The sequence below is a fragment of the Mytilus edulis genome, chromosome 8 (genome assembly GCF_963676685.1).
Source record: "Mytilus edulis chromosome 8, xbMytEdul2.2, whole genome shotgun sequence".
NCBI lineage: Eukaryota > Metazoa > Mollusca > Bivalvia > Mytilida > Mytilidae > Mytilus > Mytilus edulis.
The window spans coordinates 6,280,994-6,396,447 of record NC_092351.1 but is presented as its reverse complement, the minus strand read 5'-3'; the positions used below and the strand labels follow the sequence as shown (position 1 = coordinate 6,396,447).

General features: G+C 33.2%; 3 protein-coding genes and 2 long non-coding RNA genes across 8 annotated transcripts; 3 read left to right on the top strand and 2 right to left on the bottom strand.

Annotated features, from left to right (window-relative positions):
- Positions 1-20,239: 20,239 nt before the first annotated feature.
- Positions 20,240-22,037, bottom strand: LOC139484664 (uncharacterized). Its single transcript, XR_011655134.1, has 2 exons — positions 21,935-22,037; positions 20,240-21,609 (listed from the first exon to the last, which is right to left on the bottom strand). It is a non-coding gene; the product is annotated as an uncharacterized lncRNA (long non-coding RNA).
- On the top strand, positions 22,032-23,726 carry LOC139484663 (uncharacterized). The gene is made up of 2 exons (XR_011655133.1): positions 22,032-22,359; positions 23,655-23,726. It is a non-coding gene; the product is annotated as an uncharacterized lncRNA (long non-coding RNA).
- Positions 23,727-27,714: 3,988 nt separating this feature from the next.
- LOC139486706 (carbohydrate sulfotransferase 4-like) lies at positions 27,715-31,507 on the top strand. The gene is made up of 4 exons (XM_071271628.1): positions 27,715-27,808; positions 28,604-29,029; positions 29,547-29,730; positions 30,742-31,507. Exons 1-4 carry the CDS (start codon positions 27,715-27,717, stop codon positions 31,505-31,507), a joined length of 1,470 nt encoding a protein of 489 aa, XP_071127729.1.
- A 1,625-nt stretch (positions 31,508-33,132) lies between these two features.
- LOC139484689 (sister chromatid cohesion protein PDS5 homolog B-like) lies at positions 33,133-66,411 on the bottom strand. Of its 2 annotated transcripts, none has more exons than XM_071268555.1 (34): positions 66,293-66,411; positions 63,331-63,454; positions 62,524-62,718; positions 61,152-61,238; positions 60,627-60,724; positions 59,774-59,900; positions 59,270-59,350; positions 58,210-58,350; positions 57,604-57,719; positions 56,501-56,741; positions 56,135-56,286; positions 55,705-55,818; positions 51,132-51,164; positions 50,204-50,283; positions 49,613-49,752; positions 49,107-49,322; positions 48,614-48,704; positions 47,869-47,938; positions 46,770-46,893; positions 46,273-46,428; positions 45,917-45,985; positions 45,259-45,395; positions 43,980-44,103; positions 42,202-42,406; positions 41,716-41,830; positions 41,214-41,346; positions 40,903-41,025; positions 40,406-40,462; positions 38,954-39,114; positions 38,145-38,642; positions 37,407-37,562; positions 36,352-36,501; positions 35,721-35,841; positions 33,133-34,814 (listed from the first exon to the last, which is right to left on the bottom strand). In XM_071268555.1, the coding sequence occupies exons 2-34, from the start codon at positions 63,421-63,423 to the stop codon at positions 34,782-34,784; spliced, it is 4,437 nt and encodes a 1,478-aa protein (XP_071124656.1). In that variant the 5' UTR covers positions 63,424-63,454; positions 66,293-66,411; the 3' UTR covers positions 33,133-34,781. The 2 variants fall into 2 exon arrangements, with proteins under 2 accessions (XP_071124656.1, XP_071124655.1); XM_071268554.1 differs by having other exon boundaries at positions 66,279-66,386.
- A 9,147-nt stretch (positions 66,412-75,558) lies between these two features.
- Positions 75,559-105,751, top strand: LOC139484688 (uncharacterized). Of its 3 annotated transcripts, none has more exons than XM_071268551.1 (18): positions 75,559-75,894; positions 77,992-78,491; positions 83,195-84,558; positions 85,829-85,944; positions 87,072-87,160; positions 87,459-87,541; positions 87,766-87,861; positions 90,061-94,520; positions 94,897-95,019; positions 95,968-96,203; positions 97,637-97,654; positions 100,068-100,192; positions 101,137-101,284; positions 101,836-102,030; positions 102,496-102,563; positions 103,138-103,238; positions 104,255-104,384; positions 105,010-105,751. In XM_071268551.1, exons 1-18 carry the CDS (start codon positions 75,723-75,725, stop codon positions 105,068-105,070), a joined length of 8,085 nt encoding a protein of 2,694 aa, XP_071124652.1. In that variant the 5' UTR covers positions 75,559-75,722; the 3' UTR covers positions 105,071-105,751. The 3 variants fall into 3 exon arrangements, with proteins under 3 accessions (XP_071124652.1, XP_071124651.1, XP_071124653.1); XM_071268550.1 differs by having other exon boundaries at positions 90,058-94,520; XM_071268552.1 differs by lacking the exon at positions 97,637-97,654 and having other exon boundaries at positions 90,058-94,520.
- The last annotated feature ends 9,703 nt before the right edge of the window (positions 105,752-115,454 follow it).

The window sequence follows — 115,454 nt, the reverse complement described above, 5'->3', positions numbered from 1 at the left end:
ATTGCAGAATGCATAAATACGGAAGCCGATAAGGGCCATTAAAAAAAATTATATCGTAATTACGACATCGCTATATCTTAATTTCGACATAACCTGTCGTAATAACGACATCACTATGTCGTTATAACGACATCGCTATATATTTTAAAGAATATGTATTATGATTGCCAAGAGACTAAATGACACAGAAATTACAACTATAGGTCATCATAATGCCCCCAATAATTAGGAAAGCCCCCGCATAGTCAGCTATAAAAGAGGGAAGAAAGAAACCAGAGGGAGAGTCCCCGAAATGCTGTGTCCAAATTTCATATTTAATGTATTATATTGTTAAATAATTTACACGAAGCTTAATAAGTACATATTTTTAATTGCATAGATTTGAATTCATTGGTTTAAGATATTTATTTATATTGTAAAGTTTAATATTTCCATCGTCGCAAAATCTTTGGTTACCTTCTGTGCGAAACTTATATATTTTAAAGATTGCATTTGAAGTTTGATATTAGGGAAGACATCAAAAGTTCAATGTAGGATAAAAAAAACTTAATTCACATAGTTTTTTCGCTGACCCCCCCCCCCCCCCCCCTAAACCCCCCTTCTTAACTTAATTTGGGAAAAATTGATTTACCTATATGGATATATGTAAAATCGATTTTAGATTAACAAAACTTGCAGCAGTGTTGATCCCCCCACCCCCAAACTATTCGATTTAAGTTTTTTATCCTACATCGATCTTTTGATGTCGTCCCTTATTCCTTCAATCATTGAAATACTCGTTTATTCACCATCAGCTTTACAGGCAATACAGGGACCTCTATCAAATGTCGATAACCTAATTAATTGTGATACATTCTGTAGCATAACCACGCTACTAAAAGCAGGTACATCTGTCGTGCTTGAATGGATTCCTAGCCATGTAGGCATCTTGGGAAATGAGTTAGCTGACATGCAAGCAAAACATGCTTTGAATTATGAACTTATATATGCAAATACCCCACTATATAAAGAAGATATTAAAACTGTATGCACTAATATACTTAAAACTATGTGGCAAACTAGCTGGGATTTCAATAAAAAGGGTAGACACTTGTATGAAATAAAGAAAAAAATATCATTTAAGGTGTCGTTACCAAAAATGATAAGGCGCAAAGAAACTATTATGTACAGACTTAGAACTGGATATGCTAAACAAAAATAAACATCTATTCAAAATAGGAGTTAAGGTTCCACTAAAGTCAAAATATAGGACACTACAGAAATATATAAACTTTGCCTGTATTTTTCAACCTATAATGAATAAAGTCCTACACTATCGAAACACATGTCCATTTAAACATATTTAACATATACACACTTTGAAAATTGTAAATAAACTTGAAATTTTTATGTTGTGGCCAAAACGGTTTTGAGGGTGGCAAAAAAAATCTAAAATGTGTGAAAATTGCGGTAGAGCACCTGAAACAGCAAAACACTTTCTGCTAGAGTGCGCTACATATAGCGATAACAGAAATGTCATGCTTCAAGAGTTGATAGCACAAGGAGTTACTTATTTTTCGATGCAAAAGTCTGCTTAGTGAAAAAGCACAATCAGTCCTGCGCATCATTAATTTTATCCATGCTACAAAAGAGGACATATAAACATATGACATTTGTATTTAACAATACGTAAATTGCAATTAAATTCTGAAAAGAAAGAAAAAAACGTTTGTGTGTGTCTGGTAATATCAAATAACTTGGTTAGAAAATTGGTTAGAATGATAGCAAATTACAGAGTTATCTCCCCTTATTCGTTATTTCTAGTGCATTTCAACCAAACTGTATCTTCTATTACCAGAACAGAAAATGGAAATGAATGTTATTTTTGTGCATAACTACATATTATGAACTGAAATCAATGTCAAATAGGGTGGGTTTTATTTGGTCATGTTTTCACTGCTGCCTGATTCTTAGGCAGACTGGCACTTTAAAAAATAAAAAATGCGGCGTCGAAGAGGGTTTTTGACTTCGATTAAGTTTTATTCGTTGGTTTTTTATATGTTGGTTGATTCTGGTTCTGTTCGTTTTGTGATGTCATTTTATCATAAATTACTTCAAGTTGTGGAAATCGATCTAATAATGTTTACTCTTTAAGTTATTTCAACTAAAATGCAGTACTGTCGCAAGTAATGTGGGAAGGAAAAATGGGACGGAAGTACATGTATACGGTTTTCCATTATTTTTTTTTTTTTTTAGATGTACAAAACTTTATCATAGGATGTTTAACTTTCAAGGTGCATATCATCTGTCATTGTAAAATTTCTATATCTTAAATCAACCCCAATACAAATATATCTGACACTCTGCAAGTAAATCGAACATTTTTACTCTTGGATAAATTTGAATAGAATTGTATTTTCCCTGGCACATAAGTTGTCGAAATACACCCCTTCAATTACTTGAACCTTGGCTTGAGAATTATTTCCCAGGTCATCTATAGTGTTTAGCTTCTTGCTGTCATATATCACTGAATAGTTTATGTAAGAGGTTAGCTGTTAGGTCTGGGCTGGCCTTAAGGGCTTCTGGAGGAATGTTGTCCGGACCTGCTGCCTTTCCTGACTTCAACTTTTTTACAGTTTGTTTAATTTCTACTTTTGTTGGTAGGTTAAGGTTTATGTGAAGCTCTTCATCTGCTTTGTTGATAACTGGTGTATGAGCTGGAGGCTCTCTATACAGAAGTTCTTTGAAGTATTCGACCAATTTAGCAAACTGTTCTTCAATAGTGGTAAGGACCTTCCCATTTTTGTCTTTAACTTGTTGACCGGTTTGTCTAAATTTGCCAGCAAGTTTTTTTTGATGGTATTATACGGATCTTTCATGTTTCTCATGTTTGCAGCTTCCTGAGATTGTGAGGCAAGATTTTCAATGTATGCTCTTTTATCTTTTCTTACACACTGTCTAACTGTGGGTTTTGTTGTAGTCAGTTTGAGCATAAGCTTTTTTTTTTTTTAATTTTCATTTTTTTATTGAAATCTGTACATTTGTTAGTAATGAAAACATCGAATACCGGTACCTTATCCCGGCCTCGTTAATGTTAGCAATAGATCATGTAAATATATATGTGTAAGTATTTGTTAGTTCATTTTACAAAAAAATATATCAGCTGTAGTTACAATATAATACAACATTTTTCATTTGCAATAAAAAATAACATAATAAAAGTTCAAAAATAAGGACCACAAATACATGAATTCATCATATTAGAATAATCATTTTAACAAACATACAGATATTCAAGATTTTTTCGTTTTTTTAAGAATGGAAAATTTGAGGTTAAATTAATCAATTTAAATTAATCAAAATTTAAAATAAAGAAAAAAAAAGAAAAAATTAATACAGAAAAAAAAATAAAATAAAAATAAATATAATTTTCTGATGAATATTTGATGTAGCTTTTTTGATAGTTCAAAAATTAACATTCTATCATTTTTTTCACATATGAATTATAATAGGACTTTAATTACAATTGAAACAAATGAGTAAATAGAATCCACAATTTATTAAAACTCTCAAGTTTATTGTTTCTTACTGCTATACACTTCTCTAGATTATATAGATCTTTTAGTACTTTCTTCACAGCATGAATTGATAAAACTTTCTGGAAATATCTTGTATTATAAATATATTGTTTAAGACACAGAAAAATCAGGTTTGAAATTTCACCCTTGTATACATGTGAGACATCACCAAACAAAACATTCTTTTCGGTGAATGAAATACTTATACCATTAGATAAAAACCATATATCTATTTCTTCTAATAAATTCTGGACATTTTCACAATGCTATAGTTTCTATTTCTTCCTTACAAAAATTACATAGCTGGCTATTTATGACATTAATTTTACACAAAAATTTGTTTGTAGCTAATATTCTATGATTTACTCTAAACTGTAACCATTGTAATTTTGTGTTATTAGTAACTGCAAAAGGAAGTTTGAAAATTTCTCTCCATTCCAATTCATTAAGTTCCAAAATTTGATTCCACTTTTTCTCCCCATTAGGAACCACTTTAGGTATTAACATCCAATATATATCTTTAGTTCCCTTTTTCCTTTTTAAAATGGTTTGAACAAAAGAGGGAATAAAAGGTTCTGTGAGCTTATTATCTCCCCTTGAATACAGCTTCTTTGTCTTATTTAATGCTGAAATGATACTATTATACATCATAGCATCAGCTTTTGATTTTCTAGTTTTACTTCTATTCAATTTGGGTTTTTTTCTGTTTTCTCTCATTAACTCTTATCAGTGACTGGTGTAATCAATCTTTTTGGGTGTGTGTTTTTCTACCAAGAGTTTCGTCACATGTGCTGTTTATTACCTCTTTTATCTGACTCCAATGGTCTTCAATGTTATCAAGTTCTTCAAGTCGCTGATTTGTTTGAAAGTGTTATGTTGAACTGTTCTTTCTCTGTCTTTTCTCTCAAGAAGTTGACATTGTATTTCACCCTTGATGAGTTTTTCATGTTGTATACTTTCCTTAGCTTCATTCTTACTTTTCCAATCAGGAGGTGATGGTCTGCTCCCTTCTTTACACAAACATCTTGGAGCGATCTCCTAAATTTGTTATAGATGCAGAAATGGTCAATTTGATATTCTGTGACATGGTTTGGTGATACCCATCATGCCTTGTGGATGTGTTTGTGTGGAAATATACTCCCTCCAATCACAAATTTATTGTTGGCACATAATTTTGCAAATCTTTCTCTATTTTTATTCATTTGACCAAGTCCATGATTTCCCATTGATTGCTCATACCCCATATTTCCTATTTTGGCATTGAAATCGCCCATCAGTACTGTTAGATCTTTGTCTTTTTGCTGGTTTAGAATTCCATTTAAGGTGTTATAAAAATTGTCCTTGTCATTTTTACCGGCATTATTTGTTGGTGCATAGCACTGTATAAAGTTTGCTCTTATTCGTTTATGCTTTGTTCGAAATGTTGCTGTTATTATTCTTGAACTTATAGGTTCCCAAGATATAAGTGCCCTATTGGCTTCCTTTGACATCATCATGGCAACTCTTTCTGTATGTGGACTACCATCCTCTTGGTGTCCAGAATATAAAATAGTCTCACCAGTAGCAAGCATTGTCTTACCAGTTGAAATCCATCGAGTCTCGCTCAACCCTAGTATTTCTATGTTGTACTTTTTCATTTCATCGGCCATGATTACTGCTTTGCCACTTTAGTACAGGGTTCTAACATTCCAGGTCCCAAGTATGGAGGTTGATTTAGGTGTCAGAAGGTTAATCGGCTTTGCAGCTTCGTTTTCGCTTTTCCTGCAATGCGTCATGTCTCTTGTTGTGGAAGAGACCCTCTCGGTAAATATATTTCTGTTCGTCAATGTTTCTTTAACTGTGAATTTTTTAACAAGGCGAGATAGTTGGTCTTGCGCTCAACCTACAACCTAGAGGACCAGGGCATTTGTTCTCAAGATATCCTTCCTCTAGATAAGCTGTCTGCCATGACTTACGAGCCTTATCTAACCGGTTTGATTTTTGAGTTGTTCCTTCTCCTAGATGGGTTGCCTTTTTTGGTTTACGACTCTCATCTATCCGGCTATTTTCCGGTTGATGAGTATAATGGGCATGTCAACACGCCGGTGGGCCTACACACTGCATCTTTGGGGCCCTTACTGCTCCGAGATCCTCTACAACTATGCCTAGGATACTAGACCCTAGTTACCGTATGATGTCGCGAGGAGGCATTGTAGGAGTCTTAAATAGTAACAGCAGGCTAGCCAGCGGTGGTATAAAAGCCTATGACTCCAACCCACACCAGACGCATACACAATCCTGTCGCACAGCCACCATCACACAATCGTTTAGTACTTACCTAATTTGAATTGCGTTGATCATATGATATGCAAACTATTTGTTTGGGTAGTTTAAACCACGTGTCAAATAATTTTTTCTGACGGTGTATTTGATGGTTGATAATAAATTGACCTGTATATATGTTTATTTCAATTTTATTCTGTTATTTTATACCACTTCTGTCAAGCTGTATATGTGACCCGCCATGACATTTGCAGGCTTATGGAGGTAGAACGTCATTGTTAGATAAATTATAAACATGATAAATATCGAGATTCAATGAAATACGTATTTGTGAAGAAGAGATAAACACTTTCCTTCGCTTCTTTTTTGCGGACGCCGAACTGTACATCATATATAAGTTTGAAGAAGTTTTACTTTATCGTTTGAGGTGAAAAATATTTGAGTCTACATTTTAAATTGATACAAAAAAAAATTCCAAATCAAAATAATTAAAATGAGAAGATAAATACCTTACAGATTCCTTTACCGTAGATGCTGAAATGTTTAATGTTATAAACAATTTTAGCGTCTTTGGCATCAAATATCTGCTCTATAGATTTCCTTTCATAAATGAAGTCTGAATATATCCATAATTAATGCACCGTATCAAATGCATTTAAGATAACACCTACTTATAAACTGTTACGCGTCGCATACTATGTATAGAGACATGCATAATAAATCTAAATTAAAAAAAAAAGGAATTCTTAATGCTTACTTTGACAAATTTTAAACTAACTTCATTTCAACAAGTTTAAAATACATGTTCTAAAATAGAGCTAAGAATTGTTTGCATTGGAGTAAATTTAAGTCTTTGAAATTTTTTTCAAATACGCTATTGAACATCACTAAAAGCCAATTAATACAATAATTTTGTGTTTTATAAATTAGTGCCTTCAATAAATAAAAGTCGTAATAGAACAGTCTCATTTTCATACCGGTATTCGAAATGACTCGTTTCATTGCTATTACAACAAATATGTCATAATAAAATGACAGAGAGTTTTGTTTCGGACTATTCTAGATAAATATACAAAAATCATATTTTAGACAATGTACCCTCCTAAGCCTGGAAATGGCTAGTCATATAGTTAACGGCGTTTTTCTCACATTGACGTTCTACCTCCATAAGCCTGGATATGTCGTGGCTGGTCACATATTATGTAAATCTGCCTCGTGTAACGGCGTACGTTAGAGTGTACAATACAATCGTGAAATCTTGAATCTTGGTAATAGTAAACGAAAAAAGTAAAATCACAAACAACTGAGCCCTGGGAAAATTCAAAAAGAAAAGTCCTTAATGAATTTCAATATATTTTTTTTTAATTTGTGGCTGGTGTTCTGAATTTTCGGAACATTAAAAATATGTCTCATTTGTTTATGTTCCAGACAATATGAGTATTCTGGATCGTATGCCGACCATACGCGGTCGGACTATTTTTGCGTATAGGTCTAGTATGAGCTGTATTTGGGTTCTTTTTAGACAATCATACGCGTACGGTCCAAATACATGTATGGTCTGGAAATAAACAACATCATAGATACCAGGATTAAATTTTGTTTTTACGCCAGACGCGCGTTTCGTCTACGAAAGGCTCATCAGGGACGCTCAAATTCAAGTTAAAAAAGTTAAAAGGTCAAATAAAGTACGAAGTTGAAGAGCATTCAGGACCAAAATTCCTAAAAGTTTTGCCAAATTCAGCTACGTTTTATCTATTCCTGAGGCAGAAAGGGCTTAGTATTTAAAAAATTCAAAAGTTACACATTCGTCAAGCCTTCGCATTTAAATTCTGCTGGAGATTTGGGGATGCGGACCACACGGCTAGTTTGTAAACTGATGTGTACGGAAACGACGGATGCCAAATGTGAAGCGCTATAAATATGTAAGAAAATGAAAACAAAGAACTGATAACAATATGTAATTAATTCATCAAAGTACAACTTTTATCATATGTCAAACGTGAGTAGAAAAGGGGCATTCAATGACATCAAAGTACCCGTATTAAGAAGGAATGTAGCACAAGCATTAACCTTATGGATGGTTGGGAAGATTGGACTGAATGTCAGTCCGCAATGCATTCAACTTCAGAATTTCTAATTACTTATCTGAAATATATAAGTTTCTCGCAGAAGGTATTCAAAGGTTTTGCAACGATGCAAATACTCAACTTTAGAATATCAACAAATATCTTTAACCAATGAATTCAAATAGCAAAGGCTACGTAGTTTAGCAAATATATACTGAATAAGCATCATGTAAATGATAAAATAAAGAAATATGAAATTTATAGTTTTAAACTAGGGAAATAATAATGACATAATAATCCTAGCTGCCACAAAATAATGAAAGGTGTAATTGCAAGTATTTACAATTTATTGATAATTGCTTGATAATTTACTTTGATTGGAGTGGTAATAATATACGAAATTTTAATATATATATTTTTTTTAAATTATGGTTTGTATTCTGTATTTTCGGTACATTTGACATATGTCTTATTTGTAATTAAAGTCGAGTTTTTCGTGGTTCGTCTACACGTTTGATTTGTTTCAATACCTTGTAACCAACCAGTACACACTAATAAACAGCTTTTCTATAAAATCAGAACACTAAAATTATATAAATTTTATATCCATAGATAAGACAGGTAAATACTATTCCGAAAAATACTACAAATTGTTTTATCATATTTAACACTAGTCTAAAATAAGGACAACATATTGACAAAACGTCAAAAATATGCGTGTCAGACGTAACAGACTATACGAATTTTAACTTTATTAGGGGTGTTTGTGTTATTGTAAACAGTGTTATATCCGCGATAATTCGAATGAATGATATGCTTAATATAAAAAGTATTAAAATATTACTGAATATGCGTTCCTGTAACTATCAAGGCTATTTTTTTGGCAAAAACAAAGAGTATGTTCATTATGGTCAGATTTAGGAAAATGTCAAGTTATTAAAATTTATAGGTTTTAAAATATAGGATTATCACAGTGTGGGAACGGAACTGTACGGTTTTCTTATATTTTGGTCATTCGGGAGACTGTCAAGCGGGGCTCCGACATTCGAAAAATAACAAGTTGCTTGATGGAAACTTTGACGAACTCTTATGTTACTATATAACGTTTCTGCTTCAAATTTTTGTAACCAAAACACTCTATATGTAAATATGAATCAATTAAATAATAAAACTTACAAATGCATCTTAACGTTTTCCTTAGAATAGTGGAGCTCCTAGAAAATCGATCAAAACTGTCACAGAGCAGCGATAAAAAAAATTAAATAAACATCGAAAAACCCATCATTACTACCGGAATTTTCACATGTACCTTTTCTGATATATATTCTTACCTGTCTTAGAGTTTAAAAGCCATTGTTCTAGTAGAAATCTAAATATATTCATTTTCTAAATGTCAGATATTTTTATTGACTGTACAATCGCTTGCAAGTTTACTGTAAAATCACTCGGAGCTTTCCTGTACAATCGCTTGGGCAAATTAAATGAAAACGTTTGGTAAACAAAAATAGAAAGGAAGTAGAAATGTCTTAATTGGATTGATTTGTTTGACTCGAATTTAAATTATTAAAAATGTTCTATATAAAAACTGGCTTAGCACGTCCTGATATTTCCGATTGTAGATTAAATTAATGACACACATGTCATTAAAGGTTTAATGCATCATCATATTTTCGTGATATAAAGCTTTTAGTAAAAACATATTTTATTTGAAAAATATGAAACACAAAATATGATTGCAGTTATACAAAAAGAGAGTTAGAACAATGTTAATTTGTTCTTATATCTGGGGAAATGTCTGTTTTTAAATGGTGAAAACATGTCAATAGGATATGTAGTCCGAGATTACTCTGACGTCCAACGGCTGTTTTGTCAGACAAACTGGAGCCGTTGATTACTCTGACGTCCAACGGCTGTTTTGTCAGACAAACTGGTGCCGTGGGTCCCACGACCCCAGCTTGTCTGGCAAAACAGCCGTTGGACGTCAGAGTAATATCGGACTATAGGATATGGAGCAGCTCGGATATGTGTTAATGCTGTTCCAAATAGGAGATAAAGAGGAATTTATTTTAGGCCAAAAAGTAAATTTATATTTGAATGGAACATAATTATTATTGTTTCTAGTGTTTACGTTTTGGGCATATAAATATAATATATAAAAAAAGTTTTTACTTTCAATGGGATTTATGTTATATACATGTTCATTAAAATAGTACGGCGGATTTGTGAAAAATTGTGCACATCCTGCTACAAGAATGAAATTTGGCATAGACATTCCTCAACTATTACTCTTTTATTTCAGATAGGGAGGCATTTGAAAAAAATGTCTCACTTCCGGTAAAATCTAAAATGGCGGACGTCATACTTTAATCAGCCCAATATCGAAGGCTAGTGTGTAAAAATGTGTTATTATCATGCTACTATCATAATATTTGGTACAAACCTTTGTTTCTTACTACTTTTAAATAAATTAAATAGATGAGATGTCTTCAGAAACACTACTTCCGGTTAAAATCCAACATGGCGGACATTTTACTTAGGTGGCAGGTACCAGTTTTGGTGTACCAGAACATGTGTCCCACGCAGAAATTTTGTTATAGTTAAGTATTGAGGTATATAATTGCATCATGTGGACTGAAAAAATAAATGAATGTAAATTCTAGGCTATTGTACTACACAAGTAAGTAGTTGCATACACAGGTTGGGGATTTCCTTCACATATAGGTCCAATCAGATGTCAAAATTGTGGTCTCCTCACTTGACGGCATCCAATCACAGTGGGGGAAAAATTCAGTTTTATGTAAACAAAAATATCTTGAGATTTTGATGGTAAGGATAGGTTCGGACAAGGCTCTAATTCACTGAATATCCTTTCTCTCTTGAATTTTGGCTAAAATTCTTGTCGGCTTTTAGCAGGATTTTGCAGGTGAGGATTAGATTGGTATCAGAGCATCACATTTTTTGCCTTATTTGCAATGCATTTATAAATTTTTAAATTTCCATGCTGGACAGACACCCAAATTTATAGGTTTTCTATATATTAACATAAGCACGCACACATCTTAGCTCCTTGAAACCATACATTTTATTTGTATATAAGCTTGAATGAATTTTCAAGAAAATAAAATCATAAATCCATGAAATTCTAAAGATTTATTGTAAAATAACTGGTTTCTGCCACCTTAAATCAGCTTATTTTTTAGGGTAATTGAAATGTGTTTTGACGTATTGCTACTATCATTACATTGTGCAGGAACCTTTCTTTGGTTCTTCTGGTGGTTACAATGTATAAGACATATGTCTTAAAAACCCTTACTTCCGGTACTATCCAAAATGGCGGACATAGAAATATCAATTTATTATTCAAATTTTCAACTTTTTTTAAAATGTAAAGAAAATGATTTTTTCGTGCTGGTCATTAAAACTTTTGGCTTTTAGTTATCCCCAAAACCACTTATTCTATCATGTCGTAAATGTTTAAATATAAAGTTGACACTTCCGGTAAAAATATGACGACAATTTCAAAGATGACTCCTCAATCCATATCTTCGATGTAGAGTTTTGGATAGATTGATTAAAACAAAATAAAATCACTAAATAAAAGTACTTAAACATACTTAAAATTACTACTATTTGGCCAAGAATACATGTTTATTCACAGTCACCTCCACATGCACACATGGCAGTGCACGAGAGACCCGATTTTCCACATTAAAAATGACCGCGGCATCCTTTCTTACATCCACAATGTACAAGCTTCTGAAAAAATGATGAGGCCTCAGAAAGAGTTTTTTTTAAAAGGGACCCTCTTTGTCCCTTTAGCAATCCATTAGTGCCTGGACTAGGTAGCATAAGAGCCAATCCCAAGCTCGTCTCACTAAACACCTGCATGAGTATATTGCACGTTTTACATGCTTGAAAAGACTAGAACAAGTTGTGGGAATAGCCTTACTTATAATTAGCCTTCCCTTTTGTGCAAAAAATGATTTTCTTGCTTCGTTAATCATGTTAGCTCCATCTGGTAAGTTTGTGCGATCTTACAGTAAAACCCCGGTGATTTAAGCTGATCAATCATCATTCTTTATGTTAAAGTCACATCTTCAAATACCATCAATGTCTCCCACGCAGTCTTTTTTTCCCTTTTCAAGCAAAGAGAGAACCGTATCACAACCGGTAAAGGTATATGTCAGAAATAAGTGTGTGTGATCACTCATTGCCTAGTGCATTTGGAAGGCCATTGATAGTTATTAATCCAAAGATTTTTGCCTCCCCAAACACAATCCATAGTTCGTCTGCCCCTATGTCACGGAATAGCGAAATAGTATTGACAGCATCATCAGTGACTGTTAATCATGACTCGTTTAAGTTCGTGTTTCACTGTATCAGACACATGCACCATGATTTTAGTGTATGTCTCTTTATGTGAACATGGTGCTACACTTGAAATACATCACGTGGTGGATAAGATAGAATATCCTGAGCATTTGTTGCTACAACTACCATACTCATCATAGACTTCATCCACTCTTGTTACAGTTTCAAGGTATTTTATTAAGATAAGGACTTAATACCCAATCATCATACTCGTTATGAAACACCTTGAAACTGTGACAACAGTGGATGAAGTGTCGGATGCGAACATAGACCATACTGGTAGTTTGAAAGCTGTTGAAAGAAGCAAGAGCAACATTTAGGGGAAAGGGAATACACAGACGAATTCAAGGTTAAAAAAATCCTCAAAATTTGCAAAGTTTTCTGAGAGATGACGACAATAAGAAAGAACTTTTAAGTTTTCATTCACAGCAGCTTGCTCAATACAATTTTCAGTACAAGTTCGTTGTAAAAATGCTGAGGATATTCTGTGTTATCCACCACTTGATGATGTTTCAAGTTTTGCACCATGTTTACACGAAGAGACTGACACTAGAATCAAGATCGATGTGTCTGATGCAGTGAAACACAGACTTAACTGAGTCATGACTCGAACAGTCGATACTGATGTCATTGCTGTTTCGCTATTCCGTGACACAGGGGAAAACAAAATTTGGTTTGCATTTGGAAGGGAAAAAGCATAAGATATATCAGTCCATGACCTTACAAATGCACTAGGCATTAAAAGATAACACGTTTGCTGGAAAAGGAACTGCGTTGGTGACATTAATGAAGTTTGAAGATGTGACTTTAGCATTTAGAATGATGATTGACCAGCCAACATCACCATATGGATTTGATAAATTTAATGTCATTGAAAACGATACGTGGTTGTGTTGTAAGATCGAAAAAAAGAAACAGATTTGGTTAACAAGGCAAGAAAATATGTGTTTTTGGAATTTATGGATGTGAGAAACAATACCACCGTCTTTGTAAATGTGGAAAATCTGCTCTCCGATTGTGAATTGCGGCCCAACGAGTATGCTGATTGGGTATTATGCCCTTACCTTAATAAAATACCTTGAAACTGTAATACGAGTGGATGAAGTCTTGGATGAAGTAGTTATAGCAACAAATGGTCAGGATATTCTATCTTATCCACCACGTGATGTATTTCAAGTTCACATTTAGAGGCAGACACAAGAATCATGGTGCATGTGTCTGATGCAGTGAAACACAAACTTAAACGAGTCATGATTCGAACAGTCGTGAATAATGATGCTGTCACTACTGTTTCGCTATTCCGTGACATAGGGGTAGACGAACTATGGATTGTGTTTGGGAGGGCAAAAGACTTTGGATTAATATCTATCAATGGCCTTACAAACGCACTAGGCAATGAGTGATGTGACACACTTATTGTTATCCTTGCCTTTACCTGTTGTGATATGGTTCTCTCTTTGCTTGAAAAGGGAACAAAGATTATGTGGGAGACATTGATTGCATTTGAAGATGTGACTTTAACATAAAGAATGATGATTGATCAGACTAAATCACCGGCGTTTTACTGTAAGATTGCACAAACTTAACAGATAGGTATAACATGCATGGTTAACGAAGCAAGAAAATAACTATTTGCGCAAAAGGAAAGGCTTTTTGAAGCTATTCCCTCAACTTGGTCTAGTCTTTTCCAGCATGTAAATCATGCAAATTACTTAGGTAGGTGTTTAGGGAGACGAGATGTGTTTAGGGAGACGAGCTTGGGATTGGCTCTTATGCTACCTACTTCAGGCGGGGACAAAGAGGATAACTTTTAAAAAACTCTTTTTGAGGCCTCATCATTTTGTCAGAAGCTTGTACATTGTGGATGTAAGAAAGGATGCCGCGGTCATTTTGAATGTGGAAAATCGGGTATCCCGTGCACTGCCATGTGTGCGTGTCGTGGTAATCGTTATATATGGCCGAAAATTGTAGTAATTTTAAATATGTTTTAGTACTATAGTGATTTTATTTTGTTTTAATCAATCTATCCAAAACTCTACATCGAAGAAATGGACTGAGGAGTCATCTTTGAAATTGTCGTCATATTTTTACCGGACGTGCCAACTTTATATTTAAACATTTACAACATGATAGAATAAGTGGTTTTGGGGATAACGTAAAGCCAAAAGTTTAATGACCAGCACACAAAAAATCATTTTCTTTACATTTTAAAAAAAGTTGAATATTTGAATATTATATTGATATTTTTATGTCCGCCATTTTAGATAGTACCGGAAGTAAGGGTTTTTAAGACATATGTCTTACACATTGTATCCTTCAGAAGCACTAAAGAAAGGTTCCTGCACAATGTAATGATAGTAGCAATACGTTAAAACTCATTTTAATTACCCTCCCTAAAAAACAGGCTTATTTAAGTACTATGTCCGCCATGATGGATTTTAACCGGAAGTAGGGTTTTTGAAGACATCTAATCTATAAAATATATCTAAAAGTAGTACATAACAAAGGTTTGTACCAAATATTATCCTAGTGGCATGATAATAACACCTTTTCAAAAACTAGCCTTCGATATTAGGCTGATTTAAGTATGACGTCCGCCATTTTGGATTTTACCGAAAGTGAGACATTTTTTTCAAATGCCTCCCTATCTGAAATAAAAGAGTAATAGTTGAGGAATGTCTATGCCAAATTTCATGCTTGTAGCAGGATGTGCACAATCCCTCTGAAATATGCTTGTAGCCGCCGGACTAAATAAAGGCAACAGTAGTATACCGCTGTTCAAAACTCATAAATCCAGGGACAAAAAACAAAATCGGGGTAACAAACTAAAACCGAGGGAAACGCATTAAATATAAGAGGAGAACAACGACATAACACCGAAACGTAACACACACAGAAACGGACCAAGCATCAGACAAAACACCACGAGAATAACAAATAGAACATGAAAACCAAATACATGAATTTGGGATAGACAAGTACCGTGCCACGTCCGATCTCAATATCTCAAAAATAAGAACTAAAACTACTGCAATCAAATGCAACATATGTCTGGCATGAGTTTATTTTCCTTGTTCAGTGACGATTTAAAGACAGTTATTTAGTATTGTTATCATTTATTTTTATTAAGCCTCAATAACACATTCGAAATTATCACTTATGTTTGAAGGCTTTATTTTAGGCAGTGGCTATTTTGCCGGCTCCGGCAAAATAGCAATTTAAATAGAGTTTTGCTATTTTGCCGGTCTTAATTAAGATTAAAATATAAGTATCAAGTTTATTCTTTCATAGTGTGTTAATTTACGTTTTTTGATTGAGTTAAGCCTGCCAATTGATATTTTATCGTGTGTTTTTCTATATTGTATGTTATACCATTGTTTCAGAAAAAGGGAGCCGGTTTGGTACCATTAAAACGTTTAATCCCGCTGCAAATGTTTGCACCTGTCCTAAGTCAGTAATCTGATGTACAGTAGTTGTCGTTTGTTTATGTTATTTATACGTGTTAATCGTTTCTCGTTTTTTATATAAATTAGACCGTTGGTTTCCCGTTTGAATGGTTTTACACTAGTAATTTTGGGGTCCTTTATAGCTTGTTGTTCGGTGTGAGTCAAGGCTCCGTGTTGAAGGCCGTACATTGAACTATAATGCTTTACTTTTATAAATTTGCGATATTAGACTAGACGTGCATAGTTTTACATGATGAACTGATAATTCAATTGATTTTTTATATTTTTCGTGTCGGGGTATTTTATAGCCGATTATAACTGTTTACAACGACGTTATTTGACGTGTGGATAGTTGTTTCATTGGCAATCATGGCACCACATCTCCTTATTTTCATATTGAAGATAGAAATGTCTTTTGATAAAATGTTGTTCGAATTAAAATAAAGTGTGTCGTTCGTTCTTTCGTCGGTTGTCATAGTTTTAGGAATATTAAAAAGTTAATAAAGGGTGATACTGCTTATTATCACGAAGAAATTCATAAATGTAAGGATTTTTTTTTGTGCTTAGATAACAATTTACACCCCCTATCCTTGATACATTTTATCGTTAAGAGAGCTTTGTACATTTTCTACATAGTAAAATTCCTGTACCAAGTCAGGAATATGGCAGTTGTTGTGCATTCGTTTTATGTGTATGAGCTTTTGACTCGTTTTGCCATTTGATTAGGGTCTTTCCGTTTTGAATTTTCTTCGGAGTTCAGTATTCTTGAGGTTTTACTTTTATAATAAACAGATATCTAATTGGTAATTATACCAAATTTCTCATTTTTATATTCTGTTTATTGAAACATCTGTGTATTTTCTTTGTTCCGCGAATAGCTACAACAATTCCACATTTGAATGCCTTTATCAAGTTCGAAAATCCCGTTAATAAATTAAGTTAACTTCAATTACCCTTTCGGAGCACCTAGTCATTTTTTCGGTTATTTATTTTTGTACGAGCACTATTTACATTTGAACTGTCCTTATTTTTTTGTCTTGTATACATATTGTTCGAATGTTGATTTTCTCTCTGATATAGACACCTTAAAAGGTTTCCTTGATAGAATCTTAATCGGCAAAATGACTGAATTCGTGCTCATTTTTATTTCAAATACCATAGATTAATGTAATAGGACGGACAAGGAACAAACAATGAAACGCATATACAATGAATGCATTAAATTTGCCCAAGCGATTGTACAGGAAAGCTCCGAGTGATTATACAGTAAACTTGCAAGCGATTGTACAGTCAATAAAAATTTCCGACATTTAGAAAATGAATATATTTGGATTTCTACTAGAACAATGGCTTTTAAACTCTAAGACAGGTAAGAATATATATCAGAAAAGGTACATGTGAAAATTCCGGTAGTAATGATGGGGTTTTCGATGTTTATTTAACATTTTTTATCGCTGCTCTGTGACAGTTTTGGTCGATTTTCTAGGAGCTCCACTATTCTAAGGAAAACGTTTAGATGCATTTGTAAGTTTTATTATTTAATTGATTCATATTTACATATAGAGTGTTTTGGTTACCAAAATTTGAAGCAGAAACGTTATATAGTAACATAAGAGTTCGTCAAAGTTTCCATCAAGCAACTTGTTATTTTTCGAATGTCGGAGCCCCGCTTGACAGTCTCCCGAATGACCAAAATATAAGAAAACCGTACAGTTCCGTTCCCACACTGTGATTATATGAATTTCGTTTGTGTAAATTATGTTCATAAAAGTGCATAGATAGACCATATCAAAATCGAATGACTCGGTATTCCAACTGACACAATAAATGCAGTATGCTACATTGAATTCTACGTAATATGTATGAGTTTCTACTTCAGTAAAAGATAACTTTACCTGTATTTGGCAAAACTGTTTTGAAATGTATGGTCCTCAATGCTTGTCAACTTTGTAAATTGTATCTCCCTTTTGATCTTAATTATTTGAGCGTTACCCTTACCGAAAAATAAGCCCTGCGGCAAAAATTTGCCGCAAGTTTGTAGCAAACATTGCCGCGACCATTTAACCATGCAAATGAAGGTTGCGGCAAGCTTGCTACAAACATAATTATGCAAATTAAATTTGCCGCAGTTTGCTGCAAGCTTGCGGTAATTGTTTGTTGCAAACTTGCGGCAAACTTGCAGGAACTACACATATACCAATGTCATGTGTGTAGACACAGTTAATTGTCCTCTTTTAAATTACACAGCAACACTTTTAAAAAGTCAATTCCTGTCTGTATATAAACAGTCATTGAAAGAATTATTCAAACTTGTGAGATTCGTACATGCATTTGAGTTTTGAAAAAGGGGGCAGGGGTCATTCTCAAATGACATCATATACCTATATATTCATAAGAAATGAAAAAGGATAAATCTCAAATGTGTATTGAGTATAAAGCTAGGTAATAATTGAATTACAGAATTGAACTTAATTTCAATAAGCATGGTACAGTACATCGTTACAAAATTCAAACTAATTATAGATAAAGTGTTTCAAACACATATACATGATGTCTATATAGTTGCTCACTTAGCTATGTATGATGATGACATTAACTATTTTATTAAAATATGCAGTTTTATGAATGATTAAAGTCATTTGTACTTATAAAATTACATACTGAATATCCTATATTATTGAACCAAAATGCCTCCTTGATCTCTTATATGTGGAATGCATTTTCCAAACACAACCAGCATGACCTAGCCCAATTTCAAATTGCTAGCTTTCAGGAAGTGCCAACTAGACATGCCCAGTCAATATTGTGTGATTCTTGTAGTGTTCTGGCAAACATATAGAATGGTCAAAGTTCTCAGCAATCTTGCGGCAAACATATAGAATGGTCAATGTTTTCTGCAATCTTGCTGCAAGTATTCTTTATTATCTTAAACTTTCTGGTAATCTTACGGCAAACATTGATGTTTCTGCAAACTTGCAGCTAGCGGCAAACATCTGCAAACACTATTTTCTGTGTTCCTGCAAACTTTTTGTTTTCCGCAAGGCTTGCAGCAAGTTTTCGGCACACAATTCAGTTCCATAAGGGTAATGAATAGCTTTTACCGCGAATTCCAAATATTTGGAAGATATTAACAAATATATTAGGACATATACTTCTGTGACCTTCTGTATCAATAAAAGACACATATTTTGACTTAAGCATTTTAATAGTATTTCAATTCCACCAAAATCATTAGATTATCTACAACATCATCGATAAAGATAATAATTTACGTATGCATTATATGAATAACAATTATTGATAAAGTGAAAATAGTCTGAATAGTCTTTTTATATAAAATTATTATATTTTTTTGCCTTTTTCATACAATGAAATGTGTATTGCATGGTTCTATTATTTTAAGCTAACCTCGGACATAGTCAGTCCATGGACTTTCTATATACTAACAAAGTATAGGAAGTCCGTGGTCAATCTGAGTGATCAGCTTATCTAATGAAACGCTTCGACTACAGTAATGCCTCACTATCGCTTGGGCAAAAATAATCACGAATATAATGCCTATCCATTTTAAAACTACAATAAAGTATAGCTTGCGTCAATCATTTCTTAAATAAATTTGTACAAAAGTGTCGTCATCTGCCCTAGCTTCCGTTTTACAATAAAAGTTCCAATATAATGGTTCAATGTCTTCTTTGTACTTCTCAATTTCGTCCTCGCTTTTGTTTTCTGCAAATACAGAAACTACTTTTGGTGAAAGAAGAATGAACAAAATAGACAATGTGTCAGTAAGATATTCTGAATTATCGAATCTTCCGGTCTTGCGCAGTATAATCAAAGTAACTATCATAAATACTGCAGTCAATGTGGTTTTTAGAACTAACATGAATACCCTCTTGTGAACAGAATAGCAATGATCTACGATGTGATTAAACAGATCCTCGTCTACTCTATCCGGGTCTCTATTTCCAGAACGAGCTCCGTTTCGTTGACGTATGGTACTTTGAATCTCGAATATCACGTTCAACAAAATGTGATACGAATGAATGAATTCGGAAAAATAAGACACGAAATATCCAAGAGAGAACAATACTACCAGGTTAACTCGCCACACGTGTTCTGATATGGTAAACGCAGCAATTATTAAGTAGAAAATTGATCGGAACATATATTCAAACACTCCCACATGTTCTCTGATCGTTGGTAAATAACACATTAAAAACAAAATGATAAAGAAACATTTCCGTTTCCTAGTGTAATCTTTTTTAACGTATGCAATAGGCATGTAAAAAATGAACCAAATCACTGGCAGAGAACAAAATATAATGTTCATTAAAGCATTTAAAAGAAAGAGAAAGCTTCCAAAGATGAAGTTACATAGACAAAAAGTTATGCATTTTCTACTTGTACATTTCACGTCACTTATTTCTGTGTAGGCATCATCATTAACCATACAGTCGCTACAGCAACACCTACTATTAGAGCAGAAAGATTGTTTGAGTATAAATATCCAAAATCTAGATGAAAGCAACATTGTAAATCTTAAAACTAGCATTTTACTTGCATTTAACAACCAATTACAACTCCTATTGTCGTTATAGGAATTCATGATTTCACTTACAAGATATAACTGTTTGCTGTTGTCTGATGAAAAACATACAATGTAGTCGTCGTTTTCATTTAGCATATAATAAATCCAAACATTTAAAACTATAAAGGTGAGGAATGACAACACAAAGGGTATCCAAATCGAGGCTTGGAATGACCAGCCTGACAACGTAGAATGGTATGTGATCCCCTGATACTCTGGCACACCAAATCGATAATCGTGCGGAAATCTTACATATTCGTCACTCCTTTTCCAGTACTCGTTTCCAATGTTTAAAAACTTATAACCCGACAAAGAAAATATTATGATGGCTACCGTAACGTAATAATAAGCGATTGGAGCATATTTAATGTGATTTTTTTCGCGTGTTTGTATACTTTTCCATGAGCCAATGGAGATTTTCTGAAAATACCTACAAACACCTAAATCAGTCAATGAGCCGAAGAAATATTTTTGCAAAAACCTACTTAAACTATACGGTTTGGCTAGTTTAACCTCCTTTTTGTAATAGCAATATAATTCATTTTTCGGATTTGGTTGGATCCCTTCAACTACAATAGAAAAGAAAGGATACATATACGCTAAAATACCAAGAGATACAGTTAAAATTTTAGTTATATCATATTTAGAAAAAGTTTGAATTTCAAATTTTCCTTCCATAACTTCACCAACGAAGTAACAGTTCCAATCATATCCAATCCAAATTGTGGTCATCCACCAAATTATCATTGCAGATGACGACGTATTATCGGACGTGCGATGACAAAGATACGAATTACTTATATTTCCAATTATATTGTCAACTAAGTACGTCACAATACGCTTAGTTTCATTCGGATACGAAATCTTATTTTCCCCTTCGCAACTCTCTGACATCATCCAAGGAATATTAAGCGGTCGGGTTCCGTATTCGCTAATGGTAAATGTCAAAGCAACAAAATCCATTGGTAGATTAATAGTCTCATATCGAGCGTGGGTTTCCAGCCATATCCATTCCTGTAATCCATTTCTCTCCTTGTCATCTGACAGAAAGCGGTCAAAACTTTTCGAGTCAGACTTTTTCTGTTCTAAAAAGATAAAAGCACTGTAAAATGTGTCATCTTTATGGAAGTCGTCAAATTTATGACTGGCTTCATTCGAATCTTCAATGCTAAAATTAAAGCCACACTTTCCTTCCATAATAATGGTGCTATTACTGTCCTTGAAGGTTTGTAAATCCACTATGTGTGTTGGAGATACTTGTGGCAGCGTAAATCCTTTTATGAAGAAGAAAAGAGTGCTTGATAGGAGAATCTGAAATACTGAAATAAAACAATCCCATCAAAAGGATGCGTCTACTTTTTGAATCATTGTTTTTTCTCAAATTAAGTTCCAGAAAGATGAATATACAAAACTACTAGAATATAACAACAAAGCAGATTAGTATCCAAATATTGCAAACATAAAATTATATCGCATTCAAAAAGTTTGATACGTTAAAAATAAGGAATAAGCATTATTAAAATTGTATATGTATATAACTCATCTCTTACTACATATCTGAGAATTCGATTCTGGATACGAAATCGTATATTGCTAGTTGATAAATACTTAGAAGTTGATATATAACTAAGTTTTGTTACTTACACTTGATAGCCATCATGCCAACATACATCATCGTAACATGTGCTCCTGCTGGTTTTTTTAACTTACATATCAACTGATACGTACACCAATGCACTTAGTACACTAGTCTCGATCATCCAGCCGCTTTATTTTTCAAAGTAGAGCGTCTGGATGACAAGTGATATAAAAATGGTAATTTATGACATACGGAATAGTATCGGCTTTTTTAGCTTGTTTTTAAAGATAATGTCCAAGACGAATAACCAAGAAGTTGGTTATTGACTTCGGAAGAAATTATATTACGATAATACTATTGAAAAGCCCGAGTGTACCGATTGTTGTTTAAAGCTATTTATATTTGTTTGTGACGACATACAAGTCGTGGAAAACACCAGACAGCATGGCTTCCATGACCGCGAAGGAAAATAACAGCACATCAAACCTTGGTAAGATGATATAACAACACAAACTGTTACATAAATTTTAATGCAAACTGAAACAGCGAGTAGTTATATATTCTTTCATGCATGTCCGTGCTACGTAAGCAAGTTACTAATTATACAATAAATGGCAATTTTTGTATTGACTGGGACTACTCGAACAGTCGTGTGTACGCTATAAATACATTTTGGGGTTGTTAACTTTAAAAATACTTGATGGAAAAGTGATATGACGCCGAAATATGAACTTCATCCAAGATAAGTTTGTTGTATTTATATGTAGTGTATAAAGGAGTTTGCATTTTGATATGTGTAAAAAAAAAAAGGGGGGGGGGGGGAAGGAGAGATCCGCAATGTTGTACACATTTGAAGGAGGGAACGCAATTCAAACATAAGCAGACGAAAAACAAACAAAGTATATCTAGAAGATGCCACTGATTTTGTACATACACCAAACGGTCAAAATGATTTATGCTCGATTTTTTTTTAAAACAAATGCATTTAGCTTATACAAACATTATAAGAAGTGCGACACGTTGTTATGAAAAGTAATTTAAATATACTGTTACTAAACAAAGTCTTGACTGGTCAACTTAAAAAAGAAAAATACTTTTTTGCACTTTTAAGAGGCATTTTTTCCACACTAAAAAAAGTCCATAAAAGAATACAAATGTTGTCAGTGAATATATACCAATTGGTTATCTAAACCTTGAAACAAAACCATGGCATGAGGAATACACTGTAAATTTGTTTTTATGCAAAATAAGACAGTAAAACAATAGATGCAGCATCAATAAAAGGAGGTGTCAATGAGGCAGCAACCGGTGAACCCAATGACATACATTACAAAAGTAGACATTAATATGATTAAGAGGACATCTTGTTGACTTAAACAAAAATTGAGAATAAAAGTACCAAAAGGTCAACATTATACAAGTAAGAACATGCGGTATGAATACCAATGAGACAACTATCCACCCCAAGTTCAAAGGAGGTGGATGAGAGCAAGTATAGGCAACTGTATGGCCCTTAACAATGATAAAATTCATGCATGATTTTGATAGAGAATACAGACAGGGAATGTGTCAAAGAAACATCAACCCGACAAAAGAGCAGGAAACAACCCAATGCCACCAATGGGTCGTGTCATCACCACAGCGAGATAATCTCGCATCCCGTATTTCTAAATGTATATTTCTATATGATGTTTTTTTCCAAACATTTTGTTTTTCATATATGCTATGCTGGTGACCAAAAATTAATAGGATTAATATGATATTAACATTTACTTTATTTTGTAGACAAACCAATGATGATTTCGGGACACAGATGTTATGTGTAAAATGTGAAGAATTAAAAAAAATCTATATAAATATTCGAATTTTCATTGTATCATAAACAGCTTCAATTTTATAAGAAAAAAGATTCAAAGATTTTTTTTTAATTACTGAAGCAGCAATCATTATAAATAAATCACAGTATCACAAATGTTGGGTTAACATTATTTTGACAGCAACCACAAAGCGAAAAAAGGTACACAGACATATATTAAGTAAATGAAACAAACATCAAGAAACACATTGTTGTCAGATATGTCGGAGAATTTTAAAGATTTGTATTAACAAATTAAAAATCATATAAACAATTTAACAGTTTTCATGTTTGCGTTGTATCTCATTTACATGTCTGGCCCTTCTCAGTTAACTATATGGTATGGAGTTTTCTTAATATTGGAGGCCGAGCAGTGATTATATTTGCGAATATCCATGTCATTTGAACTCTGCTGGGTTGTTGCCTCATTAGCAATCATACCAATCTCCTTATTTTATATAAAGGTTCACATGTACAGGAGAATTCGAAGTTGTTGTTTTTGTAAAGCTGCTCTTTTATACAAAAGTCATGATGGATATTATAATAGTTTGTAGTAGGAGAATACACTTTTCAGTTATTTTTTGTATAAGTTAGCATGCAGTATGGGATAAATCCCATTCCATCTTTTCCATGTGATTGATTCAAACATGCATTCAAAGAGTATTGGGTTTCATGAATGACTGGTTAACTTCTGTATTTCTTCATAGAAACGGAGACTGGCAAAGTGGTATGGTGTGAAGGTTGGTCCCCAAATGTTTTCTTCCCAAAAGGATTAGGCGATATAGATTATTGGTGAAACATTCAGACTATGATGTCGTTAGCAATTTTAAGATCAGTTAATTTTGTAAATAAAAATTGAGTTGACTCATTGTGTGATCTCACTGATCTGCCAGTGATAAGTTGTTAAGCAGGGTTTTTTACATTGTAATCTTAGAGTTGTTTTTCTTTCCATAAACGTAACTTGATGTGTGCTTTTTCGAGTAAGGTAAGTGCGCCAGATATCTGAAAGATTATTATAAAAAGGAAAGCATAAATTATAACAAGAATTTACAGAAATAAGAATGAGACAAAACTAAGAAAAATGGATAAAAATTAAAAATAAGGAATACAGACTAACGTGGCTACAATATACCGACTGTTGGTTGCTTAACGTCAAGTGGCAAATATTTCATACATGTTCAGGAAGATGTGATATAAAGAATAGAGAATATATATAGTGGTGTGCTATAATATGAAAATAGAGAAAAATGGTAGTTTATAGTATGAAGATAAGAGAATATTAAACGTGGATGGTGTGATAAAATATAAAAATAGATCTTTTGGGTTGCTTGGTTATCGTCTTGTGGTAAATAATGGTAATGTTCAGGACGAAAAAAAATAACAATAATTATAAAGATGGTCCTAAATTATAGCCCGTTGGGGATACATGTTCGAGCAATTATAACTCACCAGAAAATTAAGGTATATTGGATTGCTTTATGTACAACGGTCCACCTACGGATCCCTCTCTTAGCGCACAGAGAGCGTGGTATCCTCTACACCCGACCAGTGGCGGATCCAGAACTTGTTATAAGGAGGGCACTATACAGTCATGCTACAGTGTTTTCTTATATGATATAATCAATCAAATTTTTCACACGAAAAAAAAAATCATGTCTTTAATTTTTTTTTACATGTGACAAAAAGTCAGAAAAAAAGATCGCCGCTAATTACAGTTTTTATCGTTCTTTTAAAATTGCCCATCTGCAAGTTGGGCAACATAGGATCAGCTACAAGAATGTCAGTTTTAATAGTCACATATACATGTAACGTTACACTGTTTACTGTTGTTATTATTGTTTTTTAAAATATAATGGGAATAACGGAAGTGCTATTTATAGGTTTGTTCTATATTTAATTACTTGTTACGCCCCCTATAAATATCTGACCAGTCCGGTTAATCACCCCAGACGCTATATTTAAATATGCGTCTGGGTTATCGAGACTATTAGTACACATACTTTAAAAGCCTATCTAATTAAAATATGGCTCTCTGGTTTTTGGTGTAATCGTATGAGGACTTTATATATACGACCATGCGAGTTAATATGGATCTGATTTTTTATCAGATTGTTTACAAACATATACAGTATTATATCAATTTAGCAATTCGGTTAGTAACGCGGAAGTCGAAATATTTAATATCATACTGATAAATATGACAATGGAAATACCGGGTCCTTCACATACAAAATGCGCGAACTTTGTGCACCACTGTTATCGTCGGTTTGACATAATGGGGTCGGTTCATGGGAAAAAATATAATCGCTAAATGCATTTATGTTGCGTATCCAGTCAAGAAACATTCAATTCTTAATTAAACAAATATATTTCAACATAGCGTGAAGAATTAAACAAAACAAGTACTGTAAGGAAAAAAACTGCGCATTTACAAGCACGTTAAAAATACATTTGAGACAGATTCATACTCTAAGGTGAATATGCAAACACCATATAGAAGTCGCTTTACCAAATTTATATTTGGAGTAGCCTCTATATATATCAGTTCGGAGGATATGAGCATTTTCGAGGAACAGACTTGGTTTTGCTGTCCGCGTTGCATTAAGGACGAAGAGCACGTACTTTTGTATAGCCCATGATATGACAATATTATAGACATTTGTTTTTAATCAAATGTTGATGGTTTTGATACTTTTTTCAAATCCATATGAGCTTCTGTGATTCTATATACGAGGTCCCATATATCATGTTGTGTCCCAAAACTGGAAGAGACATTTTAAGTACTCGTCGTTACCTATATACATGTAGATGAAATACATGTCTAGGCTTTTCCATTTTAATTTCTCTTCAGTATTTTTTCCCTGCATGGTGTATAAATAATCGTCTCTCGTCATTCTATATGAATAACTTTTAGATATTTTTGATTGTTTTAATCAATTTTTTTGTACTTGTTTGTAAAAGGTGAGGCGTAGATAACTTCTCAATCATAATAATTGTCAATAAATTCAAAAATGTTATTTTTGGTTAAATGTTTACTTGGTTTGCTAACCTTGAATGTTGATAACTGATTTAAAAATACATTCCATGATAATTTTCTTACATAGATATAACTGATAAAATATCCGATATATTGTTTTTACGCGAAGTTTAGTTTAGTTATTATTTGTTCGCGTCTCTACGGACATTAAAATCTCCAGGTTTTTTTTTAACGTTTTTCAAAGAAATGAAGTATTGAATCAGAATGAATGCTTCTCATTTTTTTTATGTCACGGACTTTTGTGAAGGCATACGGTGAGCTGTAGCTGCTTGCATCGGTGTCAATCGGACTAATTGGCAAAGTTCATTACAACATATCCTTAATTGCAAATATATCCGACACTCATACCACATCTTCTTATTTCTATTAAGAATTAATCCAAACAAAAGGTATAATATATCCACCAAATATTGACTGATTTCAACTTTACAGTCATCTGGCCTATACTCTGATATACAACTGTACGATTGGAAAGATACAGAAAGACAACATCGTCCGACGTGTGTAATATCCAATACTTTGATGTCTTGAAATATACTATTAATTGAAGAAATGATATTCATCCTCCAAATACCAGACTCAAGAATTGAACAAATCTTGATTTGATTCAAAAAGAGGCTGGTCAGTACAATTATTAATTTTATTGATAATTAATAATTTATATCTGTAGACTGAAAACGAAATTAACAATAATGGCCACATTCGGATTAACTGGTCACTGTCACTCAATGAAGACGGAACTACTTCAGACGACTTTTATAAATGGTTATTTTTATGATCTACCCTTTCCCTCATCGTCCTCAGTCGTTATAATCTTACTGATAGTAAACGGAACTACTTACCAATATCCCATTTCCTTGGATCAATTTAAATCAACACTTTATACCTACTGCTTAATAAGTCTACACTATCCACATGTCTACACACGCTGAGATGTTCAGGATGATTTGAGAATGTGGAAGTTACTAATATCAAAGTGTAAATGTTTGACAATCTTGGTCCTCATTTGTGGATATATATTTCTGGCATTAAAAGCCTATAATAAAGGTAATAACTACACTTATTCAAATCAAATAGAAATAAATACAATTGTTTAAACTTCTCGTTTGAACTTAATAGACCACCTTAATATGTAACAAACCAGAGGCGCATTTAGTGGGTGGCCCACCCACACCCCTTGTCTTGGAAAAATTTGGTTGAATATATAGGGAATCACTGAAGCATGACCAGAGCGGGTCCCCTCTTAGGCAGTCAGTGGGCCTCCATTATTAAAATTACTGGATCCGCCACTGCACAATGTTTTTTTATTGATCAATGGTGTTGAATATTTTAATATGAAATAACGTGAAAAAAGCTGATTGAATACCAAAGTGATTATATCTGTGTCGGTGTGTAGCTGTCTTATACCCTCATCTCCCTGAATTCATATTTATAGAAAGCTCAACACACAAACAAAATTACGCGAGTAATATATCCCCCCTCGTTGGTGAACCTCTTTTTACTCAAGTTATCAAAACTACAGATAGAGCAAATGGAAAACAGAATAACCCATGAAAACTAAACATTGACCAATGAACCATGAAACGACCGTCATGGTCATATGATTTCTGCAGAAAGACATGTCCGACGGCACCTTGCAATAGTTCACACACCAAATATAGTTCAACAATTGCTTTAAACATCTGAGGAACAGATTAACCAATGAAAATCCATCCAATGAACATTAGACCAAGGTCAAATGAACCCTTCTATCTAGACTTTTACATCTTATCTGGCGCACATGATAGTTCCTAAGTTAACTGTTTATAGCTGTCAGTGTCTTCACTATAACCCTTTCTATAGTTTCAGTTGTCAAATCAATAGGGACATATCCCCACACAGATGACAACATTATAAACACTTCGTTCAGAGAAAGAAGTAAAAGCAATGACGGAAGGACAGGGGACTATACAAATGATAAACAGTTGTACGAAGGAGGAACAGGGGGTAGCCTTGATGATTTGTCGTTCCCTGGAGATACCCTTGGTGATTTGGCGTTCCCTGAGGGAACAGGAAATAGCCGTAATGATGTACCGTTCCTTGAAGGAGTAGAAGGTAGCCTTAATGATGTCACATTCCCTGAAGGAACCGGGGGTAGTAATTATTTATCGTTCACCGGTGGAACAGGAGACATAAGTAATGAAATATCAGTTACTGAAAGGACAGATATACAACTTAGTGATATTGTCAATAATAATAAATATTCATCAAAGGTACAACCAACGGCGGGTGAGTTTACAATGTACTAAATATGCGTTTGGAAAATATAGATCGCGACAACAAAACAACAGCACAAATAACCTCCCCCAAAAAAAACCACCTGGGGAATATCTCACAATCAGAATGCATCCATACAATAAAAAAAAGCTAAAACTCATTAGAAATATAAACAAAATATGCATATGAATTCAGCTAAAACAAAAAATATCAAACAATTACATAATTCCGACTGAACTAAGAAGAAACACAGTAATTTATATGGTGTTTTTTTTCTTCTTTTATAATTAAAATGCAAACTAAAAAGGAACAGATTGATTGCTAGTTTCTTTTAAACGTCCAGTGTCTCGAAGATTTATTAATGATTTAGTTAATACAAGCAGAAATGATAATTCCAAAATAATTAATGTCTATAGATCTTTATGGATATTTATTTGTTGTATTTTAAAACATCGCTTATAGTGATGATAAAAGTTCGATATATAACTATTTGTATATAATATTTACGTTAAGCACATTTGTTTTACAGGCGACAACTTTTGTAATAATTCTACGTGTGTTTTAATCGTTGGGTATTGTCGAGGTGGAACAACAATGGCGTTAGACGTTCTGTCAGAGACGGACGATTCGTTTGCTTTATTTGAACCGATCAGTGATCTTACATTAAGCTCAAACTTAAAAGTGCCAGTATCACTCTATAATGGAACTGTGAGGTAAGTCTGATTAATCATGTAGTCAAATTAGTTTAACGCTTTGCATTGTGCAAACCGGAAGTTCGGAGTTAACATCTTCTTCTTCTTGTATTTCAAAGAAAATTACCGAGACAAGCATTAGCCTTTCAAAAAGGGCTAGTCGACTCTTAGCTGATGAAAATGGAAAGTGCTCTCGCTTTGTAGATTAATTCATTTACTAGAATATCCACGTGCATCAATCAACAAATTTTACCACATACGTGAGGTCACACGTTATGAAGTAGTATATATCGTTTAACGTTGTTGTTTACGAAACTCCAGAAGATTCGTCTATAATATTTATAGATAAAAGTTACCTGTGTACCAGTATCATGAATATGCATGATTAATGACCAGGCAAAATCTAATTGCTAAAATAGAGAGGACAAATCCGATACTCTACGGGCATGATTGAAGGACATTTACTAGGTTTGGATTGTCCTAACCAATCAATAAACTTTGATTATTCACGTCTCGTAATATCTTCCAATCAGGTAGCAAGAAAAAATCACGCACTGATTGTCCATCGATCAATTCTAATATCGACTCCTAGGAGTCGATAACAATTCTAATATCGACTCGATAACAACTATTTTCAAATAAGCGTAAATTAAGACATCTTATGACACAGGGTGTGACTTGACAAGAAGATACTCTGTCACAAGTCTGTGTTTGTCCCTCATGTATGGCAAGTTAACCATATATCATATAAATTTTATCCGATCCCTTATAAAGTAAATAAGATATCAAGTATTCTTTAAAGATATTTTCTAAAACGTTATAAGATATCTTCAAAATGGGATAAATATAAAAACGGTTTAACATACTCAAGTTATAAAAAAAAATTAACTTTAAAAAAAGCTTGAAACAATGGCATCTCCTTCAAGTATTTATTATAGATCTTTCAAATCTAAATTATCCGCTAATGTTAATCCGAAGGTGGAAAGACCTTAACTCTTAACTAATGTAAATTAACTATTTTCGTCATTTCAGAAATATAACTACGATCACAGAGCTACCTAGAGTGCAAGCTGAGATGTTAATTCATTGGTTCAATTGTGATTTCACTAAAATTAACATTGGAGATTTGAAAAAGGAGAATTTATTACTGCACTCACGTGACATGAGATCGTATTTCACGTGTCTGAGACATGATTCTTTTTCTTATTGTATCAATAAACTAGAGCAAGTATGCTTGTCAAAGCCTAGAAGGATCATAAAAGTTATTCGTCTACAGGTGGCATCATTAGAACATATTCTGAAGCAAACTACTGACATCAAAATCATTTACTTGGTGAGAGATCCCAGGGCGACAACGATGTCAATGTTAAAGTATAAACTTATCCAATCAGTTGTGAAAGGATCAGAAATAATATGTAATAAAATGATGGCAGACAGAAATGCCACTAAACTGTTCAAATCTGTCTATCCAAACAACATATTCGTGTTGAGATACGAGACTCTTGTACAGAAACCGGTACAGGTTTTTGGAAAAGTTTTCAGTTTTTCAAATTTACCTTTCACGTTAAAGGTAGACAACTATATCAAACATCATCTCTTGGGAAGAGATCAAAGAAATAGAAGTCCGTGGCTTACAAAATTTGGAAATGCATTAAGAATTGCCAATACCTGGCGAACATTTATATCCAGTGAACAATTACATGATATTGACACAGCTTGTCATCGTACCTATAAGGCATTTGGTTACAAACAACTTGGTTTTACTTCCGTAAGAAATCTGGACATTGCGTTACTATAAAGAGGACCATTTTTGAACGTTTTATTTGTGCATGATGCTTCATTTATTTTGTTTTGTGTTTTTTTTATATTCGGTAAAAATCTCAGCATATGTGTTATGCTTTGCCGAATCAAAATAAAGTTTTCTTTTCTATTCTATTCTATACTAATTCTTCCGATAGCTTTAACTGGACGTTAAGCGACCAACAATTAATCAATATTCATAGCATATAGGGAATCAGATCTGGTAATTATAAACGGTCTCTATTGTGTCATAGGACGAAAGGGGACTGTTATCTAAATCCATTATGTTTTGTCCAAGTATTTCATCTGTGTTGGTTGTTTCTCTGTTTATGTGTATGGACATGTACCTAATCAGAAGTTGTCAATTGTTTCTGTATATTATGTTTGTTTTCTATTTGTTTTGTTGTTTTGCTCATAGATGAGGATATTAGTTTTCTCGTTTTATATGTCATGACTTTTATTGTTTTGTATAGCGGTATGGGTTTTGATCATTGTTGGAAGGCTTTAGTTTATGGTGATTTATAGTTGCTTACATCTGCATCATTTTGTCTCAAGACATATCGCTCTGTTTAAGCCTCCTAGATTTAACTCTTAACCTTAAATGATGCATACTTGGCAGAAGAGCACCAAATATCAATAACCTATCTTTTTGTTTGACCCAATCTGGAAAAAAAACTTTCTGAAACCCAAAGCAGTAAACTTCGGAAGACAGCGGAACACTGGAGCTTGAAATAATGGCCAAGATATACTGTCCTGCAAATTGTCCAGTGGCAACTATTTCATACAATTTTATCAGTTTTGTATTTACATTGTGTCAAAGATCACATTTTCATTCAGTGTATATCTGCTTGTTTTTTTAAAAATATCTTTTGATGAGTTCAGCCATTTCAATTGATATTTTATAGTGAGTCTTTCTATGTTGTGATGTTACACCATAATTTAAGGAAGGGGTGAATTGTTTAAACCCACTGCATTTGAGTTCTACTTAGGAACCTGTTGTTCAGTGGTAGTTGTTTGTGGTTTATAAGTTTTTTCAGAATATAGATTAGACCGTTGGTTTGAATGGATTAACACTAGATATTATTGGTGCCCTTTATAGGTTGCTGTTCGGTGTGAGCTAAGGCTCCGTGTTGAAGATTCAACATTGACCTATAGTGGTTTACTTTTACAAATTGTGACTGAAAATGAGTTATTTTATTGGTACTCATACAGCATCTTATATCTATATTCAGGAAGATCCTCAATACCAATCCACATATCAAATATCAATATGCTATAACTTATACCTACTTAGCCCTGCACCATTAGCCTGATGTCCTAGACTAGTAAAATTTTATGCAGACCAGTAAGTATTTGCAAAATATTGGTCTTCAAACTAGAAGTTGGAAAAGATTCTGTATGTAAACAATATCATCTATTCAACTTGATAAAATAAATCATTGAGGTTATTTGCAACTGTTACAAATGAGTAACATCAATGTCTACACTACTGCATGATTTTGAAGCAGTAGAGATAAAAATAGGATGCTTTCTTGACAGCTATGCTGCTGTCTGTATTGAGACTTCAGATCAAACATCGAAAATGTATGTAAAATTAAGTGGAATCTATAAATAACAGATAAATGGAGCGTTTTTATATTTTATTCTACATCAAAATAATGATTTTTGTAATGTCAACAATGAACAACGAAATCAATTGATGCATAAACAAAGCATTGTCGGACGATATCTTACAATTGTATATACATGATTACAGTACAAATGTTTTAAATGGACGTTGATGTCTGAAATGAATGTAATAAAAATGATCTTGTGAGTGAACATTATTAAATGCTTGGTATTTCAGATTTATCTGAATCTTTAGAGCATTCAATGGAGTTACACACTGTTAGACAGTTTAAAATGACAATAAAAACTGAACAATAAAATCTGTTATACAGTCAACTTCATTCAAATATTCTCAACATTTACTTAATACTATAAAGTGAATAATTTACACAGTTTAAATATAATTGACTTTTGGACCAGTTTTTCTTTATGATGATGGCAGTTTTTAACAAACTTGACTGGCTATACAGCATTTTTTTTAGGGGATATTTTTCATCATTTTCCTGAATGCCAAACTAGCAATAAAAAATCTCTTCTCAAATTACCCACTTTATATTAAGCAATTTAAAAATATAACCTTTAAAATACAACACTTGTCAGTTTTTTTATATTTAAAAGTTCTCCTTATTTTCAAGAAGAAATCAAGACCTAATCTTATTGATCTACAAAAATAAATAAATAACTTCATTTTATTCAATTATTTACATTAAAATTACTTGTCCATTTAATACAGAGAAGACATTTGATAAACATCATTGAGAGTAACATCTTACAATGAAGAACGTTGCTCACCATTGATAAATCTATTGTGCAGGAAATAAACCCTTTCCCTAGAATCAGTTTTTTTCCTAGCCATTTCATTTTTTTGCAAATAGGACTGTCCCATTAAATTACTATTTTTCACTATGGAGTTTATTCATTGAGAACTTTCTCCTTACAACCCAATCATTCATTGATTAATTTCTCTGTACCAAAAGGTCTAAGTGATAACAGTTGTCTTACCAGTGGGCAACTTTTTAAAAATCTTCAGTTTGCATGACAAGGCTAAACATGTCTATCACTTCCAGGGCATGCTAAGATTTTTTTTTAAGTAATGGAGGAAACACTTGCCACACAATTTTGTGTTTTTAATTTTTACTGTTCATGAGGTAGGTTCATAACAGAAGTAAAAGATTCCTGATAAACTAAACATTTATTTCTTACATGATTAAATTTTAGAACTATTTAACCATTGCCAAACAGTCAGTTACAATAGTGTGTCTGTGTAATTCATTTACAGGGGTAAAATATGCATGCCAAAGTCCTGAATTTAATATTGTTTCTTAAGTATTCCTATTATTTCTATGGAAACACAACCCAAAAGTAAATAAATATTTGTATAGTATTTCATCCAATGTCTACAAATATTTAACTTATAAAGGAAAACAACAAAATTCATGATTGAAGGATATAAAACCTGTTACGAACAGATCAAATTTGACCCTCAAAATGCCCTTGAAAACAAAATACATGATCTCCCTTTAATAATATCCCTTTGTTTTATCATTCTGATGACTTTTGCCATTTATAACTGAGTAATGAATGTCTATGGTAGCTGTTTTACACTCATAGTAGCTGCCATTTTTCTGTATTTATGCTGGTTCACAAAATTGCACAATTTTTATTCATGTCTTCTTTGGTCTGCCTCTCTTTTTTGTCTGAAAATTTAAATAACAAATATTTACTATAGTGAAACATGTTCTTTAACTGACATATAACCAAAATATTATTGTAATACATTTAAAGATCATGGAAATAAATTAGCTGCAATAGGAGAAGTTTGGAGATGATCAACTCTTATGAATTCCAAAGAAAATCTAATCAATATTTAAAAAAAAATCAAACTTAGGGAATGTCATGTATTCCAAAATGAATGAAGCAGGGTGCTTGGACAGGGTATATCTTAATAACAAAAAACTATTCTTTAATCTTCTTGTAGTAAGAACCTTTGTATTAAAACCCTTTGTATTAAAACTGGCTGCTTATGTTAAAACTAGATGTGTCAAAGCGACACAAATGGCCCTGTACCAAAAAGTTGAAAAATCCGCAATTTCAATAACACATATGAACACAAACATGATGGTAGTCTCACAAATCAAAATTCAGCTCAAAATCTGGAGGCATATAGAAAAAAAGTCTGTATAACTGTGATTTTCCACAATTTATCAAAGTCCAAAGCCCGTAATTTCGGCAAAAATTAGCAGAGCGGAACAAAACTTAAACTTGATCTGTAAATCATCATGGTTAACTCACATACCAAAAATCAGCCCAATATCTGAAGGTATTTAGAAAAAAACTCCGTATAATGGTTTGTTGGGGAATGACGGAATTAGGGAATTTTGGACAAGGGTAAAACTATATGGCACAAATAACTTTGTTGCTGGGCCATTTATAAAAGAATAAATATTTCCATATTTTGAAATAAGCTGGAATGTCTCTTTCATATGTTCAACTTGAATAATTCATTTTTTTACTTTTGATTGTTAAAAGTATTATGTATCCTAATGTCTGAAAAAACAAATATATGGGTATATTATTGCCTCCTATAAATTTGAAATACTTACACTATCAGGTGTCTTAGTTTTGATACCTATTGATGTCCCTGATTTAGGTGTTGATGCAGCTGACGATGTTTCCTGACTATCACCATCAGACACCCCATTTGGCAAATTTTTACCTTTCCTCCTAAAGAACAAAATATAACTTGATATAATCAAATTTGAATAAATATCTGATTTAAAGAAGTCAACAAAACAAGTGCAGTGATTGGATTGCTTGCCTAATGTCCAGCAGCAAATATTTCACATTTGCTCAAGACAAGAGCATATCAACAACAAATACAACTGGTAGGTTCTTAAGGTAAAAGTCAACTGAGATGAAGAGCAGGAAATTTAAACTGCCTTGGAAAGTAGGAATATGATAGATAGGCACAGAAATTTTGGTGTTGCACATGTTCTTTAAGGTGCAAGGGTGGAGGCACTCTCTTTACACATGACATGGGATTTTACATGACCATTCTGACGTGGTAAATGTTTTTATACATAATAGAGCCAAAAGAACCCACTTTGACAAAGGTTGTAACTGTCCTTTACTGCCCATTTAGGAAAACCAATGAGACAATATATCTATAAACCAGTCACCCTAGGTGTGGGATTATAAATTGAACACAAAGTATACTATTGTTTGTCTACTTACACATTTTTGGGAGCTGATTTAACATTGAACTGGTCAAGTCTTGTCTGTTTTGATGCAGTTTTTCTCACATTTTTTTTCGTTTTGTCTTCGGGAGGTGATTCATCCGATTCTCCATCAGATCTGTTCAATTTACTCCTAGTTATTGTTGTTCTGTAAAATAATTACATAGTCATCATGAAACAAAGTAAATAATGATTGATTGACCCAAAAGGAGTAGGTCCGGTAAGGGCCGATTTTGGCCTAAAATATCAGGTTCATCTTACGAATTATTTTGGAAACTTTTAAAAAACTTTAGTGTCTATTTCAATTGATTCAATTAGTTTATGTGAAAGATTTTAACTGATTAAGTCATTAAAAACGCCCCAATTTAAACTAAAATATGAAAAATCTATCAAATATGCAAACAATCGTCACTTTTCAGATGGTTTTTGTCAAAAATGAAAGTGGCCGCATCTGTGTTCATCATCAACCTTTATATATGTTATGTAATATTATCAAATACAACTTACATTTCAATATTATGAATGAACATGAATGCGGCCACTTTATAAAACCGTCTAAAATTTAACTAAAATGCTAAAATTATGAAGATATCAGTAATTTAGCATGACTTAATGATGTTAGTACCCGATATATGTGCATTGTATTGTAAAAAACAGCCCATATTTGTGTATCAGAAGCATTCTACTTTCCAATAAATAGCTAAAAGATAACATTTTCACAATTTTGTAAAACTGCTATATTTTGAGGCCAAAAAGGGGTCTTACTGAACCTACTCCTTTGTAATTTCTGACAAAAGGGCATTGAAAACTTTTATCAAAATTTAATCTGTTCTTATTTTGGCAATTGTCATTTCTATCTAAATTTGGACATACCTGGAAAATAGGAGTTTCCAGATCCAAGTCTTTCATGCAACTTCAAATACAAATACTTTATTACATATAAATGCAATTTAAAGGAACTGTTGTGAGCTTATACATATATAGAAATGGTAATGTTGTAGTATTTCTAAGATATATTGCATTGAGAGTAAATCATAAATCATATAAACTCACTTCTTTAAATTATGCGGGGATTTCTTTGGAGTAGATTTTGCTGATGATTTTGCTGAAGATTTTACAGATGATGAAGATGATTTTGTTGATGACCTCCCTGGAGAACTGGGTGTAGAACAATCACTAACTGATGGACTGAGATTCTTTAAGGCGGGACTGAAAAATTCAATCATTGAAATGATATAGAAAAACTTGTAAAAGGAAAATTACATACACATCAAATTAATGGAAAACAACTGTCATATTCCCGACTTAGAATATATTTCTTTATGTAGAAAATGATGAATTAAACCTGGTTTTACTTTAATAGCTAGCTAAACCTCTTGCTTGTATGAGTCACATCAATTTCCATTATATTGACAATAATATGCAAGTAAACCAAAGTTATTGGTAAAAATGTCAAAAATTGGACAGATTCATTATAAATAAATCAACTAAGAATGTTGTATCCTCTATGAAACATTTGCATTATTTTTGGCCATATTAAACATAAACAAAGTGAATGAAAACAAGTCCTTCAATGAACAAGCTCACATCTATGTTCCCCTATCTCGGGATAATTAAACTTGTCCTTTTTTACGAGTGGATACTTGCATCTTCTTTAAAATGATCAAATTAAAACAAAGGCAAAATCCTCTGGACCACAAAGTGATAATAGATGAAAGGTTGAAACATCTTCTATTTTTGTCAAGTGAGTATAAATATCAATGAACATTTTCTACACAACTAAATACTCACGTTAACTTTGATTTTTTGACAGGAGTACTTTCTTTGGAAACACTTTCAGTTTTTCGTTTCCTTCCTGGCTTTGGAGAATCTGAAGTAACTGTGGAATCTGTTTTTGCACCATTCATTAATGACTTAGACTTCTGAAGTGTGTCCTTTTTTGAAGTCCTCACATTGGACTTAGAATTTTTATCACTAACATTTTTTGCTTTTTTTGCTTTAGGTCCTAATGGAATTTCCTGCGATTCCTGTGACTCAGAATTAGCCACTGAACTATCATCCTCCTCATCACCGTCTGATTCTTCAGTGTCCATTGATTTTGGCACATTTTTACCTGAGCTTTTTGTTTGTTTTTTGTTACGCACTTTTGCTGTTTTAGGTTCTTTGTTTTCATCCTTAGTGTCAGTATTAAGTTTTCGTTTCTGTGGTTTTTTCTTGTCCACATTTTTCCCTGAATCATTTTTCTTCACAGAATCAGCACTAGAATTCGGTGAACTTTCTGTTTCAGATCTGTAAATATGTAAAAATATTTTATTTATGAAAGTTATGTGGTATAACTGTCTTCAACTACTATGGAGACCTTCTTTATTTCCCATTTATTTATTTTTACGCCAAGTTCTGAAATTTCTGTGACAACATATGCAGTAATGTCTAAACTCTTATATTAAGTTATATTAAGTATATTAAGTCTAAAATACTAGAGTACAAACTCACATTAGGTTTCTATGTAAATATGTGCAGATTGTCAGCCATTTTACACTCCTGACAAGAAGTTTCTATGACAACATGTCTAGTACTTTCTACATTCCTGAAACACTCACCCAACATCCGTTTTCTTTGTCTTTGGTTGTCTCTGATCCCTAGGAGATGTAGGAAGTGGATTAACCACTGGTCCAGGACTCTCCACAATTATTTCTGTGGTCTGACCTTTACTGGTGTTAGCTTTTCCTGAAGTATCTATCAAGGCATTTACACCCTTCCTCTACAATACAAATATATTCAAAAAACGGAGGACTACATGTATAAATTCTCTGTCAAAAGTACTGTATAAAGATGTATGTGTACATTCAAAACTTCTGTAAGAAATCTGAAAAGCCTAAATGGACTTTGAATGTTAATATGAAATCACTTCTTTTTCAATCCTTAACATATACATTGACAGCTTTGTGTTGAAGACCATACTTTGACCTATAAGCAGTCAGGGGACTTACTGAAATAAGTGATTTTTAAATCACTCATTTGAGTAGCAAATTCGAGGTTTTGTCACAAATTGAGATTTTGTAGTTTTTTCAAAATTTTAAACACATAGGTTTAAATAATATCTTTAAATTAGTAAAATTAAAAAAAATGAACTTTTTGCTTCTTTAAAGTAGCAAGGTTTATGCCTTTGATGCTATTATTTAGCTAAAAAATTCTATTTTAGTTGAAATAATGCTATAATAATGGCTTTACATAATGAACTGATACTTTCTTAAAAGATTTTTCCCAGCAGTGGGAGTATTTTTCCTGCGAAGTTCAAGGTTTCATCTTTCAGGTTATGTAATAAAATTCTACTGTTCGCGATAAAAATTTCACTGTTCAGGGGTGTTGAAATTAGTGGGGGTTATTAAAAGAATGATACTTAAAGAAGTGATTTTTGGGAAGGAAATTGAGGTCTGATACTTGAACAAGTGATTTTTATGTCATTATCCTAGATTCAGTACAAGGTCATCACCTGAAATGACCTGGTCATCCTAGACAACACAGATGTTGGTTCTGATAAGTTTAGAAACATAATGAGTCCCTGGATCATTAGTATTCTATATTTAAAGCTACAATAAAATTAAATCACTTCTTTTAGTGATTAATTTGTACTACTTAAATAGGTGATTATTAAAGAAAGACAACTCTAACATCCAACCTTTATGGAAATAATGTTACTTGAATCAGTGATTTAGAAAATCACTTATTTAAGTAAGTCCCCTGACTGATAAGGGATTACTTTTACAAACTACAACTTGGATTCAGAGTTGTCTCATTTGCTCTCTTTCCACATCTTCTTACATCTATTTCCATCACTGAAATTTAAGTCCAGTGAGAAACTGTCTGCTTTCCAAAAGACAAATGGAATAGTCCTACATGCAATGAGTGTGTAGCCAACTTAATCCAAAATAGACAAATTGTATGTGTACATTTTACACAACTTATGGCCTTCAAGTCTAATCTTTAATGGGCAACTCAAACCAAAATAAACAAAATAAATAGACAAAACCTTATGTGTACATTATATATACCTTATGGCCTTCAAAAGAAAAGTCTTTAGGTAGATAATTCTGTGTATTGCTGTAACTCTGAAAGAAATATGTTTGTATAAACTGTTAAAGTAGGTAGGTAGGTACAGGTCAATTTGAAATAAAAAGGTTAAAACATATATGTTGTAAGTAAAAATTGTTCCATTAAATAAAATCACTAGCCAGTCAACACTGAGTTTGTGAGTTCGAACCCCACTCATGCAGGTGCACTCGACTCCAATCTTAATTGACTAGGATTGTCAGTTTTCCTATCGAAGATCGGTGAAATAGCATAAATGCAGTGCTTAAAAGTGGCTTTAAAACACCAAAAATCAAATCTGGTGCGATCCTGATAAAAGTCTGAAAATTGGGACTGTCACTGGAAAAAAGAAGTGGAAATAGTCTTCCAACAGGCTACCTACACATCACTTAGTGAGTTGTTACAAGGGTTCTTTGTTCTCCAGATACCCCATGTAACAGTAATCAACATATAATCCTACCTTATCTGGTTTAGTGAAGTGTTTAGCTGATAATCTTGGTTCTACAGTTACATCTTTTAGAGTAATATTACCACTCTTACTATTCAGTAATCCCAGAGCTACATCACATACAGCATACAGTTTCTGAAATAATAAAATTACACAATATAAAATCAAGTCATCAGTAGCAACATATTAAATCTTAAAAACATTGGTTAGACAGTTCAGAAATTATCGCATGGAAACTGCTGGTATATGGTTCAAGTTTTAAAACAGGAGGTTTTTCCTTCAGAAAACCCAGTTACAAATTTCCCCACTTTAGCTAAACATACCATATTTGTTTCTTCATCATCTGGATCCTGAGCATCTTTTGTCTGTTTAATATTCTCGATCATTCGTCTAAAGAAAGTGTAATTATAGTCTTCACTCTTACTGATCAAAGGCTCCATATTAAACCACAGACATCTGAAAACAAGGATGTGTAATTATGGTCCTTTCTCTTTGACTCTTTGAAAATTTTTGTAAGCTCTGTTATGGCAATAATAGGCGAAAGAAATTTCAATGGACAATAAAGTTGATCAGAGGTGATGTGAATTTAAATGTAACCCTGTCAAAATATCATTGTTATTCCTATAGCAATACCAGATTCTTTACCTCTTTATGTGTATAGATTGACAAAAAGATTGATCTTTGTGAAAGCTTATCTATCACTACTATAATGTTCACATTTGAGCATATGAGGTAAGCAAATGATCCCAAAAAACTTCCTCTCATAAATGACAGCAAGAACTACCTTCTGAACCTGAGAGGCCAAGTACAATACATATTACTTACTCTTTAATATTTTTAAGAGGTTCTACTTCATCGTGTTCCTTTAGCTCAGGGTCATGTGCTAGTAAATGTATAGTGTACGGCATCACATAGTCGGGTAAGAAATGGAATATTCTTCCTGAAATACATTTTAATTGAACATGTTTATTTCTGTAATCATGAAAATAAAATTCCACGTTTAAAGAAAGCATGGTCGACATCTTATTAAGTGTTGATGTATCAGACATCTTTATAATTAAAGATATAAACCTAGGAAGATGTTGACTCTCATTTAATATTTGTTTTTTGTAAATTGTATTATTATAAATGAGGCTGTTAGTTTTCTCATTTTAATTGTTTCACATTTTCAAATATACAGTTTTGGTTACTCTCATTGTCGAAGGCTATACAGTGCTAATTGCTTATATCTACTTCATTTAAACTCTGGTGGATCAGTGTCTACAGAAACAGTTGTATATACAAGTTAGCTCTTTGATTCATAAGACTAACCTTGAATGGATGGATTCTGTTTAATGTATTCCCTTCTCTTTGTGATATTGTTCTGTAGGAATTGTTTGATCTGTGTCCGCCGTTCCCTCATTGGATCGTTGGCAGCCAGACAAAATATTGACATGTACTGGAGAGGTAGTCGAAGTGTGAGTAAACTTTTGTGTAATTTAAGAGAGAATATATGACGTACATGGTAACAGCTATCCTGTAAATGATAAAAAAAAATATGTAATTTGAATAAGATTGTAAAACAAACATGGCTACATCAATAGTTTCAGATAAGGGTGAAGGTTGGTACCTATTAAAACTTTTAAACCTGCTTCAATTGTTTGCACCTGTCCTAAGTCAGGAATCTGATGTTCAGTAGTTGTCGTTTGTTGATGTGGTTCATAAATGTTTCTCGGTTTTTTTTTATACAGATTAGATAGTTGGTTTTTCTGTTTGAATGGTTTTACAATAGTCATTTTGGGGCCCTGTAGAGCTTGCTGTTCGGTGAGAGCCAAGGCTCTGTGTTGAAGATTATACTTTTTATAAAGTGGGACTTGGATGGCGAGTTGCCTCATTGGCACTCATACCACATCTTCTTATATCTATGGCTACATCTTCCTACATTAAATGACTGAACATTTGTTTCTGCATTGGATTTTTTTTTAAATTCAATACGGCCATTTGTAAACCAAAATTCTTTTTTGATATGTGTGTAGAGACTGATTTTTTAAATGTTAACTAGATATCATTGAGATGGGAGCCATCTCTGTGGGCCCCGCTGTGAATAATGTGCATTAAAAAATTGTATCTTTACCATAGGACATGGGTTTGTCAACTGAAATCAAAGTTTTTGACCTTGACCTTTGACCTAGGAAGTTGTAAATAAATTATGACACACCCTTTGGTGTTGGTTTATATACATGTCAAGTATAAACTTTGAAATGATAACGGTTCTCAAGATATAGAGCGGACACGATCTTTACCATAGGACATGGGGTTGTCAACTGAAACCAAAGTTTTTGACCTTTAACTTTGCCCTAGGCAGTCGTTCATAAATTATGACACACCCTCTGGTGTTGGTTCATATACATGTCAAGTATAAACTTTGAAATCATAACAGTTCTCAAGATATAGAGCGGACACGATCTTCACTACAGGACACAGGGTTGTCAACTGAAACCAAAGTTTTTTTGACCTAGGAAGTTGTACATACATCATGACACGACCTCTGGTGGTGGTTAATAAACATGTAAAGTATAAAGTATGAAATCATAATGGTTCTCTAGATATGGAGCGGACACAAAGTTAAAGTGTTACGGACGGACAGACTGATCACTATAGGGCGACCCGCCTTGACCTAGGAAGTTGTACATACATCATGACACGCCCTCTGGTGTTGGTTAATAAACATGTAAATTATAAAGTATGAAATCATAATGGTTTTCTAGATTCGGACGGACGGACAGACTGATCACTATAGGGCGACCTGCCTTTGACCTAGGAAGTTGTACATACATCATGACACGCCCTCTGGTGTTGGTTAATAAACATGTAAAGTATAAAGTATGAAATCATAATAGTTCTCTAGATTCGGACGGACGGAGGACAGACTGATCACTATAAGGCGACCCGCCTAAAGGCGTAGCCCTAATTATATCATCTTTTATTGTTGTTTTTTTACATCTAATGAAAAACAATAACATCTTTATCCTCCTCATTGACTGGTCCATGAATAATAGCTACTTGATATGCCATGTTTACTTTAAGTGAAGTAACTACTCTATACTTACATTCATCAACAAAGCCAAGGCTTGAAACTGTTCATGTGTAATGATATCAGAGAAGCATTTCTCCTCTGCTAATTTGATCATACAACAACCAGCTTGTAATCTCAGTCTAGCTAATTCTGGTTTACTGAAAATATAAAGATAAATTGTTAAGAGTTGTTCTTATTATACAATTTTTTCATTTAATTTTGAATTCCTACAAAATTTGAAGGGAAAAGACACCACCAACAATCAATTAATTTGAGAGCTGTCCATGTACCCATCTCATGTACAATATTGGCACAGCCCTTAAAGGGGCACTAGCTACAAGAATTATAAAAAATCTAAAGTTTGATTTTTTTCTGTTCAATAAATAATGAAAGTGAAATAGTGAAATAACAATTCGCTTTTTGCAGCCAAAAAGGTTCAATTTTGTCAAATTACGCTAAGAAACATTGATAATTAGTTATTCACTTGCAAGTGAATGAGTCGACCTCTTTAAATCCATATTCATGTGAACTTCAATTTAACCCCTAGCTAGAAATTGACAATGCATGCATTGTACATGTACTGGTTATTTGAAGAAAAAGAATGTCAACAATGAAAGTGAAGCTACGGTAAATCATTCGATTACTAATTCGATGCACATAAACTCATTCTTATATGGTTAGAAACAATGAGAAACATCTATTTTTAATCTATAAAATAAAATCAAACAGACCTATAAAAATCCAATTGCATGTGTTGGTTTAATCTATTCATATCTTTATTTATGTTTACATCGCTTATATGGTCATCTGAGGTCAAATCGATAGTTAATTATATGGTGTCTGGACTAAAATACACACGAAACGAACCTATATATTATCTACCCCATGCTCTGTAAACTGTTTATTTTAGACTTTTGATAGTTTGGATAAGTGTTTTACATTGTAATAAATCAAATATGAGAATTTGAGTCAAATCGGTGACCATGAATTTGACAGCTAGTGCCCCTTTAACAGTCTTCTTAATTAACATCAAAATATAAATTACTCAGTTTTAATCATTTACTTTTTCTCTTTTTCTGCCATAATATAGCTTAGGGTAACCTTATTCTGGTTAATATCAACACAGTGATGGATTTTATATATTACTGGTTTAATTTAAAATATAATTTTACCTAAATATCATGCTTAATTTTCTAAATCAAACATGTATTTAAGTTCTGATACTTAATTATAGATTCATGGTATTGTTGCTAACAAAAGAAAATAATTCAAATTTACCCCTGAACAAAATTTCTAATATTAATGATGCTTACTTAATATTTCCTTTCTCCATCAAATCTCCTTCATGAGCTATTACAGTATACAGTAGCCGTAGCGTTGACGTCCCTGAATTGTTTGCATTACTCTTCAAACCTTGTAACCATCTGGTTAATAATTTCATTGATTGTAACTACAAAATAAATTCACTGGTTAAATTCATTTCTAAAACATGAAAAGACTTGGAAGTTGACCTTAATCATGTTAGGGCTATTCCAGAAAAAAATGTATGGGGGGGTTGGAAGGCAGTTTTTGTCAGCACCCGCCACCCAGACAATTGTAATTGAGTATTATAGTGCATTATAGTGTGAAAAGTTGCTCTGATTCCCATCACCCATGTATTATCAATATAATGTGCCTTCCAACCCCCCCCCCCCCCCCCCAATACATTTTTTTCTGGAATAGCCCTTATTCAATAATCTATTTTGAGGGATGAAAATAAGCAACATTGAAAACTTGTAAAATTTCTAAAAATAAAAATTCCATTTGATGAGCCAAACTTTTTCAACATAAGGAGATGATTGCCTAAGTGTGAACTAAGACCAAGAGATTGATTGCTTGTTGTTTACTGAACGTCCAGTGGCAAATAAGTCCAAAAGACTAGGACGTGTGTGAACAATTACAGGCTTCAACAATGTGCAACCAAATTCTTACCTTAGCCATAGATTCCTCTGTCACATGATGTTCAGAATACCAACTTTCTGTTGTTGATGGGCCAAATGTCTGAAACACAAATGTGAACTTATAAATATGTGTATAAACATTCAAAATGGAACATGCTTGATGTAAATGTATGCAACTCTTAAAGTTACATACATTTGAAATATTTAAAAGTTTTGACCAATAAAAACAATCCAGATTAGTCACTCAGTGTCTGTTAATTAATATTTTTATGACGGTATCAGTTTTAAAATCAAAGACTAGTAGAAATTATAATACAACAGATCATCTTATTGACTAAAGGCCTCATCTGGTTATATACCCCTTGTACAGAACTATTATAAACTTACATGGTCTTGCATTAGGAGATCTTTGACAATTACTTTAGAGACTATAGTTTTTATATCAGGAGCAAATTCTTCAGGACAAAGCTTGGCTATATGTCCTAGCCCTACTATAGCTGTAATGAAGTTGGCTGATTCTGGATTAAGTGACTTCTTATAATGCTATAATATAACAAAAATTTCTAATGAGTCAAGCAGTAAATAACTTAACAATCATCATAAGAATTTAGTTACATCTTAGGCTGTGGTTGTCTGATATAATTCCATTTCTAATGCTAAAACATGAAATGAAATTTACCTTCAATACATGACACAGGTGCCTCTCTTGAACAACACTTAAAGTCCTAGAAAATTGTTAGTAAGGGTTTTTTCTCCAGCCATAAAGCTTACAAAACATTCCATCTTTTCTCCCTTTACTTTTTTAAAATGTTGAAACTACATAAAATACTACATTTCACATAATTATAGATTTTTATAAAGCATTTAGATATTAGGGTACTTACTTCAAAGATTTGTCCATATATAGCTTCTTTGTTTTTACATATAGTATTAATACATCTAATGGCATGTTTGCACTGTTTAGGATTACCCAACTTAGCTGCACTAGATACAACTGGTAATAAACTCCTGAAAGATTTAAACAAAAAAGTCAATTTCTTTCAAATTTGCATAAATATTAGCCTGAATAAATGTCATCTGCAATGATTACATTATAATAAGGCATTTTGTTAAACTGTAAGCAAACAATTATGACACCATATGGCACCCTCTCATCATTTAACTTTTATATTAAAAGTAATTAAGAAAAGTTTAACATGAACAGGCAATTAAAATGAACATTTACAGCGGATTTAATTGAGTGTGAAGCCAAAGGTAATATCTTTTGTTAGCTTGCGTGTTAGCTGAACCGTGAAGTCACTGTTATGTCAGGTAAACTACCCTCCTTTCGAAGTAGCCTAGTCCAACAGACAAATAGATGGGTTATCTAATGGACTAGTCTACTCTTAAGGAGGGTAGTTTACCTGACATAACAGTGACTTCACGGTTCAGCTAACAAGCAAGCTAACAAAAGATATTACCTTTGGCTTCACACTCAATGAAATCCGCTGTAAAGATGTAATGATAGCCAACTAAAACTATTTTTTCATAGATTATAAATGAAATTAACTTTCATAAATAAACACACAAAAAGCAATACAATAGCTTATAAAGCTGGGTTATCTTTTTCAAGGGTAATCTTTACCCATATTATTTATATAAAACATTTGTCTATCAACCACATTCTCAAAGATATAAAGTATCTAAAAAGTAAAAACACAAAAATACTGAACTCCGAGGAAAATTCAAAAAGGAAAATCCAAAATCAAAAGGCATAATCAAAAGTCCAAACACATCAAACGAATGGATAACAACTGTCATATTCCTGACTTGGTACAGGCATTTTCTAATGTAGAAAATGGTGGATTGAACCTGGTTTTATAGCTAGCTAAACCTCTGACTTGTATGACAGCCGCATCAAATTCCATTACATTGTCAACGATGCATGAACAAAACAAACATACTCAAATACAAATGAACAGAATAATTGTGACATATACTTACGAGTATATATTGGGATAATCCTTTTGAAGATTTTTTCCAATGTTATTGAATATCTGTAGTGTAAGGTCAGCTGAAAATAAATAAAGTACTTAATTGACAGTAAAACAGTATAAAGAGCAGGACCAAATTACTTTTATACATGTATATATCAGTGTGAGTAATAAAAAAAAATCATGTGAAAAAACTCAAATAAATAGTAATGAAAAGAAAGGTTGCTTTGACTCCCTACCCCTTTCAAATATTTCTTTAATGATCCTAATTTTGATTTCTCTCTTGTAATTTGAATTGTGGCTATAAACTTTAAGAACTTCTTTAAAACGTCATAAATAAAATTCTATTGAAGCAAATTGTTATATGCCCATTTTTATACAGCAAGTTCAATCTGAAGGAAAAAAAAGAGTAAAATTAAACATACAATGTACATAATAATTCTGTATGTATGTGCTTGTCCCAAGTCAGGAGCCTGCAATTTAGTGGTTGTCCTTTGTTTATGTGTTACTTATTTGTTTTATCATTCATTTTTTATACATAAATTAGGATGTTAGTTTTCTCATTTGAATTGTTTTACATTGTCATTTTTGGGCCTTTTATAGCTTACTATGCAGTAGGGGCTTTGCTAATTGTTGAAGGCTGTACGGTGCCCTATAGTTGTAAATTTCTGTTTCATTTTGATATCTTGTGGAGAGTTATCTCATTGGCAATCATACCACATCTTCTTTTTTTTATATCAATTTACAATACATACCAACACTTTCATCATCATGTTTCATAAACGTCAATAGTAGTTCGTATGTTTCTTCTGTTTTAAAATAGTATGGATATGTCCATGACAGTACCTTAAAAATAAAACCACATTACTGAGATATTTTATCTGGTACAGATTTATCTATGTATGGTTTAACTTATTACAGCATATCTCTTAAGAAAACAATGAAAAAGTTGATAGATATCTCAATGTCCAGTGGTTCATGTTTCATACATATTAAGGGCAATTTAAATCATTATTGAAATTTAATTTGATAATTTGTTAGGTTACCAAAAACTTAATATTTCCTAAATGTGTATCACCTACTGAGAACTGAACACAAAATAATTCATTTAATCAACTTGTACCAAAAGGATAAAAAGAAACCCTGATTTACAAGTTAGCTAACAGCTTATAAAGAATTCATGGCTTATGAATTAACCTTCACACCTTACAACAATAGTAAGACAAGTACAAATCCTATAATCCTTACCATTAATAATTTAACACTTTTCTCAGCAGCACTGTCTATTCCCTCTGTAATAATACCTAGACCTCTGACAGAGTCGTCTACATGGGAGACCAGCTGGTCTACTGCTGATATGTCTATCATTACAGGGGCCACTCTCTCTAACAAACTTTTTATAGTGTTGTAATAAATATTCTGTGTACCCTGTGATGGACCTCCTAACTTCTTCAAAATTTCTCTCTAAAATATTAAATGTCTTAATTATACATGCATATTGATCATTTATCTTCAGTATTGAAGCCTAAATTAATCTTGATGCAAGAAAATATATCTAAACTCAAAATGTCAGACTTCAAATATTTTGCTGCAAGCACATCTCATTATGATGTACTACCAGTGCATTAAATTGGAATACTTCATATTGTAGCACTCAGTTTGAAAGGTTTTTGACAAATGAATAGAAAAGTCATTCCTTAATGCCCCAAAAAGGTAGATTTGTAATTCATTCAATATATATGAATGTAACTTACCACTAAATCTTGTGCTTTTTTACATGTACAATCTTGACTCAGTAATTTGATTAAATAGCTCCTAAGTCTTTTGTCATCCTTGATTATCTGACAAAATTTCTTTAGATGCTCAATGGCTTTTCCAGTCTCTGGTAAAGTTCCTATAAGTAAAATATAAAGCATAATTACTTCCTCCTCAGATCCTTGCAATCAAACAATTCTTCCCCTAGCATTTTTAAACTGGGTTTTGTGAAATATCCATATGATATTCAAAATGGGTATCACAAACTGTAAGTTTATTAAGTAAATATAATCTTAAAATAAAACTGAAGTATGAAAACTAAAATTACCTGAAATAGCAGATAAATATGTAAACTATAAAGAGCAAAATATTCAAATTGTAAACTCTGTAAATCTGGTTTTTATCCATCAAACAGGAACAGAATGAGGATAAAAAGAGGCCTTACAGCCAGTTCCTTAAAAATAGTCATTTTGGCAGTTCCTTTTGTTTTAGGGTACTATTTTTGCATGTTTTGTTATTTTTTATTTCAAAAGTTTCAATCATTTATAAGAATTGTTATTTGTGATTTGTTAAAGTCCTGTTTTACTTACTTGACAAACTAACAATCCTTGGATTCAGTAAAGCTTGTTGTTCTATTGCTTCAACCATCTGTAAAATCATAGCTCGAACACTGTGTAAAACAAGGAGTAATATAAATAAACCATCTGTAAAATCATAGCTCGAACACTGTGTAAAACAAGGAGTAATATAAATAAACCATCTGTAAAATCATAGCTCGAACACTGTGTAAAACAAGGAGTAATATAAATAAACCATCTGTAAAATCATAGCTCAAACACTGTGTAAAACAAGGAGTAATATAAATAAACCATCTGTAAAATCATAGCTCGAACACTGTGTAAAACAAGGAATAATAGAAATAAACTCATCATAGATATTAGGATTGTAATTGTATATTTGCGTGACACACGTTTTGTTTACATAAGACTCAGTGATGCTTGAATCAATCATGTGCACCAGAAACATGAAGACATAGTTTTTCTTACAACCAATTGTTATAGTATAATACTAAAAGGAAAATGCAATAAAAAAATCACATCTGGTTAAATCCATTCTCCAAAAATCCAGATTTAAAACAGCTGTTAATGATAAAGTCAATTGATGTTGTGTAAATGCAAGTCTGACTGTAATGTTAGTATTTCAACACTGCACAAAAACATTAAGTTTCAGAAAACAAAAATGATTAAATCTATAATCCAATATCAAGGCATCAAGACTCTGTCCAAGCATCCAAGTTAGTAGACTAATATAAAGTCATAACTTTTAGATAAGCATCTCAATACACCTATGTATATGTTTATACCAGTATATGTTCATTGTGAAGGCCATATGGTGATTATAATGGATTTTATAAGGTTGCAGTCACAATATATTTTTTCTTTATTCTTTACTATAAAATTTTAAATATGTATGTAAAATTAATATAATAACTATTTATGATCTTGTCATACCACATACCTTATTCTATGTTTAAACATCTCCTGGAAAGCCCTGAAAATTAATAAATTCTTTTATTAAGCTTTCAATAACAGTTCTAACATTCATAAAGATAAAACATACCATACATATCAAATCAGGACACGTTATGCATTTCTAGTCGGAGGAAGAATTTTTGATACAGTTTTTCTTATTTTTCTTGTCAGTGAAGTAGTTGAGGCATTTCTGCAAACTCATTAGCAATTATGACAGCCGTTGTAGAAATCTTTTCTTTCATATATTAAATGTGACGATGAACGACTTTAAATATTCGGCTGCGGCATGAGCATATGATACGCTTGTCACGTTTTTTTGTAAATTCCCATTACTGCTCAAAGTCATATCAGAAATTCATAAAAATCCAAAGGGAGGTTATCTTAATAGATATAAATCAGTCACTAAAACTGCTTATAGATTTTTAGGGATATTGTCTGAAAACTTGAAAATCACCCCTTTTTTATGAATAAAATCCCATAACTCGGAAAAGTACAATCTAAAATTTATAACAATAGAATGGTAGCTTACAACAATAATTATAAAACAATTTACTAAATTGACAGGAAATCTCCTGAAAGTATTTTTGAGTTATTGTCCCAAAACTGGAAAATCACTGTTTTTGTAATGAATAAAACCCTTAATTCGGAAACGTAACATCAAAAAATTATAAAAATCAAAATGGAGCTCATGTCAATATATAAACAATTCACCAAAGTTTCTTTCAAATTGGTGAATTCACTGTGTCTAAACCACACCGGCAAAATTTGCTCGGACTCGATGGTATCTAACATCCGGCACAATGACGGAACATCAATAGACAAAAGAAAGGTAGGTTTCTCCTTATTTTTTTATTTTTTTTATGATATCGAAGAATATATATACATATTCAACTATTTTCTATTGTGAGATGCAATATTTTCTACAACCGTTCTATATTAACGGAGAAATAAGTCAAAATGCATGTCAAAATGACGAATTGAGTGAACCTTGCCTCGAAACTGTTTAATTTCTCGTTAAATTGTTCACATTGTACGGAAAGAAAGGTACGGGAAGATAGATATTGACACGGAGATTGCAAATTTAGTTATTATGAGCATCTCAATAATTGTATTTCTGTGTATGGAACGAAAGAAAAGGGTCATGTCAAATTAAAATAAACCGGTTTCGTCAATGTTGTTACTACACAATCACCCGGTTTCGTCTACATATATCACCCGTTTTTTTTTGTGTTTTTTTTTAACAAACAATTTATGAAAAGAAACTTTGGCACGGATCTGAACATTGTCTTTCGAGAATTTAAAGATATATTTATTGTAAAGTAAACTTGGCGTGTTAAAATCTATTTTAAACGGGCACTTTTTGACATAGTTAATTATGATAATTAATACACATTTTCCTAATGAAAGGCGTATCCCTTATTTCACTAACTTCAAACTAATTTTAAATGGAATATAAATACTGAATAGCAAACACTGGTATCTAATTATTTTGTAACATCATTATATTTTCTTTGTTTATAATAGTAGTATGTAAAGATGAAAAATAAAAGGATGTGTTTTGATTGTGCCATAATTTTAATTTACTATACTATATTATATACACTTAGTTTACAATATTTACTATCAATTATTAATACATTTATGCATTCAATCATTGACGAACAGTCCCAAACCGACTATAGTCTATACTGTTCTGCACAAATTAATCATGCATGAAGTCTTGCCAGATTTTCTGGTACTATATATACTGTGTTACTTGCGCACTAAAGCGAGTTTTCACACTTAAACATTATTTTTACAGTTCAAATTCATTTTTTGTACAGTTCAAATTCAATTGAAACTTCAAGATAACTTTCGAAAACAATATCTGACAGTTTTGTATTTTCAATGTGTATAAAAGTTGGTTTGCAAAACATGACCGTAATTTATATCTAGGTCTTATTAAGAAGAAGTGACGGTAACCACTTATCCCATCAACATTGACAATGAGACAACTTTCTTTAAGACACAAAAAATATGTTGAATTAATCAAGTTTAGGTCAGCGTATGCCTTAAACAATGAGAAAAACACACAAACTGCATGAAAGCAAGCTATAACAGGGCCCTAAATTATAAATGTAAAAAAATTCAATCACTCTAAACCAAAATTTAAACATCACCAAAAAGTAAACAGAAGTTTAAAATATTTAAATAACTAAGAAGTGTATAAAGTTTATGCCGTTATAATACTTCGTTTTTTAGATATGGCGCGACATGTTAAAAAAAACCCACATTCCTGTTTCACTTACATTTTCTGTAACTCAAAAAGATTTTTTGATTTTCAATAAAAGGTTTGCAGATCGTTTGACTATTATAAGAAATAAGTATGTTAAATTTTAAGAAAATAAGATAAGCTGTCCTGAAGTTACGGTGCGACATGTTTATGCTGGACAGACGGATAGATAGACGGATCGAATGACTGATAGATGGAGGAACGGACGGCTGGAAGGACGGACGGACAGACGGGTGTATACAATAATACGTCCTGTCAAAATTGGGACGGGCGTGTAAAAACGCAAAGAAATGGAAAAAAAAACTCGTAATTAAAGGTCAATAAGTTTTATTAGGATATCGGCCAAGTCGATTTATTTGTATATTTGTCTGTCATTTTTGCTATATAACATTTATATATATTTGAAAAAAAATGTATAGAAATCGATAAAAAGAACTTGATATTCGGCATTTATTATAATAAACATAATCCAACTCACATAATCCGATTTCCCGGGTGTCCCTGTTTTCTCATTTCTTACAATATTTTAATTCGGTATACACTTTGTTATAAGATAAGTGGCGAATCTAGATGACGTATAGGTTGCACGCCCCGACCCCACCTTTTGTTGCCAAAACTATATTGAATCCTGTATTTAACGATTTTGTAAAGCAAAAAATAATCAAAATATTGTTCGACTCGCTACGCTCGGCGGTATGTAAAAGTTGTGCGAATTACGTCCACTTTAAAATAAACTGAATCCGTCTGTCCGTATATATTGTCAAAATATATTGACCAACGTCAATGTACGATCATCATAACACAACGGCGACAGTACAGACTCGTTTTTTTTAGTAATGTTAACAAAATAATTATTATTGAATTTTGTCGATGACCTGAGACTATTATACTAATTTGTACATAGCAGTATAGTTACAATAAGGGATAAACAAAATTATTTTAATGCATGGTAGTTGTAATCCTACATTCATTTTTTATGTCGATTATGCATGCATATACAGTTGTCTTATTATTAACGTTCATCCTTAAGAAGATTTATTTTTAACGATTGTAGAAAAGATTACATACATAAAATGATTAGATTACTTATAAAGGTGTCCATCATTTTGTGCGAGAAAATCACATATCAATTGTGTGTTTCGATTTTTAAGACCGTAAACTTTAATTTCAAGTTTAAACATGTTCAGCATATTTTCCCATAACACATATAGAAAACGCATATTTAGAGAGCTTTAATCTCAATATGCTGTTAAAAAATTTCGGAATGCAAAGTATATTAAAATATTTGTTTTCTATAAGCATGATAAGAGTAGGAATTCAAGTTTTTGCTTATTATTTATTTGAATCTGAGACTCATATAAATAACAAGCCGTTGTCCGGTGAACGAACTTGTTTTCCAACGACCAACAAAACTCCGTTTGAACGCTGAAGTTAAATAATCAATTATAATGTAATGCGATTATGATTTTTTTTATTTGACCAAACATGCATTTTGAAATCTATGACGAAACCGGGTTGTATACATTGACGAAACCGGCCAGTTCCATTTTGACATGACCCATTTCTTTCGTTCCATACACAGAGATACAATTATGGAGATGCCCATAATAACTAAATTTGCAATCTTCGTGTCAATATCTATCTTCCCGTACCTTTCTTTTCGTACAATGTGAACAATTTAACGAGAAATTAAACAATTTCGAGGCAAGGTTCACTCAATTCGTCATTTTGACATGCATTTTGACTTATTTCTCCGTTATTATAGAACGGTTGTAGAAAATATTGCATCTCACAGTAGAAAATAGTTGTATATGTATATATATTTTTCGATATCATAAAAAAAATAAAAAAATAAGGAGAAACCTACCTTTCTTTTGTCTATTGGTGTTCCGTCATTGTGCCGGATGTTAGATACCATCGAGTCCGAGCAAATTTTGCCGGTGTGGTTTAGACACAGTGGAATTGATTATTGAATAAATGTCAGAAAACTGGAAATGAATACAACCCCAAAACCCCAAAACGTAAAATCTAAAATTTATAAATAACAAAATGAAGTTCACGTCAAGAGAAATGAACAATTCATTTAAGTTACATGTTAAATTATGGAAGCCTTTTTGAGTTAATGTCTGACATGTTGACGACAGATGAAGATGGACAACTGTATATCATAATTCGTCTCATACATGGGCGAATAAAAAGCTTAGAATTCAAATGTAAACTGAATAATATCCAAAACCTGAAATTGATTTGCTATATTTGGCAATATGATGTGATCATATCTACTAACTTTATAGCATGTTCATCTAGGGTACAATATAACAGTAAGAACTGTCTCATCCTGTCTTCTTCTGGCATATTATATGGAACTAAACAGGTGTTAAATACCCTCTCTACTAGGAGTCTGAAATAAAAAGATAATTATATACCTGTATTATTAATTTATGATTCCAACACTATGACAAAACTTAATAAAGAACATTAGATTGCTTCATATATATTTAACAATACAAGCAGATATTCAGAATAGATATTAGTTTTCTGTAAACAATCCAGAACTTAATTTTATTAAGGGCTGTTCCAAAAATTATGAAGGTGGGTGGTTGGATTTTTTTTAATTTTGAAAGTTAAAACCTGAAAAGAAAACTAAAATCCAAGGCTTGATCCACAAAACCCAAGAAGAACAAGACTTTTCTTAAATTGTGTTATTACTACATTACCTGTCATCACTACTCTGTTGATAATAATGATGGAATATCTTGTCTTTAATAAATGATACTTTTTCAACAAAAGATTCCTCCACTTTTTCACCAAATGTATATTTCTTGTATAGTTGTCCCAGTCCCATTAATGCCTCTCGTCTCACTTGGAACTAGACAAATAAAACAATTTGATTACAACAACTTTTTATGTGCATCATATCATGGATGGTACTTATCAGATTATAATATAACAAATGAAACCTACAACAGAAGAGTAATGTATATACTACTACTAATGAAAAAATCTTTTTCTGCAAATACTGCATCACAATTCAAATTTAAATTTCTTAGTTCACTAACTCTGGCAGATGCAACTACTCTTACTTTCTTATCTAATGTTCTCTCCTTGATAAAGCCAAGTAATTCTTCATTAATTATACTGAAATCTTTCTTTGCTACACTGAGTACTGTGTTGACAACCTCCATACGAATAGTTTCCTCAGGATCATGGCTCCTAGATTTCAGTTGTTCTACAATATCTTTATTAGTTTCAGGGTGATTAATAAGGAAATATTGTGAGAACTGGACACAGGTCTGACGAACAGGTATACTTATGTCATTAAATCTGAAATAAAGGAGACGAATTAATATAAGCACTTGTTGCTTGTTTCTAAATCCTTATTGTGAATGTGTTTATATTTATACTTGTATTATTCATAATAAAATATTGTTTACACCTAATAAGACAAACAGGTATCCTAATGTTATTAAGGCCGAGAAAAAAAAGATCCGTGTTTCCGGTAACCCGACCGACCCTGTTTTTTAGCCCTGACCCTAACTTTTTTATTGGATCTTCCAAAAAAAAAAAAATTTATCAACCGACCCTGTTTTTGACACAGGCTTCTGATAGATGACATAATATTTTTTCTCTCTTGCTTCCTCTTGCATAGAAAGCCAGTAAAACATTTTATTAATGTCAAAAGGTATTCCAAATAGGTTAAAATCCAAGAAATTTGCACAGCAGGTGCTTCAAAAACATGGCACACTTCCGGTTTTTGAAACTAATTACGGATCCGGACTTGGAAAAAACATGATAATTTTCCGGATTTCATTTACGATGTCAAAAAAAAAAAAAAAAAAAAAAAAAAAAAGAATTCCGACCTACTGACCCTATTTTTCAAAATGATGTTACCGGAAACACATATCTTTTTCTTAGGCCTAAGTCAGAAGATGTCACAAATGTATACAGCTGATACACAATTTCTCTGTTTTCAGTATTATGCCACTGGTTGAGCAGTAACTGCTATCACTTCTGGAGCATCTTAGTTCAACTTCTATGGACAAGTTTCTTGTTATTCAATCATTATTTCTATGTGTGGTGTTTTGTAGAATCCATTGATTGTATTTTTTTTACCATTGGAATCTTTGTTACCCCCTTTGAATCTTCTTCTGTTTTTTTTTAATGAAAGTTAGCTTAATAAATTCACCTTCCAAGAAAACAAATCCAAAGTGGTCTATTTTGTTCTACAAGATTAGATCCCTCATCAGAAAACATCTTGGCTAGAAGTTTTGTTACTTGTTTTCTTTCACTTTCTTCATTACTCTGAAATATTCATGATATATATGATTTATAAAGGGAGATAACTCAAGAATGGTGAAAGTGAAGCCACTTATTCTGAGTTTGATGGTAATAAGCATCGTAAAGTTTTATAACATTTGGTAATAAACTAAACTGCAAATTTTCCAATTTTTCTAATAAAAAGGGACTTAAATCGACAACCGCGAAGTGACGCCAGCAATATTTCAACTTGATCTGTGTTTACTGGTAATAAGCATTGGGAGGAAGTTACATAATATTTGGTTGAGGTAAACAAAAGTTAGAGAACAGAAAATTAGTTTGGGATATACAGAAGGATGTATGCACAAATGGACAAGACTAAAACTTAATGCCTTCCCCGCCACGAAGGAGGCTTAAAAAATTTAATAACACAATACACTTGTATAAAAATCTTAACGCAGTGGTTTTTTTTCACATTTTTTATGTACTCTGTACATGTATGTATTTTACCAACAGATTTTAAATAGTGACTTACCTTCAGTTTAAACTCTAGCTGGGGTAGAACTGACAACAACACATTTGGAGAAATCTGATTCAGTTCATAAATTAGGTCATAAAGCCTATGAGAAAGTTCACTTTCAGAGCTTTTACCCAACATCAAAGTATTGTTGAAAAACTGAAAAATAAACAAGAAAACCAATCTAGATGCAAATTACTAATTACAAAATTGGTATAAATTATTTGTTGCTGTCAATCATATTTGCTTTTTGTTTATTGCTTTGTACATAAATCAGGTTGTTTGTTTTCTCATTTGTATTGTTTTTACATTTGTCATTTCTTGATAAAGACCATAAATAATGGAACAAAGCATATATTGATGTTATTCATCTTGATGTCAGTGAGGCCTTCAACATTGGTGTAAATTTTACAATAGGCAAGTCTTTACCATCACATTTCCGGTTTAAATGGATATTGATTGTTCCAGGAGAGATGCATCTAGGGGCATACACAATTCATTTGTTTTCCAATTTTGTATAACACCATAAATTTTTGGAATACTTGTGTCAGGCCAAAAAAAAAAATATGTCTGTTTCCTGCTTCCAAGGCAAATAAATCAGGGTCGGTAGGTCGGGATTTTTTAATTTTTTATTTTTGCACTCCCTGTCAGATTTGCAGTCGGTTACATGTCATGTTTGGTTAGGGTCCTGTACCCCAAAATGATTTAATCCCTTTAAAGAAGCTTTAATTGAATAATCCTCCCAGTGCTGATATTTTTTAAACCTTAATTGTAGCACATTTGTGCTGGGAGCAGCCATTTTGATTGTTTGGGTATAGTAAAATACGGATCTGGATTGGAAACGATTTTTTTCCGGATTTGAATAAAAAGATCTAGGGTCGGGGGGTTTGAGTCAGGGTCGGTCAGGAAACAGGAAACAGACATATATTTTTTTTTGGCCTAAGACACTGTGTTCTATTTTAACCTTAAATATAATCATCCCTGTAAGACCTGATTTGTTTGGTCCTTAAGTGGTGTCAGGAGTTGAAATTCTGCTGAATAAAACAGAACTTAAATTTACAAATAATATAATACATACTGCTTGTATATACGGTTCAATAGCATTACTTGATCTGATGAGTAGCTCCTTGGCAAGTGCATATGCTACTCTTTTCTGTGTCTGTAAGAGCAAGAGAAAACATAAAACAATTTGTCCATGTTTAATGAGATATTTTACTAAAACTTTCAAATTTAAATACCAAATTATTTCACTGAAATTTTCAATAAGCACTTCAGTCTGCACGCTTAGCCACTGGTCCGATGCCCCAGACTAGTAAAATATCATTCGGACAAGTAAATTTTTGCAAAACTTAGTTTGGACCAATAAGAAAAATGTCAGAATGTTGGTCTTCGGACTAGTAGTTGAAAAAGTTTTCGGTGCAGACTGGCACTTTCGTAGGTTTTGAATCAATAATTCTTAATTTTATGCTAAAATTTTCCACCCGGAGCATCTTATCTATCTAGTATGCTTCTACTTCACTTGACAGAAAAAATCCTTTAGATTTTGTGACAATAGTTTGTATTTGATCCTAGTTATTTTTACCTTGTAAGGTTCTACAACATTTAACAAGATAATGTCCATTAGTTCTTGTGACACAGAATCAGCCTCAGTGATAAGTGGAGTCAACATATCCAATACAAAGTTCTTCACTTTGCTGGAGTGCTTGTCACTACAAACAAAAGTTCCATTGATATACGACTTTACTAATTTACATAGATTATTAATTTCTCAATATATATATATTCTTTATTGCCTCCAGGAGGAGAGTGAAAAATACTAAACATGATAAACACAAAAATTAAACAATGAACAACATAGGCAAATTAAATCAGAAAATGTCATGATCAGTTGAAGTGAGTAATTGTCAGTAACGGATATTAATTATATTAATCTTGTAGTAAAGTTCCAAATTTACTGATATACCGAAGGCATATAGCTTGGAATGTCTCTAATTGGTCGGTTTCTATGTTTTACAAAGCAGATAGGCACTAGACAGAAAACTGTACCATATTAGAGTACACAATTCAATGATGTCAGGAAACAAACTTTCCTTTTCTGCATCCAACAGGAATTTTTAATGCATTATTTAAACATGCAAACATGTCTAATTGCTTTTCTTTCTATACTGCAAAATTGAGCTAACAAACAATTTAAGCATTTTTTTTATAGCTGACTAAGCGATATGGTTTTTGCTCATAGTTGAAGGCTGTACGGTGACCTCTAATGGTAAATTTGTGTCATTTGGTCTCTGGTGGTGAGATGTCTTATTGACAATCATGCCACATCTTCTATTTATATAAAACAATAAGTTCGATCATGAACAGATAAAATGACCTTTAGTGATGTTATGATTAATCCATTACAATACTCCAGCTAAACACTACATAGTACATACCTTACAATAGAAAACATCAGCTGGAACAAACTACAGAAGATTTCTTGATTCTCTTCCAGTTCAATACAAATATTAAAGGACTTGACCCAAGCTAGATTCTACAATAATAAAATAATATTAACTGTTGGTATAAATTTGAGGTTTTCATGAATTATATCTGGTACATTTCGCTGACGCATACAAACTTTTGTTTCTTATTGTGAATCTGCATTTTATACTGTATGGTCAGTTTACAGACTAACAATAAATTACTGTTACCACTTGTGTAACTGGCCATTTACTCTTTCTTTTAGATGTGATAGCTAAATATGTCAGGAACCAAAGATAAACACTTAAATCTATAAAAGGGGTATAATAATCTCACAAGCAGTTATGAGTTTATTTTGAATGAATTGACAAAAAATGAACTTTTCATTTAATAATCTTTACCAGCACCTGTTTCATCATATCGAGAAAACTTTCAATACACTTGGCTATTGTAATCTTTAATAGCTGTAAAATTATCTGTATCTAATTAATATTTACCTCTAACAAGTAAAAGTATCTCTTGAATGATGGTGAGTCTGGGTCTTCCAAACCTCTCAACTGCTTAACAAGGAATATGAAGATATCCTAAAATCAAACATAATACATAATTTTAGGAAAAAATTCGTTATTCCAGAGTTCAGACCTGTTTGATGTCTATCAGTAGAATTGTCAGTAGTTTTGAAATGTTGTCAGTAATACTCTCGATGAGTGCAGCGAAGCGGCACGAACCATCTAGGCGGGGGTTTGGAGGCATGCCCCCCTCCCCCCCAAGAAAATTTTGAAAAATTAGATGCAATTTCCTGTATTCTGACCGTATCTGCAGTCTTATTCAGATATTTTTGCAACAAAGATTATAACCTAAAATTTGCATGATTTGACAAAAAAGTTGAGCTTAAGTTTGGAATAAGTCAAAGCACGCAAATCTGGTATTCACTGCATGTGTACTTACAAAGAAACAAGATATGTGCGTTTGAAATTTCATTAATTATTTAATCTTGTAAAACACATTAAAAATACAAAACCTCAAAATAATAAACTCAATAGGGATTAGATTTCAATACTTATGACTAGAAATTTAATTGCCACTGAATGACTATAAATATTATCAAGTTACTTTCAATACAAAGTTGTCAATAATTTAAGACTTCAACCAGGTACTATGTACATCGAATTCAATTCGCAGTTCAGAGTTCGCAGGATCTTTGTTCAGTTTGTTTTTTTCTAACGCAAGAAAAAACTTTTCACAATGTGCGCTACTGTGGGGAATTTGCATAATTCCAAACCCAGTCATCCTGATTCATGCCGTCCAAGAATTAAACTTGATCGCTATCATTTTGCGCTATTCCCAGTCAAAAAGGGCCTTTTAGACACCGATCGCGGTAAACGGAAGCAACTATGATTTTTTTTTCCAAATTAATCGAAAATCCGTACCTTTTTCATGACGAATCCATATTAATTTTATTAAAAAATCAGTTGTAAAATACGGACAATTCGTACAAGTAAACACCTCTGCGAGTTTTCCCAATAAAAACGTTTCATTTTTCATTGCAGGCAACAAACTGAGGTTATTTATTAAAGTGTATTCAACAGTTTGCTATTCAAGAGTTTTATGTTTTTGCAGTACAACTAGGATCTTGCTGTCAGATATTCATTCTATATTTCCAACAAAGCAAAGTTGTGTATAAACAAGTCACCTTTATATTGTAATATATTTAATTTATAGTCAACTGATATTTGATGCATTCCCCAGTCACAACAAAAAATTTTAATGCTATTAAAACAAAAATTCCCATTAGGGTGAGTAAAAGACCTTGATTTCTTTCAAAAGCAATGGAATAGGTCATTAAAAGTTCACTACATACATCTTTACCTTTAAGTGTTTCAGATCCTTGTAAGGAGCCTCAGGTGCAAATATCCTAAAGACATCAGCAACACAACAGGCAACCAGTAATCTGACATCTTTACTCTGATGGTCCAGAAAGTAATCTGTTGCTAAGTATACAGCAAGACCAGAATATTGATCATTGTCATCTTGTCCCATATCCTGGAAAGCTCTTGCTAACAACTGTCAAGAAAAATAATAAATTATCTCCCTTTGACATCTTTATTTTATACCATTTATTTGTATTGTTTTATTCTTATGTTTTACTTTTTAAATAAGGTTCATGTTTTAACAGAAATAAATGTTTGGCAAGTTTTGTACATAATCTGGTCATTAAATCAATGAATACAAGATAATGAATGGGGGTTGGGTGGCACTTGTACTTGTTGTAATTGTGTGGTTATGTATAAAAAGATAAATGCAATTGTATGGGTGATGGCCATAAAAAAAAGTGCCTTTTAATTTAACTCCCATCTTGTTTTTTCTGGTATAGCCCACATATAATCTTTGGTATTTTAGGGGGGTTATGAATATATGTTGTAAACTTTGAAGAATCTGAAAATCAACAGAACCAAAAGTATTTTGAGTACATATTAAGAGTATCTAAGCCAATGCAATATGACCAAGGCTTTTTTTGGTTCTGGTTTGGAAATGCAATAAGCAGACTGCCAGCAGACATGGTAGTGATCTTTATTTGTAAATCTGGTTGTAGGACGACATGGTTTTTTTCACATCAAAACTGTAAACTATTTGAGATTAATTATAACATATAATCACTTGTACAAATTAATTTACCTTCAGCCTTCGCACTAATTCTTCTTTTCCTATCTCTTCTGTAATATCTTTACACCCCGGAGGGTACACTATCTTATTAGCTTTCCCACTCATGTTAGCACTTGATCATTTACTACATTTAAATCTGAAAAAAGGATACTTGTTAAAAAGTAGAGTACACAAACTGTCTCATTAGTTTTGCTAAGGCCAAATAAAAATATATGTGTGGTTCCAGTAACATACTTTTAAAAAATAGGGTCGGTAGGTCGGCAATTTTTTTTTTTTTTTTATTTTTTTTTTTTAATGTCAAAATCCAGAAAAAAATCGTGTTTACCGAAATTGTTTCCCGTATTAAACACGCCCCAACTGGAAGTCCACCATTTTTACATGTGTTTGGTTGTAAAATAAACAGTCATGATACGTTTTTAGTTAATTTTGTTGCATTCTGTTATGAATTGTTGCATTTTAGCCATAACAGATACTTGTGATGGAAATTCAGATGACAGAAATATATGAATTGAATTATTTTAATTCACAATCCTCAAAATTTGATCGTTTGTAAATTTATTTTTCAGAAATGAAAAAAAAAGTTCTAGGGTCGGGATTTTTAACTAGGGTCGGTCAGGCTACTGGAACCACACATATATTTTTATTTGGCCTAATTATGATTGAATTTATATCAAAAGCCTTTGAGTAAGAGTTTAAATACAAGTGTGGAATAATCTTTACATTATCAAAATCTATAAAAATAAAGATCGACTTCAGCGCTTGTGGAAAGGGTACACAAAAAGCATTTGAGTTTTATATATCTGGTTCTTAAACCTTTTTCAGTTGGACAGGTATATCTGTAATATGAATACATTAAAATGCAGGGTTCAACACTAACGGTAGTCTGGTGCCCTCCTAAAATCTAGGAGGACTACCAAAACATGGTTAACCAGTAGTCCTGTGGACCACCAAAAATTTTGTGTATGATCTGGCTATTTCAATGCTAAAAATGGCATAAAAAGTTCTAATAATTTTTACATTTTTCAAAAACAGTGATAGCAAAAAGCCATTGGTCGTAATGTACGTAAATTCCCTTTATGTTTTGATATTATGAAAGCACTTTTGAGATCAAGGTTTCTCATCAGAATCATCAGAGTGTTTGTAACACATGGGGTTTTCAATGTAAAAAGTGTCATCATGTTTCCAATTCTTTTCCCTCCCTAAAAAGTACCTTCCAGTTTGAAAATGTCTGACAACCAAAATATACGTCAGAAAAGACAACAAAGGTCAGCAATAAAAATGTAGATCTATGTGTTAAAAAAAACTTTTGGATAAAAAAAATCATTCCACCCTCCAAAAAAAAACAGGTCGAAGTAGGTTTTAAAAAAAGGCAATCAACGACTTTTTTTGGAGGCTTCCTGTTAAAAAGAATCATATGTATGGCATTGACAATGGTATTAAAGCCATTTTGTTTCAGGAACTTATCCACTGAATGGATTTCAACCATTGATGAAGATGACCTCTAGTACACAAACAAAGACATTGTATCACTTCAACAAAACTCCAATAAATTGTTTGAAGAATTAATGAAAAAAAGTTAAACCGACTAATATTTATCCTTTTTTCTAAATATTTCTGGAATAAAAGGTCAATAACTCCTCCTAACAAGGCCTTAGGAATTGTCTCAGAATGCAGGATTTTGCATCTCATTTTTCAAAATGAACGTGTAGGGTGCGAAAGTGTATTGGGCGCTAACAGACCTGATACCGACTCACACTACTTCAGCCCTATTCATTTTTTGATGGCCTTTTGTGTTAGAATTTAAGAGATGCCGAATAAGTCTTTATAAAACCAAATGGGTAGGGACATCAGAACATACCTCTCAATCGAGATATAGTATGGGTACTTTTAATCTTGGTAAGGGTTAGTGAAAGTTCAGTATGACTCTATATCTGTTGGACCTATTGCTGGAAAAGAAGGCCATGAATACTCTGGTCAAATGCTTGTCTTCACAATAGTCGCCTGAAGCTGAAATTTCGTAGCGGTTTTCAGTTAAAATAATCTAAACTATCAACCACGTTCACTCGTCCTTGTAAGTGATTGCACTGTGATAATACTGACCTTCACATTTTCCAAGACAATTTTGAATGGTGGAATCAGCCATTGTTTTTACCGGAAGTGTTTCCGTGGAGTTTAAGTTATGAAAATTTGCATAAAGCGCGGGAAACTTTATCACATCAATGACAAGAATATTACAGGAAACTCCGGTAGTGACAAATTTCATATGTAAACAAAGGATCCTCATAGAAACGAAGATGGCTGAATTACAATAGAAAACATTCTGGAAAATGTGAAGGTCAGGATTAATACGGTGTATCACTTAAAAGGTAGGTCAGTAGTGGTTTTTCTTTTGACGATTTATGAATGGAATATGAAAAACTTTTTCATGAGTGAACGCGATTGGTAGTTAAGATTATTTTTTATCGATAACCGCTACGAATTTCAGCGGACAGCGACTATACATAGATTGAAAGGCATGCAAAATAAATATGTCAATATGTAAGGTTCAACCCTAGAGAAGTATTGGACCATATTTGTTAGCATATCAACATAAAGCAGAGCAACATTTGAGGTTTTTCTAAATATGAACTCAAGCTACATATTTCACAAATTTGACAAGGAGATTTTGACAAAGAAAACTTTCAATTGTCAACTGTAGTCATGTAAGTGTAATAAAACCAGATTTCAGGCCCTTTCAGTGTTAAAGATATCATATAGTTCCGACTCGACAACCATTTAGATGGTTAAATATGCAATAAATCAAACCTAGAGATTTCAGATATTAAAAAAAAACAGCGCCATTTTGATCCATTTGATCATGCGCGAATATTTTGTCTGGTAAGAAAATTTGTTATTTCTAAAAAATGGTAAAGAAGTTTTTTGGTAGATAAGAAGAAATGCTATTCTAAAATCCCTTTTACGTTGTTATTCATACACAAATGGCAACAAACAGGGTAATCTTTATATGCGGTAACGGCGCCAAAGTTTCCACCATTAATGTTTTGGAATGAAATGTTAAATTAATTTTCATTGGTCAGTCAACGAAAACCGATAGTTACCGACGAGACACTCACAAAGTTAACACATAACGTACATAATAAATAAATAATAAATAAGCTTTATTTAGAGTCGGCATGGTATATAAAACATAGACAATTAAACATAAGCTCTAATGAGCTTTTAACCGACATATGAGACATTATATAACAGTACAACATTTATAACAACACAATACATAATATAGTACACATGCAATAAATATCACAGCACAAAAATGAAGCACTAAAAGCAGAATATAAGCATAAGCTAGGTGTTAAGGCTAAAAGCATATAAGTGTAAACTAGGCATAAAAGCTGGTAAAAATGCATAGCATAAAAATTGAAAAAATGGGATATGATCTAGATGGTAAATAGATTTGCATAATATATTAACTAAAAGTCTGCACAAACTGTGCACTTACAGTCATTTCCATTCCATGACTTTAAAATATTTTTGAACTGACTAAAATTAGCAATTTTTCTAAAATCATCAGGTAGATCATTCCATAAAACAGCAGCTGTGTATTTAAAAGAGTTCTTACCATAGGTTGTTGTTCGGACCCTAGGTATATCTACAATATTAGAATATCTAAAATTATATTTACAGTCTTTCAATACAACTAAATCATGTAAGCATGGTGGTGACAATTTATATAAAATTTTAAAACACTCAATAGCCATGTTACGCATACGTCTTATTTTCAGTGATGGAACCTTTGCTCGTAAAAGTAGTTCATCATATGAACTAACATAGTCTTCATATATAAATCGTAAAGCCCTTTCCTGATACATATACATATAATGTTTGTTTTGCAGATTATGTATCAGTCGGAAACCCGGTTGAAATAGAACAAAAGAATCGAAGCTCTTTGTTAGAGAAGAATGACAAAATTTTTAAAAGTTAATAGAAACAAATCAAATGACAATTTTCTTCTCAATTACGAAGTGTTTTATTTTAAAAACACCGACATTTGCATAAGTTTTCAATTTATCTAGAACATAGTTAAGCAGAACAATTAGATATCAAGTCGACGACATGGTATCTTGGTATGGATGTAGAAAATGCATAACCTCCGATTTTTTGGAAAAAATCACCACAGACGGAGAACATATCAATCTATTAGTTCAGTAATTTTCGTGTCTGCCCTTCCATTATGTGACTCAAGAAAAAAATCCAAAAAAAGGGTAACAATTCATATATTGTATCGAAGAGAGAAAATCGAATGCACCCTTTTATGTAAGGGCGTGTTTGAGTTGATCATTTTGTCTTGATATCGTACCGTGAAAGCAAGAATATTTCATACATCGTCTCGCTTCAGATTCTATCAATTTTATATATCAAAGCTAATGGTTGACTTTATAACATAAACAATCACAGTGCTGAAAAATGAAATATACGGGTCAAGTGTAATACCTATCTGATGAATCACAAAAACAGAGTAGGTGTGTTCGAATAGCTTTTTTTTACTAAAAGTACTTGACGACAGTCTTTCAAGTTGGATATCAAAATGCGTATCTTCGAAAAATTATAATATTTTGTGTGTGACTGATAACTAGGGTTTATAGTTTTCAACCACTAAAAAAATCTAGTCTGCCCTTCCACGAAATATTTAATTAGATTTTTTTTTAAATGTTGATGAATTTTCGAAAATTCCACCTGACAACCGATCAGACAATAGTTTTATGTTGAATCAATGCAGACAAGATCACAAACTGATGCTCATTTGCTAGTTGATACATTTGTCTTTTAAAATACAACTGGCATATAAGTATTTTATCACTCGGCTAATCCAATTATCTAATTAAATATTATACAAACGTATCTGAATGAATGAATGAATACTTTATTTATCACTGGTACAGTAACAATTGCCAAATTATGTATCCGGGGAAGACTATTAACTGTTTTAAAATCTATGTATAATAATGTTAGAACCTGTATTTGATTCAATGTGCTAAACTCTGATTATTTTGTAACAACCTTGGTTTAATGCAAGGGGAAGTTCTTTCTCCAATTTTATTTTCTTTTTTTATGTGAATGATTTTGAAAAATGAATTTATTGCTAATAGCAATAAATTCATTTTGCATTCAATTGTGCCTTTGAGTTTCAAGATATAACATTATTTTTGTTAATGTATGCTGATGACCTGAATTTGATGTCTGAAACAGTAGAAGGTTTACAAGAAATGTTGAATACTTTGTCAATTTACACAGAAAAATGGGGCTTCGCCTTGTCTGTTAATACAAAGAAAACAAAAATTGTTGTATTCAGGAAGGGTGGAATTGTACGGCCTATAATGAGAATGGGGTTATAACGGTCAAACAATGGATATTGTGGAACAATTTTGTTATTTAGGTGAATTAATACCCTATAATTGTAAATTTCTTAGTAAACAGAAACATTGTGCAGAACAAGGTAGAAAAGTTGTGTTCAGTATGAGAAGAACTACATCATCATTATGTTTAAATGTATTTACAATGCTTAGTCTTTTTGATACTTATGTTAGTAGTATATTATTGTATGGGTGTGAGATATGGAGAGTAAACAAATCTCCTATGATAGAAAAGGTCCATTTGGACTACCGCAAAATGTTAGTAAGTGTCAAAAGAACGACCTTAAATGTGATGGTCTATTTTGAATTAGGTAGATTTCCACTGCAGTATGAGCGTAATTATAGAATACTTAAATTTTGGTAAAAAATAGATAATTAGTGACAATTGTATATAAAGGTCTTGTTATAAAGAACTTGTGTTTACTTGTTGTTCAAAATGTATGAATTGGGCAACATATGTAAAAAGATTGATATATATAGTCTTAGTATAAATAATTTGTGGGATAATCAGTGGTTGTTAAATGTAGACAGCTCATATTTACCTTTAATAAGACTGCGTTTGTTTAATCAAGCTTACCAAGAGTTACAATTTTTATTAGATTCTTCTGCAAAGTGACGATTATATAAGTATGTCAGGGGCGGATCCAGGATTTTGGAAAAAGGGGGGGGGGGGGCGAAATTTGTAAAGTTCGCCGAGCAGAGCGAGGCTAACAAATTTTAGGACCTTTTTTGGGCTAAAAAAAACATGAAATAAGTTTAAAATGCACCTTTAACGGTTCCTGACGTGGAACATGTATATTTTACAGTTGCTGTAAAGTGTAAGGGTTGGACATGTTTTATGCTGTATTAATTCTCCCTATCAAGTGTCTATCATAAAATGATAGTATGGATCCAAAGCTATGTACTGATATATTTGGTGTGGGACTTGTCAGTCAAACTTAGACATGGCAAATTATCGTGTGTTGTATGTTAAATTAGGATAAACTTACAGATTTCTTTTTGTAAGTAAAATATACGCCAGGCTATTCAATGAAATTTACAAAACGACCGACACGAGTTAAAATACAAACAAGCAATGTTTAGCCAAATGTTTCGTTGAAAAGTTTCACCCAAACAAGAGAAGTAAGGGTTCCAAATCAACCAAAAGGCTACGAATGAGTCTGAAATGACAACGAATTTATGAATGCCGGTCGATAAACGGAGACATAAAGGCCACACCCAGTAGGCAGGTTGCAGTCTGGTTTTGAAAAAAGTATTCAATATATCAGTTCGGCGAAACAGACATTCCGGTCAGACATGGAAACCCGGCCCCAAAAAAAAACGCCCGTTTTTATTCATCATGTTCATTTAATGCTAAATAATTCTGTTGGAAATTGTCGTTTCTAATAGTAACAAAAAAATGGACAAGATTATTGTTTTCAATCCAGATACGGCCAGAATTTTTGTTTAAGTCATACATCAGAGTTAGATTTTTTTTCTCAAATATCTCAGACTGCCTCCTCAAATGTAAATACCTTAGACTTTAAATCTATCTAGAGCTTTAAATACTGACCGGGGTTCATTGTTCAGCTATGTTATTTTGAAATAGACCTATAGGGCGTTTGGGGTTAAACATGTTTTCGTATGTAAAATAATATATTGCTGTGGAACTTATTTTTTCATGAGAGTGTAATAGAGTTTAACTTTCTGTTTGGTGGAATTGTGAAATAAAAGTCAATACCTTCTTGCTTTGAAGGTGTCATGATTGTTATTCTCAGCCTAAGCAATGTGTTACTGTAATTTGAATTTAAAAATGACCGAGTGACATTTTTTCGACGCACTGGTCAATTCCACCAAAGCGAATCACATGACTTTGCCATAGTCGGTAAATACCAGCGAAAAATATCTTATAAAGAAGTTAAGAATTGTTGTATAAAAATAAAATACACGGGAAATGGCAAAGTTCAGGAAGTCTAGTCTGATTAATCATTTTACCTCCCCCCCAAAAAAAAGTCCCAGCAAAAGAGGGGGCGTACGCCCTCTACGCCCCCCTCTGGATCCGCCACTGTATAATGTGGTCACAAATGTAGTTTTGCAATTTTATTTACAGAAATGCATTCCTGTACTTTTTCGTGAATGTATAACAAGGATTCGTTTGTCTTCACATAACCTTTGTATTGAAACTGGACATGTATAATCATGATATATTTAGTAACCTCTTCTCTTATTTTTATTCTTAACATTGATAAACAGACATTCAGAACAATAATTTGTCCATAGTTCAAGCAGAGACATATAATACAATTGTATTATATCATGTCTCTGGTACAAGGATGCTCCATCCGCTCTATCATTTTCTATGTTCAGTGGACCGTGAAATTGGGGTAAAAACTCTAATTTGGTATTAAGATTAGAAAGATCGTCGTATATCACAGGGAACATAATGTACTAAGTTTCAAGTTGATTGGACTTCAACTTCATCAAAAACTACCTTGACCAAAAACTTTAACCTGAAGCGGGACAGACGGACGAAAGGGCGGACGAATGGAACGAACGAACGAACGCACAGACCGAAAAACATAATGCCCCTGAGTGGAGCATAAAAAAGACATAATTGACCGAAACGACCAAGGCCGAAGTGGTGTATGGCTGAAACGACAAATGACCGAAACGTCTCGAAATCCAAGATATTTTTTGTTTATTATTTTTTTATATCAAAAATACATTTTTAGGGGACAAACGCCAATTGCTCTTCCCCCGACTTCTACACTAATGTGTTATTATAGCAACTATTATAATTTTTTCACATTGATGTCCAATGGCGAAGGTATGATAAGGCCACCATTTTGTCCCTTGATTTCAAAAATCATTTTGAGACCAAGTGACATTAATATTAAGCTACGAGATAACAAGGACACGCTTTACAAAAAAAAAAGAAGATATTTTGTTATACATGATGATTTATAAAAAGATTTTAATGTGTGTAAAATAAATGTTTGGGTTAATCTTCGCTCATATATATATTTTGTCAAAAAATTGGTAAAAACTGACTGCATTTCTCAATTTTCCGGGGTGGGATTAGATAGGAGGATAAAGGTGATCCCCGTCACTAATATGTATGTGTCTGTCTCGATCATGCAGGTGAAATCCTCATCAATGAGCCAATCGAGCTAAGTTTTGCTTTATAGCTTGCTATTTTTCTTTATAGAAGAGGGACGAAAGATAACAAAGGGACAGTCAAACTCATAAATCTAAAACAAACTGACAACGCCATGGCTAAAAATGAAAAAGACAAACAGAAAAACAATAGTACACATGACACAACATAGAAAACTAAAGAATAAACAACACGAACCCCACCAAAAACTAGGGGTAATCTCAGGTGCTCCAGAAGGGTAAGCAGATCCTGCTCCACATGTGGCACCCGTCGTGTTGCGTATGTGATTACAAATCCGGTAAATAGTCTAATTCGGTAGGTCACATTCATGAAAGGGAAGGGGATTGTAGTTACGACGTAAGGAACATATCCGATATCATTTGTGAAACGGTTATTCCATAACGGTCAACCAACTCGTGATGGCGTCCGTAAAATTTACGAAGGGATAATTTCAACTTCACCATTTGGAACTCTTGGTTTAATAGCTGCCTTGTGAGCAGTTACCCTCTATCACGAAAATCATGATAGGAAATGCAAGCACGGGAATATCGTATCAATTGGGAGATATATACCCCGTATGCAGGTGCTGCTGGAATGTTGCTACTTAGAAATGGAAAGTTCACAATTGGAAAGCTGAAATCATCTCTTTTGTCGTAAAGTTTTGTTTTCAACCGACCCTCATTGTCAATTTCTTGATGTAAGTCAAGATATGAAGCCGACTTAACTGTATCTGTAGTATCCTTTATCTCCTATTCGATGGGATAGATGCGTTCCACAAAGTCACCAAATTTTGAATTGTTTAGTGAAAGAACGTCATCTATATAGCGGAAAGTAGAGTTAAGGATATTGCTAACTTCTTATCTCTCTTCCTAAGAAGCTCCTGCATGAAGTCAGCCTCATAATAATAAAGAAACAAGTCGGCAAGTAGAGGGGCACAGTTTGTTCCCATTGGGATGCCGACAGTCTGTTGAAAAACACGTCCTCCGAACGTTACAAATATGTTGTCAATCAAGAAATCTAGTATCTTGATAATATCGGTTTCAGAGAATTTTTTGTTTGAATCAGAGTGATTCTTTACAAAGTATGATTTATCCTTCCCTAAGACAAGATACTTGTATCTACGTTGGCCATTCTTTTTTATGAAGCAAAGTAATACCAACTCTTTCAATTTGTCTTTTAGTTTGGAATGTGGAATACTTGTGTAAAGAGTAGAAAAGTCAAATGTTTTAATACTGTTATAGCTTGCTATGCGGTATGGAATTCGTTAATTGTTGAAGGCCATACGATGACCCATGGCTGTTAATTTCTACGACATATAGTATTTGGTAGAGATTTGTATCATTGCATTGAAATCATACGACATTCTCTTATCTTTATACGATTAATGGTTCATCCGTAATAGTCTAATGGAAATACAAAAGTAGGGTAAAACAAGTCTGGAAAACTACTTATCTGTAGCTAGATCAGTCTCTTCCTATGAATCAAGACTTTCATCATAGAAACGATACCATATAGAAAAAAGGAGATGTGGTATGATTGCCAATGAGATAAATATCCACCAGAGTTCAACATGTTAAAATAAAGTGGATACAGGCAATTATATCGTCCACCGTATGGCCTTAAACATCGAAAAGAACCATGCCGTAAATATAAAAAAAGACTGAGAAGTGCATGGTATGATTACCAATAAGACAACTTTTCACAAGAGACCAAATGACACACAAATTAACAGCTATAAGTCACCATACGGCCTTCAACAATGAGCAAAGTCCATACCGCATAGTCAGTTATAAAAGGCCACAAAATCACATAAAGATAAACCATTCAACATGTTCAATCGAGAAAACTAACGGCCTAATTAATGTAAAAAAAAAATGAACGAAAAACAAATATGTTAAAAGCTCCTGGATTGCGACAAGCACATATATACAGAATGTGGTTGAGTTAAACATGTTAGCGGGATCCCAACCATCTCCCTATCCTGGGACAGTGGTGTAACAGTACAACATAAGAACGAACAATATAAATCAGATGGGTATACGTGTAGAAATGCATCTAGCAAAAACATAGTGGATAAAAATGAAATGACCACTCTACTATAATTGTACCCAGTTAAACGAAGGGGATAAATTCTAGAACAGTTATATAATGAGGATTCGCTATAGGATATGTTATATAACTATATGTGCAAGTATCTATTATTATATTTTTTAATCTTAATTGTTGAAATTTTGTCATTTTACTTTTCTTATTTAGTTGCTAATCTCGCGCTTCTCTTTGTTTGTAAGTCGCAACGGTATGATATATAGATTGTTCTTCATCCCTGTTTTGGAAAAGACAGTATATATATAAGGTTGTGTAGCCTAAAACCCACAACTCGAACTTTTTTTTAGTTCTCACTCTAAAAACTGTTAGCAGAAAAAAATCACAATCTTTGTTCAAGTATACGATATGATGACAAAATCCCTTTTGCAGTGCAGTTGTCACTGTCTAATAGTTTTTTTTAGGAGGATGACGATGAGGGAATCTGAAGTAATCCTTTAATAGAATTTCTAATATTTCTAATTATATAAGAAACATTCACAAATCGAGAAACAAAACATGCAAACGTTTACGACTGTGTGGATTTTACAATAGTATTTGCCGGCGATGCAAGTCCAGCGAAGCAGATGACTTAAAGAGAGTTTTGTTCCTGAAAACAGATTATCGTCGTGCATTAGAAACAATTGATATAAAAAAAAAAAAAAAAAAAAAAAAAAAAAAAAAACAAACTATCGTTTTTTAGCTCACCTGGCCCGAAGGCCGGGTTCGATGACTCAGTCACTCATTAATATCGAAGTAATCTTTTTCTGTGACCCGGCATGTTTGGGTGTTAATGCCAATTATCTCGAAAACTATGACCATTTTAAACCGCAAATTAATGATCAGCAAAACCATATCTACAAATAAGTCAACATGGCCGAAATCTTCAGTCAACTCATTATTGGAATGATTGCTCTTTAATGACAATTTTTAGTTAACTGATATGGGACATTGTTGAAGTTGAATGGACCTATGTAAGCGACACATGCTTGGGGTTTAAAATTTAAAATACTTAACATAACTGAGATATTGGTTTTATCCGAGTAAACAGCTAAATTCGTAAGTACTGGGTGGTATCTGGAGTCCTTCACCATGTTTACTACCAGAAACATTTACAGGGGCGAATCCAGCCATTTTAAAAAGGGGTGTTCTCAATCCAGGATAAAAAGGGGGGGGGGGTTCCAGCTATATGTCCCCATTCAAATGCATTGATCTGCCCCAAACAAGGGGGGTTCAAACCCCCGGAACCCACCCTGGATCCGCCAATGATTTATAACATAACGGCTCGATACCTTCAGGTCTATCATTCGCCTCTGTGTTTTTTATAATGTACAAATATTTCGCCCGGTTAATTTAATTTACACCAAGAATTAATCAAGTAATCAATCAATCAATCAATCAATCAATCGAGAAAAAAATCAATCAATCAACTTCGACCAATCAATCGAGAGAAAAATCAATCAATCAATCAATTTGGGAGCTTAAAAGAATGAAAAACCCCATGAAGCACGTCGTATGAAAAAAGAGGAGATAGACTTTATTACACATCTCGTTGAACATGCAATAAATTGCAAGTTTCCGGAATTGTGTTTTAGTCCGATCACGACTCCCAATTTTAGTTTGAGTCATGCGCAGAAGCCATCACACGTTTTCGTGACATTTGTAAATATCGAAATTCCATCCAAGAAAAGGCTATGACAATGTTTAGAACGTTTACATGCACACTTGTTTACTTGATCTCCTGATAAACCCAAACTAGAAGAATTTTGTATAAGATGGCACACTCCAATCGACAAAAAAGTCCAATCAAAGTGCCTAAATTTGGAAGCAACTCGATCCTTGATCATTCTGAAAATGACAAAATTTTTCAAGTGCTCCAGGAAATGTTTCATGGGAAAGTTGAACCAGAGGTCGTGCACATGATTTTAACAGAAATGGATTGGAAAGGCAAGTCAAGGTGGCAATATTGAAATTGCAAAGTTTATTGTAAAAAATGTCCTATTCCCTAATTCAACTGAAATTAGAAAATGAAAGTTCATCCAAACGCAATCACAAGTAAACATGTACTACCAGTACCACTCACACACTATCAGTTTAACAGTCACCCCTAAATTTCACACATACAAAGGGTAGTCAACTTGACTACTGTGCAATTGTCTTCAGACAAGAAAAGATTTATGTACTTTTTTCATGACTTGCAATTTCACTCTTGGTCAAATGAAAACTGAATGTTGTTTTCCCTAAACTCAGGAACATAGGCAGGTAAGGTATAATTTGAGTCTGTTTAACTTCACACATTTTACGTTTGTATATACATTTGCATTTAAATTATTAGTGTTTTTAGATGTCCATATTATAAATAGTATAATATTTATATTCTAATGAAAAACAGCTTTCACTGTCATTCTATTTGTTTGCAGTTTACATGTTCTTTTCCTATTTCTGGTTATAAGAAACACAGTTTTTCCAGTTATGTAATTGTTTTGATATTTAATTGTCAGTCCTACATGAAGGTATTAACCAGGTGACAGGCATTTTAGCTGTACTTAAGTTTGCCTCCTTCAGATTTCATAAATCTCATTCACAATGCATTTTTGCGCCTGTCCCAAGTCAAGAGCATCTCCTTTGTTAGTCTTGTATTATTTTAATTTTAGTTTCTTGTGTACAATTTGGAAATTAGTATGGCGTTCATTATCACTGAACTAGTATATATTTGTTTAGGGGCCAGCTGAAGGACGCCTCCGGGTGCGGGAATTTCTCGCTACATTGAAGACCTGTTGGTGACCTTCTGCTGTTGTTTTTTTCTATGGTCGGGTTGTTGTCTCTTTGGCACATTCCCCATTTCCATTCTCAATTTTATTTGAATCACAACACACAGATTTCAAATCTGAGCAGTGAGACCTTTCTTTTTTTGTAATTTACTTTTATTGCATCTGAAAATGCACCAAGCATTGTGATTCATAAATATATAGATAATTCATAATACATGTATTGATATTAATTGTTTTTAATAACAGTCTAAAATTAAAAAGTTAGATATGCTAATTGTATATTATATATATTATAATTTTCTACTCGATCATACTCATCATTTATCACTCTGGGTTAGGATACCTGAATATGCCTTCTCCTCTAGCCACATGCATCACTGTCTTTACAATGCTGTTGAACAGGAGAGGCCACCAGAGATCATTAACAGATAAGGGTCAGACATGACATGTTGGACGGAATCACAAAATAAATGTCAACCTAAGTCAAGGGGAGATAATTCAAATACAATCAAACAAAAACAAGATTAGTATATCAATAATATTCAATATACAACTCGTCTAAACATCAACCCAACAATGTTAGATCTGTAAATTTGCTATCGCAAATTTTTTGTTCTTCCCTTGACGGGATTCGAACCCATGCTACTGTGATATCGTGACACCAAATCGCCTGCACTGCAGCCGTCCTGCTAGACCACACGACCACCTGGGCTTCAATTCAATGTATATTTAACAATATCAATAAACATAGATAGTACTTTTAAGATGCACACAAATCACTGTCCAGTTGTGATGTGCATCAACATATTAATTCTACATGAATTATTATAAAGCCTTTAGTAAGTACAAAATAGAAAAATCTCTCCTCACATGTGAACTAAGTTTTTAATTATGCCCCACCTACGATAGTAGAGGGGTATTATGTTTTCTGGTCTATGTGTTCGTTCTTTCGTTCGTCTGTTCTGCTTCAGGTTAAAGTTTTTGGGCATGGTAGTTTTTGATGAAGTTGAAGTCCAATCAACCTGAAACTTAGTACATGTATACATGTTCCTTATGATATGATCTTTCTAATTTTAAAAAAGTCAAAAAAGTTTTTTTCATGAATTGCTGTGGGGAATAAAAGAGTGCAGAATATGTTATTCATAAGGCTTATCATTATAATAATCATTAGGCTCATAGGTTTCTGAATTGTATCATCATAACACTAAACAGTTGCAAATTATTAATCATCCATTCAGGCATATTTATGGAAAGATATATTTGTACTTTTCAGTGGATAAAGCTATAGATACTTTACTGACATTTTGTGGAGAAGGTGGCAACATTGACAGAAAAAAGAGCAGACTTCACAAAATGGCACAAGAAATACTGTGTAAAAACAATGATGAATCTACAGATGTCAGATCTGCTTTACAACAATGTGAAGCAAGGCATGAGTTAGCGAGTCCAAAAAGTCATGTGACTTTACCTCCTAAGTCACATGAGGAAGACATGCCACCCTTAAGTAAATCAACAGTCTTAAGTGACCATGCTATAGCATCTAATAGTGCTTCATCAACAGTTGGCCTGGAACGTCGCAGAGTTCCTCCGGCATCTTCTAGTCCACTTCAACAAATCCGAAGTGTAATGGCCTCAACATATGGAAGAACACAAGAAGTGAAGGACAAAGGACATACTGAAGAACAACCCACTATTAATCCTTTATCTGTAGATGATGATATCCACACAGATAGTAATCTCATATCTCAGTCTATTTTGTCAGGAGCATTACATGTAAGTTTACAATATATGTTTACCCTCCTCTCCACCCTTGGCAAATTAAGCCAACATTTGTGAAAACAATGTTGCGCCATCTAATGGTAGATTAAAGTCACGCCCATTCCAAATACATTATTCTTGACAAATAGTAGCACTTGAATTCTTCAATTTGGAGGTAAAAACACAGTACTGTCTAGATTCTACACACTGTGTAAAGCAGGAAACGAAAGTATACGTTGATATTCATGCATTTGTACAAGAAACATACATAGGACCTTCTATTAGTCTCATAAAAACCATAGGCGGATCGAGGGGGGGGGGGGCTGAGGGGCCCGGGCCCCCCTTCTTGGGAAAAATTTGGTTGATTATGTAGGGAATCACTGAAGCATGACTGAAATGGGCCCCCCCTTAAGAAAAGTTCTGGATCCGCCACTGAAAACATTCAAATTGTCACTTAATATAGTCATATATTTAGGGATGTAAAGACTTTTTGCACAAAAGCAAGTGGCATTTGTTTACATACACTTTCTACATTTACACGTGATCATGTTATAGGCGCTTTTTGATTGGATGCAGCGATTTTTCGACTGCAAACAATGAAAATAATAACCTTGTGTCTCCAAAATTCTATCTCAATACGCCAAGGTTGGAGAGAAGGGAAGTGGATCATAACCCTTGGCTAGCAAAGATGTTATAAAATACAAATACATTTAAATATACCTGTAAATAAGCATGTGCAACAGTACACTGTCATGGCTGGTGATTTAGTTCTGTTTAAATTTAAAACATAGGTCAAATGTACATGATTGACTCATAATAAATAAAAAACTGAATTTGTCCTTCTGCTGCTGCCATTCCTAGTTTTAATCTGACATACATTGTACGTTTTAATCACTGACATGCTGAAGTCATGCTCAACCCATTTCCTAAAAAAGGTTAATCAAATGTCTCATAGTTCTACCAGAGGCAATATTTGACCATAAATTTTAACTTACAATGTTCACAAATCTTCTCATCTGAAACATGTGAAACTGCAAAAGAAAAGTTGTGAAACTAATAGGTTTACATTTAGAATCCCCAAAGTTATCATCATTTAATGTTGCTCAGATAACAAGCATTGACACATTGGTGACACTGCCATCATTATACCATTTCACCCTGCCGAAAATCTCCATCTAAGTAAGTAAGTACCGTAAGTAAGTAAAACTTTATTTGGATTCGGCATATTGACAAACAATACAAACATAAGCTCTAATGAGCTTTTCACCGAATATAAAAACATATGCAATAACAAATAAAACAAGGCATGCAGCATGCAATAAATAATAAAAAGCAGCACCAAAAGTTAACTCTTAGGCAAATAGCATATACATGTATCTTGCAAAATACCAAAACATATATATGAAGCACTAAAATTTTTAAAAATTTTCTGTTTAAAAATTAATTTTTAAATAATTTATGATTTATAAAGTAAAAATTTCAAATTTTAAAAGGTAAAAAACAAAAATTTCAGTTGCAACACAGGCTGTTAATGCAACATAAAAAGCATAAATATTGTAACACAAAGTTATCTACAGGCAGAGCAAAAACATTCTGTTCCACTCCAGGACTGTACAAGACTCTTAAAATGTGAGAAACTGTTAACAGTCCTGAAGTGGTCAGGTAAGCTATTCCATAAAGTAGCAGCAGCAAAACTAAAAGATTTTTTTCCATATGAGGTAGCTCTTACCTGTGGTACATCCAAAATATTGCTGTATCTAAAAGAATATTTAGTGTGTTTAATTTTTATTAAATTTTGTAAACATACAGGAGCCAAATTATTTAAAATTTTAAAAGTCTCAAGTGCCATTGTCCTGATGCGTCTTACTTGTAGGGTTGGAACCTTTGCGTTCTCAAGAAGAGTTTCAGAGGATGATAAATAGTCGTCGTATACAAATCGTAATGCTCTCTCTTGTATTTTTTCAAGTTTTTTAGAATTTTTCTCTGTACAAAAATGCCAAGCCAAAGGGCAAAAATTAAAATTACTCAAAATAAAAGTATGAAAAATTGTAAGTTTATTTAATCTGTTTAAAAATGATCCAATTCTCTTGAGAACATTCAGCTGTTGTGATGCTTTTCTACACAAGTTACTTATATGTGCATCAAATTTTAGTTGGTAATCAATATCAATTCCAAGTAATTTTACTGTTTCTTCACAAGATAAAATATTTTGCTGAATTTGTATAGATGGATTTTTTGCAAAGGTTCTTTTCCCTACAGCAATAACTTGGAATTTATCAGGATTTGCCTGCATCTTATTTTCTTTAAACCAATCAATAAGCACTTGAGACTCAGATTCTAATGTTGATATGAGATGGTCATAATCCGGACTACTAAAAGACAGAGTATTGTCGTCCGCATAATTATATAATGTACCATGTTTAACAAAATAAAAAATATCATTTATGAAGATATTAAATAAAAGGGGCCCCAATATAGAACCTTGGGGTACCCCTTTTTGGATGTCAGCCAAGCTACTCAGAACACCGTTTACTTTAATTTGCTGTTTTCTATCAGAAAGATATGATTTTAATAAAGATACTGAATGTGGAGAAACACCATATGCTAGTAATTTATCTAGTAAAATTTCATGAGGTAAGCAGTCAAAAGCTTTTGATAAATCCATAAGAACTCATAATCAAATGCGGCACAATTCCTCTGTAAGGTGTCCCAATTTATGAATTTAAAAAAACTTGAGGCAACCCCATAGGATACTGGTGATGCTTTCCCTTAAGAGTGGCAAGAAATTGGAGAAAACTCCCTTTTAAATCAAAATAAAGAGCTCAAAGATTTCCATTATCTTTATTTCATTACATTATCATTTTATGAATGTTCAGTATTACGAATAAAATAATTATTTCACCCAACACTCATTTTGTAAAAAACATTTTGCAATGTCATTATGTAAGCAAAGTTTTAGTGTATGTACCGTAGTACTATGAATTTTGATAAGTACTTTGACCCACATAAATTAGTTGAATGACTTTTGTCAAGGTTTGTTCTTATATTATTTATTGAATGCATGATATATATATATATATAATAAGCTGCAAATATTTGCACCTGTCCTAAGTCAGGAATCTGATGTACAGTAGTTGTCGTTTGTTTATGTAATTTATACGTGTTTCTCGTTTCTCGTTTTTAATATAGATTAGACCGTTGGTTTTCCCTTTTGAATGGTTTTACACTAGTAATTTTGAGGCCCTTTTTAGCTTTTTGTTCGGTGTGAGCCAAGGCTCCGTGTTGAAGGCCGTTCATTGACCTATAATGGTTTACTTTTATAAATTGTTATTTGGATTGAGAGTTGCCTCATTGGCACTCACACTACATCTTCCTATATCTATATAATAAGCAGGTTGAACTACATCATGTACATCATGTACATGGAATTAATGTATTCAAAAGATTCAAAATGTTTTGTGAAGCACATACTTACTCTTTTAAACAATAAAGTACATTGTAAGTAGATAACATTTTTAATGACATAAAAAGAGGAGCATTAGGCATTTAGATTCTCATGTGCTTAAAAATACCCAAGGAGATTTTGAAAAGTTTGCAGGTATAATTTTCTTATACTGTATATTTTCAATTTAATTTTTATATGACCTCAAAATTTTTGTGCGCCGTATAATGCTATCATGTCGCCTTCGTCGTCCGAAAACACATTTAGTTTCCAGTTAATAACCTTTGTATTAGTGTATGGATTTCTATAAATTTTTACCAGAAGTTTCAATACCACTAAAGGAAGGTTGGGATTATGTGTTTAAAAAAAGCGGAGATATGGGATATGTGTTGATGAGCAACTGCCTCTTAAACATGATTAAATCAAAAATGATATTATTCAAGGTCAGAATCAGGTTGTCATGATAATGATGACTGTCCTACATGTTTTCTTAAATCTGTCTTATACATGTTATATTTGTGTATAGTAAAGGTATTGCATCATACATTTTTTTACCTTCAAGTTTACCTATGATGTATGTGTTAATGTGATGGATTACAAACTGTAATAGTACTTTAATTAACATCTGTTCTCTGAACACTATTTCACACGTTGTACATGTAGAGGGTAAGTTAACGTTCAATATCTAGAAATATAATCTTATTATCATTTATGAAATTTCCAAAAATATGTCCCTGAAAATGATAGTGCACTATGATCATGATTATATATAGTTTATAGGACATGTAGGATGTAGTTATATTTAACAGGAAGAAATATGCAAAATTTGTCAAATTTAGTTAAAAAAAAATGTTTGCCATTTGTTTATACTTGTATGATGCAATGACTTTTTACTTTTTTTAAATCGGGAACAAAGCATGTGCATAGTTATGATCCATCTGTTTATAGCTGTACTAGTACTTGTCTGAAGACAAATATTGTATTTTCCACTTGATTGAATTCAGAAAACATTAAAAAATGGTAGATGGATTTCATTTCTAGATCTAATGTAAAACATGACATATTATATATTGTATTTATAACTTCTTGGAAGTTTGTGTCTTAGGGAGTATAGTAGCTTTCATTATAGTTGACACTCCATTGACAACTCTGAGATAAAAAAAAAAAACCATAAGCATATCATGTTTTCAAAATATGCAAAAATTTAAATCTACACAGGAAAATACTTCAACAGTGTTCAACTTAAAGACTTAGTAAATTTTCTTGTTATTTTCAGTTGTCTGGTACTGAAGGTTTGTCAGAACTGTATAATCCATTCTCAGATGCTACAGTGAAGGAATCCGATTTATATCAGGATAGCTACAAAGCTTACATGGACAATTACTGGCCAGATATCACAGCTAAATTTGGAATCAAAACAAATAAAGACATGGCTCAAAATAGAGAAATAAATCATCAGTCTCAGAGGGATGCAACAAATATATTCCCTGGAATGTACACAGAAAGTGATGACAAGAAGAAAAGCATGGTTTCACAATCCAATGGGGTCCAAAGTAGTTCTGATGAAAAAGAGTCAGATAAGGTATTAAAGGAGAAGGTCAAAGGTGAAGCAAACTTCCCCAGGACTGGAATAGGTAGTAATAACATATCTATGTTGGTTAGATTAGGTTTAGCAGAGAAAAATGAAAGAGGACAGTTAAAAAATCTTCAAAAAGACCCAGAAGAGGACTTAGATTTGAATTTTAATATGGAGACTTTTGACTTGGAAAATGATGACAGCTCCAGTGATGGATCTATTCTATCACAGAGTGGTTCTGCAGAAACTATAGCAGCTGAACTGAAGAATATGCTGGGAATATCTAAAGAGGAAAAGAAAGAGCCTTCAATGTTAGAATCAGCTGCCAGAGAATTAGAGAGATTGAATGCTTTATCTCCTAATGCTAAAGAATTTATTCCTAGATCTACAAATGTTCAAAGTAATACCATAGATTCAAAGCCATTTGATGCTTTTCCTAAATTTCTAACTCCTAAGGCAGCTTTACCTACTCAGCAGAGAACTCTTCCTCCTTACGCAATGTTCCCACCACAGCAGCAAGGGCAACACCCACAGATAAGGCCGGTTCCCATGTTTCCTGTACCACGACACATTCCGTTTAATCCACAAATACCGGTTGTACCAGTAACTTTAGTTGGTGTTCGTAATATGCCACCACAACCGCCGCCACCAATGAACATTATGCCACAGACAAGCCAAGTTGGACCGTTAATACAAACAACAAACATGATGCACCGTCCATCAACTCTTATGCCTCCTCCCGGCCTCGTACCAATATCTTCACCTACACGGAACATGTTACACCATCCAATGTCATCCCCGTCACCACCCATTTTACCATATGCCTCCGCTTTCCCTTCACCTACGGCACAACAACTCGCCAGTGAAGCTCAGCAATATGCAACAATAGCTGCTCAACAGATGACAAAGAAGGTTCAGACTCAAAGTAAGGAATCCTCTCCATCTCCACCTGAGAGGTCACTAGATCTCTGTTCACAGAAGGTCAAGGACAAGATCATGAGTGGTGTTAGAGTTTTCATCATCCTGAGAGGTTTACCTGGCAGTGGGAAGTCAACTCTTGCAAGGTAAGATAAAATGCCAAATGAATGTTTCACATTTATCCCTCCTTTATAGGAGTACAACATGACAACCATGAAATACGGTGAAAACATGAAAAAGAAGGAATATTTGACACACTAACAGCACCAATTTATGTTAGCATTTGCCTACTGAGTTTACCAGCATGGCAGTGTTGGCTGTTACCATGGCTACTATCAGAAGTTCAGGGTTTTCCCTTGAAATTGAAGAAGTAGGCTAAATTACAATTATAGGTGGGTGTAACATGTTGTAGGCTTGGTGCTTTACGGCAGGGGGTCTCGAGGCGGTTCTGGCATAAATAGAGCAAAATCCTGCATTCTCGCAATCTCCTGGCACCTAATTCATCTTTCAAATGACAATTTTTATGTATGAAATTAAAGAAAGAAAGAGAAAAAAATTCTCAAAGAAATTTCATTTATTTTATGTAATGGTTTGTTCTTTATTTTCTTTACCTTATGCTTAAAAATCATTTGCTTTTAAAGGAGTTTTATTTATATAATAATCCGATTTGTTAGAAATCTTGATTGATTTATTTTGCATAACTACATTTGTATGTGCATTTGTAAACAAATGACTCCCCTTTTTTCTCCAAAGACAGTTACGTGTATTTAAGTAATACAATTATTTTTAAAGCATTGACAGAAAATTGATATATATCCTCTGATTTTCTCTTTTTTCGTAAACTGTTTGTTTAATAAATTGGATGCGTAAATCATAAATTGGAAATGTTATTTTTTTGTGGTCGAGTCGACAATATTCTACTTTTGATTCTCTGAACTGTTGACCACGTGGGCTTTGAAAAATGAACTTCAAAAGATACTGTTTTCCAGATTCTGAACTACCATGATTTACTACACTTTCTTTTATTTGACTGATATTATTCCATAACAAAATTGTCATCCAATTAAATTGTCTTCACGTTATAAAAGCCAAAACCAACGAGTTAATGACCATTGGAACGTCTCTATTGTTATTGTCTACCGGAACTTCTCTCTTGTTATCTTTGAAAAGAAACGATGCATTCTGACTTTAAATAGACAACCAATCCTGAATTCATGTGAACTATATTTAGCCAAAGGTAAACACTGACTTTTCATCCTTGTTTATCGTGACCGCTACTTTGCGACAATACGTCTCTCGGCTGCCTGTAAACATTTGAAAAAGATATTTTTTTCTTTTTGAATTTATATTTTTTTCAGTGAAGTAGCCGGCACTTTAAGTCACCATAAACGATTTAAAGTTTTCCTTTTTTTGCAGGGAGTTGAAAGAAAATGGAGAAATATTTTCTGCTGATGATTATTTTATGAATGGAGATGTATATTGTTATGATCAGAGGAAGTTAACAGATGCTCATGATCACTGTAGGAGAAGAGGTAAGGGTCAAAAGTAGAATCAAATACAAATAGATGCAGAGGCTCATAAAGGCTGTTTTTAAAAGATATAGAGTTTCGTGTTCAGATTTAGGGAAAACAAGAACCTTATACAGAAGCTGATGTTCAAAGTAGGAATAAAAGAAGACATCTGCATAAACAAAAAATTGAAAATGGGTATATTTTATTAGGCCCTATAGTGATCAGTCTGTCGGTCCGTCCGTCCGTAACACTTTGTGTCCGCTCCATATCTAGAGAACCATTATGATTTCATACTTTATACTTTACATGTTTATTAACCACCACCAGAGGGCGTGTCATGATGTATGTACAACTTCCTAGGTCAAAGGTCAAGGTAAAAAAAACTTTGGTTTCAGTTGACAACCCTGTGTCCTGGGGTGAAGATCATGTCCGCTCTATATCTTGAGAACCGTTATGATTTCAAAGTTTATACTTGACATGTATATGAACCAACACCAGAGGGTGTGTCATAATTTATGAACGACTGCCTAGGGCAAAGTTCAAGGTCAAAAACTTTGGTTTCAGTTGACAACCCCATGTCCTATGGTAAAGATCGTGTCCGCTCCATATCTTGAGAACCGTTATCATTTCAAAGTTTATACTTGACATGTTTATAAACCAACACCAAAGGGTGTGTCATAATTTATTTACAACTTCCTAGGTCAAAGGTCAAGGTCAAAAACTTTGATTTCAGTTGACAAACCCATGTCCTATGGTAAAGATACAATTTTTTAATGCACATTATTCACAGCGGGGCCCACAGAGATGGCTCCCATCTCAATGATATCTAGTTTGTTATAATAAAATGAGGGGTACAAGATCAAATAATATTAAATTCCTTTTATGTGTTACTATGGAACCAGTTGATAAAACCTTAAAAATTCAGTTGCATTCTCAGCTTGTAAAGTATGCTGTGTATATCAGTTGGTTTGTGGTCACTCTCTTTGTGCACCACATTGGTGAAACACAACAAAATATATTCATTTAGATTTTTGTATGAAAGGGATCCCAGAACGTACAGTTTGGTCATAATTACCTTTCTTAATACAACTTTGATATGATTTTGTGTTTTTAATTGAACAATTATATTTGTGCATATTAATTTGTAGCACTCGAAGCTGTAAGAAAGAATGTATCTCCTGTCATCATAGACAATACCAATACACAAGTCTGGGAAATGTGTCCATATGTTGATATTGTAAGTGTGTCATAATGATAGAAAACTCTAGTTGTGAACTGAGATCATGGTAAGGCTAGGATTCAAAAGACTGTTCTGGTACGTACAAAGTGTTCATTGATTTTGAGATGTTTATTGTGTAAAAATATAGATATTTTATACAAATTTCAACAGAGTGGTCTATGAACACTGTTAATAGTAATTAAATAACATTATTATGTTTGTAGGCTATTTGAGTTAAAGGAAGTATACAGTTTTCAACAGAGTATTCTATAAATTCCATCAGTAGTTAAATTACATTGTTTGTCCTGTTTTTTAGGCCAAGTCTGTGACTCCTGAATATGAGATAGAGATCCTGGAACCATCAACACCCTGGAGGTTCAAAGCAAGACAATGTGCAGAGTACAGTATTTTCATGATTTTTTTATATAAACAATTGTAATTAATTGACTCTCAATGTGAGGCCTTTTAGATTTTTTGTTCACCCTCAAAATGAGAGGACGAAATCTTTAATGAGAATACAAAATAAATGTTCAAGAACAAATAGTTAGAAAAAAAATTGACAAACAAAGCCTATGTTCTTAGTTTGTTAAGACTTTATGTAATCAGTATTTTTTGTATTATAGGAAATCAGATCATGCTGTGCCTTATGAGAGTATCAAGAGAATGTTAGACAGATACCAAAGAAATGTAACCGTAGATATGTTAATTAATACTAAAAGGTAAATACAAAGATATTAATTGTAGGGATGACGGGGTAAGCTTGCCATAGTGCTTCACTTCTGTTGTTTGTCCATCTATATGTCCTTCTGTCCTAACCAGTAAACTTTAGGCCCATTTTCCAGGAAATATGATTCAGAGTTTCCTGAAATTTGTATCAAGCTTCTTGTGAACATGCATCTTCGCTAGCCAAGGGTTACGATACACTCCCGTTCTCTTCACCCTTGGCGGATTGAGATAAAATTTCGGAGACACAAGGTAAGGATTTTTATTGGTTGCAGTCGAAACTCGCTGCATCCAATCAAAAAGCGCCTATAACATGATCACGTGTAAATGTAGAAAGTGTTTGTAAACAATTGCCACATGTTTATTGTGCAACAAGTCTTTACATTCTATAATCATACGACTATATTTAGTGACAACTTGAATGTTTTTAATCAATAAGAAGAAGTTCCTGTGTATGTTTCATGCACAAAAGCATGAATGTTGACGTATATTTTCGTTTCCGGCTTTATCAAGCGTGTAGGTTCTAGACACTACCGTGTTTTACCTCCAAATTGAAAAGTTCAAGTGCTACCATTGGTCAAGAATAATGTATTCAGAATTGGCGTGACTTTAATCTTCCAATAGATGGCTCAACATTACTTTCACAAATGTTGGCTCAATCTGCCAAGGGTGAAGAGAACGGGAGTGGATCGTAACCCTTGGCTAGCGAAGATGGTGAACATGCTATTCTGTTTAATGTATTTTAACATCCATAGCTCATCCACTACTTAATTTTTCTTGCACATCATAGCTATTTATGACATTTTGGTCTCTTTTTTCTCGGAAAGTTGGAGCTTCAGGAAATTTAGTATCAGCCTTTGTGTGAGCATACTGTATAGTGTGGTGCATCCTCACATCCATTGCTTATTAACATGCTGTTATACAATATATTTATAGCAGGGATAACTGTGAGCCATAACTTATAGTCCATTTTATCTAATCACATTCTTTCAAAAATACATTCACCATTTCTGGCTGAGATAGGTATAATTATAAATAACATGCATGTAATTTTTCAATATTCGCCCTAGATGTTGTCCTGAGACTCCCATATCTGCCAAAAGAGCCAGCTGAGGGCACACGTGGGTTGCAGGATGATACCTAGGGCCAATATGAAAAGGACATTTTATAATCCGTTTATCACATTTTTAGCTCACCTGACCTGAAAGGTCAAGTGAGCTTTTCTCATCACTTGGCGTCCGTCGTCCGGCATCCGTCGTCTGTCGTCCGTAAACTTTTGCAAAAATCTTCTCCTCTGAAACTACTGAGCCAAATTTAACCAAACTTGGCCACAATCATCCTTGGGGTATCTAGTTTAAAAAATGTGTCCGATGACCTGGCCATCATACCAAGATGGCCGCCATGGCTAAAAATAGAACACAGGGGTAAAATGTATATTTTGGCTTATATCTTTAAAACCAAAGCATTTAGAGCAAATCTGACACGGGTAAAATTGTTGATCAGGTCAAGATCTATCTACCCTGAAATTTTCAGACGAATCGGACGACCTGTTGTTAGGTTGCTGCCCCTGAATTGGTAATTTTAACGAAATTTTGCAGTTTTTGGTTATTATCTTGAATACTATTATAAATAGAGATAAACTGTAAACAGCAATAATGTTCAGCAAAATAAGACCTACAAATAAGTCAAATGACCAAAATTGTCAATCAACCCCTTAAGGAGTTATTGCCCTTTATAGTCAATTTAAACAACTTTTTCGTCATTTTTTGTAACTTGTACAAAAATCTTCTTCTCTGAAACTACTGGGCCAAATTTAAACTAACTTGGCCACAATCCTAATTGTGGTATATAGTTAAAAAAATGTGCCCGGTGACCCCACCTACCAAACAAAATGGCCGACATGGCTAAAATTAGAACATTGTGGTAAAATGCAGTTTTATATCTTCTTTTCTAAAACTATGAGCCAAATTTAACCAAACTTGGCCTCAATCATTACTGGGGTATCTATTTTAAAAACAGTGTCTAATGACCCCACCAACCAAGATGGCCGACATCAATAAATACAGTAACAGGTGAGCGACACAGGCTCTTGAGAGCCTCTAGTTAACAAAAAAGAGTGAGATTTTTAAATATTCTGTGGTAAGATATATTCAGTAGGTTTATCCTAATGAATGTCCTCTTTATTGTATTAGTAGGTCTAGACCAGTGACAATTTTACCACAAAACAACATAAAGGAAACAGAAACAAAAACAGCCAAGAAATCATCAGCTGAAACTAAAAATAATTCTTCATCATATAACGTGGATGATAATGAAGATATATGGCAGGATGTAGGGTCATTTAAATGGAAGAATTATTACCAGCCTTTAATGAATGAACAGGAGGAGGAAAAAGACGAAAATGAAGATTTGAAAGATGAAGAATTCCCAGCTTTGAAAAGTAATGACAAAAGGAAGTCACAAGTGGAGAACAAATCATCTAAACATACTGAACGGAAAGATAAAAAAAGGCCAGAAACCAAAGAGAATATATCACAAGAAGATGATGCAGGAAGTAAAAATGGAAATGCAGTTATGGTAGACAACTCCAATGTTACTGATAGGATTGATGAGCATGCTGTTGCTTCAACAGGATCAATGTCTAGTGAGAAGCTGGTTAAGAACAATATGCTTCCATTCTCTACTGGTCTAGGATTTCAGATGAATAAACATAAAGGCTTATCAACAGCAAACTTACAGAAACAGATAGAGCTCATTTCTCAGCAAAAACTTCTAGTTTCAGAAAAAACATGTGCTTCACCTGTCACGGTACAACCTGAACAAAGTGAAAATACACTCATTGAAAACAGAACCTCAAGAACCCCAAGTTTTGAAAAAGGCAGGTCAGAGGACAAAGAGTTTAGTGATGAAATCCATGAACTTGTTGATAGTTTGATGTCAGAGCATGTAGAGGATAAAACAATTAGTGATCTCAGTAAAGTACAGGATGAGTTAAAGGCTTATTTACATATAATGCCTATAGATGAACAACAAAGACAAGATGCTGAATGTCTTATAGACCAGAAACTTAGTATGTTTCTACACAATGATAAAACATCAGACTCAGACATGCAACATGTGCAGGAACCTCTCAACTTAGTTGAACAAAATGACAATAAGGAAAATGAAAAAGTACATCAGGATACCAATCTTCCAAATATGTCATCAGCAACTGATATTGTTGATGGAAGGTTTAACATTGAGTCTAGTTTTCCCTCAGAATTAAATAATGTTGAAGATAATCAAAATCAAACAATTTCTGTCACTGATGAAGATCAAACAATTGGCAGCATAGAATTAAGTTTAGAGAAAGTTTTTGATGTCATTGATGAAAAACCTGAGAGAGAGAGTGAAAATTTAAATGATTCTGAAGGAGTTGATTTAAATGTCAACAAAAGCGGAAAAGTTGTAGAAAATGAAATCTGGTCAACTGATCAGCTTAAAGGTCAAGGTCATGATGAAAATTGGGACAACAATGGTAAAACGGAGCAGGCTGAAGAGGCTAAGGGAAGTTTTAATCAAAAAGAGTTGGAAATGAAACATAATGAGAAAGAATATTGGGATAGTAAGAGTAGCGTGAACGGCACCAATAGTAGTTTACAATATGGTCTCAATTCTAAAAACAATCCTGTCAAGTTGGAAGATAAAAGTGAAAATCAAATAGATGCTGTAACTGAACAATTAAATGATTTATCAGATGATTGCTTGGGTGAAAAGTTTTGGGATGTAGATAGTGATGGAGAAAAAGATACAGAGAAAAAATATTGGAAGAATGAGAAACCATCTGAAGAGAAAGATCAACAAGTAAAGAGTTCTAATAATTCAGATTCCCAAGTTAAGAGTTCTAATGAGTCAGACACTCAACCAAAGAGTTTTGATAAATCAGATTCACTATTAAAGAGTTCTAATAAATTGGACACAGAAAACAAAATAGAAAGTAAAGATAGTAAATTTGAAAAAGAGAGTAGTCCAAATGTTTGGGAAGAACCAAAGACTAAACGTCAAAGAAAGAGAAACAACAGAGATAAAAATAAGCAAAAAGATAAAGTTAATAGTAATGACAATGAAGTATTAAATGAAGCAATACAAAGCAAACAGAATAATGAACCTGAATCTGAAATATCGTCTAAAGCAAGTGTAAAAAATAATGAAGATCAACAAACAGAACTTTCCTCTATAGCAACAGTAAAATCTGGTGATAATCAGCAAAAAACTAAAACTCGCAAAAATAAATCAACAAAAACATCTGGCCAGATAAAAGAAGCAGTGTCATTAAAGAAATCTTCACAGTTGAAACAAGTGCCTTCCACAAAAATCTGTGATAATCATACTAATTCTCCTGACCAATCAGATCCCTTGTCAGCTAATCAAAATTCATCATCCAAGTCAAACTCGTCTAAAACCCATGACAATCATCATTCTACTAATTCTTCAGAAAAAAGTAAACTTAAGGCAGCTATTGATCTCAAAGATACTGATTCCAAGTCAGTAGGTAGAAAACAGAAAAAAAATCAGAAACCAAATCAGTCAGCAGATACAGTTAAAAATGAGAAGTCAGATGAAAAAGGTAATCTTAAAGTTCCATCTGTATGTTTGTCTGATGGTATAACTGTTGACAAACCTTCATTTCTAGTCCAGCATTTTAATGATAGATTGGATGGTGAATGTATAGTATTAAATACTACATCTTTATTATCCTTAAAGAAGGCAAAAGTAGAGCTTACAATAGATAGTCATATGGTTCAGAATAGATTAGAGGATGAAAACTTTAAACAAAAACTGCAAAGATTGGAAAATAAAAATGATTCATCATCAATAACTGTAGACAAACAAAAAGATAATAATTCTGATGTTGATAATAGTGACAAGCACAAATTTATTATTAAAGAAAATTTAAACCCCGAATTATCAAATGCTCAACCAGATATTGTTAAGACAGATAGTAAAAACAAACTTGAGGAAAATCCAAGCACTGATGCATGTAGAAACAATTTAGAAAAACCCGGTAAGAAGGACAGTCAGCCAACTGATCACAATCAGGGCAATGATGAGTGTAGCAGGAATGTTGTAGAGAAAGTCCACAATAATGATTTACATAAAAAAGATAAAAATGCTGAATTAGTTGCTTCGACAGATACTGAAGTTATTGTCATAGAAGCAAATCAACAAATAAAAAGTAGAGAAGGAAATGATAATTCACTGAGACATGATATAGCAAAGGTAAATACTGAAGAACTGGATAAACAGCAAGTAGTTGGTGAACTGTATTCTGGGAAACCAGAAGAAACTACAATTACACAAACTCCCGTGTCTCAGGATACAGGTGAAACTGATGAGAAATCTGGGACCAAAAAGAAAAAGAAAACAAGCAACAAGAGAAAAATGGCAGCTAAATTTCCTGACAAATTTCTTGATGATTCAGTCAAAGAAGCATTTCTAAAGAATGATTGGGCTACGCAAATGCCGAAACTTGAAGGATCGGCACCTATTAGTACTTTTGATCTCGAAACAAAACCTTGTATACGCAAAATGGATGCATCAACGTCAATCACATCTGTTGATACTAAAGTACTTAATTTAATAAACACTGGCAATATGCACATTTTACAGAAAATTGATTATCCTTATCAAATCTGTATTGGTCGAGAATTATCCATCATGAAAGGCACTACTGACGCAGATGGCTCTATAGAAAGAGGTATCCCTGAAATTTTACACCAGGAAAAAAGTACAATGACAGACAGTATGTGTATTGTTGGTCTTGAATTTCTTCAAAGTAGTTTTCCGTCCATACCTGAGAAGGAGTTGAAGGACATATTAGAAAAGTGTGATGGTGATGTGGAATGGGCCGTGAATCTATTGCTGGACTGGAAATACAACCTAAATCTGTCTGAGGAGGAAAGTGATAAGTTTGTCGATTGTATGTTTAAAGCTCAACACATTCCTAAATCACCCATTCTTCATTCATCACTCAGACAGAAATCCATGAAAAGTGTTGTCTCCCCTAAAACATTGATGGATATGTGTAATGATATCATCGTTAAGGAACATAACATTGACAGATTAGAGATAGAACAACAGTTGATAATGAGTAGTGAAAAGAGACTGTCCTCACTGGAGAAACAGTTGTCCATTCAAGCTAAACAGTACAGTTTTAGTTCATTTGGTGATGAAGTAATCGAGGAAGATTCTGAATTTACCGATGCTCTGTTAAAGGAATTGATTAATTCTGCTGATAATAAAAGTTTGAGTAGTGATAGTCGTGAGAGTAGTCAGGTTAGTCTGTCAGATGAACCAGTCCAAGTCAACAGTGGAGGTCTTGATACAATTGATGCTAATGAATTTTGGAATGTTGACTTCGACCATGATGCTAAGAAAAAACATCAAAACAAAGAATCGGAGGATGTTCACTTTGATTTGGATGTTGGAGGGATGGATATAGAGGATGAAGAAGGTGTGACAGAGTCGCCAGTGATGATAAACAGACCTGATTATAGTCGGATCGACAGAGATAGAACAGATTCCTTTGGGGAACCGACTGTATTACTGCCGCTGAAGAAAGAGTTTACCAAAGCATTATTTAGTCTCTTTGGACCAGTTGATGGTCTTGATACAGGTATATAATAATATAGTTAATTTTTATTTTATATAACATAATCATTTAAATGTTGACATGAAGATAAGTGAAGTTTTATTTTCAAATCTTAAAATGCAAGGTTTACTTAAATGTAGCCTTTTTACAATTATGATCATGTTAGCAAATGATTAAAGCATGAAGCAAAGATTGAACAATGAAATAAGCTAAAAAGAGACAACTCTATATATGGAATTAACTTTTTATTTGGAAATATTGTATTTTAAATTAATATCAAGCATCACACATCATGGAGGAAATTAAAGAAAACATTCATTTTATAAAGAAGAAAATGTTAGATGAATAAAAGGAGGTGTTTTTTTATTCTTGATATATTTTTATTTGGATATGTTTTCAGATAAAGACGATGACCTGACAATCCCAGTAACACTTGATGTGGCTAAGTTAATGTACACATGTATAAAGACAGCATCACGTAAAGGACAGGTCAGAGTTCATTCAGATCAACAGTTAATGGAAGGTAATTATTACACAGTCTGACAGGGGTAACAGGCTAAGCAGCTAAGACAACTTAATAAACATATTTAACAGGGGTATCAGGCTTAGCAGCTAAAACAACAACTAAACATATTTAACATTATTGTACCTGCAATGCCCATGTGACAAAGTGGAAACAGTGACATCTAAATACTTGGTATCTTGCTATCTACTCTTTAAAAAAATTTGACATCTACAATTATGGTCAGATTTTAATGCAATTTATATCAAAGTTTTATATGAGAAATGTCTTGAAAACATGAATGTATCATGTTAACTGTCTTAATAGAGATGCAAAAAAAGTAACAAAAAAAATTAAAACATGTAATCTGACATCTTCGCTAGCCAAGGGTTACGATCCACTTCCGTTCTCTTCACCCTTGGCGGATTGAACCAACATTTGTGATAACAATGTTGCACCATCTATCGGAAGATTAAAGTCACGCCCATTTCGAATACATTATTCTTGACCAATGGTAGCACTTGAACTCTTCAATTTGGAGGTAAAAACACGGTAGCGACTAGATTCTACACACTTGGTAAAGCCGGAAATGAAAATATACGTCAACATTCATGCATTTGTGCATGAAACATACACAGTAACTTCTATTAATTGATTATAAACATTCAAGTTGTCACTAAATATAGTCGTATGTTAAGACTTGTTGCACTATAAACACGTGGCAATTGTTTACAAACACTTTCTACATTTACACATGATCATGTTATGGGCGCTATTTGATTGGATGCAGCGAGTTTCAACTGCAGCCAATAAAAATCTTTACCTTGTGTCTCCGAAATTTTATCTCAATTCGAGAAGGGTGAAGAGAAAGGGAGTGGATCGTAACCCTTGGCTAGCGAAGATGGTAATCTGAGTGATGATTTATTAAAGAATTTGTTTTTTCATACTAAGTACATATAATTTCTGTAGACGAAGCTTATGCCAGACAGTTACAGGCTGAGGAGGATAGTGAAATAAATCACCATGACAACAGACTGACTGGTCCGGTCAACTCGACACCACAAAGCTTTAGTAAACCACCTCCACCAGTTATAGGATTCAGTATAGACAGGGGACTTAACTTGTCATCACCAAGACCCAAAGTTGTCTCCCTTGTAGAAATAATGGATGAAGAACAAGCAAAAGAAATAGAAAAGAGAGAACTTGTAAGACTTTTTAAGTTTGTTTTATTTATTATAATTATATAATGATTTATCCGGACAAATGATTTTTGTCGAGCCTGCAACTTTTGTTGCAGAAAGCTCGACATAGGGATAGTGATCCGGCGGCGGCTACGGCGGCGGCGGTGTTAGCTCACTTCTTAAAAGCTATATATTTTAGAAGGTGGAAGACCTGGATGCTTCATATTTTGTATATAGATGCCTCATGTTACGAAGTTTCTGTCAGTCACATGTCCAATGTCCTTGACCTCATTTTCATGGTTCAGTGACCACTTGAAAAAAAAGTTCAGAATTTTTGTAACGTTGAATTCTCTCTTATTATAAGTAATAGGATAACTATATTTGGTATGTGCGTACCTTGCAAGGTCCTCATGCCCGTCAGACAGTTTTCACTTGACCTCGACCTCATTTAATGGATCAGTGAACAAGGTTAAGTTTTGGTGGTCAAGTCCATATCTCAGATACTATAAGCAATAGGGCTAGTATATTTGGTGTATGGAAGGACTGGAAGGTGTACATGTCCAACTGGCAGGTGTCATCTGACCTTGACCTCATTTTCATGGTTCAGTGGTTATAGTTAAGTTTTTGTGTTTTGGTCTGTTTTTCTCATACTTTATGCAATAGGTCTACTATATTTGTTGTATGGAATGATTGTAAGGTGTACATGTCTAGCGGGCAGATGTCATCTGACCTTGACCTCATTTTCATGGTTCAGTGGTCAAAGTTAAGTTTTTAAGTTTTGGTCTTTTTATCTAATATTATATGCCAAAGGTCAACTATATTTGGTGTATGGAAATATATTATGATCTATATGTCAGTCCCGCAGGTTTTATTTGACCATGACCTCAATTGCACGGTTCATTGGACAGTGTTAAGTTTTTGTGTTTTGGTCTATTTTTCTTAAACTATAAGTAATAGGTCAACTTTATTTGTTGTATGGAAGCATTGTTAGCTGTACATGTCTGCCTGGCATGGTTTATCTGACCTTGACCTCATTTTCATGGTTCATTGGTCTTTGTTTAACTATCTTGTTTAATGTTAAGTTTATGTGACAGTTGTAATAACGCTTTATACTTAGGACTATCAACATAATATCAATGATTAGTAAAGAAGGCGAGACATTTCAGTGTGTGCACTCTTGTTCTCATGTATACATGATCAAACGAATAATTATGAAAGAGAATGATTTTTTAATATTCCTCTTTGATAAACAGTTATCTGTAATATTAAAAGTATTTCTAGAAGTAGTCACAACAACATAATTTTAAGTTTAAAGAGATTAGAATAAAATTCTGGAAACTGGTTCCTTTTACTCTTCTATAAAAAAAACCTTCCATTTCTTGATCAACAATTATGAGCATATGGCTGAAATTTTGTAATATTTGATTGATTGAGATCTGTTTATTGCTGTGTTACAGGACAGTGATTCAGAACAGGTATAAATGTTTTGGTTTTGGCAAGCTTTCTTTTTTCTTCTGGCTAAAATCAGGTCACCGTGTTATAGTATTGATTACCTTGAAAAGTTTATCAAGAACTCGGAACAAGACAGCATTTTATATTTTACACTTGAATGAAAGCAAAAATCAGTCCAAAGTACAGTTTTATTTCTTTTAGTTTCATTGGTTGGTTAATTTGAATACAAGATAAATATTTAATAAGTATAATTTGTATCAATACTGTTATGTACTCTGAAATTACAATTATTGTATACCAATTGTTAAGTTAAATTATTAAATGGTTGAAGATACAAAATGGTCTACTCTTCCAATTTTTTTTACATAAACTCAATCTAAAAAATAAATGCTCTCTATTTTACAGAATTTTCCCCTCTAGAATATTTTGAAAACTAAATTGTTGTCATCATTAAATCAACTTCTAGGCAACTGATTTTGCTTTTGATCTAGTTGTTCAAAAGAAATATGATGTTTCTAACTGCTTTTTAACACACACGAATCAGCTGTATACATACATGTATATGACTTGAATATGGCTTCTCTATTTTGTTTATTTTCTGCTTGCTGCACTTTCACAGTAGTGATTGAAGATTTATATTGTGTGGCAGATTGCTGAAACTTCATTATTTGGTGCTTTGTATCAGCATGAAGATTTCTCGGGAGAAAAATCAGTATTATTTTGCTAGTTTTGTCTTCCTGTTTTTGATTAGATCTGTTTTTCTTTTAATCTATAAACAGTATTTTTGCTAATTCATTAGACTGGTCAGGATTTTTTTGCTAATTCTGGAAAGGAATTTTTTCCAAAATATTAAACTGTTATGATATTTATTTTTGCTAATCTTTGACAGTTTAGATACTTGTGCTAATCTTTAGACTGGTATTGATATTTTGGCTAATCTTAAGACCAGTAAGGATGTTTTTGCTAATCTTCAGGCTAGTAAGGATGTTTTTGCTAATCTTCAGACTAGTAAGGATTTGTTTGCTAATCTTCAGGCTAGTAAGGATGTTTTTGCTAATCTTCAGACAAGTAAGGATATTTTTGCTAATCTTCAGACTAGTAAGGATATTTTTGCTAATCTTCAGACTAGTAAGGATATTTTTGCTAATCTTCAGACTAGTAAGGATGTTTTTGCTTATCTTCAGACAAGTAAGCATATTTTTGCTAATCTTCAGACTAGTAAGGATATTTTTGCTAATCTTCAGACTAGTAAGGATATTTTTGTTAATCTTTAGACTGTTTAGGATACTTTTGCTTATTATTTAGACTGGTAAGGATATTTTTTTTTTTCAACTCTTTATACTATAACAGATATCGTTTTTTTGCTAGTGAGACTGGTAAGGATATTGGTATTTTTGCTAGTTATTAAACTGTTAAGGATATTGGTATTTTTGCTAATTTTTTCGACTGGTAGTGATATTAGTATCTTTGCTAAGTCTTGGTAAAGATATTGGTATGTTTACTGAAAGGTTAAATTTTCACCGATGTTTGCTTATACATTTCACTTCATGTTATGATATAGCTTTATTAAAATACTTATTACATGTATTGTAAAATGTAAACTACCGAACTAGAAGCAAAATGTTGCAAATTGAACTTTCAAATACGACCAATTCACACAATTCATATCAAGTCAAAGAATATGCATATTGCAGTGTTTACACAAAATTAACAAATTTCCTTAAATAACAATAACAGTAACAATCATGAAAATATAATACAGTTCCATATTTAGGCCAAGGTTGGGCTGAAACTTGCTTGGTATCAAACAAGGCTTTCAACTGTAATGTGTAACCAAATTCACCTTCTTTATACACTAAGTCTAATGATACAGCAAGATAATAAATGGTAAACACAGCTTTAATTTAACAACTTACTTAATTCATAGAGCCAAGAGTGAAATGAAACATATAAAAAAACTGAAGGTCTCTTAGGCAGTTCAAATTTCAATTTTCAAATGTGCTTACCGGTACATTAGACAAGAAAAATTTAGTTAGCTCAGACCATTTCCCATAATTCCTCACCTTTCACAGATCATGTATATGCTCATGATGCTTTCATCATATTATATTCAAGAACTAATTTTGATACATAGTGAAAATATTTCAATAAGCACACCAGGAAATAAATCCTGTATTACAGAAAAACCAATAACTCTTACATAAAACATGAACAGGTTAACAATACACATCAACTGAGCTGAATTCTACTGAAAACTTTAAATTAATGCTAGCAAGGCTGAATTATACTGTTTCTAAGATCCCTCATACAAGTACACAAATTTGGCAAACTTCAAATATTTATATAATATGTCCACATTATAAATCAAGATTCATCATGATATAATATGTAAACATTGCTGTCCATCCTATTAAATGTAGATCTTTTATTGATCAGGTAGAAACTCTACAACAGTCAGGATCATATTCTGCCTTGTCAACACGGTTAAAACAACAGAAACTGTATGATGTATTCCCAGGAATAGATACAACTGTGTTAGATGATATATTTCAGGCAAACTGGTAAGTAAAAGAAATATATTAAACTGTTCTGTCATATTTCATCTAATCAAGAATATGTGGCAAAGAGAATTGAAGCTTGGTATAGAGTAAAAATCTATTTGTGTTAGAGCCTCTAAATCAGAAATAGAAAATGTTTATTATTATTAATATAGAGATATAAGTAGTATGATTTTCAATGAGGCAACTATCCACCATTGACAAAATGATATGGATTTAAGCAACTGTAGGTCTACAGTATTCAATGATGAGCAAAACTATATTAAGTTAAAATTGTCCCAAGCATGGCATAATCTGAAACAATGCAATCAAGAAAACAAATAGCCTGATTAATGCTTAATTGATAAATGCAGACAGCTACCAAAGACAACTGGTGAATTATATCTTGAGATAGGCACTTACATTTATGGGTTTGTTGAACATATTTGTGAGTGCTGCACCCACAAATATGTTCGACAAACACTGCTCACCCACCCTCTCAGGTTTATGTTTGGGTAAATTTTATTTTGGGCTAATTATACTTAGGACTCATTAATATTCATTAGATACCAATTTTTGTGGTTTTATGGGAAATGGGGAACCATGAATTTAAATGTTCAACAAATTGCATATTTTCTGAAGGACTATATGTAGACTTTGTCAAAACAACATTATCCACAAAAATACAAGTTCCACAATCCACGAAAATTGGTACCATCGAAAATAAATGAATCCACAGTAAATCATGTTAAAACAGAAAGTAAGAAATGTTTAACACAAGGTATATATGTTATGTCATTGATATATATTTTGGTAAATCTTATGGAAATATAAGGCGATTTACAGATTGTGTATGTTATCTACATTATTTTTGTTCCAAACATTTCATTATTACTGTAGATATTTTTGAAATGTTATACACATTGTAGCATAAAGTATATGACATATATATATTTTTTCCATTTTAGCTATATTTTAGAAGATACCATTAAGGCTGTACAGGGCTCCCTGGCATGCAATGCTGGAACCCCAAAGACTGTCATGTCAAAGGAAGCAGAGGAGAACTATGAGAAACATTTAATAGAGGCAGCTAAACAACAAAGTTTACAAGAGATGGTTTGTACTTGTAATATATTTTATGCCCAACCTTGGGGCATTATGTTTTTCGGTCTGTGTGTCTGTTCATATGTGCATCTATTTGTTGCATCTGTTTGTCTTTTTGTCTGTCTGTCCTGCTTCAGGTTAAAGTTTTTTGTCAAGGTATTTTTAAATGAAGTTAAAGATCAATCAACTTGACCCTAATTTCTTGGTCCATTGAACATGCAAATGAAAGTGAGAGTGATGCATCTGTGTACTTTGGATGTATTCTTTTTGCTAAGAATTTACCATCACTTTTAATAAATTGAACTTTTACAATTAAGAAAACACTTAAAAACATCCTTACATTCAAAGTTAGCAACATTTAAATTCAGGTATATTCCTGCTGCGCAAATTTTGGTTAATTTTAATAAATGAAATTTTCTTAAAGAGATTTGCTTTTACATTTACAAGTAATGATCTTCTTGATTTGCAACTTAACAAAATGTATGATCAATTTAGACAGTTCCTGTGTATTGAATTAGTTTTTTTTAAGAATTTAGCTGTATGACAATATTTTTCCTTTCCAGCTTGATTCTTGCTTACATGTAGTACATGTACCAAAGATCATAAAGGATGCACAAACTGTCAGACCTTCTGTGGATTATGAAGAGTTCCGAGGGGAGGCTAACCTCCATTACAGACTTAGACATGAATGTTTCCAGAAAGCACAAGAGGCTCACAGGAGGGGCATGAGACAAGTTGCTTCATTTTATTCAAATCAGGTATGTAGCTTTCAAAGGCAAATCTTTTATAGAAAATTTATTTTTTAAATATAACATTGAAGTTAGAAATTTTCTTTTTCAACATATTTCAAATAAGCTATGTGGGTTCATGTTTATTTATAGGACACCAATTTGTATGGATTGCATTGGTATGGGAGAATTTTAATGTCTATCAAAAAAATTTCTGATCTGTTTAAATAAAGACTTGTTTCAGATTTATAGATACTGTAGAAACATTAATTTTGTGGTCTATATAAAAGATTCCATTGGTATTTAATTTCGTGGTTTCCAGTATATGGAAGTGATATTACATGTAGGTTAAATTCGTGGAGGTTTTAATTTCGTGGATATATTCTTTCTACGAAATAAACGAAATTAAATCCTCCACGCAAATTTCTGCTTTTACAGTACTGCTAAATATTTTTGAAGCAGACAAAATATTGTAACTTTATCTATGTATTGTAGGGTCATCTTCATACCCAGAAGATAAAAGATGCTAATATGAGAGCATCAGAACAGATTTTATCTACAAGGTAAGTCTTTACCCTCTCCTCTCAAAAAGAGACTATTAAACATGGAAATCCATAGACCTAAGTCATAAAGGTATGGACTTGCTTAATCTGGGATAGCTATTCAAGTCCTTCATTCAAGGATATCTTATGAATCCTATTTATATGGATTTTCCTTAGGGCTATTCCAGAATTAATTGTATGGGGGAGTTGGAAGGCACTTTAATTAAAATTTGATGTGTGGTGATTATTTTAAGAAAACATTTGACACATTCACCATTTTCATTCTCAATTTTATACAGTGATATTTTAGGTTATTTGGAAATGAAAGTTTGACAAAGAAAGATCAGAAATACTATTTTAGTCCATTCTTTTCAATACAATAAATATCAGAAAATGTGGTATGATTTCCAATGAAACTTATCCACCAGAGACCCAATGACAGGACAGGAAACTTCTCAGTGATTGTCTTTATTCTACACTCAATTAGTTTAAACATATTATTTTATAGTGGATTGGGAAACAAGTTTTGCAACTTATATTAATCCCTTTCCACTTTTTCTACATTCAATACATGGTTTGCAAATTTTCTTTGTAGAATTGATTTGTTAGAAAAGAATTCCACCCTTGACTTACATGGTTTACATGTTGATGAAGCTGTTGCAGCTATGGAAAGAATACTACCTAATAAACAGTTTGGTAAGCAGATTATTTGAAGTACTACTACACTATATGTTTGTTATACACACTCATTTGACAAAGGTAGGGAGGGATAGCTTTTCATCTATTGTTTGGCAAATTCCTTATTAGATTATTGCCTTCAAGGCTAGATTTTAGTAACAACAATTTAAAGATTCATATAATTTCAAGCGACAAGGTTTCCACAGTAAATAGGACAATAATTTGGTCACTTTGACCTACATTGTTTGTGTTTCAAGCAATAATATGTTGTGGAGAAATTATATCTTGTATTAAATAGTGACATCTTGACCAACCTTTTTCCATAATTGGCTATGGTTAAACAGTGTGCGTTCAATAACATGAAAACACTTTGACGAAATGAAGGTTAAGTTCAATTTTCACGATATAGCTAATCTCCTTGTTTAGTTAAGTTTGCCCTTTTTAATGCATTAGAAGTGATAGATAAAGTATAACATGACCCTTTCCATATTATCCCTGCTACAAAATCTTTAAACACATATGAAACTGCATCTTGTGTCTTCAGTTGCAATGGGAGTGTCCGGATAGTACCATGGCTGATATAAAAAAAAATAGAATCTATAAGTATCTCATTGGAAACGATGATCCAGAAAAATTTAAAGATTAAAAGTGACATGAATTAACTACATGAACTATCAGTGATATTGTTTGCCTTAAATTAGTGGACAATAAAGGCTTTTTCCCCTGGAAAAAAATCCCAATTTGAAAAAAACTCATTTAAACATTTTTCATGCCTAAAATGACTATATGTGCCAATTGAGAGTCCATTTATGTATCATCACTGAAAAAATGGGGTCTTATTATAAAGCAGGGTTTGACTTTTGAAAATGGGTCTTTAAATTGAAGTTTCAGTCAAATTCATGGTTTATTTTAAAATTCCCAATTTGATGAAAATGATGCATATTTTCCCCCCCCAAAAAAGGTAGAGGTATTTTGAAAAAAGCCAACAATATCACTGACTATGATAACAGTGTCACATGACTTCTACATTACAGAATTACAGAGTAATCCATTGAGACAGAAACAGTATCTAATTATAGTAACAGGAAGAGGAATGCATAGTAGAGGGGGCGTCTCAAAACTCAAACCTGCTGTAATGAATTACTTACGACGTAATGAATACAGGTGAGTAAACTGATTTATTAGGAAGAAAATTAGATTTCAGTTAAATATATTAAGGACTGTTCTATTGAAACATACACTGTACCCAGGGAAGGCACTTTCAAAATTGTATTACCACATAGATAGGCAATTTTAGAATTTGATTTGCATTTTGACTGTACAAAACATTATTTGACAATAATACATAGATTTAAAAAGAGCAATCCCTTGGTCCCATTATGTGTCCCATGCATGTATTTAACAGTTAATGATGAATCCTTGTCAGTTTGTTCACATGACGCATGTGACAGGAAACAGGAACCTTATAACACTGCATTGTTTAGTGGTTTCCTGCTTTTGATAAATGGAAGGCATTGTTTCTTTCTGACTTTCATTGTCAAAGCTTTCCACTATTTTCAGTAGAATTGAAAGTGCAAATAATTGATCATGTTATTACCTAAAAAGTATACACAACCATTCAGTTTTATAATCACCAGCTATACACCCGTGACTTTTTTGAAGATTTTTTGTTATTGTTTGAAAGTGTGTACAGTTTATTGGAGTTTTGAATACTTTTAGTTATAAGAATATTTGTTCAAAGACTTTTTTAATAGTAATACATGTCCTACATGTCAAATTTCTTTTTCAGATTTTCTGAAATCCATGAAGGTGCCTTACGAGTTAGCTTAAAGCACAGAAATAATACATAGTTGTCAATTTTTGTATGTAATTTCAATTTATTTTTTTGCATTGAGTGTTGTAGCTTCTGGATTACTATGTAAACATATTGTGAAGTTACATTGTTTATTGTAAAGTGCTGTATATGTTATGAATATTGACCATTGTTAAGTTTTATATTACTCAAAATATTGGTAGCTGAATCATGTATAATATTTTTTTCCTTTTGTAATTAAAAGCAATATCTAATAATGCTGAAGACAATAGAAATTTTGCAGTATTGCAATGATTTTTGATTCATATGGTTTAAATCTGTTGGGTAGAGTATCCAATTCAAGCTTATAATACTTACATAAAACGGTTTGGATACAAAAGTAGGATAATTGATGATGGTTGACCTTGATTTCAAATTCACTGATATAAAAGTGGGTTTTTTTTAATATCCATACATTTTTATCATTTAGGACGTCCCTATAAAGACGATTATTCTGAGGTTTGGAATTTCCTCTGAGTTCAGTATTTTTGTGATTTTACTTATTTTTGGATAGGATCAAACTTTCCATTGGGCAAAGGATCTCAATATTTCTCATTCATTGTTGATTTGCCCGATTCATTACATTTGCATGTGTTATTTCTTTTTCACATAAAAAAAACAAAAATTTACCAGACATGATTTCTACTGTCTGTATAAAAAAGAAAGTTGCATCAAATTTTACGTGACTGTTATGTAAGTGATGAATATGCAGGACAAACAAACCGGTAATAGCAAAACCGGTAATAGCAACTATTTCTACCCCCTCCCCTCCATATTTAATATTTAAATGAGCTTATTTGTAATAAAATGAAAAATTACCTGTTTCTGTGATACATGTATAAAGATGGAAATAGACTTCAAGTAAAAAAATGTCATTTGATGGTAAATAGTTTTCAAAAATATACCTAATCCTGTAGATGATTTTTACAAAAACACTTTTAATGAATTGACCATCAGAGAATTTACAAGGCAAATACATTAGGAAACTTTATTTAAGTACAATTAATAAATTTACATTTTGTTTACTATTACTGCCGTCCATAAATGTATGTCTAAGTTGATGAGAAATATAAGTTTTAGATGTTTAAAGAGGCTGTTGAAATGTTGTTATATGTAGTAGGAGACAGATTGTTTTGGTAATTTTCAAATGCAAACTGTATAATGATATATTATGTATTGATATTTAGTATCCAATTATATTGTAACAAAGAGTTGTATGATGGTTAATATATATATATAACACAGATTTGTGTACATCTATATGTGCCTGCTTATCTAATTAGTAACAGCCACGTCACAGCTTTATTGTATCTAACTTGAGGGTCAAACTTACATTTTGTCACAATATTCCTATGTGTTCTGCCAGTATACCAGGATAATAATATTGTAACCTATGTAAATTCTGTCTAGCCTGTAATTATCAAACTTGTGAAGTCCATACAACTGTGACCCTTATGACAAGGAGTTCCTATCAATAGTGGTAAGAAAGGCACAAGTTTAAACCTTGTCCATATCAAAAGTTTTGTAAACCATTTAGAAACAAATCTGTAACCAGCATTATCATCCAGCTTTACATAAATGGAAAGGCTAAGTTTTTTGCTGGTCTTGCTAACAAACAATAATAGAAAAAGTTTACCTTGTGCAACACACCTGTTAACCTTACCCAGCTCACCTGGACTTCAGCTTAGCTTAAGTTACCTGGACTTGTCAGTGACACTCAGTGTCAGGTTTTATTAAGAAAAATAAAGATGGAAAAGACCCCATTTTAAAAGTTAAATAGGTTGAGTTTACACCTGATCGAATATGGAATAAAAATTATAACTAGTAGTAGTAATATTATCTCACTCATGGTTTTCATGGTGTACTACAGTGAACATCAATTTGTCTTTCCATCCATAAGGACCATTTCAAATTTGATCTGGGTAAGACATTTTCATACCTGCAGGGCAGTCAAGTGATTGATTTTGTTTTATATTAACCCTACTAAATATGGAATTCGATTGTTTTGGGCAATTCTTAGCTTTTGTTTTAATGAATGATTTGATGATTGGTCAGAAAATTAATATTGTGTTATACTGTGTAAGTGTATTGATATCTGCTGTGCAGTAATTTCCTCTATAGTAATACCTTAAATTTTTATTATATCCACTGATCATGAAATTTTTATTTACATAATACTCAGCTTATATTATTCAGGAGGAAATTTATATTTTGTCTGAAAAAGTTCAATCACAACTTGTACCTTTTAAGTTCTTTTCCAATGTGAAGGGCGGTCACTTCCTTTTTCAGATATTTTTGTTATACCAATGAAATTTTCCATCAGCTTGCAATTACTAGTGAAGTATACTTTGCACACTATGGCATGAAACCTATTGTTGATATAGTTTTAATCCTCCCATGTTTTATTTAAAATACACAAATACAAGTTTTCATTTGATTAGAATAAAGATTTTGACGCATGGGGACTTTTTTTAAAGATAGTTTCCTGTCATAAGTGGTCATGATTCCAATAGATTTTCAACCTTTACCTAAGGACTTAGCAAATTGTTTATAGAATTTAGAAATTTTTACTTCTCATATAAATTATTTTTATACTAAACATTCTTGTAATTATTGTCTAGATTAAGGCACTACCAAACCATCTACTGTTTCATCCATTTATCAAATTTTTTAAATCACTGCATTAATTGACTCCTCAAGCACATTTTTTCATTATAAGTAGATAATAGATTTTATAAAAATGTTTTTTACATGAGTAATAATATGTCTGTGATGTTTTGTAAAAAAATAAATTGTACATTTCTATTTTGTTACCGTTTTATTTGTTATATATAATAAACTATATATTGTTTGTACTTAAAAAGTATTAAAAATAATTTTGCAAATAAAATTTTTAACTCTTTGTCTGTATTTTTATTTCTTTACAAAATTGGCTTTTCACAGGTATCTACATGTATCAAGATTTTAGTAGTAGTATTTTGAATTTCTTCAGTCTCTCACTTACCTTACATGATAAGGGGCCTCGGTGGACGAGTGGTCTAAGTAGTTACTACTGTAATCACTAGCCAGTCAATACTAAGTTCGAGTTGTGAGTTGATGAGGGGCCTCGGTGGACGAGTGGTCTAAGTAGTTACTACTGTAATCACTAGCCAGTAAATACTAAGTTCGAGTTGTGAGTTGATGAGGAACCTCGGTGGACGAGTGGTCTAAGTAGTTACTACTGTAATCACTAGCCAGTCAATACTAAGTTCGAGTTGTGAGTTGATGAGGAACCTCGGTGGACGAGTGGTCTAAGTAGTTACTACTGTAATCACTAGCCAGTCAATACTAAGTTTGAGTTGTGAGTTGATGAGAAGCCTCGGTGGACGAGTGGTCTAAGTAGTTACTACTGTAATCACTAGCCAGTCAATACTAAGTTCGAGTTGTGAGTTGATGAGGGGCCTCGGTGGACGAGTGGTCTAAGTAGTTACTACTGTAATCACTAGCCAGTCAATACTAAGTTCGAGTTGTGAGTTGATGAGGAGCCTCGGTGGACAAGTGGTCTAAGTAGTTACTACTGTAATCACTAGCCAGTCAATACTAAGTTCGAGTTGTGAGTTGATGAGGAGCCTCGGTGGACGAGTGGTCTAAGTAGTTACTACTGTAATCACTAGCCAGTCAATACTAAGTTTGAGTTGTGAGTTGATGAGGAACCTCGGTGGACGAGTGGTCTAAGTAGTTACTTCTGTAATCACTAGCCAGTAAATACTAAGTTTGAGTTGTGAGTTGATGAGGAGCCTCGGTGGACGAGTGGTCTAAGTAGTTACTACTGTAATCACTAGCCAGTCAATACTAAGTTTGAGTTGTGAGTTGATGAGGAACCTCGGTGGACGAGTGGTCTAAGTAGTTACTACTGTAATCACTAGCCAGTCAATACTAAGTTTGAGTTGTGAGTTGATGAGGAGCCTCGGAGGACGAGTGGTCTAAGTAGTTACTACTGTAATCACTAGCCAGTCAATACTAAGTTCGAGTTGTGAGTTGATGAGGAGCCTCGGAGGACAAGTGGTCTAAGTAGTTACTTCTGTAATCACTAGCCAGTCAATACTAAGTTTGAGTTGTGAGTTGATGAGGAGCCTCGGTGGACGAGTGGTCTAAGTAGTTACTACTGTAATCACTAGCCAGTCAATACTGAGTTCGAGTTGTGAGTTGATGAGGGGCCTCGGTGGACAAGTGGTCTAAGTAGTTACTACTGTAATCACTAGCCAGTAAATACTAAGTTTGAGTTGTGAGTTGATGAGGAGCCTCGGAGGACAAGTGGTCTAAGTAGTTACTACTGTAATCACTAGCCAGTAAATACTAAGTTCGAGTTGTGAGTTGATGAGGGGCCTCGGTGGACGAGTGGTCTAAGTAGTTACTACTGTAATCACTAGCCAGTCAATACTAAGTTCGAGTTGTGAGTTGATGAGGAGCCTCGGTGGACGAGTGGTCTAAGTAGTTACTACTGTAATCACTAGCCAGTCAATACTAAGTTCGAGTTGTGAGTTGATGAGGAGCCTCGGAGGACGAGTGGTCTAAGTAGTTACTACTGTAATCACTAGCCAGTCAATACTAAGTTCGAGTTGTGAGTTGATGAGGAGCCTCGGAGGACAAGTGGTCTAAGTAGTTACTTCTGTAATCACTAGCCAGTCAATACTAAGTTTGAGTTGTGAGTTGATGAGGAGCCTCGGTGGACGAGTGGTCTAAGTAGTTACTACTGTAATCACTAGCCAGTCAATACTAAGTTCGAGTTGTGAGTTGATGAGGAGCCTCGGAGGACAAGTGGTCTAAGTAGTTACTTCTGTAATCACTAGCCAGTCAATACTAAGTTCGAGTTGTGAGTTGATGAGGAGCCTCGGTGGACGAGTGGTCTAAGTAGTTACTACTGTAATCACTAGCCAGTCAATACTAAGTTCGAGTTGTGAGTTGATGAGGAGCCTCGGAGGACAAGTGGTCTAAGTAGTTACTTCTGTAATCACTAGCCAGTCAATACTAAGTTTGAGTTGTGAGTTGATGAGGAGTCTCGGTGGACGAGTGGTCTAAGTAGTTACTACTGTAATCACTAGCCAGTCAATACTAAGTTAGAGTTGTGAGTTGATGAGGAGCCTCAGTGGACGAGTGGTCTTAGTAGTTACTACTGTTATCACTAGCCAGTCAATACTGAGTTAGAGTTGTGAGTTGATGAGGAGCCTCGGTGGACGAGTGGTCTAAGTAGTTACTACTGTAATCACTAGCCAGTCAATACTAAGTTTGAGTTGTGAGTTGATGAGGAACCTCGGTGGACGAGTGGTCTAAGTAGTTACTACTGTAATCACTAGCCAGTCAATACTGAGTTCGAGTTGTGAGTTGAGGAGCCTCGGTGGACGAGTGGTCTAAGTAGTTACTACTGTAATCACTAGCCAGTCAATACTAAGTTCGAGTTGTGAGTTGATGAGGAGCCTCGGAGGACAAGTGGTCTAAGTAGTTACTTCTGTAATCACTAGCCAGTCAATACTGAGTTTGAGTTGTGAGTTGATGAGGAGCCTCGGTGGACGAGTGGTCTAAGTAGTTACTACTGTAATCACTAGCCAGTCAATACTAAGTTCGAGTTGTGAGTTGATGAGGAGCCTCGGAGGACGAGTGGTCTAAGTAGTTACTACTGTAATCACTAGCCAGTCAATACTAAGTTCGAGTTGTGAGTTGATGAGGAGCCTCGGAGGACAAGTGGTCTAAGTAGTTACTTCTGTAATCATTAGCCAGTCAATACTAAGTTTGAGTTGTGAGTTGATGAGCCTCGGTGGACGAGTGGTCTAAGTAGTTACTACTGTAATCACTAGCCAGTCAATACTGAGTTCGAGTTGTGAGTTGATGAGGAGCCTCGGAGGACAAGTGGTCTAAGTAGTTACTTCTGTAATCACTAGCCAGTCAATACTAAGTTTGAGTTGTGAGTTGATGAGGAGCCTCGGTGGACGAGTGGTCTAAGTAGTTACTACTGTAATCACTAGCCAGTCAATACTAAGTTCGAGTTGTGAGTTGATGAGGAGCCTCGGAGGACAAGTGGTCTAAGTAGTTACTTCTGTAATCACTAGCCAGTCAATACTGAGTTCGAGTTGTGAGTTGATGAAGAGCCTCGGTGGACGAGTGGTCTAAGTAGTTACTACTGTAATCACTAGCCAGTCAATACTAAGTTCGAGTTGTGAGTTGATGAGGAGCCTCGGTGGACGAGTGGTCTAAGTAGTTACTACTGTAATCACTAGCCAGTCAATACTAAGTTCGAGTTGTGAGTTGATGAGGAGCCTCGGAGTAAAAGTGGTCTAAGTAGTTACTTCTGTAATCACTAGCCAGTCAATACTAAGTTCGAGTTGTGAGTTGATGAGGACTTGGTGGACGAGTGGTCTAAGTAGTTACTACTGTAATCACTAGCCAGTCAATACTAAGTTAGAGTTGTGAGTTGATGAGGAGCCTCGGAGGACGAGTGGTCTAAGTAGTTACTACTGTAATCACTAGCCAGTCAATACTAAGTTCGAGTTGTGAGTTGATGAGGAGCCTCGGTGGACGAGTGGTCTAAGTAGTTACTACTGTAATCACTAGCCAGTCAATACTAAGTTCGAGTTGTGAGTTGATGAGAAGCCTCGGAGGACAAGTGGTCTAAGTAGTTACTTCTGTAATCACTAGCCAGTCAATACTAAGTTCGAGTTGTGAGTTGATGAGGAGCCTCGGTGGACGAGTGGTCTAAGTAGTTACTACTGTAATCACTAGCCAGTCAATACTAAGTTCGAGTTGTGAGTTGATGAGGAGCCTCGGTGGACGAGTTGTCTAAGTAGTTACTACTGTAATCACTAGCCAGTCAATACTAAGTTTGAGTTGTGAGTTGATGAGGAGCCTCAGTGGACGAGTGGTCTAAGTAGTTACTACTGTAATCACTAGCCAGTCAATACTAAGTTAGAGTTGTGAGTTGATGAGGAGCCTCAGTGGACGAGTGGTCTTAGTAGTTACTACTGTTATCACTAGCCAGTCAATACTGAGTTGTGAGTTCAAACCCTGCTCGTACATGTGCACTTTACTCCAATCTTGATTGACTAGGATGTCAGTTTTCCTATCAAAGTTCATGGTTTTCTCTTGGAGCTTTGGCTTCCTCCACTAATAAAACTGGCTGCCCCGAAATAGCCCAAGAGCAGTGCTTAAAAGTCGCGTTAAAACACCAAAAATCAATCAATCAATCAATCCTTACATGATTGGATTGTGTCTCAAAATTTAAAAAAAATTATAGGAAACAAATCACAGGAATCCTTTTACAGGTACTGTGCAGTCAATTTATGAAGGTGTCTGTTCTTCCACTGCAGTGCATATAAACTGATCAATGATTCCAGGGTTAAATTTTTGTACACCAGACTGCCATGTTTTGTCTACAAGACTCATCAGTGACACTTGAATTAAAAAAAAATTAAAAGGTCAATTAAAGTATGAGCTTTATTTGCTATGTAAGTTCATATGTCTATTGGACATGCTAACAATTGTGTACTCCAATGGTCAAGTTTTCAGGATATAGTGTTACTCTTGGTCAATCACATGTAAACATATTATATTATAGTATGAGGATTCCTTGCATAAGTACTTGTGTTCCCCTCATCTGTTAATTGGCCTTGAAATAGTGTTGACTTCGCAGTTATCTGGGTATGTTTACATAGTTCTGTTTCCTGCATAAATATACATGGGAAGTCAATAATGTATAGTGCAATTATAGCAAAATGAGCATGACGAAAAAAGTTCTTTGGTATTAATGAACAGAATAATTAAACTGAAAATTTCATCCTTTACAGGACTTGTCAATAAGTTACTTGGGATTTCCATGACTGCATCAGAAGATAAGTTCAATGTTAATTACGATGTTTATATTGTTATTTCCACCTGCTTTTTTGTCTCCCCTAAATATGAATTACAAACTGGTGGTGGTGGCAATGCCATAAACTATTTGCATAAGGCTTAATATTTAAGAAGACGGAAGAGCTTGATGCTTCATACCATGTATGCAGATGACTTATCTCAGGAAGCTTCTGTGCATGTTTATTGTCCTTGACCTTAATTTATAGTTTCAGCAAATGTGTCTTAGGCAGCAACCATTTGATTTTCTGGGGGGGGGGCTATGGTTTTTTTTTCTGTGCAAACTTTTTTTTTCGCCTTCGGCGAAGAACAATCTATTTTTTTAGGCACAAACCGAAGACAATTTTTTTCTTTCAATATTAGCATTACATATAGTGGCAGCTGAGGGTGAAACAAACAATTTTTTTTACTCAGGGTCCAAAACAAATTATTTTTTTCACCAAAACCTGGAAACAAACTTTTTTTTCCAAAAAAAACCATAGCCCCCCCCAGAAAATCAAATGGTTGCTGCCTTAGTTTAAAGTCATATGAATTCCTGACTTATTATTATGAGCACCTATGATAGGTTATCTTTATTCTGTATATGGGATCCTGTAAGTAGGTACAGGAAGATATGGTATGAGTGCCAATGAGACAACTCTCCATCCAAATAACAATTTATAAAAGTAAACAATTATAGGTCAAGGTATGGCCTTCAAATGTTTAGATGTATGTCAGATGTGGTTCATTTGACCTTGACCTTGTTTTCATGGATCAGTGATCAAGATTAAGTTCTTATGGTCAAATCGGTTTCTCAGAAACTACAGACAATAGGTCAACTATATTTGGTGTATGAAATGATATTTAGGTGTACATGTTTGTCTGGTAGTGTTCATCTGACCTTGACCTCATTTTAATGTTTTATAAATCTAAGTTTTCATGGTCAAGTCAGTTTCTTAAGATACTATCAGCAATAGGTCAGCTGTATAAGGCATATGGCATGATTTTAAGATGTACATGTCTGTCTGGTAAGGTTCATCTGACATTGACCTCATTATCATGGTTCATTAGTGAGGGGGATAGGAGGGGTCCCGATCCCGAAATCCTGGGCTTAAAATCATGAAATCCCAAAATTTCGAAAATGAATTCCCGGATCCCGATTAGTCAATGTTTAGTTTTTATGGTCAAGTCTGTTTCTAGAATACTATAAGCAATAGTTCAATTATATTTGGTGTATGCAAAGGTATCCTAGAATTATGTGACCTTGCTCACTTACATGGATCATTGATGATGTAGTTTAAGTGCTACTTGTAGTTATACCTTCTAATTAGACTTTCAACATAAATTCAAGCATGTCAAGTAAAGCAGGCAAGACACTTTCAGCATTTTTATTCTTGTTCAGTTTTGTAGGGTTTTATAAAAAAGAAGACGAGTCCTCTTCGGGATCAAAGTGCTAGACCATATGAAAGATTATTTTGATGTTGATTTCATTTCAGATATATATATTTCATAAAGCAATATTTTGGCATGTCCACTTGTAACTTACCTTTAGTAGGAGTACACATCTGGTAGGTGTAATATGACATCTACAACTGAAAGTTGTAATATTTCATTAGAGTGTCTAATGACAAACTCTTGTATCAACCAGTTGTTTTTGGATGTTTTTTTCCTACTGGACATTTCCTGAATCTAAATTATGTTCCTGTATATCTATTCCCATGAATTTCCTTGTCAAAACATTGAAAGAGGGGCAATTTCAAATTGATACAAGGAAAAATAATAAATAGAATTATTAATGTTAGAAAGCTTCTGTGACAGAATCACTGAATCCCAATTAATCATGTAGAAGGAATTCCAAGGCGCGAGTGAAAAATGGAATAAAGAGACATAACGCTCAAATCTGTACTTATTGTTCGGATATACAAGTACCCGGCTATGTCCACCCCATGTTTTTGATATATGTATTTCTATTTCTGTCCATCTGAAGAGTTTTATAGTTTGTTCTAATGTTGAACTGTGGTGTCACTGTCTCAAGTTAGGGGAGGATTGGGATCCTGCTAACATGTTTAATCCAGCAACATTCTGTATGTATGTGCCTGTCAAGAGCATGTAATTCAGTGGTTGTTGTTTGTTGTTGTGTTAGATAATTGTCTTACATTCATTTTTTTGTATATTAATTTGGTTGTTAGTTTTCTAGTTTGAATTGTTTTACATTAGTGATTTTGGGGCATTTTATAGCTGACTCTATGGTATGGGCTTTGATCATTGTTAAAGGCCATACGGTGACCTATAGCTGTTAATTTCTGTGTTATTTGGTCTTTTGCAGAGAATTGTCTAATTGATAATCATACTACATCTTCTTTGTTAAAGACTCAATTACTATATACCACCTCTTCAGTAAGCCAAGGTGTTATAAGATGTAACATTTTAGAGGTCTTTATACAGCCTTTAACAATGTATTAACCATTAAAAAAGCCGCATCACCCAGGTACGAATAAATTCTTCTGATTTTAACAAAGACCTGACAT

Excerpts from the sequence above, each read along its gene's own strand:
- LOC139486706 (XM_071271628.1), top strand. The coding sequence starts at position 27,715 with ATGTGGAAGTTACTAATATCAAAGTGTAAATGTTTGACAATCTTGGTC. Across the intron at positions 27,809-28,603 it reads ATTAAAAGCCTATAATAAAG|TTTCAGTTGTCAAATCAATA; the intron begins GTAATAACTACA and ends CCCTTTCTATAG. Across the intron at positions 29,030-29,546 it reads AAAGGTACAACCAACGGCGG|GCGACAACTTTTGTAATAAT; the intron begins GTGAGTTTACAA and ends TTTGTTTTACAG.
- LOC139484689 (XM_071268555.1), bottom strand. The coding sequence starts at position 63,423 with ATGAGTGGGAAAGCTAATAAGATAGTGTACCCTCCGGGGTGTAAAGAT. Across the intron at positions 56,287-56,500 it reads AGAGAACATTAGATAAGAAA|TTCCAAGTGAGACGAGAGGC; the intron begins GTAAGAGTAGTT and ends TTATTTGTCTAG. Across the intron at positions 46,894-47,868 it reads GATTATCCCAATATATACTC|GAGTTTATTACCAGTTGTAT; the intron begins GTAAGTATATGT and ends TAAATCTTTCAG.
- LOC139484688 (XM_071268550.1), top strand. The coding sequence starts at position 75,723 with ATGGCACACTCCAATCGACAAAAAAGTCCAATCAAAGTGCCTAAATTT. Across the intron at positions 87,862-90,057 it reads ATGTTAATTAATACTAAAAG|TAGGTCTAGACCAGTGACAA; the intron begins GTAAATACAAAG and ends TTATTGTATTAG. Across the intron at positions 102,031-102,495 it reads CTTCATTTTATTCAAATCAG|GGTCATCTTCATACCCAGAA; the intron begins GTATGTAGCTTT and ends TATGTATTGTAG.